Here is a 144179-nt window from a genome sequence, read left to right as displayed (position 1 = left end):
TTAATTGTATCAGTTAAAGTGCGAATCGCTAGTAAACATATGTAATTGATTTAACGACTATTAATGGTATTATTTTATTAAACTGTAATAACCATTAATGTTAAATTAATTAGTGCTTGGTTTTCTTCATATAAATAACCCATTATATATTATGGAATATTTATACTGTTAATCGTATATAAACCATGATTATTATGCTGTGTGCATTTCAGGGAATAAATGGACTGTTTATTATGTCGCATTTATATTATATGGATGTGTTGCCATATAGAACCATGTGAGCTGACTAATAAGTTTAGACTCATTTATACCTTATGCATTCGTTGCGATAGACAGATGTGTGGCTGTCGGGGTATGTGGTTTAATATTATTGGCATGTGTTGCCTAATTGACATACTCGGTATATTTATTAATATTATTGGCATGTGTTGCCTAATTGACATACTCGGTATATTTCTTAATATTGTTGGCATGTGTTGCCTAATTTATATGCTCAGTATATTCATCAGTACTTTGCGAGGTGTTATCACTGTGTAGTTCGTTATAGTCTGTGTTGTCAGTACCGTGCACCATGTATAATAGCTGATTTCCCGGGTAGGGAAAGGCGACACTTAACCACCTAGTGTGAGTCTAAGTGATCACCGTCTATTCTGGTTGAGGTCATGTTATACATCGGATAGTTCCCATAGGATGTATACAGATATAGTACTCATCCGATTCATAATGATTAATTTATTTGATTCTCTGATTTGGGTCATAGTAGAGAGGACTTGCTCGTGGGGTTGACCCACCATTGTTGTTATTTCAGGATACGGTCAGTATCCGTTTCAGGGCTGAGGTTAGCAGTGTGGGACCATCATCCGAACTCATCTACTCTTACGATCCAGTACAGGGTAGAAGTTTTATGTAATACTTCAGTTTCAGTTTTTAATTACTTTTGACGTTGAACTCTCAGGGTTATATTTAGGGATCCCTGACGTAGGATTTCCAAGTTGTAATGAAGTACTGTATGAAATAAAGGATGGATGGATGTTGTATTATTTAATGTTCCTTTCCTGTCTAAATTCTTTTATTTCCATCATTTTGTATTCCATGCTTGTATATTACCAATTGTTTTTGATATCCCTCGTTTTTCGTGTATAAGCCTGATCAACTTATGCGTGGAAAATGTGGGGGTGTTACAGTTGGTATCAGAGCATTCCAGGTTCGAGTGTCTTAGGTATCTGTGATTACTATACTTCCGCGTTGTGTATTCTGATAATTAGAGCCTAAGTATTAGGGTTCTTTGTATTCTTTCAGTCGGTCCATTATAATGTACTCACGTTAGATTTTTCTGAATTTAATAGAAGGATGTCTCGGCGTAGGACAAGGAATGCGAACCGTCATCGCAGTATTTCCCCAACTCAAAATGAGAATCAGGAATTTTCTCCTCAAGTTGCTGATATCATTGCACGAGCGGTGGCAGCAGGAGTAGCATCTGCTCTACGAAACCAGCAACCTCCTCCGATAGTACCTATTCCTGAACCAGTGGCACAGCCAATGTCATGGGACAAAGTTCGTCACTCGTTCATCCGGGGAAATCCACCGACATTTGCGGGGTCCACAGATGTCCTGTTAGCATATCAGTGGAAACAGGAGAACGAGCGTCATCTTCGGATGGTAATCTGTACCGAAGTGCAGAAACAGATGCTGGCTACGTTTATGCTGATAGGCAATGCATTGCAGTGGTGGGAGTCTATTACTACTGTCGAAGACAGGACCAGATGGACTTATGCTGAATTTCAGACTCGCTTTGACGACAAGTATTTTCCTATGTCAGTAAGATCAGCGATGAAGACTGAATTTCTGGATCTGCAACAGGAAGATATGACTGTGGCTGAGTATGAACAGAAGTTCATTAATTTGTCATTATTTGCACCAGAGGAGGTCAATACGGAAGAAAAGAAGCGAGACCGCTTTGTGAAGGGGTTGATATGGCCGATTAAAGTGGTGATCTTAGGTAGTCCGGCATATACTACTTATATCCAGGTGGTTAATGCCGCCTTACAGCACTGCCAGATGAGGAGTGATTACCGGAAGTCCAAGGGAGATAAGCGGACTAACCGAGACTACCAGACAGTGGAGAAAGGAAGCAGCAGTGGTGCCAAGTCCAATGATCGGGGCAGATTTCAAGGACATCCACCTTGGAAGAAAAACAAAGGAAACCCAGATGTGCAGAGGGATGGAGTCCCTAATCAGGGAAGACAAGGTGGGATACCTCAGACCGGACAGGAACAGTGGTCGGGAAATCAACAGAGAAGGCAGGCAGGTCCTTTTACGGGACGTTGTTATCACTGTAGAGAGATTGGGCATCCGGCCAAGATGTGTCCCAAAGCTAAACAGGGACAGTATGGGCAGCCGAGACCTAATCAGCCGTTTCCTCTACCGGCCCCACCGATGCCACGTGGGCAAGTTCAAAATGTTCCGGCACTTCCAGCACCACCATTTCCACCGGGACAACCTCCACAGCAGTTGCATCATGGCAGAGTTTATAACTTCATGCCACATAATGCGCAGGCTCCTCAGGTTATTGAGGGTATGTTTTCTATACATGGTAGAACTGCTCGTATACTATTTGACACTGGTGCATCACATTCTTTTGTGTCTAGATCTTTTGTTATCTTATCTGGTATGACGACTCAGTTATGTGACCAACCTCTTAATATTTATACACCATTGGGAGTTGGCGCAATTTTACGAGAGTATAGCGGTGATATCCTTATAGATATGGGCCGGCTTCGATTTCTTGCAAATTTGTTAGTATTAGATATGCATTCGTATGATGTTATACTTGGGATGGACTAGTTATCTCAGTACCATGCTCAGGTTAACTGTTACGAAAAGTCTATTGTATTTTCTATACCAGGACAGGAGATGTATCTTCTTGTTGTACCACAACCTGATAGAGGGCCTAGCACTTATTTATTCGTTCTTGAGGAGGACTCACAGGAAGCGACTGCGGTATCTCTCGACAGCATTCCGGTAGTACAGGAATTCCAGGATGTATTCCAGGAAATTCCAGGCTTGCCACCGAGTCGAGAGATAGACTTCGTTATTGATTTAGCTCCAGGCACTACGCCTATTGCTAAGGCGCCGTACAGAATGGCAGCAGTGGAGATGCGAGAGTTGAAAGATCAAATTCAACAGTTGCTCAGCCAGGGATTTATTCGCAGGAGTACTTCACCATGGGGAGCACCAGTACTGTTTGTCAAGAAGAAGGATGGATCTCTTCGTCTTTGTATTGATTACAGAGAACTGAACAAGGTCACTGTTCGCAACAAGTACCCGTTGCCCAGAATTGATGACCTATTTGATCAGTTGAAGGGAGCTACTTACTTCTCAAAGATCGATTTGAGGTCTGGTTATCATCAGTTACGAGTCAGAGAACAAGATATTCCAAAGACAGCATTTCTCACGAGGTACGGATCTTATGAGTTTCGTGTTATGCCTTTCGGTTTAACGAACGCTCCAGCTGTCTTTATGGACTTGATGAATAGAGTATTCAGAGAATACTTAGATCAGTTTGTCATTGTTTTCATTGATGATATTCTGGTTTACTCTAAGTCGGAGAAGGACCATGCCAGACATTTACGCACAGTATTGCAGACACTTCGAGAACATCAGTTGTTTGCGAAGTTTGAGAAGTGTGAATTTTGGCAGAAAGAGGTCAAATTTCTGGGACATGTAGTGTCAGAAGAAGGGTTAGCAGTAGATCCAGCCAAGGTTGCGGCCGTTATGGAGTGGGGACAGCCTACCTCACCGACAGAGATTCGCAGTTTTCTGGGATTGGCGGGGTATTATCGCAGGTTCATCCAGGGATTTTCCAAAATTGCGGGTCCACTTACTCATCTGACTAAGAAGAATGTACCATTTGTATGGGATGATTCTTGTCAGACTGCTTTTGCTGAATTGAAGAGCAAGTTAACTTCTGCACCTGTCTTAGCCACACCTCAGAGTGGAATCGAGTATTTAGTATTTACCGACGCTTCTCTGAAGGGTTTGGGTTGTGTGTTGATGCAAGAAGAGCGACCAGTTTCTTATGGGTCTAGGAAGCTTAAGCCTCATGAGCTTAATTACCCGACTCACGACCTAGAGCTCGCCGCAGTGGTTTTTGCCTTGCGTATTTGGAGACATTATCTTTTGGGGGAGACTTTTCGATTGTTTAGCGATCATAAGAGTCTACAGTATTTGTTCACACAGAGGGAACTGAATATGAGACAGCGCAGATGGTTGGAATTCGTGAAAGACTATCACTTCTCTATACAGTATCATCCAGGGAAGGCGAATGTTGTAGCAGACGCACTCAGCCGCCGACCCTATGTCAACCATTCAGCTTTGTTTACAACAGAGTGGGATGCTTTGAAGACGGTTGATGAGTTAGCAGACGCTTTTATGGCATGTGTGGTAGTAACTCCTTCTATCATTCATCAGGTCATTCAAGCGCAACTCCTAGATCAACAGTGTATTGATCGGGTTTCGGAGTTAGCCTCCGGAGATGCTCCTTTTTATTCTATAGGGACTGATGGAGGATTGAGGTACAAGGGACGTTTAATTGTGCCTTCAGCTGACAATTTGAGAAATGTGGTGATGAGAGAGACACACACTTCTCAGTTCTCCGTACATCCAGGGGGAGACAAGATGTATCAGGACATGAAACGCCAGTTTTGGTGGGCCGGCATGAAAAGAGATATAGCTATCTTTGTCTCTAAATGTAGCACCTGTCAGATGATTAAGATTGATCATCAGAGACCGCCAGGATCGTTACAGCCACTTCCCATACCAGAGTGGAAATGGGAAAGTATTTCCATGGACTTTATAGAGGGATTACCTACTTCACAGCATAATCACAACTCTATTTGGGTCATTGTTGATAGATTGACCAAGTCCGCTCACTTTCTGCCTGTTCGGTCAAGCTTTACGTCAGAACAGTATGCTAAGCTGTATATTGCAGAAATGGTGAAACTTCATGGTGTACCATTGTCCATCGTATCAGATAGAGATCCGAAGTTTGTATCAGGATTTTGGAGGAGCTTTCAGCAGGCTTTGGGTACAGAACTATATCTTAGCACTACTTATCATCCTCAAACAGATGGACAGACTGAGCGAGTTAATCAGATTTTAGAAGACATGTTGCGGGCATGTGTTCTTGATTTTAAGGGCAATTGGGAGGAATATTTGCCGCTTTCAGAGTTTGCTTATAACAATAGTTATCAGAAAACTATTGGTATGGCACCATTTGAGGCTTTGTACGGTAGACCGTGTAGGTCTCCTGTCTGTTGGCTTGGAGTTGGTGAGAACAGCTTTTTGGGTCCTGAATTTATTAAGGACACGTCAGAAAAGATCGCTATCATTAGGGATCGGATGCGTACAGCTCAAAGCAGACAGAAAAGTTATGCTGACCGTCGAACTCGTGCTTTGGAGTTTAAGGTTGGTGATCAGGTTTTGCTTAAGGTTTCTCCTATGAAGGGAGTAATGCGGTTTGGGTCAAAGGGTAAGTTATCGCCTCGTTTTGTGGGTCCTTTTATGATTACAGATCGGATTGGGGCAGTAGCTTATCGTCTGGCTCTACCAGATAATCTTCATAGGGTACATAATGTTTTTCATGTATCTATGCTGCGAAAATTTCTACGGGACGAAGATCGATATCAACACATTGATGTGGGTGAGATTGAGTTGCAACCTGATGCAACCTATTTGGAGCAACCTTACTGTATTCTCGATCGTAGGAATCAGATACTGCGCACGAAGACTATTCCATTAGTACGTGTACAGTGGAGCCATCATAGTGCTACAGAGTCTACTTGGGAACGGGAAGATATTATCCGTGCCAAGTATCCAGAACTTTTTAATACAGGTATGTAGTGAATTTCGGGGACGAAATTCCTTTATTAGGGGGGGAGAATGTAATACCCCGAAATTTTAAAGAATGTATTTAAATTAATTTTGTGTTAGGTTAATTAATTTTATTTAATTGTGCATACTACATTATTATATTAGGTTCATTTAATTGTGCATGTAAATTAATTGTGTATGTTAAAATAGTAAATTTGTTCATGTAAATATGCATGTATTATTATTAATAATTTTATTTGTTGGTTATGCTTATATTAATCATTATTAGTTAAGTAAAGTATTATATTTGTGTTATATAGTATTATGATGATATAATGTATTATTTTGTAAATAATAATAATTATATTAGTTTAATAATAATAATAATAATAATAATATTAATAATAATATAATAATAATAATTATAAAAGTTTTATTAATAATAACATTAGTAATAATAATATTAGTATTAAATCAAGGTAATGATGAAAAATTTAATACTAGGATAGAATTTCATTTACTATGGTAGAATGGTGGATCAAATATCTTGATTAAAGATAGCATTGTCTTAAAGCCATATAGGTAGGAGTATGAGAAATGGGTGAGAAGTTATTATAAATAAGATATTTGTAATATTTATATTATATATTTTGTATATAAATTAACTAGCTTGCCTTAGAAGAAAATAAAGGGAGTTAGAAGCAAAGTATAAATTCTAGAGAGCTATTTTATAAGAGTGAAAGGAAAAGAGAAAGAGAAAGAAGCTTGGACCGGTGTAGGCAATTTTACCCGACTACGCGCAGACCGGCGGATTTATTTTAAATCCAAAAAGGCAAGTTATTATCTACTTTTCCCCTTTGAATTAATAAATTAATTGTTTAGCTTATTTTTATGCATAGAGCCAAGGTTTGGAGGTTAATAAATTATTAATTTTATTTTATTAAATTAATGGAATTTTAATTATATAGGATGGTATATATTTATTTAATGTCCTATGAAATTAATAACGGCTAAAAATAATTAAATAAGACTTTAGGGATTTTTCTAGAATTTTCTAGATTTTTTCGGGCATTTTCTGCAATTTCCGGCGACCTTCCGGCGAGTTTTCCGGTCGCCGGCAGTGGGGGAGACGACCGGAGTGATCCGGTGCAACGCGGCGCACCATAGGAGGGTGTACGCGCGCATCCTGGCCATTAGTGGAGTCTGATTGATCCGGTGCATCGCGGTCCCTGATACCGCGGTACACCCGGATCTGTGGGCGTTGGATGGAGGGAAGATAGGGTGAGATGATCCGGTGTGGCGCGCATGTAGGAAAGATGATGCAGCCAACCAACCGGAGAACGCCACGTCAGCAGGAAGCCATCAACGCGCGCGTGGCAGCGCGTGGGACTCTCCAAACGCGCGTGGGAGCGCGTGTGCGCGCGTGGCTGACGCCAGACGCTCGTGGAGGCGCGTGGGAGAGTGGGAAAGCTTGGCGGCGCGTGTGGGGAGCTCTGGGAGGCGCGTGGGGGCGCGTGAAGGGCCTCTGCGGCTGCTGGAAAAGTCCAGAATACCCCTAGGGACTGTTTTGTCATTACCAGGACCTTCACTATACATTTTGGGGCCTCGGGTTGGCATTTTTGGAATTAACGGGACATTATATTATTATTTTATTTCTCGTTAATTATTATAATTGTCCGATTAATATTTCTAAATATTAATTGTATCAGTTAAAGTGCGAATCGCTAGTAAACATATGTAATTGATTTAACGACTATTAATGGTATTATTTTATTAAACTGTAATAACCATTAATGTTAAATTAATTAGTGCTTGGTTTTCTTCATATAAATAACCCATTATATATTATGGAATATTTATACTGTTAATCGTATATAAACCATGATTATTATGCTGTGTGCATTTCAGGGAATAAATGGACTGTTTATTATGTCGCATTTATATTATATGGATGTGTTGCCATATAGAACCATGTGAGCTGACTAATAAGTTTAGACTCATTTATACCTTATGCATTCGTTGCGATAGACAGATGTGTGGCTGTCGGGGTATGTGGTTTAATATTATTGGCATGTGTTGCCTAATTGACATACTCGGTATATTTATTAATATTATTGGCATGTGTTGCCTAATTGACATACTCGGTATATTTCTTAATATTGTTGGCATGTGTTGCCTAATTTATATGCTCAGTATATTCATCAGTACTTTGCGAGGTGTTATCACTGTGTAGTTCGTTATAGTCTGTGTTGTCAGTACCGTGCACCATGTATAATAGCTGATTTCCCGGGTAGGGAAAGGCGACACTTAACCACCTAGTGTGAGTCTAAGTGATCACCGTCTATTCTGGTTGAGGTCATGTTATACATCGGATAGTTCCCATAGGATGTATACAGATATAGTACTCATCCGATTCATAATGATTAATTTATTTGATTCTCTGATTTGGGTCATAGTAGAGAGGACTTGCTCGTGGGGTTGACCCACCATTGTTGTTATTTCAGGATACGGTCAGTATCCGTTTCAGGGCTGAGGTTAGCAGTGTGGAACCATCATCCGAACTCATCTACTCTTACGATCCAGTACAGGGTAGAAGTTTTATGTAATACTTCAGTTTCAGTTTTTAATTACTTTTGACGTTGAACTCTCAGGGTTATATTTAGGGATCCCTGACGTAGGATTTCCAAGTTGTAATGAAGTACTGTATGAAATAAAGGATGGATGGATGTTGTATTATTTAATGTTCCTTTCCTGTCTAAATTCTTTTATTTCCATCATTTTGTATTCCATGCTTGTATATTGCCAATTGTTTTTTATATCCCTCGTTTTTCGTGTATAAGCCTGATCAACTTATGCGTGGAAAATGTGGGGGTGTTACAAAAATACTCCTACGTCGTCGGTGGAGTGAATAACTGTATCTGCTCAGCACGATCAAGCTCTAAGCCTGGAACTGACAAACTCCTGTAAAAATAAGAGTGGGTCAGGCCCACATGCAAGTTCTATCCTAACTGTAATCCAGACAGTGACCCGATACGCAGATACACCCTAGATATCTCAGCAATAGCTATCTAGTCCATACATATATAAATATCCACACTAAGGGACATTCACTGGACTATGTAGGGGGTCTCAACCTGAATAGAAGGCAACATACAAAAACGCACCCAAAGGTGGGCATGAGTACCTAGACCTAACAGGGTACACCTCAACCTATTATAACCAGCTCGCATCCACTGCATATACGCACCCTAACCAACGAGTCTGAGACTCAAGCTCAACTTGTGGTACCATAAACATATATATAAAGTCCGTCCAAATCCAGGGTATGCAGTTCAACTATTTATTAAACTGACATACAATAAACCAACTAGTTAGTCACTCAACTTATTCAGTTGATATGACTTAACTACCATCCGTTAATCCAGGAAGTCATCCAACTTGGTTACAGCTGGTCTGACTTAGTCACAATTAGGATTCGATATCTTTCAATCCATTCCATTAATCCATTAAGTTAGGTTTATGCGTTTTGAGCTAAACCGTCCCTAGTATGTCACCGTCCCATACCGGTACATACAATCCTCCATATCCATGTAAATTACAACATATATAACAGTTCAATAATTTACAGACCCAAAAACCACCATCCAAATAATTGCAGAAAAATATTTAAAGTTTCAGCAATTTAAATCCAAGCATTTAACCATATAGTTGCAGGAGACGATTTAATAAATCAACAACTAACATCCAGAGCATGCATAGACCAAATTTAATATGTCAGGGACTCCATCATGCATATGAATAGGTTAAATAATCCTATTATTATCCAATAAATTGCTAAAACAATTTCAGAAGATTGTTTAATACTTCAGCAATTTAAATCCAAGCATTAACTATATAGTTGCAGGAAACGATTTAATAATTCAGCAACTAGCCTCCTAAGCATGCATAGATCAAAATTAATAATTAAATGACCTTATCATGCACTTGAATGCATTCTAAAACAACTTTTATAAACACATTATATTCCATCAAATTGCTGAAATTTAATTCAACAATTAGTTTATCTTCCATTTGTTAACAACATAGGGAGTGTCTTAATTTTTACACTGTTTGTCCCGACAATTTAGAATTAAACCCAAATCAATTTAAGGTCCTAATAACACCCAAATCCAGCCTTCTAAACTCTCTGTGGAACCCCAGACCCAACAGATTTAAAACCCATGCTCCAATAGTAAGCACAGTACGTAGAAAATAAAAAAAATAAAATTAAAACAAATCATAAATTAAAAAGGGAGCCTCCTCCAAATTTTGGAGCAGGCTCTTTTTCAGCCTAGAGCCGGCTCTAGGACTCCTTAGAGCCGGCTCTACTTGTTGTGGGAGCCGGATCCCACTTCTATGGAGCCGGCTCTCACCTCCTTTGAGAGCCTTTAGTCCCCGGTGCTTCGTTTCAGTCTGTTTGCTCTGTCTCTGGACCATTCCTACCACTCTGTTGATTTCTAAAACTCATCTTAAGAGTCTTATAGCACTCTAGTAACACCCCCATGATTCGTTTACAGAAGTTGAAAACAAATTAAAACTAAATTTGTTACCAAAACGAAACATGCTTTAGGAATAAAACTGAAACTATTTTGCAATAACAATTCCATTCCAATCCCCTCTGTTCCTCTTCACTACTGAACTTAGGAGTCTTATCTAATCCCAGTAGCATCCCAATCATTCGTTTACAGTTGTTGAAAGAAAATACAGTAACTAAAATTCCAATAGAATTTACATGCTTTAAGAAAACAAAACTAAACAGACTTGCACGAATTATAACAGATTTAATTTTAACAACGAACAGTCATCAATATAGCATATATTAACCATGTAAATTCCAGTTCCTGATTAATTAAACCCTAGAGACTATCTAGGTGCACAGAACACAAGCCAAAGGGAAGGAGGAAGAAAAGAACTTGCCTTTCGGTTTCGGTTTGAAACCTTTCAACGTCGTCTTCTTCCTAGACTTTCCGGCGATCGTGATCACCTTCAGGGATTCCTTTGCTCCGGTTCTAACCCTCAAACAGCCCTCAAGCTTCCTCCTTAGTCCGGCTTACAATCTTTGGCTCAAACCCTACCTTCCTCTCCTTCAGTTTTTCCCTTAAACTCTCTGTTTCACTCTCTGTATTTTCACTATTCGTGAATAAGGTTTGTGCTTACAACCCTAAGCAGGCCCTTATTATTTTATTTATAGGCTTAGGAAAAGATATTAACCCTAATTCTATTTTAATTGTTGAGACGGAAATCAACAATTCCTTACATCTCTAAGGCGGCTTTATTCAAACGTGACAGTAAAGAGACAAAAACCCTAATAATTTAACCTATTAAATTAAATTAAATTAAATAATAATAATAATTAACCAATTAATTAAAACCACAATTAAATTACATAAAATAATTAACCAACAAAACAATTCAAAAACAACCTAAATGACAATTAAATTAATTAAAGACTAAACAATTAAATCAAATAAAGAACAAACAAATAATTTAATCAATTAAACCTAAACACATAAAACACTTAAAATAAATAGTAAAATCTCAATTATATCCTTTTTAATTTTAGGGCTATTACAAATATCCCCCCACAACTTTGAGATAATCCTGAAATTTTATATATGATATATTTCTTATAGTTTTCTAACTCTTGAAATACCATATATTAAATATTTCACCCTATCTACCTTTCCAAGGTTTTATTTTCGTTTTTCAACAAGCATGTCTAACAGTCTCTAGTGCATATGTATTCACTTTATTTCTAACTTGTTTTTATAATATGTTACTGACGTTACTATGAATTAATGCTAGAGATATGGGCTTTAATTAATATTTACTTCTACATCTCTTGTATTTATGAATTGAGTTATTCATGTTAAGTTAGTCATATTAACATGTCATAACCTTTCATGTGTCACACATCACATAACTCAATCATTTAAGCAAATAATTATCTTATTATTTAAGTTTTGGATACAATCACCACAGAGTGAGCACTCACTTCTCAAGTATTATTACACACTCTTCTCATATCTCACTACTAAGTTATGATGAACACCCACTTTTCAGTTATTACCGCTAGCTTGAAGTTAAGTTTGTTTAGCTAGCAATTCTAGTAGCTCATAACTTTAATACACACTTATCTAAGTGGTCTATCTTGGTAGAAGAGTAATTTGTTTTGAAGAATATTCTTCAAAAACTACTACTTTATAAGTAGTATTATTCCCTCCTACATGTACAGATATGATGTATAGCTCAAATAGCTTATGACTAAAATGGCTACTCATCACCCTCATGTTTTTTTACTATCAAGTTAAGAGCTAGAACCAACTGACAGTTTTTCATCTTCCTCTTAGGTTTTGTGCACCTCATTAATCATTTTAGCTTATACCAAAGCTAACTAGTTTGTAACTCAATAACATTTTAGCTTTTAGCTAAATTGTATATTAGAGCTAACTAGCTTAATTTAGCTTGTCTAGGTGTACTTGCTTAGTGTATCCATAACATTTTCCATTAAATTCTTTCGAGTTATTGGAAAATTTTCTCTGATTCAGCCCATTTACAGCTGTACGTGTCTTAAACACTAGTATAGATCGTTTTCCTTTGACTATCAGAAGAGTTGACATAATTGGACTAGTCCATTCATACAAAATTCAATAATATCACATATTAAATAAATTATGTTGTAAATTTGAATTACAATACACGTTAAGTAATTCAACTACATAGTTCAATATTATAGTATCAAATAAAAGTAAACATTTATAAAAATAATATTAGACTTGCATAACAATATAGTTTCATATTATATCACATGATTAATTATATCACATAATTAATATAAGAAATAATAATAATCAAGAGAAGAATTTGCTTCCTTAAAGCTTTGTGACTTATTCTCCAATAAACATGCTAGAAAATCAGGAATAAAAGATTTAGATGTTCTAACCTTCTTACTACCTCTAAGCTCATCTTTATTTTCATTGTATGATTTATGCACAAGGAAATGATATGCAATACTGTTATGAGCATAACCTATCAAAGGCTTTATGTGTGGGGACTGTGCACTTGTAGCTCGCCTAGTGTGGTAGTCTGTTAGTGCCTCTTGCACCCGTCCACGACAGACTCACCTACAAGGTTGTCACATTTTAGGACCACTTTAACCTTTCATAAGAGTAGGATCTGCAACCTTAAATAGACACCCCCACACTTTTAAGAATTTATAGAAAGGTTTTCAACCTTTCCATAATTCATATGATATCACATTTCTAAGGTTTCATCTTTGCTTCGTGGCAAATACACATAACGGTATCTTATGCAACCAATGATAAAAGTAACGAAGTACTTTTTCCACCTCTAGTTGGTACATGTTTAAGGTAATGTCATATACTTCATAATATCATATTACAAAATTAAATAATTCAACCAATATTGAATAATTCAATAATCTACTTATATAACATGCTTCAATTTCACATAATATTGAATGCATTAATATTTAACAAATTATCATATAATAATGTATATAACATTATTTTATCATATCTCAACTATTAGTATAATATCTACTTGTTTATATCTTAAATAGAAACATATAATAAAATCTACGCAAGGAAGGAGTCTGTCTTAAGATTGTTGGAAAAATATATGCTTAATGTGACTTTTAAGATATAATAACCCTTATACTAATATGTCGTGAGATAATTAACAATATGTTAATAAATCATTAATTAAATATGCAACTCTATATTTAATTAAATATGCAAAGTAAAGCAATAAAATAATAATAATATGCAAGGAATGAACCTGGACCGAGGCTAGTATTGGATACTATGTCCTTAAGACAGATTCACCCCGCTATGGTGCTAACGGACTCAGTGGCGTCTATCTCTCAGGATACAACGGTCTACATCCACCAGTAGCAGCACTACAAACTCGTGGATACGGCGAACCTTCTCCGTGTAATACTCTCTCTGACTCAAAAATGCATCTATGCTATATAAATGCTGAATTGGGTGCAATTCGAATCAAATAGTTCGGACCAATCTTAATATGGCTCGATGAAATTGGATTAGGGTCTAAGTGGTTCGGACCACTTAACCTATGGTTTGAACCCACTTGGGTTGGGTTCAAGTCTAGAGAGGGAGATAGAAGAAAATGAAAATGAACAATTTGCAAATGATCCAAAGGGGGGTATTTATAAAAACAGAAATGTCTTTTCGGATGGGGTGTATCTCTTCATTATTGGATACAACCATTGCAATAGGTTGCAATGGTTCACATGGTGTCTGTTCACCACTAGACACATCTATTCCAATAGGTTGCAATGGTTCACATGGTGTCTGTTCACCAATAGACACATCCATTCCAACAGGTTGCAATGTGCCTTTTTGAGTGGGTGCAACCATGGGTCATGATGGTTTGGAAAAAGGTGTAACCTTTTGAAAAAACTAAAAAGTGGTTTTTTAATTTAAAAGGTGTAACCCTTTAGAAAAACTAAAATATGGTTTTTTTAATTTAAAAGGTGTAACCTTTTAGAAAAACTAAAAAGTAGTTTTTTTAATTCAAAAAACCAACCACCCAAAAAACTCACTCATTTGTGAAACCCATTTAAATAAGCCCAGCCCAAAATTAGGCCCAATCCAAAATTCCGAAAAAGAATAATCTGGACTTTACAATTAGGCCCAAACCCAAGCCCAAATCATAAACTCAGCTTATTTAAATTTCAATTTGTTTCAACATTTTTTCTATGTGGGACAAACACTTCCCACATTTTGCATACCCATTTAGGCTTATCAAAACACCACACTTTGAAGCTAATTTCTCATTCATCCGGAAACGGATTTCAGAAAGTAAATATACCACGTTCATCTTCTTGCGGAGAGAAACGTGCTTGTCTAGAAATCCGTAAAAAATTATTAGCGGAATCTATTTCAAATCTCATCCAAAGTTTATGTTTTTAATGCCTCATTTCCAACATGAACACCATTCAATGAGATCCGTCCAATTGTTTGGCAAGACGTAAAAAACCAGCAGACACTTGCAATTGTTTTGCAGAGACTTGCAATTGTTTTGCAGGAGCATGTGTTGATATTTTATTAACTTAAAAATATAGAGAACTTGTATGTTGCAACAACATGCATATATATATATATATATATATATATATATGGGAATTACAAGACTTCGGTGCTCTTTGAAAATTCAATTCAATACTTAATTTTGAACAGATTTAGTATTTATCCAATTCTTTTGATAACACAATTTGTATATCACTGAAAACATTAAGCATTACTTAAAATGAGGTAAATTTTGATTGACAGGGATATCATTTATCACTAAACGCTGAAAATTAAAAAATACTCTAAAAAATATTTATTTTTTAATTACCATTTAAAAACATCACCTTCATCTATCTGCAAAAAATACAAAAACTTGTATGATGTAAATTAAAAAGCTGCGCACACCTCACTTACCCATAATAATAATAATAATAATAATAATATTAAGCTGCACACATTGCCTTAAAGTTTTGATTGCCATATTAAAGTCCTTGTAAACCAGAATCTTATAATGATATGTTCTGCTAAATTTGTTAGGAATGATTAGACAAAATGGACGATATGTAATTTTAACAATGAATTAGAACTTCAGTAATGTAGTATAAGATTATTCCGTTGCTGCTGATTTTGAAGGAGAATATAAGTAGGGTCTGGGTGGAATTTCCAGGGTCTCTATGCCACCTTCCAGCATTTCCATCACCTTACTCATTGATGGCCTTTGTAAAGGATAGGTTTGTATGCACCACAACCCTACTAATATCATCTTCATTGCCATTTCGTTTTCTTCCACGGTCATGTCATCTTGAAATCCTAACTTTTCATTTAGCTTAAGGTGCTTATAGACCCAATGTGGAAAATATATCTTGTTGGTATGGCTCGCCCCATCATCAACATTCTTTCTTCCTCCAACCATTTCTAATATCATCATTCCATAGCTATAGACATCAGACTTGTGCGATATTCCTCCCAAGTTTCTGCAGCACACTTCAGGAGCAATATACCCTACCGTCCCTCTAGCTTCCAACATTGATATAATGCTCTCTTTCTTAGTACATAGTTTTGCAAGCCCAAAATCGGAGATCTTAGGACAAAAATCTTCATCAAGAAGAATATTGTGAGGTTTTATGTCAAAATGCAATATCCGTTGGTTACACCCACGGTGCAAGTACTTAAGTCCTCGAGCTATCCCAATTGAAATTTGATACAGTTTTTCCCAACCCAAATGCCCATTGGTCTTCAAAAGGCCTTCACTGTATATAAATTTTTCAAGAAATCCATTAGGCATGAATTCGTAAATGAGAGCTCTTTTACGGTCTTCAACACAAAACCCCAAAAGAGTGACAACATTAACATGTGAAGTCCTACTGATACTTGCAACCTCGTTGATGAATTCTTCTCCATTTCCTTTGGATTCATCAAGGAGCTTCACTGCTACAAGATGACTGTCAAGTAGTTTTCCTTTGTACACACAACCATATCCTCCTTGACCAAGTTTATCTCTGAAATTGTTTGTCATTTTCTTAACATCTGAATATTTATATCTTTTGGGAAATAGAGATCCATGGTTCTTAATAAAGGCCTCAAGATTCTGATTATAGTTTATTTTCTTCCTCCAGAATATGATTGATCTATATGAAGAGGTTTTTGATGTAGTGCAACACAAAATGATACTTAGTAGTAATATTCCAATTCCGCCCAAAACAACTCCTGTTCAGATTAGTATCAAATATAGAAAGAAAAAAATTAGAGGTTAGTGATCAAATATAGAAAGGAAAAAAATTAGAAATGATCTCATTTATATTCAAAATTAGCAATATTGGCATGTCATTGGTAATTGAGCAATCTCAAGGGAAAAAAAAACAACTATTTTCAGATTTTGTAAAGGTATAATTCTTTCAATGGTTAGACTTAGAAATGATTGCATGTTTATTTGTCATTTTTAATGTATATTGACAAACAAATCATGGTTAAGAATTCTAAATATGTTAGGAGAGAAAGAAAGCAAACAAGAAATAATTAGTCACACTCTCCAACCTGACTATACCCTTTTCTCCCTAAGATTAATTTATCTGTCACTCAGAAGTCCACTGAAAAAATAGAAATTACAACAATCACTTTTAAAAAATATAACTAATTGGTATAAGAGTATGGTACCTATTGTCAAAATCCTTCGTAAGGTCCATTTATAACCTGCAGCAAAAACATTGCAGTCATCTGGATCGGCCTTGAGAGAAACCAAAGCAACTGATTAATGAATCATATATTTAGTTTGTTTTTTAAAAAAATTAAGAGTTATGCTACACAAGCCCTGATCATTTCAACTAAAATGGTGGGCCAAATGCATCCCTTCCATGCATCCAAGTGGGACTAAAACATAGATTCAACATTCATCTAATTTAAGGCTTCACAAACCCTTTGGTTAAGGAAGCACGTTAGTTTTGTTAGGCTTAAATATCATTTTTCTTTTCTTAATTAACGGGCAGATTGTAGCTTAGTCCAAAAACAGTTGTGTTTGGATTGAATACAAAAGTTAAAAAAATAAAAAAGTGAAATTCAGATGGTGAAATGGAATATAGCGAATATTATAATGGTGGGATTGATACAGAGATTCTTAAAAAAAAAAAAAAAAAAAAAAAAATGAAAAAAAAAAAAAAAATCGTAGTGAATTTTATAAATAAGTCCATTACTCTATTCCATATTTACATGTTAAAAAGGCCTTCACATGCACGGACCCACTACTGGATTTTTTTTTTTTTGTATTTTATATTTCAAATTTTTAAAAATTTATGAATATATTCTCACTAAAATTACAATTCGCCCCCACTAGAATTACTTTTTTGTAATTTTATTTTTAATTTTTTGAAAGTTTATGAACATACCTCCACAAAAATTATAATTTGCCCCATTGAATTTTTTTTTTTTTTTTTTTTTTTTTCAATTTTTTTAGAATTTTTTAAAATAACCCACACAAATTAAAGCCCATCAGCCTCTCAAAGTCCATCACTATTCAAAATGGGTGGCTAATGTTGGTCTATTTAAACAAAATACCATGTTAATCAAACGCAGGAGTAAAATTTAACGAAAAGAAGGTACCTTTTTTGCAGTATTGTCCTTGAGTGGTGCCATCGGGGCAAAAGCACAACAACTCTCTAGTCAAGTTGTCGTAGCCACAGCGCCCGTGAGACGCCTCGCACGCACCGCACTCTTTCACCGTCCCCCAATTGAGCATAAACCCGTTGTTCATGACCCAAACAACCATACTCGTGAACACAGAAGAAATATTTTGGATCATCGGGTTCTCCATCGCAGTTGTCACCACTTTCTCCTCACAGTAATCGTACCAATTATTAACGTTAGGCTCTGTTCCGGCCACGAAAACATAGGAAGACTTGTTCAAACCAAATCCCAAGCACCGTATAGGAGGATCATCTGTAGGGTAACCACTGCAATTGAAGTAAAAATTAACGTTCAAATCTGATTGGGAGTGAAACAATGGAACAGTACAAGTGTCAAGACTGAGGTTGTGACGCGGCCTGGGGCAGTATGGGTCGGTGGTAGCATGGACATTGACGAGAATGAGGGTGTTATTGTCATAATTTATATTTATAACGCTGTAAGCGTCGTTGTTGGGTAGGTTGATGATGAGCTGGTCAGAGCTCGAGCAGTTGAGGCCGAGGCCCCGGTAACCGCAGTGCTGGCTCGAGGTTGTGGTGTCTACTCGCCAAAACGGGTAGCTAATGTTAACGTCGCCACACATGTGCCAAGGGCATGAATCTATGTCCTTGCCGCCATTGGAGGTACTGATGATCAGGAAGCAGAGAGAGGAAGCAATGATGAAGAGAAGCTGAGACATGCTGATCGAAAATGTTTAAACAAGTATTTCAAACAAGGAACTGATTCTAACCACTTCATGTGGCTGCAAAGAAATACAAGAGCATTGCTCTGAAAATTTTAAAGAAATTGGGACATCCGCATCTTGGCTACATCTCAAGAATATACCTACTTCCAAGAATAGCCGAACAGAGAATCAATTTTTTATTTTTATGTAGGACTCTTGATATATTTGAAACTCCCTGTAAAGGTTTGGTTTTGCTAGCTGTACTTAAATGCTCCTTCCTACTGCTTTCTGTTTGCTTCCTTTCGTGCTTGCTTGTACGAGGAGTAATTATATATAGTCCCGGAATTATTGTTCTTGGCGAAATCACCATTGGACAGGTTAGTAATTGGGTTGAAAATGTGTAAATTTTATGTTTCCGTGTCTAATGATAATTGGCCAAGAATATACTAGCTAACCTTTTGTCACAAAAAAAAAAAATTAAAAAAGAGAAAATAAAAGAAGAACTTGAAAATTATTATGTAATATTTTTTAATGAATGTAAAAATTCTACCAAAGATGGAGAATTTGTTACAACACGCATTCAAGAAGTCCGGCACATTGTGAGGAGACGGGGAAAATGAATGTGACAGGTTTTGCGACTAATATGCGTGTAGGGGTTCTTTTTGCTAAATAATAAAATAGTAATAAAAAGAGATATCAGTAATACAAATACGAAGGAAAACAGAAGAGATGCTTAGTGTAAACGGAGGAAAAGAAGACCAATTAACCAGATCCAGATGGTGGTAGGGCCAATATACAATGTGACAGCTTTCCTTTTTTGTTCGGAGAGTCCCCCTTTTTCTTCATAGGACAATGCTATTAATAGATCGAGATTCCATTAGTCATTATCCAATGGTCCCTTCTATGCATGGTTTCTCGCATGCATCACCCCCAATCCGAATTACGCGAGTAATCATGCAGATTTAGAGGGCTGAAGGGTCTAATCCTTTCCTCGAGCCTTGTCCCATGTTGCCATGTCACTTCTCCCCTAATCAGGGGCATTAAATATTAATTGGCCGTCGGTTGGTCAAGCTTGACACAGCATTAATTGTGATTTTAAGGTTTGCTGTCATAACGTGTATAATCCCATCATCTTGTTAATTGGGCCTTGCTAAGAGCGAAGGCACTTCTTGACTTCTCATCCACCATTCCAAGATCCTCCTAGGTTTCCCAAATATGAACTCCCATAACACAGAGATCCTACCTCATCTCGTGCTAAGGAGCTCCGATCTCTCAGGACGGTGTCATCTGGCGTAACACCAGGATTCGGAATGCTCGAAGATCAGCCTCGCTTACTGAGCCTGGGGCGATGCCAGGGCTTAGAGTGCTCGAGATTTGATCTTTCGAGACTTGAGGGCCTGGAGCAATGCCAGGGCTTAGAGTACTCGAGATTTGATCGTTCGAGACTTAGGGGCCTAGCGCGATGCCAGGGCTTAGGGTGCTCGAGATTTGATCTTTCGAGGCTTGGGGGGGCCTGGCGCAATGCCAAGGCTTAGGGTGCTTGAGATTTGATCTTTCGAGGCTTGGGGGCCTAGAGCGATGCCAGGGCTTAGAGTGCTCGAGATTTGATCTTTCGAGGCTTGGGGGTCTGGTGCGATGTCAGGGCTTAGAGTGCTCGAGATTTGATCTTTCGAGGCTTAGGGGCTTGGAGCGATGTCAGGGTTTAGAGTGCTCGAGATTTGATCTTTCGAGGCTTGAGTGCCTGGAGCGATGCCAGGGCTTAGAGTGCTCGAGATTTGTTCTTTCGAGGCTTGAGTGCCTGAAGCGATACCAGGGCTTAAAGTGCTCGATCTTTCGAGGTTTTTGACTTTTCAACTTGTCATAGGGGACTTAGCCAGGGTTGTATTGACTTGTCAACGTGCCACATTAGCGTCTGATAAGTGACACCCACAGTGTGTAAAGAGTTTTACTAAAATTTTAGTAATGTCCTTATTAAAAATATTTTATTAAGACACTGATTAGAAATGTAGTAGAAATAAAATAAAAAATAGTAGGGGCAACGCCAAACTATCATTACATCTGTAAAAAAATAGAAAGCAGAATTGTCATGTATGAAAAAGAATACATATACTTCTTGAGGAACCGTATAAAAATTAAGAAACCGATTTGTTCTTACATAGTGGCTGAGGCAATGGAGATACATGGTTCTTGTCTTGATACATTAGATTAATTCCATTCTGGCGATGAAACTGATAAAATCTTACCAGACTCCCAATGGAAAGAGAGTTTTCAGTTTTCAGCAAAATGGGAATTACCACAAAATCCAAGCTCACACACTTCCCAAATAGGACGGGAATCTAGGTGTGAAAATTAGTGTATAAAAAAATTTAGAAATATAAAAAACATATATGAAAAATAAAAATACATTTTACTTAGCAAATGGAGGCAAATTTCTCAATTTAATTGGGGATAGTCAAACTCATAAAAATGCATGTATATAAAAAAATTTAAAAAAATTATATGAAAACATTTAGGAAAAAAAAAAAAACGTACATGAAAAGTTGAAAACTAAAATTACATTTCATTTCCTAATTCTTGCACCGATCTCTTCACCACATACATTTTCTAGGATCTTTAAGGAAATCTGCAACTCAATCTCATAGCACTTTCTTCCTGAACATTACAATTGCATCAGAGAAAGGCTTCTTCCGATTCCAAAAGAGACGGTTTGAACTTTGACTGCATAGCGTGGCCATAGTTTTTGGAACATTTCGTCCTTATTATTATTATTATTATTATTATAATTTTTTTTTCTTTTTTTTTGACGAAAGTTAGTAAGTAGTGAAGTTAAGAAAAAGGAGATTCGAACATAAGATTAAAGAGTAGGGGCACTTAAGGCCTCATTTTTTATCACTCGGATAACACCGCCACACCTCCTTTTGTCCTCATTGCGCCACCTCCTCACCAGATGCGGCGAAGCTCCACCCTGCCAGATTTGATAGCTCGACTCTCCGGAGAAGAAGTATAGTTGGAATTTTAATGTATTGGGCTAACCAGTGGGCTGAGTTATTGGGTTTTTTAGAGCCAGCACTTTTTGTTCTATATGGCCGAATGGTCAACGGTTTGTAATTTCTTTTGTAATGGACCATAGGCCCAACTTTTTGCCCTGGTCCATTCTAGACTTTCTGCTTCTCATTACGATCAATACATTTGCTTAATATTCTAAAAATATATATATTAATGATAATTTAATTTAAATTCAAATGATTATATTCTTTCGAAAAAAAGATGCTAACCGCTGTGTCATTTATGAAGAAAATTATTAATAACATTAATTTAGTCTTAAGAGTTATGTCTATTAGAAATAGCGGTCTAATTTTTATAAATAACTCTCTGAATAATATAGTTTATTAAAATAATATATAAAGAAAATAGAAGAGTTGGAGTGGAAGGCATTTAGCAGGATGCTTTTAAGTGAGACCCGCTTGAGTGTATTAGAATATAAAATAGAATGGAATCATTCTCATTTCTATGTTTGGTTGCATAGAAAAACATCATATTTTTGTAAAACATATATATGTGTATATGTGTGTGTGTAGCCGACGCTTCATCAAATATTTTTTTTAATTCATTTATTTGTTATTATTATTTTTAAAGTGGGAATGGAATGGTCATTCTCTTAGTGGAAAGTGAAATGAATTAGTGTCAATCACTATTCTCGGAGAATGAGCAAGAACCATCATTCCAACTTTAAAATTAGTTACCAAATTAAAGAATGGAAACAAAAACATTTCATTCACACTTCAGTTGATTCCATTCACTCTTCATTTGATTCCATTCACTCACATCAAACATGGCATAAGTCCAACCCCTTACTTTTAAAGCTCTAATTATTTTAAATAAAATATTTATAAATTTTTAATGCCAGTATAAATTTAAATATAGGCGTAGCATATCTATATCTATATATACTAATATTAAAAAGTACAATGTGCTTCGGTACATTATATTTTCATAATAAATTTATATGTTTATATTTCCTTTTACAATAACACTAATTATCTATTTATTATGAGTTTTAATTTTAAAATTGATATAGGTGTTCAGAATAGTTTATATAAAACTCCTATTACCTACTTAGAATTGTTTCTATAAAATTCAAATTATCAATTTATTATGAGTTATTTTAATAAAGAAATCGAATTAGATAATGTAATATATATATATATATATATTACATATGTATGTATTATTTAAAAAGTAGAAAGAGTTTTAGTACATTAATGTGTTTTATTGCTTTAATTTTTAAAAATAAATTTAGGGTCCGTAAAAATAAATTTAGGGTAAATTTAGGTTTTGGTCAACTACACTTAGCGAACTGTCAATGGATTTTTTTATATTCCCTGAGGTTTCAAAAATGTACATTGACATCCCCTCCAAATAAACATATGAAATTACCTTTTAATCCTTTAACTTGTCAATAACTCCATTTAAATCATGAAATTACAAATTTAACTTCCCAACTAAATTTAATATATGGACCAAACTAATCTATTCATCTTTTATTTTCATATAGAGATATAGTTTATATATAGCAATGTTTATACCACGATAACCATCACCACAACATAAAATAAAAAAGATTATTTTTTTATTTTTTTTAAATAACCGGACACCTAAACACCACAGTAGAAAATAATAATAATAAATAAATAAATAAAAACGCCATGGCCAACCCATACTTATATGTCACAAATGCCACCAAAACCACTACTACACCAAGACAACAAAACCATCACCACCACCACTCAAGACCAACACACTTGGATGCTGCCAGAACCACCACCACCACCACTCAAGACAAGCACACTTGGATGCTGCTAGAACCACCACCACCACAACAATAGAAAAAAATAAAATAAAATTTTTGAAACACCCTGATAACTTAGACACTACCATAACTATTACAACCACACCTAAACAACACTACAACAACCACCAACGGAGTATAAACAAAAAAAAAAAACAAAAAAAAAAAAAAACGAGCAATAACTATTTTTATCTCACCATTTCCACTAATTATCTTATCTCTTCTCACACCCACTTTACTTTCCTTAGTTATCTCAACCCCAAATCCCCCCCCCCCCCCCGCCCCCAAAAAAAAAATTATGCTAATTAACTTGCCCTAACCACCATCTCCTTCGCCACTAGTTATGTTTCCCTCCATCGGTAACTCCTCCATCGACGAGAATAACGACGGGTGCAATTTACAAATAAATAAATCAACAATAAAAAGTTAACATAGCAAGAAATAGAGGAATGAGAGAAATTGGGAAGATAAAGAGTGTCGGTGGATAGGTACTAAAATGAAAAAAAATAAAAGAAAAGAAGAAAGGTTAGCGATTAGGGTGGAGAAAAAGGCTTAATGACGAGGGTAGTTTCATCAATTAACATATATTTTGTAAATTAATTGAATTAAATAACTAGGAGCAAATATGACATTTCAAAATACATGGGTGTCATTGTTCAAAAAGTTGTTGACCCACATTTGAGTGACATTGACCGAAATCTCAAGGGGTGTTAATGCAATTTACCCATAAATTTATAAGTTCGTGTTTCCTTTTAGAATAACACAAATTACCTATAGTATTTACTATGAGTTTTTATTTTAAAATTAATACGAGGTGTACAGAATAGTTTCTATAAAACTCAAATTATTTATTTATTACGAGTTTTGTTAATAGGGAAATCTAATTAGATAAGAAAATATATAAAGAAAATAAATAATTTAGTCTTTCTAATTAGACGAGGAAATATATAAAAAATATAAATAACTTAGTTTATTTAGTCTCCACATCTTTTCTAATTTTATAGATAACATATAAATAAATAAAATATTACTAAATTCTAATAAAAAATAGTATTGATTTTGATATTATTTTAGGAGTTTGAAAATATACCAATCAATAATTGAATTCCTACTGTAAAGTTCAATTAAAAATTAAATTTTTATCTCTTTTATCTTGTGTCAATTTTATGTTGATGAATATTTTAGAATTTATAATTATTTTGTTAAATATTAATTTTAAATTAGATTTTACTGCTAATACAGGTTTATTAGTATATATATAGAGAGAGAGATAGATAGATATATCCGCTATGACTTAGGAAAAAAAAAACGAAGAAGACATATGCACCATGGCAATGAAATAAAAAAAGATTTATTTTCAAGCATGTAATTTCAAACCTGTTTCTTGCCATGAAAAAAAAAAAAATCAAACCCAGGTTTGTTTATAAACAAGCCGGGTCAGGAAGTACTTGAAAAACCATACCCAACGCGAAATCATCCTTCTTCTCGCCAGGGGACTTGAAAAACCCCAACAAAGCCACTGAGAGCGAGCATCTAGAGAGAGAAAGTAAAAAGAAAGAAGAAGAAGCCTCTCAATCGGAGCTTTCCTGGACTCCAAACATGTACGGCGGCGGTGAGTATCACACATCAACCACACTTATATATACACACATTCATATGTACACACATATTTGTGTATTTCTGTGTCTATGTAACTTGTATTCATTCAATCTTACTGTTGCTTGTGTGACAGATGAAGTATCTGCAATAGTCATAGACCTGGGTTCGCACACCTGTAAAGCAGGTTACGCGGGCGAAGATGCGCCCAAAGCTGTGTTCCGTTCTGTACGTTCGCTCCATTCTTTTTAGAAATTGAAGTACTTTCATGTTTTGATTTAGATGAACCGCAATGTAGTTCTAGAAGATGATTTTTTGGCACTGTTTATTGGAATTGAGAAGTCATTTGGTAAAAGTTTTGAATTTGCATTTCCGAGCTTCTAAGTATTGTTAATTTTTTGAATTAATTGATTGGCTCATTTTTTATTAGTCGCAATAGGGATGAAATGATAAAAAAAAGACACAAAAGGGGTTCACTGAGAACAGCTGTATTTTTGTGTGGTACGTACAAGTGGTACGTACAAGTAGTCATGTATGATGATGAACAATTGAGTGTCATTTGGATGAAGTCGAATCAGAGGCTCGCGTTACTGTAGGTTTGTGGAAGGCTTGGAACGTTTTTGTGCAAGTGAATGTGAGATGTTAATTTGGGTGATTTGAGTTGTAGCTGCAGAAGATTGGCCTCATTCATTGTTTTCCCTCTTCGTGGAGCTCATGAGATAAAACCCAACAGCGATGGGATCACTGAATACTTCAGAAGAAAGATTTGACTTTGCTGAAATGAGTTATTGAAGGGAGAAACTGTTATTTTGATTAAGGAACTCTTGTCCATTTGATTATAGTACTTATAGTTAAATGGTGGTCGTTCTTTAGGATGGGATTTGGAAATTTGTTGAGAGAAGTTAGGAGTGTTAAGATGAAATCATGGATTTCCTATGAGATGATATCAGCTGTAATATTTTTTTTTGGGAGGGGTGGGTGAGGGGATGGGTTGGAGTTATAGATTAGTGACGTGTGGAAGTTGTTGCGCATCATGCAAATTTGTGACAAGTCACCTGCATTGTGCCTATGTGTTTTGAATGCAGTGGACCTGCCAATCGACAAAAAATCAACTTTAGAAGTTCCCGCTGTTATTAATCTGGGCTAGTAATTATCTACATTAATATGCAACATTATCACTGCTGTGATTTGGAAATTATGCAATCGAGGTCCTGTATTATCTCATATTACATCTTGATCAGAAACTTGTAACTTGTCCTGTTGAATTCTTTTAAATTTCTATGGTGAAGGATCAGCTTTCATTTTCTATCCCATTTGTGCAGTATTATTTTTGATACACACACAACAATAGATAATATCCTGCATTTCTCATCCTCTTTCTTTTCTTTAATATTATTTTTATGTGTTGATCCTTATACGTATCCATGTAAAGGTTGTTGGATCAATTGATCAAATGGATGTTGATGACTCTGATAATGCCGAAAGGAATTCTGGATCTGTTCCAGATTCTAAGAACGTTGTTAAGACATTTGATTCAGACAAATCCAAGGGAAAGCGCAAATTATATGTAGGATCTCAAGCCTTAGGATACCGCCGGGACCATATGGAGGTTAGTTATTATTATTTTTTATTATATTAGTCAAGATTATGGGATGTATTCCCAATAGTTCATGTTATACTGTTTCCATCATGCATTATGCTTTTTGATCAGGTGCTGTCACCCATAAAGGATGGAGTTATTGTCGATTGGGACATTGTTGACAACATATGGGACCATGCCTTAAGGTAATTGATAGTTAATGTACTTGTTCATTACCGTGTTCGTAATCACCTCTTGCTTTTTAATTGTTAGATGCTCTGTTAGAGATTTTTTTATTTTTTTTGGTTAAGTTGATGCCCTGTTAGAGATAATTGTTACTTTTTAAAGTTTGATGCCTGCAGCTCAGCTGAATACTACTGTAGAAATGGTTTGAAGTTCTCCTGAACCAATTCTTATTTTTTCTCCATCCCATCTCCTCTTCTTCGTTCTACTTCTCGTACTTGCCTCTCATTTATTGAGACCTTTTCATATGAAAATAGGGATAGTTTTGTCAGTTCCTTTCAACTATTAATATCTGAATGTCATTATGGGGAACATTTTTACTTGATTTAGTTTCCTCTCGATCTCTGTTGTGTTAGAGTGAGAAATGTGGAGGGAAGTAAAATTTGTGTTTACTAGAGAAGTAAATGTCCCACATTGTGTATGGTGGTGCATTTGGAAGGAGGGAAATAGTAGAATGTTCGAAGGGAAAGAGTCGTCTACGGCACTGGTGAAACTTCACATTCTTCGTTCTCTTTTCAATTATGTGAAGAGGAGTTCTTGCTCCTCTTCTGATGGTATTATTATTTTTTTGGATTCTTTGGGGCCTTAGCCCCGGTTCCACATTTGTATAAGGGACGCATTCCCCTTTTGAACGCCTTTTTCTGTTATTATTACTTACCAAAAAAAAAAAAACTAGAGAAGTAAAAGTTCTCCATGAAATTATCTGGAAACACTATGGGGGAGGATGCACAAGAGAAACAGAGATATCCTTGTACTCTAGTGGAACTTACACACTATTCAAATGTAAGGGAATTTATCATCATAGCCTTTAGGGAAGCATATACTTCACTCTCCATCATTTTCATCTTGACCAAAACCAACCCGAGTAGTCCTTTTTTCAATTCTCTTCCCTCCTTCTTTCTGGCTCTCTCTTTGTTTTTTGGCTTTGATAAGTAGTCCTTTTTCCAGTTATTCATTCCCTTCTTGAGAATTTTCATTTTGCAGAAAAGAAGTTTGCAATGTTTTGAAGTGAGAACATATCTAAGATTTTTCTCGTTAAACCTGTTCATGGAACCAGAATGCCCTAGCATGACTTAATGGTTTTACAAGTAAACATGATTTGTTGATCTCTCTGTGATCTTGGAACTGTAAGGAAGCGCGGACTAATGCTTATGGCGACTTCTTTATACAAGTTGCCAATAATAAGAACCGTGCAAGCCTTTATGGGGTCAGAAACCCGTAGTTTACATCCAAGTTCATGAAACCAGTACAACATTTTTATACGAAATGAAGTTTGAAACCTTTTGTATTGGATCTCTCTCTATTAACTTCTCTAGTCAAAAGCGTTATTTAGTCTCACTGTCCACAATACGTTATCTTCAAGTCGTCTTTAACCTGGGAAAATTTCCTTGCAAGTCTTTACGGGGGCAGAAACCCGTGGTTTACGACCAAGTTCATGGAGCAAGTACAACATTTTTATACCAAATGAAGTTTGAAACCTTTTGTATTGGATCTTTCTCTACTAAATTCTCTACTCAAAGTATTATTTAGTCTCACTGTCCACAATACGTTTTCTTCTAGTCATCTTTAACCTGGGCAAATTTCCTTCCTGTTTTTATTTATTTATTATTATTGGTCCTGAATAATCTTGAGAAACTGTGAAGAACTATATTTTCAAATTTCACAGTTCCCTTGTGCAACAACACACTAGTGTCGCAGACTTCCATTAATTGTTTAGCCACTTACTAATCTCTCAAATGGTTTCCCCATATTTTTGCAGTCACCGCCCTGGAAATCTTAGTAAGTTCCATGATGAGGATTGTGCACCAGTACTAGTTTTACACTTTCACATAAATAAGGATCTCTGACTTGGAAACTCCCTAAAATATAGCCTTGCACGTGGATATACTTATAGTGTGTGTGTCCATATACATGATGTATTGATGTGTTTAACTTTTTTAGAATAAATTTTAATAGTTGTTTTTGATTGTCAAGACAAATATGCTGGTCATGCCACAAAAAATTAACTATATAAAATATTTCCTTGAACATCATCCTCAGTAGATTATGAAGGAATACAACTATAATATGATAAACCCAAAGGACCAAAGTATCCTAGTATATGAGGTTTGAGAAGGTGATACATGGATTTTAACACTGTATTACTCAATATGCAAACCCCTTCCCCTTTCCCCACTTTCCATTTACACTACTCCTACAATTTTCTAAAAGCAGTTCCTTAAAATTCACTCATCTTAGGATGGTTGGCAAACGAAATAATCAAAATGGATGATTTGTGCTCCCATCTTGCACTCTATCTCTAGATTTTGCTTACCACAAAAAAAGGAGAAAAATAAATTTAAATTTGTAGCTTATCCACCAAATGGAAAAATTTGAGAATCCTGGTAGTCGTATTTAGTTAATCCCTTTGTTTGAACGGAATCTTGTGAGCTGAAACCCTTCTTTCATTCAGCAACATGAAACTCAAATATTGCAGGATCTGGAATATCCATCTAGATTGTCTTGTTAGACTAATAATCCACTCACCACAATAGGCTATGTAGTTCAATTAAAAGATAATATGTAGAAATACTAAAATGATTTCAATTAAAAGATAATATTTAGAAATACTAAAATGATTTTAGGAGTGGCAAGTTTTGGCTTGTCAAACTACCAACCCATTCATAAACTGGTTGGGATTTGGATGACCTGTCCGGTTTTGAGATGCCATCAACTGTATTTTTATAATTTAATACTAAATTTTATTAGTTATTCAATTTACCACAAGTATATATTTTGCATAATTATCCAGTCACTTCCCCTAAGTTTTGGATACAATCACCAGGTCACTAGGATTTTATAGAGGAGAACTGGACTAAAGGTTTACTACTTAATGTTCTTCCTAGAATGTTCATTCTCTTGTTCTTAAAATGGACTAAAAGGTGATTTATCAAGTCCACTTGTGCCACATTCTCAACTAACACTATCGATCAAATTTCTGGGGTGACAAAATAATGGATAATTATGCAAAAAAGCGGAAGAGATAATGTAAGGTAGGGTGCACGCTCAAAGCACATTCCGCCCCTCTGGCAATAATAATAACTATAAATGTAACAAACCGTTTCAGGTTTTTTCTATGTTATGGCTACTGGATACATTTCCATCTTACAGTCCTTCTTTAGTCAACCTCAGTCTAGATTATGCCTCTACAATTAATAGTTGGTTTTATATAATTTTATTTTATGTTCATTTTTCTTGTCCTCTTTCCTCTTGGGAAATGCATGCCTGTGGTAGTGGGAGGAGAGTATTCACGTAAGTGTACTTGTCTTTGGATTCCTACACATTGGACTAAGGTAGTAGTACCGTAGTAAACGGTTCAAACATGTTACTGGGAGACGATTGGGTGATTATGTATTGTACAGGGACGTGTTGGATCGAATGCATTTGTGGTTATCCTCTTTTCTGCTGCTGCAGGTTCAGTTGTCTTAGACACAGGACACTGTGGTTCTCATCTCCTATAAGCGCAGGAGCCCTTACTTAGAGATCATACCTGTTATCTTATTTTCCTTTTCTTTCCCAAACTACTTTTTATTAATTTATCTATTTATATATCTGTTTTCTGATTTTAAGATTTATGGATATATCTCTATGCATGATATAAGACCAGTCTTGTCTGGGAACATATATTGTTTTATGTCAATTAGAAGGCTGTGTTTATATTCTTCCCAGCCATTATTACTACATTATTATCTTGTGTTTAGATAAATTTTTAAAATTCCTTGTCTTATATTATTGCTGGCCTTTGTCATCTTTAGGAAATGCCTATTGATTGATCCTGAAGAGCATCCCATGCTACTTGCGGAACCATCCTCTAACAGTCAACAACAGAGAGAAAAGTGAGCTGGCAGCAAGACCCTTATATTGGTTTGATGATATATGTGGCTGAATTCCTCCACCTCTTTGCAACTTTGTTTCTACATTATCTTTTTCTGATTTGCATGGCAATTATGATATTATTGTTAGACCGAATTCATCTAGGCTGATAATATCTCTATGCATCCGCAGAAGTTGTTCATTATTGCTTATGTTACTCAAAAGAGTTTTTCTTTGTTTTAGAATTTGTTGCTATTTCTTGTCAATAGACTAATTAATAACTAGTGAAGACAGAATTACATGAATTTTTTTTTTCTTCCTGTAATCCACGTTGCAAGATTGACAATTTGAGATGCACCTTTTGGAGTGATGAGTTGGGTTCTAGGTTTTGTTCTCTTGGTGTTTATTTTCTGGAAAATATAGTTGTGAGCATATAACGAAAAATGAACTGATTTTTAGTGTCACAATCGTTTCTAACATGTTTTCGCTCCACAAAGCTGACAACTGAAAGCAGTCAATTTTAGTTGGAAGAACTTCTTTACGTTGAGTGTCTGAAGCAGTTCCTCTAGGTTTGAGATTTCTTCTTTACTTTCATCTCTTTATTGGCCGATGAATGATCTCCAGATTTGAGATTTCTCATTGTAAACCTCTATTGGACCTGCTGGAGACTCGAGTCATTTCATTTCATTCAGCAGATTAGCATGAGTGACAATTATTTAACTCCCACAAGTCTCCTCCCCCTTCCCCCCCTCTCTCTCGAATCACTGCAGATCGTATATCAACTGTTGAAAGTATCTCCTCTTTGGCAATCATCTAAACCATATCACTAAATTTCTTTTCTTGTTCCCACTGGACAAAAAAAATAAATAAATATGACAATGATATCTTGAAACGTTTTATGCAAAATGTGATTGAATTTCATACAAAATCACAAAATTATGGATCGAGCACATTGTTTGGTTGTAATGATACTAAATGTGAAAAATGATCAAAGAGATATCTTGTTTTATAGATCTCTTCTTTCATTATTGGTTGCACTATATTTTAATTGCCGGAATTTAGTTATTGTTTTAATCTTGATAATAATTGATTTGCCTACTCAAGTCAACCCAACCTTATTTTTATATTAGTTTGTAGCTTATGGTTTTATGTTTAGCATTGGAATTTAACTGGTTGCATATTTGACAGGACAGCAGAGCTTATGTTTGAAAAGTACAAGGTTCCTGCATTGTTTTTGGCAAAGAATGCTGTACGCTACCTAGTCCATCTTGTAACACTGACTTGTTGCCAGTCGATTTTTTCGATGCAAATTGAAAATCTATCATTTTATCATCTGATCTTTTTCTATACCTTTTATGAGATCATTACAATTTGTCATTTGGTACGACTAACTGAGCTATTTGCTACTGCCAGGTTCTCACATCTTTTGCGTCAGGACGTGCAACCTCTTTAGTTGTGGATAGGTAGGAGTTTATAAACTAGCCAATGATCACTCTCTTTGTAATTACTTGTTGGGTCATCTTATCTACTAATGCATGCCTTCTTGTCGAAGTAATTTCTCTATATGTATAGTGATGTTGTGGCCCGGATTTTGATTGGAACCGGTTTGACCCGTTTTCACTTGCGGGACATGGACCCTGTTTAAAACTTTCTTGTAGCCTGGTATATAAGGGCACTTAGGGTTTGGAGTGGAATAACGAGAGAACACTGAAAATCGCAGGAAAAAGTTTGGGGGCTGAAACTTGTAATCTCTTGATTTTCGCGTAGTGAACTCTTTCACCGGACCTTCTCCGTGGATGTAGCTACTACTTGTACCGAACCACGTAAATATTTGTGTTTTTTTTTTTTTTGTGTGGCGTGTTTACTTTTCTGTCGTGATTCATGATTTGTTCTTGGTTGTCGGTGGTTGTTGTAACATATTTGCATTGCATTTCTGGTACTGTCTTGTGACTTGTGAGTATTGACAATTCTATGTGCTTCATGGAATTAGATTTAACCACTTTGCCCTTGTTATTTACATCCAACCTGCTAGTAATATCCTTGAATTATTTTATTAAATTATTAAATATAACTTTGAAGCTGGCATTATAGTACAAGTAATCTTAGTTGCAATATGAAACTGTGATTTTCTGAATCCACTTTGCAGTTCTGAGATACTGATTACCTTGTTTTCTAATAATTCCTTGTTTACTTGCTAATATTGACACTAATCAACTGTGTTACAATTATCAACTGATTCAGTGGTGGAGGATCAACTATTGTTGCCCCTGTACATGATGGTTATGTTCTTCAAAAGGTATCCCTCTTGACCAAGTGAAAAGATTGCTTGGCGTTTATTTAAGTTGAACATTGTATTTATTTGATTAAATTTTCTTAACCATGCGCTTAAGTGATCCAAATAAGAATGATGCCTTCAAAAGTGTTTTGTTGTTTAATGAAGTCAAATTCATCCTTATAACTATGAAAAGTATTAATTAAGGTTTGGAACTACTAAGTGATAGCGCATGGAAGTGGTAAAAGTGTTAATTAATACTGTGTGAGGATTCTAAAAGTCATTCTAGGAGAAATCAGGAGTTACTAGAAGTTATTATAAAGGGCAGCCCTCTCTCAGCAGTAACAAGTCTTTATCAATATAAACTATTCTTCTCATCTTTTCCCAGACATTCCTTTAGAAATCTAGGCTCTGACAGTGATTGGAATGATCCTTGTCTATCTTACAAAAGCTAAGTGGATTTCTTATTTGCTGGATACCAGTTCTAATTTAAAAAGTGGATTCTTTTATACTGGTCAGGAAAAAAGAAGAAGGAAAGATTCTTTTTTGTTTATTAGAGTTTCTTATCATATTTTATTGTTAGCTATTACATGTACACATATATCAATTCTCATACTTTACACACCATGTTCAACTTGCTACTTTTACATGTACACATATAGCTATTACATGTAACATGAAATAGGTTGAAAATTGGACTAGTATTGAACATCGAATTAATTAGTTTTCTTCAGAAATCTCATACTTGGAGGGTTTATGAAGGAACTAGCATTATGACTATATATATGCATGTATAAAAAGTAAACTTAAATTTTGTGTAGTTTAAAATCATTTTGTATTTCTGTATTATTATAAAAATTTATCCTTCATCTCAAACTTAACTGGAAGAATATTTCTCAATATATTTTTTTGGTGCTGTTCTTCTTCTCTTGGATTTGGTGTTGTTTCTCCCGTCTAAAAAAATAACTATCTGGAGTGTGCTAGTGCATCCTTGGATTTGGGTTTTGTTCTTTAATCCTCAGATCTTTCCTTTTTACTTCACTTGATATGGGATATATTATACTTGTAGCTTTTGAAAGTGGAATTTCAGTTCATTGTTTCTCCTTTTATGGTTTTAAGGATATATTTTCCTGATAAGTTTATTAGTATGCTTTGAGTTTGATCTTACTTAGCATTATCTATCAGAAAAGAGGTGTACTCTTGTGTTTCATGATTTTTGGTATCAGCGGCAGACCCATGAATTTTCTTGAGGGTTCCAGGGTTAAGGTCTCTTTAGTTCAAAATAATTATTTCATTAAATTAGCCTAATATTTTCACATCACAAAAGTTAAGGTCTTCTCTTATGATTTTTTTTTTTTTTTTCTTTTTTTCTTTTTTCCTTTTTCTTTTTCTCAACTAGCTGTTCTATTTATAAGAAGTTTAGTTGAGTAGAATTATGTAACCATTTTAGTGACTATTAGTTTAAAGATGAATTCTTTTTAATAACCAAAAATTCTTAAGCAGCAAATAAAATTACTAAAAGAATAATACTTTTTTATAATATATTTTAAATAATATATTAATATTTTCTCAATGCTTTTATAAGTGCATATTTTAAAATAGCTTAGAAATGGGTTCACCGTTCACGTGGACCGGAAAGAACATGAATCTTAAGCAAATGTTGGAAATAGCCTGATTTGGGTGTCAAAAAATGAGAATGGAAGTTTGGAATGTGGCTAAATGAAAATTTATGATGTTTGAAATTAGGGGAATGGCAAGAATAAGAAAATTAAAACAGAATTGACATAATGCCACGACAGGACTAAGCAAACTGTCTGGTGGCCTTTATGTTATTCAGAGTTTTCACCCCTTTCTCTCTCTTCTGAGGGGCCAACCTCTGCCCCCTACCAAAAAAGGCAAAAAAGGTAACCCTCAACATGATCCACCAATGCTTGAGATTAAGAGTCAGGTGTGGGTTTACAGGGTTCAAAAATTTGTCACTTTTACACATCTGATCTCAGTTATTTCTGCATCCATGTTACATGGTAATGCTATTGGATTGGCCTCAAAATTATTATCTTCCCAATGCCTTAATTATTTCATAGTATGAGAATTTTCAAAGATGTTAAATCGGTGTATGTAATATCTCGTTCTTAATTTGTTAAGGTCTAAAAAGATGGACTTGTGGCTACCCCGTTTCTTTTCCCTTACCCTGACGTGTTATTATTTTTGACATTAGGCTGTAGCATCTTCACCTGTTGGGGGAGAACTTCTTACTGATTGCTTAATGAAAAGCTTGGAAAGCAAAGGCCTCACTGTAAGCCGCTACTTATGACAACACTCTAAAGAGGTGATTTAATTGTCTGAAGTATTTGACTATTTTGTGTAAATATTTTCTTATTTTTTTATTGCAGGTAAAACCACGATATTCTTTTAAAAGAAAGGAAATACGGTCAGGAGAGTTTCAGGTGGTATATATGCTTATCTCTTGACAGTGGCACTTTATATTTGAGAAAATCGTCCTTCATTTAATCCGGTTTCTCTTCAAAGGAAAAGGAAATAGTCTGGTTTCTTTTAGAAATTTGGCACGTATAATAGTCTATGGTTGTGCTACAAGTTATAACTTGTAACCTACGACCTAGGGGTGGCAAGTTTTAATACTTTGTCTAAATTTTGTGTTTGTCATTTGCCAGCGTGGTTATGTTCAGCAATTTTCATTACTTTAGTGATGTTACTTAAATATTTTATGTTTGTCGCTGAAATGCACGCTATGTTTTCCTTCTGATGCTTTTTGTCACAACAGAGCTCTCTACTTTAATTCAGTTGGTATCTGTCTCTCTCATTTCATTTCATTTATGAATCTCACAGACGTTGGATCTTGAGTTTCCAAACACAACAGAAAGTTACAAACTCTACTCCCAGGTGTGCAATTTGATATGATCCCCTTTTTTCAGTTGTTGCATCCCTGTTGTTTTCTACTAATGTTCTTTTCTTGACACAGAGGGCAATTGTCAGTGATATCAAGGAATGCGTTTGTCGTGCTCCAGACACCCCATACGATGGTATGTGTTCCTTTTAAAAGTTGTAATATTTTATTTTTATTTTTATTATTTATTTATTTATTTATTTTTAATTGTCAATAACAAGAAAAGAACCCTCTACTCCACCCCTCCTTTTAGCTGCCTTGCTGTCAGTTTTTCATTATGTTTGGAGGGTTGTGGCCTGTTATTTTTTGTAATGTTGATTCTCTTGAATATGTTGGCTTTGGCCAATTTTTGATTTTGAGTTAATGTTGCAGTTTCTTTTTTATTTTTAATAGAGATTTTTATTAAGAATAATGAGAAATATATATATATATATATATATATATATATATATATATATATATGCACACACAAATATACATGTATGTTTGTAACAGATCATAGGCGTTCAAGGATTCTTCCTCATTCTTCTCTGCATCTCTCTCTTATCTCTTATCTCTTATCTCTTCCTCTGGTTCATGAATTCTTCCTCGTTCTTCTCTCTCTGGTAACAGATCAAGCTGTATGTGTTTCTCTCTTAGATTTCACAAAATCGAAGCGGTACAGAGCATTAACAATTCTTCTATATCTGCATTTTTCATCTCTTCCCTCTCTTTGATTTCGTATCTTGCTTTCACATGCAGTCCTAATCTTCCATTTGAATCTAAATAAGCCCTTTCATCTCGGCCCTAATCTGAATTTTTTTCTTGCTACATAAGTTTTCAAAGAAGATTATGCTGACCTTGAAAGAATAGTGCATGTTAACCACCTTGGTTCTAGGCAATATAACATCCCAATTAACTACAATGAAATTAAAAATACGACTGACTTTTGTGGAAAATGTGTTTTGTTATATTTCTTTCTGCTAAGCACTTTGCTGTAAAAATGTTGAAGGCATTCGTGGTTGAATCTAATGTTGCGTTTGGTGTGGAGGAATGGAATGGAATGGAATGCAAGTGGGAATGAAATGATAATAACCATTATAGTGTTTGGTTGGACCAATTTAAAATTTAGAATGGAATAAATTTCAAATTGAATTCTCCAAAATACCCCTCTTAGTAACAAATAAATTAAATTAACAAAATGACATTCTCTAATAATTTTTTAAAAATAAATGGTGGCAGTGGCGGTGGTGGTTAGTGGTGATGATGGTGGTGGAGGTGGAAAGCGGTAGTGGTGTTGGAAGGCGGCGACGGTGGCAATAGTGGAAGGCATTGGCGGCGGTGGCAATGGTGGCAGTAGTGTGGTGGTGGTGGAAGGAGGTGGCAGTAGTGTGGTGGCGGTGGTGGAATGAGATAGTGATGTAGGTGGCGGTGGTGGAAGCCAATGGAGGTGATTGATGGTGGTGGAAGCCAGTGGTGGCGGTGGCGGTGGCGGTGGAAGGTGGTGGAAGGCGATTGTAGTGGTGGTGGTGGAAGGTAGTGGCAGCGGTGGCAGCAGTGGTGGTAGTGGAAGGCGGTGGCTGCAGTGGTGTAAGGTGGTGGCGGTGGAAGGTAATAGCAATGGAAGGGGTAGCGGTGGTGGAAGGCGGTGGTGGAAGGAGGTAGTGGTGGTGAAAGGCGGTGGTGTAAGGCAGTGGCGGTGGCAGTGGTGGTGGAAGATGGTGGCTATGGTGAAAAGCGGTAGTGGTGGTGGTGGAAGGTGATGGCGGAAGATGGTGGCTATGGTGAAAGGCGGTGGCGGTGGTGGTGGAAGGTGGTGGCGGTGGTAGCAGTGGTGGTGGAAGGTGGTGGCAGCGGCGAAAGGCAATGGTGGTGGTGGAGGAAGGTGGCAACGGCGAAAGGCAATAGTGGCGGTGGAGGAAGGTGGCGGCGGCGGCGGCGGTGGTTGCGGCAAAGGAAGGCGGTGTTAGTGGTGAAAGGTGGTGCGGTGGTGGTTGAAATCGGTGGGCGATGGTGAAAGTCGGTGGCGATGGTAGTGGTGAAAGGCGGAGGTGGTTGTGGTGGAAGGTAGTGGTGAACATGAGGGTTTTTTGGGAAGTTGATTTTAAAAAAAAATTAACTTGGGAATGGAATAACCATTCCATAGGTTTAGTTGTGGAATGGATTTTCATTCCAATGGAATGACCATTCCCACTTTAAATTGCATACCAAACAAAAGAATGGTTGGAATGGGTATTCCATTCCTGCACACTAAACGCAACATAACTTCTTTGATATTTCCATTACTAATTCTGAGGCAGAGATGGAAGTGGCCAGAACCATTGATATCTGAAAAGAAGCACAAATTTTATCAAACAAAATTATTCAGATAAGCAGCATAAAACCCAGGAGCTACTCCTGCTGCAATACCATGATTTTTGGATTCGATTCAATTTTTGTAAAATCGAGGAGAGAAAGAGACAGCCCCAGAATCTAAGAAAGAGGAAGAATTGAGAGGAGAGAGAAACACAGAGGAAGAGAGAGAGAGACCGCGTTTCACTTTCCCAAGTCTTTTAGCTTCTGGCGTATTTAAGAATTCTGGAGATGACGTGGCTGCCACATCAGGTTCAGCTCCTCATTCGGGCTTTAATGTTCGGTTATCACTACTCTTTTATTAATTAACAAAGATATAAAGTAAGGGTCGTATGTCCATCTAGGAGAGACCCATGATAAAGCAAAAGGTACTAAAGCTATAATCGAGCCAAGTTGAACCAAGTTTTTGGTTGCTAGATCTCAATTCAAAAAGTTAACAATTAATGAGTTTCAATATGTGATCTAGTTTTGAAACATATATCTAATGATCTATTTAGAACAAGCCTCTAATCAAGCCAATTTTCTTCCAAGCTTGAGCAGCTTGGTTGTCTTACATGCATAACAATAACAATCAGGGTGTGACATGTCCTGCAAATGTCTCATCAACCTACCTACTTCATGCTAACCCCCCTATTTCACCAACATTTTTATGAAAGTTCAATGTTTCCCTATCCAATGCCAATACATCCAACTCCTTTGTTTACTCTCCTTGGTCCAAACACTGTGGCAAGTTTAGCATAATGTCTCTTAAGCATAATCCTTTTTACGTGGTAGTTTGGAGTACCAATGCTTGGTGTGTTAGCATGTTTTTGTGGCATTTCCTGGGAACAATAACTACAGTTTGAATTTGTGTTCCTTGAAAGAAGAGATGGACGGCATCTCCCAATACAACGAAGGGGACGACCTTTGGGCTTATCTATTAATTGTTTTAAACTTATTTCCACTTCAATACTATTACTACATTTGCAATCAATACTATCCTTTTTTATTTTTTGGATAAGTAAAATTTCATTAAAAAGTGCTCAAAAGGGGAGCGCACCCAAAGAAGAACTGCACAAGATGCCAAAAGAAGGCCCGCTATACTCAAACTATCCACAAAATCCATAAAGTCCTCCAAAGATTTACATTACCACCCAGTAAACAAAAAAAATAGGATCTCAAGATGGAGTCTTTTAACCCCCAAATTGGAAGCTCTTCTTTATCAAAGGACCTCCTAATCCTCTCACGCCAGAATCCCCACCATAAGCAAAGGGGAGTTGCCCTCCAAGCATCTCGGACTTGACTACCCACTACACAACCTCTCCAAGCCTCAAGCACCAATGCATGCCAAACATAACAAAAAACCTGACCCAAACAATAGGGCAAAAACTGTTACATTCAAATCCGAGATACTTTAAAATCCATTCAAAAGCTCCCTTGAATTTTGAAGAAGAAAAAGTAAAGGGCAAAGGCAGGTTAAATTTACCTACAACTTTTATGTAAGAAGTGACGAGAAGGCAAAAACTGTTTACCCAATACCACTATCTCAACCAAGAATTGCTACCCCCCTAAAATGATGGAGGAGGGAGGAGGCAAAACCAAGCTCTTAGCAATTAGCCAATTACTCGTGTCATTAGTTTCTATTATACTGGTATATTAGTAATTTACCTATGAGGTTTTTGCTTGATTTCCAAGCTAGCAGTGTTGGTACTGGGCTTAGCTATCCTGTTTTTTGGTGGGGAGTAGTTGTGTCGTTCTAGGGGGTAGAAGGTTTTATTGGCTAACGAGATTATTTATTTTGAGGAGTGTTGTCTTTTTTCTAAAGTTCCTATTTTGGTTAATATTTCTAATGTCCTAAAACTTCTCATTTGAACTTGGTTGAATTTTTTCTTGGGTTGGAATCCTGACCATTAGTTGCTAAGCAATCTGACAAAATTTGAGTGGTATTTATTTACAATACTGGGTGGGATAATTTTACAGCAGTGGTTGGTCCTATGACATGCATAGAACATGGTTAGTCGACTTGGCCTTTGCCGAGTCCAATTCAGGCCGATATAGCGGGGAGACTCATGAATCGTTGGTGACTTGGAAGCTCTTCTTTATCAAAGGACCTCCTAATCCTCTCACGCCAGAAACCCCACTATAAGCAAAGGGGAGTTGCCCTCCAAGCATCTCGGACTTGACTACCCACTACACAACCTCTCCAAGCGTCTAGCACCAATGTATCCCAAAAATAGCAAAAAACATGACCCAAACAATAGGGCAAAAACTGTTACATTCAAATCCGAGATACTTTAAAATCCATTCAAAAGCTCCCTTGAACTTTGAAGAAGAAAAATTAAAGGGCAAAGGCAGGTTAAATTTTTTTTTTTGATAAGTAAGATTTTATTAAAAACGCTCAAAAGGGGAGCGAAGCCCAAAGAAACAAAAGGAAACAAAAGGGCCAAAGGGCGCCTTAGACCTTCAGAGAGGCCAAGAAAATAATAATTTCCTCCATAGATCTATAATCTCTCCCAGAAACCCAACAAAAAAGAGTAGAAATAACAGAGAACTTAAGCATAGAAACAGGCTTCTTTTTTCCGTCAAAATATCTCCTATTTCTCTCAAGCCAAATACACCACCAGATACAAAGCGGCGTAGTCCTCCGAGCGTCCCTAATGCCAGCCCCAACAGAGACGCCTCTCCAAGCCTCAATTAACCCTCTAGAGGAATAAGGCATGGCCCAATGGACCCCAAATAATCGAAGCATCAAATCCCAACAGTCTCTGGCCATGCTGCAATGTAAAAGGAGGCCATGCTGCAATGTAAAAGGAGGTGATCAACAGACTCCTCATTACACAAACACATGTAACAGTGATTGACCACCACTTGATTCCTCCTCAGATTATCCTGGGTTAAAATCTTACCCAGAACAGAGGTCCAAGCAAAAAAGGCGACTTTGCGGGGAGCCTTTGACCGCCATATAGACTTCCAAGGGAAGGGATCTCCATGACCAACCAAAAGGCATCCGAAAAAGGACCTAACCTCAAAACGGCCATGCGAGTTAGGAATCCAGAACCACCAATCCGATTCCCCAAAAGAAAACACCTGGCTATGCAACAGCTCCAGAAAACGAGAAACATCCTCGATCTCCTAATCTTGAAAATGCCTCCTGAACTGAACATCCCAAGACAGTCTCTCGTTATCAAGATGATAACTTTTATGTAAGAAGCGACAAGAAGGCAAAAACTATTTACCCAATGCCACTATCTCAACCAAGAATTGCTACCCCCCTAAAATGATGGAAGGGGGAGGAGGCAAAAACAAGCTCTTAGCAATTAGCCAATTATTTGTGTCATTAGTTTCTATTATACTGGTATATTAGTAATTTACCTACAAGGTTTTTGCTTGATATCCAAGCTAGCGGTGTTGGTACTGGGCTTAGCTATTCCTATTTTTTGGTGGGGAGTAGTTGTGTCGTTCTAGGGGGTAGAAGGTTTTATTGGCTAACGATATTATTTATTTTGAGAAGTGTTGTTTTTTTTCTAAAGTTCCTATTTTGGTTAATATTTCTAATGTCCTAAAACTTCTCATTTGAGTTTGGTTGAATTTTTTCTTGGGTTGGAATCCAGACCATTAGTTGCTAAGCAATCTGACAAAATTTGAGTGGTATTTAATTACAGTACGGGGTGGGATAATTTTACAGTAGTGGTTGGTCCTATGACATGCATAGAACATGGTTAGTCGACTTGGCCTTTGCCGAGTCCAATTCAGGCCGATATAGCGTGGAGACTCATGAATCGTTGGTTACTTTGGGAGAATCCAGGGGTCTAGGGCCTGACTAAGCTGAGTCGGTTGAGACTATAAAAGCTTGCCAAGTCTTTTTACCCACTTTCTCACCATTCTGCTTCACTCTACCAGGCTACCAGCATTCCCTCACTCCCAAACTCATATGCAACTTAGATTTGAGCAGCAAACATCAAAATACTTAAGATCTAGTCTTAGATCTTGAATTAAATCCATCTTACCCAAGACCTAATTGGTGAGTTTTGTTTATTTATTTATTTTTCTTCACCTAAATGGCTGAATATAACATTATATTGTTCTTTTATTCTAGATTATCCACAAGCTTCCTTCATAAATCTGTCAAAGGTCGGATATATGAATGTATTACTGTGCTTTATATCATAAAAAATCATCTTTAAAATTTAACAAAATCACTGAAATTCATTAAAACCCCATATTTTGGGCCCTATGTGTGGGGTAAAAAAAATTCATGATTGCGATACCCGATTCCATTACATTATGCTCAATACTTTCTTGAGTCCATCATGCTGCATCCGTGTCTGTGAACCATTGCCCGGAATGGTCAAACACTCAACTCTAGGACACGTTCAGAAATGTCTATTTTTTACTAAGAAGAAACTATGATAAGTAGGTTTACACACTTATTTTCCAATTCATGCTTATGATAGGAGAGAAGCATGAGTGCATGACTAAATGAATCAATATAATACGATTTTTAATAGAGCATTATATGTTAATCTGTCTATATGTTTGTGTGCTCTCTCCATGTTTATGTCCTACTCTTGATGCTTGTGACTGTCCATGTCTTGAGTCCCATGTCCATATTATCTAATCTTTCTTGCCACTTCTTAATCTAGCATGTTAAAATCTCTGCGCTATAAAAACATTTTTTAAGTTTGTCTTCGTATGTTATAAAGGTTCATTGCTTATCATATGTATAGTTTTAGAGTACTTCAGCTTGTTATTCAGCCATTGCATCACTAATTTTTTAGTTAATGTTGTAAATAATAACCTTAAACCTGGTGACGTAAGTTGGAATTTGAAAAAATAAGCGTCACTTTGCAATATCTCATTGTTTGCACTTAACTCTTCTCCTTATTTTTTATTATTATTATTGGAGTCTTGTTTAAAAAATAAGAGGAAACTAACAAACTGAATTGAAAGGGGAAAGAGGGAACAGATTCCCTAGATTATGGGAAAATGAGATGGGCCAACTCTCCTGAGACTTATTTTTAGCTGAAATTTGATGATCTTTTGCTTAAGACAAAGAAATATACAGTCCACAATTCTCACTAATAAACTATAATAACATTCTTCTGCTTTAACTGATGCTTCGTATTGCTATTTTGCTTTATGTTAAATTCTTGTTATGCTTATTGCATATCTGGTATTATTATATGTAGACTTGTAATTGTATTTCATCTGCAAAGCTTCAAAAGCATAATCACAGAAATGCATACTTATTTTTTGTCCTCTTTTTTCAGAGAGTGCATATTCAAACATTCCAATGACACCATATGAGCTTCCTGACGGACAGTAAGTCCCATCCAATTCTAATAGCGAGGTTTTTATGTGAGAATAGGGTTACATTGTTACAATGTATTTGATTTGCTTTGTGCATTTCCTGGTCTACTTGCATTATTTTTTAATGTTAAATGATAGATGTGTACCCAGCCCCCTTAATCTCATACGCCGGGTTTCAAAACCTGTCCTTCCTCCACAGAGGTCTATCAGCATGTACACTATTCTATTATAAACAGTTCATTGATGCTCATGCCGACTTCTATATCACATTACAATACGGCAATTGCCTCTAATGTCACCAGCTGCTAAATCTTTTCTTTTCAGCTATCGTTTTCACTTATGAAACTTATTATTTGTTTATCATCAAAATGATCCTTCATGTTTATACATAAATGTATCACCCAGGACAATAGAAATTGGAGCTGACAGATTCAAGATTCCTGATGTTCTGTTCAATCCATCCTTGGTTCAGGTTGGTGCCTTACAAAATTAGGATATTCCAGTTTTTTGATATTTTTAAAAATGTTTGGGAAATTTGGGGGTATATTTCATTTCATTCTGATATTTTTGTCTTTTCCATTTAATTTTTGGATGAATATGTTTGATTTACTTGAGGCATGAACTTTATCTTATGCATCATAAGATGCAAACGTATGCTCAAATTTCTGCATTTACTGCAATGCTTTATGGGTCATTTGGCCCCAAGTCATGGAACTACCCTATTGAATGTTGTGAGGACAAGTTTCTTCATATTTACTTGTCAATCACGTTCTTTTGTTATTGCTTCTTCCACTACAATGTGTTAGTCTCCACTAATAGGGAGTGCTGGCAGGAGTGAACTGGAAATAGACCTAAACATTGGCTCATTCCTGAAGCTGCCTTCGGTAAATTTGCGCACTCACAAGTTCTCATCTTTAGGGCATTTGAGGCTATTTGAAATTGAAGTACCTAATTGAAGATACTTAAACTTTACCGTAACATTGGCATGTAAAACTCTCAGAGCTGAAGTTCTTTGCACATAGCTTGGTTAGTCTAGCATTCTTGCTGATCAAGTGGAAGTTTTGAAGAAGTTTTGTATTTGTGATGACCAACATCGTCCACATAACCTTTACTAGCCTAGTATAAGAAAATGTCATCACTTATCGAGGATATTCAAAACCATCGTCTAATAAGCACAAACACTTTTACAAAGGTGTCTTGTCGTTTCTAACACATGTTGGACACTGAGAGTTCACGGACTTTTATGGATACATATTCCACACCCCCTTGGACAAGTCCATAATTTCAAAATAAATTTCATTATTTTGGATATTTGGTTAAGACATCGCAGGCACTCCAAATAATGACTTACATAGAAGAATCATATTTTAAATTGTTCCATTTCCAACAATCTTGGAAGCAGATAAAGACACCCTATGTCCAACCTTTTTTTTTTTCTTTAAGACAATTTGACATTGTAGCAAACAAGCGAAGCATGCAACAAACACAATTATGGCATGAGCATGATATGTATAATATATTAATCATGATGAATTTTCTTCTTCATCTTCCACATCATGCAATTTTAAAGTATATGAATTAGAAAATTAATTAAAGGGAATCAATTCCTTGTGCATACTGCTATTCTGATTGATATCTTAATAACTTTCTGCCTGTCAGTTGGCATGCTGTATCCATAGGTCTTCCAAGAGATCAGTAATGTTTACCGTGGTGGCATAAATCCTTGAACTAACTTTACACAATTTCATCTCTTTATAGTGCGAACAGTTGTTAGGGAAAAATTCCTTTTAACTTCTTACAGATCATAAAAAGGGAATCAATTCCTTGTGCATGCTGCTATTCTGATTGATATCTTATGGGGCTTACCTGGCATATCTAATAATATTAGACAAAATTTTCTTCACCGATAACCCTTTTTTGTACCAGAATATTGTTTAAATCCCTGTATTCATTTCTCGTCTTGGACATTTATATATAAAAGTCATAATACCGTTCTCTGTTCATACTTGTATCTGAGCGTAGTTACTTTCAAACAATTCATATATATGTAAAACAATCATTGAAATATTAGAGTGCAGCTAGTTACTAACTTTTGATGCAAATTTATCTACTGTTTGTGTGCAGTGCTCTTGTTTATTTATTACTTTTGAAATTTACTCCTTTATTCAATACAGCTTCAGCGATCTTTCACTTGATGTTTCTATTACTTATAAATTTTAGTGCAAGTGTTCAATTCCCTAGTTAAGTTGTTGAAGTATATACTTTGCTGAACCTTTCCTGTTTCCATTTGAATTATTGGACATTCTTCAACTGACTTACTTTGCCTTGATGTTGTGCTTTTTACTTTTGATCTAAATCTCAGACTATTCCTGGTATGGAAAGTTTTGCAGAGACTGCTTCTTCTGTTCGTGGCCTGCCACAAATGGTATTTCTTTCTCTTTCATGGTGCATTACTGCTTGCATCATCTGGGCATTGATATATTATTCTCTTGTTTCTTTTTAATTAATTTTTCCTTTTGAATTATGCAGGTTATTGAGAGCATTAATAAGTGTGATGTAGACATTCGAAGAGAACTGTTTAGTAGTATTTTGGTAAATTTATTAAAAGTCCTTGATTTAAACTCTCTTCGTTAAATATATTTGTACTCTTGTCACTGTTTTTCCATTCTATTTTGATTTTCTATTTATTTATTAAATCATTATAAGCTTTTTAACTACATCTTGCAAAGATTTTACACAATTGTGTAACATGGACTTCAAGTTCGAAATTTTTAGTGGTAGAGAACCTTTTATTCTGTATGTATTGATATTGGTTGTTAAGACCGTTGTTTCTTTCTCTCCTATGGTCTCTCTCTCTCTCTCTCTCTCTCTCTCTCCCTTTTTTTATGAATGTGATCTGTGGAGAGATTGATCTGTTACATAAACTAAGACCCCCAACACTGTTGATGGAGCTTCATGTACTACTTCCTTTTAGCATATACACTTGTAAGTGCTTTTCACTCTGGTATTGTATTTTGTCTGCACAGGCACTGAAAACAAAACAATCAATCATACTGACTACCTTAAAAGGTTCTGCTGATTTTTGCAAGCTATGAGTGTAGATATGCTACTCAAGTATAGGATTAAAATTACTTTTTTTATGCAAATTTCAGTGGAGAATTGCCTGAGAAAATTTTGTAAAAGGGAGGAGCTTATTTGTAATTTGAGTCTCTTGGCAGTCTGTATGAAGGATTTAATTTTTTTCTTTTTTTCCCCCTTCCATTGACAAAGGTTGCACATGTAGTTACATGAAGTTTTATTTTATTTTTCTGTATAAGTTTGAAGGATGTAAATGTCAGATTATAAGTTCAGAGAGAAGCATTAGAATTGAGAGGGTTTAAGATGTGTATGATTAGAACTGAAACACATGGACATAACTTTTTTTAAAACTAAAATGAGTAGTGAAAAATGAGGATGTGAAGATTGAAAGCAAGAAATACCACAGAGTGCAAGTTTTTGTTATATATGCTCGATTATTCTTGGAGAGGGAGAGATCCAAGAGAATGATGCTCATAGAATTAAAACAGTATAGATTGAACAAGTGCTTCACAGCTTCTAGGGTATCATGTCATTACTTCTATCCCACATACCTGTGAAACCAAAAAAAAAGAGTCTAAAATCCTTATCTGATCAGCTACATTCATGTAGCGGAAGTCATTAAAATCAGGATGTTAATTGGAGGTGTGGTAAGATAAGAAATGATGAAACTAGAAATAAAACAGCCTTTTGAGACAATAGAAGTGGCATCAAAATTGGAGATAAATTGAGAGAATCGATTATGTTGGTTTGGCCACATGCATTGAGGATTAATTACTGGAATGTAATATGGTCCACATTGAGGCTTTTTTAGGCCATGAGGTTAAAATTGATGTTGGTTTAAATAATAAATAAAGGTTTGATTCATTATCCTGCCCAAGTAGTTCGGGCATGGCTAGTTGTGTTGGGTTGAAGTTTGAGGATCCAGAGAAAAGTGCTTTACATTATTGTTATACTGTACTTGTTTGTTTATTAACATCATGGCATTTTGTTTTTTGTTTTTAGCTATAATCTGTATGGCATACTTGGAGGTCCTGGACAGTTTTTTCCATTTTCCTTTACCATTTATAATGATACCTGTATCACCTTAATCAGGAAGCTCTACTTTATTATTGTTATTTGGGATATGAGACATTGTCATTTTGATTATCATGTATTTGAACCTGTTCTGTTGGCAAGTAATTTGCTATTCTTTCCTCTATTTTAACATATCCGGTTCAAATATATCAATATCTGGGAGTCCTATCTCGAATTTCTTATATATGCAGTACTCTTCATGTGATGTCGTGGCTTGAATTTTGTTCCAATGCAACCCAGTTTTGACCCGAAAAATGAGGATTTTTTTTTTTTTTTTTTTTTTCTTCTCGTGGGTTGTGGACCCTGTTTAGTACTCTCTTATAGTCCGCTATATAAGGGCGATTAGGGTTTGGAGTGGGCTGAAACTTGTAATCTCATGCGGGATGGAAACATGTGTGCCCTATGCTTTTATCGACCGTGATTGTGAGACATTGGTGACTTATATATGAAGGGGCTTCTGGTTTCCAACGATCAGCTGCATTTGTTTTGGATGCGGCCAAAATTTCCATCCTTATCAGGTGGAAATGAATTTCTGCTGGCGAGCACGCAGTTGTGGTTTCTGAAGTTTTGTGACGGATGGGCTGTTAATGTGCAGAAACTCTGGTTCGGACACTTAACGATGTGCTTGAATTTCCAATCTCGCTCTGTGTTCCCACCAGTGTCATTAGGTCGACTTTTGACCCACTTGTTTATTTTTTTTGAAACAGGTTGCTTATTTACTGTTTTCCTTACAGGGCATGTTTGGCATCCCGTTTGTTGATTCTTGAAAATGTACATCTTTGGGGCTTCTTTCTTTTTTCTTGACTAGACTCTCAGGCTTTGAGAAATTTAATTTTAGTCTCCTCTCACAGTTTGTTGTTTATGAGTGTATAACTTAAAAATAAAATAAAAAAGGTTCTCCTCTGGGTTTGTCCGGCTTACTGACGTAGTCATGTCTATTTTTACTATACCACTCATTGTTGGGGTTGGAGAAACTATAGTGATACTTTCTTTAAGAGTGGATCAAGGTAAATACCCCTTGGTAGATTGGGCGCAGTTTGTTACCTATTTCTCAAGGAGGCTTGGATATAGAATCCTTAAACTGTTTGATCAAGCTTGTTAGGGAAATACACGTGATTTGCTGTTGAATGGGATAGTTATCGGCAAAGGTAATGACTACTAAATATGGATTGGCTTGGGGTGGGAGGTGAATACCCATATGGTGTTTATTTATGAAGAATGCATTGGGAGAGGGTTTGTTGAATTATTCCAGCATATACTTTTTCAGTTGTGGAGGCTAATAGAGTGAAATTTTGTTCTCAATAATTGTTGTGAAGGATGTACTTCGAAAAATGTCTTCCCCTTTTGTTTTTTGGATTGCTTTAGATAAAGAGGCAGCAGTAGCAGAATGACTTAGTTTTGTGGGTGATGGAACTTTTTTGAATGTCACATTTTCGTACACTGCAGAAATACAAAATGAAGATTATAGTGGACCTGCTTGAATTGTTCTACGGAGTGAAATTGTGTTAGGGCGGAGAGGATGAGAATAGATGGGGCTTCTCCTAGTCTTGTAGATTTAAGTTGAAATCCTATTAGGGTTGGTGTCTAGTTAACATGGTTCACCCTTTCCAAGGAAAGGGATTTGGAGAATTCGGGATCCTTCCAAGGGGCTTTCTATGTGCTTTTGGTGGAACACTGGAAGAATCTAACTATCGATAACATAGGAGAATTAAAATAATTGTCAATTTGTGCTGTATGTGGAATGAGGCGGGGAAGTTTGTGGATCACCTTCATAATTATCCTTTTGTGGCTAGAGATGTTTGGTTGTTGGTCTTGGCCCCATCTAGAGTTACATAGGTGCTCCTTTGTTAAGTGATGGACTTAAATGCATAATTAGAGAGGGAGCAGACTCAATGGTTGGAAGGGGAGTGCTCAGAGTGTTGTTCCTCTTTGCTTGATTTGGTGCATTTGGTGAAGGAATGGGTGATCTTCCAATGGTTGGCCTACTCGTGGGTTGAAAAGTTATTTCTTGAATTATATAGTTGAGTGAAGGTAAGGGTGAACCCCACCCCCCCTCTCCAGGAAAAATTAACTCGTTTCTAACAATCTGATTTTGTAAAGAACGAAGATGTTTTGTTCATTACACAGCTTCCTTCTTAGTGTAATTTCTTGTATAGTGAGTACTCCGTGGCTCGTCATTGTTAAGCTAAACTCGGACTCAGCTTGGCTTGAGCTTGTTAGTATATAAAATCACACATGTATATATATACATTTGGCATTGTATAATATACCCATAATTTATTTTTTATACGGTTTTTTTATACATATTCAAATATATAAATATGTACACATGTAGAAAAAACTTGCTCACATTCTGATTTCTTTGTCGATATATATCTCCGACGACCCCTGATTTCTCAACCACCATCGTCGCCAGCTTTCTGGCAACATTGGGCACCTGTGGGTCTTCTTCTTCATAGTTGTGGCAAAGATGAAAGTGCAAGAATGAGGAAGAGGCGAGAGGTATACAATAGATATGAGAGAAACTCCACAAGCTGATCTGAAGTGAGAGAGAGAGAGAGAGAGAGAGATTTGACAGAATGATGGAGATGGCAGCTAGGGTGTGAGTGACGGATGTGATATCTCTTGTTGGTAGGGTTTGTTTAGAACCATTGGATTTTATTTTAATCTAACGGTTCATAGTTGATAGTGGCTAAACTTTTAAATGCAAGAATTTGAAGTATACAATCTTGTTTATAAGCCTAACGAATTGAGCTCAGCATTGTTCAAGCTCAGCTCGTTTACTAAACGAGTCTGAAAAATGAGCTCAAGCTCAACTCATTTACTTAATGAATGAGCATGAGCTGAGCTTTTAACGAGCCAAGAACAGCTCAGTTCATTTGCAGTCCTATGGATAATTTTAGTTGCAGATGAAAATGTTATTACAATAATGCCCTGAACATAGTATCTAAAATGCAAAAATATGTAATTCAAGAAGGCATGTTGAGTACAGGACTTAATGCCTGAAAAGAATGAAAAAAACAAAAACAAAATGGAGGTCTAACCATATTGTTATGTGAATGAATTATTGGTAATTAATACATACGGATGCGGGAAATTAATTAGCATGAGCATTATGTGCTTATTTTTTCTATGTATTTATTTTTTTTTATCTAAATGATCAACTCTCTCTGGTTATCAATCATTTGACCATGTTGATTTTGATTCGATTCATGTTTCTCTTTTGTACAGCTTGCGGGTGGCACAGCATCAATGCAACAGTTAAAAGAACGCCTTGAGAAAGATTTGCTAGAGGTATTGTTTCTAACTTAAGCATAACTTAGATCCTATTTTAGTAGATGTAGTTGGTGCTTGCTTTGTTTTACTTTATTTCATTGATTAAAAGGCTGGTGTCATCTAGTTGATGTCTCATTTGTAATTTGCCGAAGTAACTAAGATTTATATTCATATAGATGGAGAGACTAAATATACTGTTGCTTATAGAATTAATGCAGATGGTAAGCGGGGAAAGGCTTAAGGTGTATTATGTAATCAACATAAACTTATAAAAATTAAGGGAAAGTTCCACAAAACAATCATATAAAACCATCTTGCAATGGTAGATGGGTAGATGTGAAACAACATTAAAGGAAATGCTATGAGAAGGAAAGACAAAAATTAATGTGGTTGCAGCAATAGAAAGGAAATACAAGTTAGCTTGCAGTTTTACATAAAATCTGGTCTACACAGTGGAATAGTGAAATAGGATTTAAGTAGCTGATTTCATATAATTGATAAGGCTTTATTGAGTTGAGTTGTAGTTTTCTTGTGGTATTTGATGTGTATATCCGGGATGTCAGGTATTATGATTAATTTCATAGAACTCCTCCATAACTATTGGGGGGAGTGCGAATGGGATTAAAAGGAGATATCCTTAAAAAATGGAAATTTTGTGATTTACATCTAGATTCCTTGGATGATATTCGGAGCATCTTTTTTCCATTAAAATACTTGTTACTTTTATCTGTGTTATCAGGATATTACTACTAGTAATGTGTGGTATTACTGGTTGTAAACATGATTGACAAAGGGTCTCTACAATTAACTATTTTTGGTTCCTCAGTTTTTCAAGTGATTAGTGACTGGTTTTGATCCTGTGTTTATTTGATCTTCATTTTCTAGGAGTCTCCTCAAGCAGCTAGAGTTAAAGTATTGGCAAGTGGAAATGCAACAGAGAGGAGATTCAGGTTGAATATGTCTTGCTTAGCCCACTATCTCTCTGTCATATTCATGCACACATGCAGCGTTGTATGAGTTGAGATCTGCAAAATGTCAAATTTGTTCTTTTTGGTTTTTTACCGTTTCAGTTTTTTCTCGCTTATATATATATATATATATATATATATATATATATATATATATATATATATATGAATGTTCAAGAATAATGGTTTTCACTGCACTTAGGGGGCTGGATATTTGTCTTTTTAGATTCGTCTGAATTCACCATGGTGTTTTTACACTTTGGATGAAAGAATACTACAATTTTAAAGTGTCTATTTTCACTGCACATCGTCACTGCATTTGATTTTCACTTATTGTCTATTTTCATATAAACTGGCCTTACCAATAGAGATAATTTGACCTGAATATATAATAATTTTTCTCTTAACCGTGCAAGATCTGATCCTTAGTAATACAAATTTTATAAATATTAGATTGTATACAAGAAATATATATATATATATACTTGTGTTCGTATACTAGATCCACTTTAACACCATGAAAGAGACGACTCATCCTTTGGTGGATCTTATTCTGTTGACTTGTATCAAGCTCTGAGACCTTTTTAAATGTTTTGGTGGATAATTATTCTGATCAAGACAATCTGTATATGGATCACCAACTGCAACATGGGAGAGCAATATTACATTCCAGTCTATCCCTTATGGTAAATCAATTTAGGCAGGCAATCAGCAAATCAATCATTATTATACTTCAAAATTATTGCTACCATTTATGGCCCGGCACTTCCAGTAAAAAACAACAGTTTTGTAAATAACAAAACTTATACTCCTACTTTCTGGTTTAGTTATGCCTTTTGACATACTTTTAGTTGATCTTTCTGGCATTTATGTTTTTTACTTCTTTACAAAATCTTTGTTAATAGAATGGTTTAGTAATCTCTCCTCACTTCATGCTGGTGATTTATGAATATTTGTACAGTGTTTGGATTGGAGGGAGCATATTGGCATCTCTCGGTTCCTTTCAGCAAATGTGGTTTTCCAAGTCTGAGTGAGTGAATCTTCATGCCCTAGTTCTCTAATTGTGCTATTGAGGTTATTTATATGGTTGTACTAAATATTTTTTTATATTATGGTTTCCTCAGTACCCTATGTTTAGGAAATTGCACTGAAGCAATATATTTTATGAGTTTGTTTCTCACAATTGCTTCATTCAATTATGTGCAAATGACAGGTACGAAGAGCATGGGGCTTCTTACATACAAAGAAAATGCCCTTGATATGCCAGTTTCCGTACCATGCAGGCAATAGAAGGAATTGGCTCTTGTCTAACAAACTGCTAACGAAATGCCCCTAATATCAAATTCTATGGTAACGAAGTTCAAGATTGGACATTCGGTCTTGTAGGAGTTTCAGATCATGTATGGGTGTCTGCGATGTTCATATGGATAAAATATATGCTGTACAATTATTTTCTTATTTTATCGTGCCCTTGTGTTATTCCTAGCCAACTCTTGGTGCTATGGAGTAGGTCAGTGCCCTTCTATTTATTTTGTATGAACCCCTTAGCTTAGTGTTAAATGCTCATTATTACTTCACCAAATGACTACCGAGAGTAAATTGCCAAGAAATTGAACTTGCTGTTACTGACTGAAGTATTTTCGTGAATTTATCCGGACTTGAATGTAATTGTCCATTATGCCTTTTATTTGCTTCAAGTAACAGGAAAAGGATTAACGCAAGTTTAAGAATATCAGAACAGTTGCATGTTATTTTCTACAGAAACGGAAAAATGTTCATGTACGAGGATCCCCGCTATGTAATTGTCCATGGCTGAATGGTTAAAGCGCCCAACAGGCCGCACGAGCTAACCGTGAGAGGGTGCGTTCTCATAGACATGCCCAAAATTTTCTGCACTGTCAAAACTGTTGTTTTTGGTGAGTGAACGATAATTCATTTAAATAGTATCCCATGGATGGTGCAACCAAATTTAAACTGTTTACAAATGAAATTACCAGCTTGTCACCAAAACTTTTGGTGGCATTGTAATGAAGCTATTTAAGAATGACGCATGTGTGTTATAAGTTCTAATATTATTATTATTTATTAAAATAGGGCTGTCTTGCCAGTTGCCAGTAATACTTTTAGATAAGCTTTTTAATAACAAAACAAACCTAGCAAGAAAATCACTTTCTAGAACTATCCGGAATTGATATAAAATAAAGGGACAAGCGTCTTTAAAGTATATTTCACGTAGCATTTTTATCCCTTTTTTGAAAAAGTGTGCAAAAAATATCCTTAATTTTTTTACATTGTGTAAAAATACCCCTCAATAAGAAATCTGACATAAATTAGTTTTGCCCTTTTACTCTTCTGAAAATATTCAAGGAGTATATATACTATTAATCTGTATAGGGGGTGTTATGTGCACATTACCTTTTATATATATATATATATATATATTTGAAACTTTTTTTCTCTATATATATTTCTGAACTTTTTTTTTTCGAAACTTTGAGAATTTGTATAACAAGTATTTTATTTTTTTAAGATTTCAGTTTACTCTTATCTATTAATTTTTTTTTATTTTTTTTGGTACCAGCACTGTTAAAAATAAATAAATATCCCAATATCAGTGTGCACTGATTTCCGGAGTTTGTAGCATATTTGTTTTCTTTAGTTTGCACTTTATTTTTGTTTTTTATTTTCTATTTTCTATTTTTATCTCTACTTTTCTTTTATACTTTTATTTTTATTTTTATATTTACTTGCCTATTGTTCGTGTCCTCCAATAGTGTCTTTTTCGGTCATTTTACAAAATTATTTATTTATATATATATTTTAAAATGGTTTATTAAAGGTAATTTAATCAACTTAGGGTTTAAATTTGTCAGAGGGATTTATTTGCACCAAATTAAAATTTTTTAGAGGTATTTTTTGCACGTGAATGGTGTTCTCCAATAGTTTCATTTTCGGTCATTTTATAAAATTATTTATTTTTATATATCTTATTTATAAAATGATTCCGTAAAGATAATTTAGTCAACTTAAGATTTAAATTTATCAGAAGGACCTATTTGCACCAAATTAAAACTATAGGAGTATTTTTTAGAGTGATATGCTTTGTAAGCATGCTGTTTTTCGCATTTGACCCTAAAATATACTCAATTTGGACCAAGCAACAAGTTAAAACTGGTCCATTTTGCTCGCCTCGTCAGATCCAACCCCAATAAGTCACAGAACTACAAAATCTATTTTTAAACCGTTTTATCTTCCTCTTAGTATAAATATCGTGCTTAATAGTTTGAGAAATCCAAAGATTTCCATAATACCACCAACCGGGTTCAGGTAGGATTAAACACAAACAATCCACACGTGAGTTACTGTACAAAGGGGTAACCCACATTGGAGTAACTGACGGGTCGTTATCATCTATTTACTTATCTTAATTCAACAAGAGATTTATGCAAATGTTTTCTGATTTATGTACACATAACCAGATTCTTCTAGTAGTAATAGGCTATCCGTGTTTAACAACCTCCACTTGCAGGCTCAATCGAGCTAAGAAGACCATTTCCTCTCAGCTGCATGCAATGCTCTTCTGCATCTGCTTGATCACAGATAATCACCACTGAAAGACCATTGTAATGTGCCTCCTGCATGATATTAACCGCATTATCAACTGTCATCCCTGGTATGACTTTCATCAGCACTTGAACAACGTACTCCCTCTTATTGTAGTTGTCATTATGCAGCATTACACGATAAGGTGGGGCCATTTTCCTTGATTTCCTGAAAATCAAGACAATGAAATTTGCTTTCTATAAAATTCTGTTTCTTGGGTAATAAAATGAGACAAAGAAGCCAAAACAGTTTTTCATGTACCAAATGGTAAATCTACAAATAAACCACCACAATTTCCAATAATCAGCAATAAATCAACAAATGAACAGCCTCAGTTTTCAAGAAACAACAAAGATATTTCATGAGATAGGTCCACCTCCTTTGTAATCAAATTTTCTACTCCATATCACCCAATCAATGTCTACCGAATCACAATATGCTTAAGAAATCAATCCAATCAAACATATATCGAAGGGGTGATTTCTTGCAATTAACAATATGGTGTGCATCCTGGTCAGGCTGGCTTAAGAAACAATCAAGGGGGAGAAAATAATGCCAACTGTGGATGATAGAACCCTCGTGTCGAAACCCTCACTAGAAATGCTATCTAATGGGAGTTAAGATACAAGTGATGCAGGCTTAATGTGAACTTGATGCAATCCCATGAAATGTGAGGGACTCATTCACTGAAGCATCATATATTTCATGTCAATAGTGGGTAACAAATTTTTTTGAATTTTTTTGATTTTACAGAGTAGGTAACATTGGCAAAGCAGTATTAGCTATTGCAAAATTGGAGTTAAGATGCAAAGTGATGCAGGCTTAATGTGAACTTGATGCAATCCCATGCAATGTGTGCAACCCATTCACTGAAACATTATATATTTAATGTCACTAGTAGGTAACATTGGCAAAGCAGTATTACCTGTTGCAAAATCGTAACATCATTTGACAACATATATCTGTACATTTAGCAACTTTATTGGAGCCAAAATTATTGGCAACTCTAAATCTCTATGCAGGCACGGATCTGTGAAGGGCTCAGTGGGGGCATCCGCCACCACTGAAATTTTTTATTATTGCATTTTACACTCCTAAATTTATACTTTTTTGCATTTATACCCATAAAATTTTAAAATTGCCCCCACTGAAATTATGAACAATCTCCTCTGTATAAATTTGCCCCCTCATATGAATTTCTAGATCCGTCCGTCCCTGTCTCTATGCCCCCCCCATAAGATCCACAATTTCAGTACCTCTACTCTTTTCTGTTCAATCCTCCTGATTGTGTGGAAAATCCAACCCCCACCCCGTCTTCTCCTCTCTCTTAGAATCTATATGAAGTTCTCTGAATATCAATTCCTCCCACCCTTCTCCCACTCTTTCAACATCTCTCCTCAGTATTAAAAAAAAAATAATAAAAAAATGAAGAAGAAGACACATGCATCTCACTTGTCCTCTTCCTCAACCTTTCTCTAGGGCTGCAAATGAACCAAGCTTTTCATGAACACCTCGGGCTTGGCTCGTTAAGAACTCGGCTCCAGCTTGGTTCATTAATAAATGAGCCAAACTTGAGCTCATATTCAAGACCCATTAAATAAACAAGATGAGTTTGAACAATGTCAAGCTCGGGTCGCATAAGCTCGTGAATAAGCTCGAATAATGTATGATTTAAGGTCCATTAAGTTTCATTTCTAAGCTATTGACCACAAAAGTTTTATTTCCAAGCCCATCATGATTCTCTCACTGTCTCAGAAATAAACCCTTAGCCCAAGCCCAAAGCTTTAGAAATAATCCCCTCTTTCATTGTAAACCCAGAAGCCCAAGCCAAATATTTCCATGTAAAACCTAATAGTACAACTTTATCTCTTAACTAGCCGCCCCGGCCTAGCACCACCACCTCAGCGACGCTCTTTATTCTTTGCCACAAACAACAGTCTTCAGCTGGCAACCTCGCTCAACGGCAGCCACAAGGGTCAACAAACTACACAACTTCAAATCCTAGATTCTCTCTCTCTCTATATATATATACATATTTCTTATCTTTCTCTATATTTCTCATTTGGTATTACATTTTCCATTATTCCTCTTGTATCAGCATCAATGGTTGAATTGTGACTGCCATTAGAATCGCTTGAGACAGTGTCCATCAATGGTGGGGATCATCAATGGACAGAGGAGATTTTGCACAGTGAAATGAGCTTGAACTGAACTGAACCGGAGCTTATCAGAAAACTATAGCACCATGCTCGAGCTTGACTAGTCCAAGCTCGCCTGAACTCGCTGAGCTCGAGCATCCCAAAACTAAACTTGGCTTGGCTCGCCTTGCTTCCAACCCTACCTTTCTCTTTAATGAAACTGTCAAGCGCTCTTACAATTCTCTCCTTGGCACATGGCATGAGTTTAAGGTGCTATTGTATACGGAGGCTCTAGACTAATATATAGATTAAATGGGGGAAAGGCCACATCCCAACTTTATTATTAGACTCAAAGAGTTAGTGAGGCTTGAAATCTGCAATTGCCCAAACTCAAAACTTGTACTTCATCAATTTAACATAAAAACAAGTAATAAATTCCTAATATAGAACGTAACAAACTATCAACGGAATTATACGAGGGCCGCAGGAGAGCTTAATTAATAGAGTTCAGAATTTCAAAATATGGGATGATGGGATTTTGGGTTCTTCTATACTGGGTGTTAGTTAGATGAACCAATACCAGAAAATAAAATATTCATATTTCAGGATACTTCTAGCCGTGTCCGACACATGTTGGACGCGTGTCCGGGTCATGTCCGTGTGACCAATACCATCACCAATCATGACATCCCTAGGAGAAGTGTCAATGCTTCCTAGGCTACAACAATATTGTTGCAAAGGCATTAATGTTAGTTGAGAAGAGCTTGAACGGACTATAACAATATCATTATGAGGGTATCATGTTAGTGGACAAAAGCTTAAATGGATCAGTCTCAGTAGAGATGGTGGATTTTAGCCAAAGTTAGGGGTCATGTGCACCTTCAAAGGTTTCCTTTTTCCCCCTTTATTTTTTGTGTTGTGGCAGCTAAAGGTAAATGTCAATTGACAGTCGGCCACTCAATTAACAAGGAATGGGTAATCCCTCATAGGTCTCTCATGTTTAAAATATCATCTTCTCCTCCAATTGTAAAGGAAATGTGTGCCCTTATTCAGCATGTTTGGAGTAGTGCAACTGATGCCCAGACCTCGTTAAACTTCCCTTCAAGAGGGTGAATCAAGCCCCCAACTGCCTTGTAAGGCCTTAAACGACGACATTGAGAACAAGTTTAACATAATTAGGAATCACTTATGCAATTATGGGCAAGGGTCTTACAGTATTACTGAGAATATTTTTACTAGCTTGATGTGGTATATATGAAAAGAGCATAATAAACAAAAAGGTCCCTTCCCTTGAAGAGCTTTCTGTTTTCTTACTCTAATATCGCCTCTTTTGAATTTCTTGGATTGTTGTTATTTGAGTTGGGCTTAGTAAGGGTGTTGTTTATTGAGCTTTGCTCATATTCTTTATTTTATTTGTTTGATTAAACCAAAGAAGCAAAATGAAAAGAATAATAAAGAAAATAGAAATAGAAAGATTAAAATGGAATTCCAGATAAAGAACTTCTTTTCAGTAGAAAAGGTCATATATGTAACACAATAGCAAAAATGCTTAAAGACTTTGCTATCCATACCTCAAGTCAAACTCGGATTCACGTCCAGGTGTTGTTTTCTCTATGACTGGCCTATCCAACACCCCGCCACCTTTCCCTGGTCCTGTGGCTGATAGTGTCATAAAAATGCTCCGGTTTGTGCATTGTTTATGAAGAGAATATTTATCCCCTGTGGTATCACTACCAAATATGAGCATCACAATACTTGATCTAAGAAGCAAATTCCGTTGAAGCTTAGCCACATAATTATTGGTTAAGAACAAAATAACAAATGGATAGTTAAGAAAAATATAAAAAGCCCATCATTTCGTTGTACAATATGGAGGAATTTTATAAGCGTGAGAAGCCTGAATTTTGGAGTAGAATAATGGGTTGTTAACACCTTCCCCTCCTATAAATTAGTCATTAAATCCTAACATCAAGTAACAATGATCAAGTAGGCTTAGTTTCCGATGACGTGCCATATTGATCCTCTAAGAAAACACCATAAAACAAAGAAGTCCAATAACTTAGAAGTAATGTTGTGTTTGGGAGCACTGAGTCAGTGACTTGGATTTGGAATTTGATGAAATTTAGTTCAAGGTTTAAACTAAAATTCCTGCAATTCCAAATCTTAGCTGCTGATTCAGTCTCCCAAATATAGCTTAATGCTATGTTTGGCGGCACCGAATCGGCGTTTTGGATTTGGGATTGGAGAAAATTTAGTAAAAATTTTGAATTAAACTTCCTCCAATTCCAAATCCAAGGCACCGATTCGGTGCTCCCAAACATAACATAAATGTATTTATGGCCAATTCCATGTAACTTATTCTGAACTTCAATTGAACTTGTGATTTGGTTTCAGCAAATCCAAACTGAGGGGACAACTTTTTTGCCAATTTTATTTTCAAAAAGTGTCAGTAAAGCAATCACACCTTAATTTTTTTTTTCCCCCCTTGAAAAGGGCATCCTTACCCTTTCAGGTGAGATTAATCCCCCGAATATGCATGTTGTTAGTTCCCGAAAATCCAATGAGGGCTAGCCCTATCACATCTTAAAATATCATCTCCTTACTCATTTACTTATCCTTGAATTACATTTAGTGCACTCTTTTAACAATAGAAATCACAATCAATTTCCAACTTCAAGTCCAAACATAGCAGACAGGGTACACATACAAAATTTCAAATGCCAGTTGTTCTATAATCAAATTTTAGTGAATATTTAACCATCAAATATGATATACAACCGCAAAAAAGCATTAAAAAAAAAAAAAAAATCATCTCCACACACAAGATTTAATCCACAGAAAATAAAATTATGACAGCACAAATAGAATGAGAGAGATAGAGTGTAGAGAGAAAGTACCTGGTTTAGGGTGGAAGACGTGATTAGGGGAAAGAGCGACTCGACCGCAAATTGCAGTCTCCATGGCCCGCCGAGTTCTCTCTCTCCTGTTTCTCTCTCTTCCCAACACAACCACACGAAATGAAAAATGTGTGTATATTGGGGCTAAAAGAACAATACACAACATGCACAGGTGGCTCCTACTTGATCGAGTGTTGTGGTTTTTCTCTCTCCTCTCGACAAAATCAAATGAAATCCATAGAAAATCACGAGTGGATAGTTTTCATTTTGGAGAGTGTTTAATCTGTTCGTCACATAACACAAAGCCCGATCTCATGTATTGCGGGGGTTACGGGATGGTCCACCAACTTGAAATCTGGACCGCTTATCATTGACAGTTTTTTTTAGTACGGTTATGATCAAGGCGTTGTAAATGTGAGCTCAAGTTTCGGTAAATAGAATACTCCGTAGTTCATGACTCTCTCTGTCAATTAAATAAATAAAGAACACGGATGGTTCTTGATTCATCTTAGTTGTGTTTTCTTTATTTCGAATCAATGTGTATAATTTTATTTTTATTTTTTTCACAATTTCAACAAATGAAAGTTTACTAAGACTTTTTGTCAATAAAAAATAAAATAGTCTCTCTCATGTCCCAAATTCGAACACTTCCATTACAATTATAACTCTAGATTGAAATTATTATTAAGATATGGGGTCGTCGACAACATTCTCGAATTATAGCCTGGGGTGGGTCCCGTAGAGGCCTTCCAAGATGAGTTCCCGTGTCAACAAAAAAAAATAATAAAAAATAAAATAATCTCTCTCATTTTTTAAACGTTTATCTTAGCTGCTATAAAAACCACTCAATATTTAAATTATTATTTTTAATTAAAAAATAAAACTTGACCGGTTTGGTTTAAGTTTGAGTAACATTGATCTTCTCATAAAATTTCACTTATACGTTGAATATAATTTGCTATATCGGTTGATTTGTAACCCTTTTTCAAGAGTCAGATATATTACACATTTATATGAATAAGTGGGTTCGTCCAAATCCATTATTATAGGTGAACCTATTTTTGTATAATAGTCTTAATAGCTCATTTAACACATTGGGTCAAAGTTAATATTGACAATAATTTTTTTTTTTTTAACAAAAATTATTAAATTAGTAGATGCAATGGTTAAAACTCATTCTTCAAGATTTACCAAGCCACTAATTTTATTTTATTTTCTTGGAAGAATGTATCCGTCTAGATCTATTCAAATAAAGAGTGATTTAAAAACGGAACATCAAGATGCACGGGCAGGAAGGCACTAATTTTCTAACTGTGGAACAAATAAAGCAAATGTAATTATTCTATTAAAAAATTACAGTTATCCCCTTATCCAATAGATTTTGTTTTTATAGCACTAAATCGTTGTATTATTTTATTCACTTGCACCGTCGTCTTATCTTTTATTCTGCACACTCTCTCTTCTCCATGGGCTGCACCGACGCATCCTTGTGGCACTGCCCGAGCGTGCCAATGGCCATAGCCACCACCAAATGTTCTACCTCAACATCTTTCAAGCTCCAACCTTTTTTCACCAAACCACTCATATTCTGCTGCGTCAACGGTCCCAGTGACTCCACGGCACCATCATCATCAGAATCGTTCACCCGTCTCCGGTACAATCCTCTTAGACAGAGGCGGTTTGATCAATCACTCGAAATCAGCCGCCGCCGCTGGGTCGAAGCCGATCCTCCACCTCAATATCAAGGTCTATTATCTTTTGTCATCTTCTTCGAAAATTTTATAGTCTTTGTTTGGTTCCCAAGAAAATGTTCCGATTAAAGTGAATATCACAGTTTTGCTGCATTAAATTATTTGTCACAGTTTTGCTCTAACAGGAGAGTATCCGAACACTAGAATTATCTGGGAAGACGAATATACAAAAATTATTAGAGTTTCCTCTCTCTCCCCGCCATGAAAAGGAGAAAATATATGAAACAGAGATAAATTATACTACTAAAGGAGTAAAGCTTACTTCTCAACTGAGCAGTCTGAGCCTAATTTAAATGTGCAACTTTTTACATTTCCTTTTCCTTTCCTTCCCTATAAACCAAATGGATGGTATTAGTAAATAATTTTGATTTTTGACATAATTGTGAAATTTTTATTATTCTTTTTAAAAAATAAATAAAAAATTCAGAGTGGACGATTTAATTAAAAAGAGTTTGCTGCTTGGCTGGTTTATTTGATATATTGTTATCCTCGTTAGCCTTTGAATATGAATGGTGCTTGATTTTTATGTGATTTTACAGAGAGATTTATGGCCGTGTCATATAACATATTGGGGGACAGAAATGCTTCAAAACATGGAGATCTATACCCAAACGTGCCTTCAATTTATATGAAATGGCACCGTCGTAAGAGAGCTATATGTGAAGAACTAATAGGATTGAACCCACACATAATCTGTTTGCAAGTAAGCTTTTTATTTGCTTCTTTATCTTTGTAAAATATGAGAGAAACGAAACAAGAATGATGTGTAATGCTTAACAATAGAAACTTCTATTTATTTATTTTTCGTTAGGAGGTGGATAAGTATTTTGATCTTTGGACCATCATGGAGAAAGCAGGATATAGTGGTTCTTATAAGGTGGACTTTCTTTTCTCAATTTTACACTTCCTACTTTGGCTATGTCAGGATGAAGTTTGGTTTCTTTACATACACATGATTAGATTTAATTTCGGAGATTACAACAACCACCACCACCAAGCCTTTTCTTAATTTTGGAGATTTTAAATCTATTAATTGCCTTGGTAGAGACGCACCGGAGATCAAGTTGATGGTTGTGCCATGTTCTGGAAAGCTGATAAGTAAGGGTTTCGTGGTGAATTGTGTTTTCTTTTTACTGTATTAATCTGCAAGATTGATTGGGTTAATTTAAATTGAAAGAATTCTTGCTTAATTGTTTCAGGTTTCGGTTACTAGAAGGAGAAAGCATTGAATTCAAGGGATATGGTCTTCGTGATAATGTTGCTCAACTCTCTGTATTTGAGGTAGCAACTCATATAAGTGACTTGCATTTTGAGTTAGGGTGAATAATTGTTTATATTTTCGCAGTCAAGCTTACATTTTGGTCATTACTTCTGTACTTTTTTTAAAAAAAATCTGTAACATGTTCTCTGTGTGTATTCTGATCACAGACCAAGATGAACCCATTGAATTTTACCTTACTAGTTTTGGCATTTATCCTGGTGTTGCTAATAGTGAGAAGAATACAATCCTTTTTGCCTTTTAGTTTAATTTTATGTCTGCCACTCAGGGTGGGGAAGGGAAAAAGTTTAATTGTGTTCCAGACCAAGATGTTCTGAAACTAAACTTTAGTCTGCATTGGGGAAAGGATAAGAATTGAATTTTATTTTGTACATACTATAGCAGAATAACTATATTTGTTTTTCATTCTTTTATCTAGATTCAAAATTATATCTCAATATTATCTACATTACTCTGCCACTATTACCTTTAGGGTACATTAAGTGGGTAGTACTTCCTTATACAATGAATTGCTTCAAACGCGCTCCTTGAAGTAGGCCTCCTTATAGTTCCCCTAGATACTGAATTTTTTGTCCCTTATGTTTGCTCAATAATGACCGATATTAGACTGATATAGTATGCCAGATCACCATGTCAAAAGATGTAGACATTTCTCCCCATGCTACTGCTGGAAAATTGCAAACTCTGTCTAGTGTAATTTTTTTTGGTCAGGTGATCAGGAAGAAATGGTAGGTTCTTTTATATTTTTTTCCTTTTACCCTAATGAAAAGAACTTTACTTCGACTGTGAACTTATTGCAATTAAATCAAGAGTGCAAAATATGAATTAAATAAAAGAACAAAACTGATATACATTTATTTAAGTCTAAAGATAAGTTCAGAAACACTGGATACTGCAAGCTGCAAAAAGCTGAGTAAATTAATGTAATCTGACAGAAAGAAGCGTTGTTAAAAGGCTAAGTAAAGTAGAAGGAACTAAAGGGCATGAGTACTGCTTCAAGGATGAAAGTAGACCCATACTATGGCTATGGCTATGGCTACTCAAAAGGAAGGCGCTCAGAGAAAATGAAGTGCGGTCTATTGGCCATCTGGCATAAGTGCTCTTCACAGCAACTATTCCCTTACATACATGGAGTGGTAGGCAATTGCCCTACTTTTTGAGCTTCAGTGCTAGTATGGCTTGGTTGGTTGGTTGTTCCTCTTGGTGTCAGCTAACTTCCTTTTCATTTTGCTTGTGTCATTTATTTTCTTATGGGCTGAAGTGATGTGCTTGGTATGGCTTGGTTGGTTGGTTGTTCCTCTTGGTGTCAACTAACTTCCTTCTCATTTTTCTTGTGTCATTTATTCATCTTATGAGCTGAAGTGATGTGCTGATCATGGCTACTTAGGTAGCCATATTCTTCTCCAATTGCCATTCTTCCCCTTTTTGGATGCATAGTTCACACGGTGAAATTCAACAATTGTTACCTTTATGTCATGGGTTCTTTTCCAACAATGGATCAGGATAGGGAGGGTCTTGGGCATATAAGGGTGAGTGTTAGCATCACCTAATAGTTTAAGCTTTTGGGTTGGATTGTAAGTGCCTGTCCCGTGACAATGGTATCTGAGCAGGCCCAATTCTTAATTCAGTGTCGCGTCAAGCGTTTGCACGGAGGTGTCCAGGTCGTTACCGAGTCCCCCGTTGTTAGGGTGGATGGGTAGGCAAGGTGGACTAACCAGAACAAGAGCATTGCTGGTTTGGGTGGGGGAGAATGTCATCTGAGTAGGCAGGGTGGACCAATCACAACGAGGACGTTGCGGGCTTGGGTGGGAGAGAATGTCATGAGTTCTTGTCTCATATCGAATTTGGAGGGGAAGGGTCTTGGGCATATAAGGGCTAGTGTTAGCACCATCTGATAGCTTAAGATTTTGGGTTGGATCACAAGTGCCTAGCCGGTGACATTTAGCTTCCTAACCAATTTAACTGGCTTGGTCAAATAGTGTCCTAGCCATCCTACTTGGCAATTCCCCATGGAACCCACTCGTGATACATGGTGACATTTATGATCGTTAGTTGTAAATCTTGAAGTTTTCTTATCATAGTTGAAAAGACTAACAAACTAGAGAAACAACTGTTTTGATGCTATGCTTTTATGAACAAGTGAACAACCAAATAGGCCAAAATGAAGAATCTAGAGGAGCATATTCTCATGCATGGAAGGGATTAGTTCCACAACTTCTCATTCGTAGTGTAAATCTTACAAGGATATATTGAGGTCTGAGCATAAACATTTACCATATGAAGCCTTTGCTTTTCTCATTGTTTGCATGGGCAGTTTCATAGACTTGGGATAATTATTAGACTGCCAATCCACAATGTCCATAAGGACTTGTCTGTTTGGCTGCTGTAAATCATTCATAGATCTTTAACATTCATTGTGTAAACTTAGTTACATTTCAATGGGCTTGATGTTCCTCATTCCTCATGTAACACCTATGAATTATGATTTCACCGCTTTCTTGACTTTTAGTAGGTCTCATGCAAGCGCACACAAGGTGGTCATGAGTACCTCTTCTACCAGGGCACACACATTCCTATGTCTAGCTACCCATCTCATCTGGCAATATACGCCAACCCTAACCATCGATCCTGAGATCTCAAGCTCGTATCATAGTACCCAATTAAAATATATTTATGTATATAGACCTACGTAGATATTGCATGAGTTGGACTAGGATGTATCGTTTATCGGGTCTCTGTTCGGGATGTAGTAGAAAGGGCTTGTTCGTGGGTTTTGACCCACCTTTGTTGTTATCTTTTCAGGTCCTCGTCAGTTCCAGGTGTAGAGTCAGTTCGTGCCAAGCAAAGGCCGGTCTTCTTCACTCTTCTAGTGTCACTAACATAGGACTTTACATTATGTTTTTATTATTTATTAGATAGACATTAATTATTCATCTATTAGTTTGGGATTTTATTTAGGGGTCCACATTGTATGGATTTCCAAGTTGTTATCGGGAGGTTTTATTCTTTTAATGAGAATTTTTTGGAGATTACGGTATCAGAGAATTTATTATTTAATTATTATTTTCGATTTCCCTTTCAGTGATATTTATTTATTTTATCATTATTTCTTTTGTATTCTATGCTTGCTTATTATTGATTGACTGATATTTCCTGATTTTGTGCGCGGACTTGATCAACCTGTGTTCCGAAATTAGGGGGTATCACAGTTGGTCCTACTTCTGAATGTTTCAGCACCTTTTCCTATATCCACGTAAATATTCAATAAGCTTATCATTGAATTAGCAAAAAAAACTTGAACCTTTAATCAAAACTATCAATTATCAAACAAGAACAAGGGCAATGTGGTAGAACTGTTGTCAGGGGCTTATTTGTTATTACTTATATAATGTTGGGGCTTCTGTGTAATTTTTGAAACTTGTTATTATAAATAGAATGTGGTGGAAGGATGAAAGCATTCTTTCATTCTTTCTCTCTTTCCCCATCTCTTTCTCTTTTTCTCTCATCGTCTTTCTTCTCTTTTTCTTCTTCTTCTTTATCACTTACTTTTGATTTGATTATATCTTAAAGTCAACATGGTATCAGATCATGGTTTGTAAAGCTCTAGGTTTGTAGTTGAAACCCTAAGGCAAGTTTGTGTAAACCCTAATGGGTGTGAAGGGTTTTGAAGAGATTCCAAGATGGGATTTGTTTACAAGGAAGTGGTGTTAATCACATCCACACGTACCGCAGTCTTGATCGGTGTTTTTTTGTGTTCGCGGGGTTTTGCAATAACGGCTTTTTCTTCGTCGTTTGCAATTTTGGTATGGTCTACTTTGTTGCTTTCTAGGGTTTGTGTGGTGACTGTGTGGTCGCTTAAGACGGTAATCTTTTTAGTTGAAGTTTGTGTGTTAGAGAGGTAGTTCTTTACGTATTTTGTTGCTGTTTTTGTTTCTGAGGATTCTATACCCAGAAATTGTTTGATAAAATGTCTGGCCAGAGGTGACTTCAAAAGAAACTGGGTTTTCTCCTAGTTTGACTCCAGTATTGGGAGGTAGTAGTGATCACCATTTAGGCCTTTGTATTATGACTGTTAGGCTGGATGAGACGAACTATATGGAGTGGGCTCAATTTGCTCGTATGCATATTACTGGTCGTAGGATGATCGACCATATCGAAGGGACTGTCACGTATCCCTCCAAGAGCGATCCTGCATTCAAAGAGTGGAGTGCAAATAATGCACTAGTTATGACGTGGTTGTTACAGTCCATGCAGCCATAGATCAGCAAAGGTTTTTTTTTTTTTTTTTGTGAAAATAGCTAAAAAGCTTTGGACGGCTGTGGAAGAGATGTATTCCTCGGTTGGTAATTTTGCAAAACTGTATGAACTCCAACAACAAATTTCAAGATTCAAGCAGGAAGACCAAACTTTTGCTACGTATTACCACACTTTACGTGGTAAATGGGAAGAGTTAGATCACTACCAAGGCTACATACCTGTACGTGTGTGCAGCTGATGTTAAAGCATTTCATTCTATGGTAGAAAGGAATCGAATCTATGAGTTCTTGGGTGGTCTGCATCCGAGATACGAGCATGCCAGGGTACAATTGTTAGACAGGTATCCAGCCCCTACTTCTGTTAGAGATGTGTTTTCGTATATCTAGGCTGAGGAGAGTAGAGTGAAGGCTATGTCTGCACCTGTATACACTAAGCCTGAGCCTGAAGTACCATTTAAGAAGCACGGACACGGATACGACATGACACGGACACGGCAACACGGAAAATCCAAAAAAATTAGGACACAGACACTGCGGGGATACGGCAAATAGTGTGTATATATATATATATATGATGTAGTATTTAAAAAATTACTGAGTGTTACTATTTTTCATCAAACTCACAATGAAAAAAATACACAAATCATAACTTATAACTAATAAACTATAAAAGAACAATGTTGCAGAGTTATAAAACCAAATAAAAAACAAGACATTAGAATAATAATTAGTATCATTTAATCATCATTGCAACTTTACTCCAAATACAAAAGCATAAACATAAAGGATTATTAACATTCATGACTATTTAACACTCAGGACTGTACTGTTAGCACTTAATATTCACAAAAACCTAAAGGCTAGTCCCCAAAAGAGATACAAAAACAAGTCAGTGTACTATCATCTATTCTCATCCATCATTTGACCTAGGACTTTACCATTTACAATATCAAAAGGGTAGTCCAAAACAAAAAAAAGAACATATCAGCATTCATCTATTGTTGTTCATCATCAATTGTCTCATGAATCTCATCATCATTAACACTTCCATCATCGGTAAATAATACCGCCTCTAATTCCGGCTCATCAAGTGAGAGGTTTGCAACCTCAAGCACCCCAACATCACCCAATGAATCAAATGCATCTCCTGCAATATCCCACATCTTACTTCGTCCTTTATTGTACTGTGGGGTTATCCTTGACAGAAGACGGAGATTACTATGAATGAAAACCAAATCCTCAGCCCGTTGTGGCGCCGTCTTGTTCCTTCTCAATGAGTGAATAAAAGAATAAGTACTTCAATTCCTCTCACAACATGAGGAGGAAGAAGGTTGGACAAGCAACTTCAAAGCTAACTCTTGAAGCAAGGGAGCATATGAACCATGTACAACCCACCAACTTTTAGGATCCATGGTATATCTATCACATATAGAATCACTCTCCCCAAATTCCCCTGAGTTTGATGAAAAATTAGCATACTCCAATTGCACTTTTGAATGCTCTTGTGGGTCACTAAAGTATTTTTTAAGGCACCTTGTTCTCTCTCGTGAGACCTCTAAATCCTTGTGTGGTGGAACTCGACTTTGGTTTTCACTAAGCCACACATCACTATAGTACCTACAATAAATAAGAGAATGCATTTAATTCATAATTTAATTTTCTTAATTCTAAACTAAGATTAAAACTTCTTTAGGTTACAAATTAATATCTAATGATTTACCTTGGATTTAGTGAATGTGCCAAGCAATGAATCGAGTATTGTTCTTGTTCCAACGAGCTACAAGTATCCCATGCACCACTCCATAAAAGGAAGAACTTTCACTTTGTCGCTTTCTTTCATACCTATATATTGCCATCTTCACTTCTTTAATCATTGTATCCCACATATCATAAACTAAGTGAAGACAAGGCTTATCGGTATCACAAGCCCTTAGCATGTTATAAATAGGTGAAGTAAAGGAAAGGATATAATCAATCTTTCCCCACCATTGTTCATCCAACAACTTCTCTCTCACATAATCGGCCTTTCCTACATCATCCTCCCTATAGCAAGTCCACTTGTCACTTATGACCATTGCTTGGAGACCACCTTCTATAAGTTTAAATCTTTTGATCATCACAATAACAGAAGCAAAGCGTGTCTCCGCAACCGAAAACAACTTCAAGCTGACAAACTCATTGAAAATAGCTAATCTCATTGAATGGTTCATGATGAAATTCTTTATTATTGTAACCTCATCAGCATAATCAAGAATCCAACCACACTCTGCATACGCAGTTTCATTCTTTTCCACGTTTTTGCAGCACAAATATTTTTGAGGGCAAGATTAAGAGTATGGACCACACAAGGTGTCCAAACAATGTGAGGGAATTGCCCTTCAGTTAGTTATCCAGCGGGGCATTGTCTGTAATTACTTGGATCACATTTTGGGGGCCAACCTCATTTATGACTTCCTTCAACAAATTGGAAATGAAAAACTTGTCTTTAATTCCACCGGAACAATCAACAACTTTCAAAAACATGGGACCTCCTTCTGTCACAGCCATAAAATTAATTAAAGGCCTTCTTGTGGATCACTCCAACCATCACTTGCAATGCTAACACCCTTTGCCTTCCATGTACCCCTAATTGGTTGCAATAATCTATCAATATTTGCCTTTTCTTTTTGAAGTAGAGTGGTTCTCAATAGATTATAACCCGGAGGCAAAGAACCAGACATAGGATTATTTGCAGCATAGTTTTTTGAACTCACATAATACGGGTTTCTTGCTAGATGAAACGGTAATCCTGCTGAATAAAACATCCTAGCAATGGCACCCCCGAGCCTTATTATTAAATGCCTTCTCAATGGCACCCCCACTTGCCTTTCTTTTCTTTGGTATATAAGCCTCTTGAGTGAGACTACTCAAACTAGTAGTACCACCCAAATTACCCAATGATGCACTAGACGGCGGCAAAGGAACTTTTTTTGGTTTAGAATTCTTAATTCTCAATTCAGCTTCTTCAATTGCTTTTTGCAATATTCTGAGATGTGACTTTTGGGCATATACGAATACCCATACCAGTGTTCTGCAACAAGTGGGCTTTAACTCTTGTATAAGACCCCCTAAATTCCTTATTACAAAAGTGGCATTTGAATAAAAAATTTCCTCCTCCGCCACCAATTTTTTCTAATTGTGTGACATAGTTCCAAAGTGGTTTGTTCTCATCTTGTTCGAATTGAGGAGTACTACTAGCAACTGATGTAGATATTGAAATCATGTCTAATTCCCTAGACATAAAAAGAAAAGAAAAAAAATCCATACTTACAGCAGTCAACAAAGAAAGAACAGTCAGCAAAGAATGAATAAATTCCTATTTGATCACAGATTCACAAGTCATATGCAACAACTGAAATTAAATCAAAGATGAAATCCTATTCATTTACGGGTCAATAAGTCACACAAGGTGAAATTAAATCAAGAATAAAGACAACAGAGAAGAAGAAGAAGAAAGAAATTAGGGTCTATGAAAAAGGAAAAACACCAGAGAAGAATAAAGAAAGAAAGACCGGTTTGTGAAAAAAAAGAACAACAACAACAACAAAGTAGAAGAAAGAAACTGGGGTTAGTGAAAAAGGAAAGAAAAAAAGAAGAAAGAATCTGGGGTTTGTGAAAAATGAAAAAAAATAAAACAAAGAAGAAGAAAGAAACTGGGGTTAGTGAAAAAAAAAAAGAAAAAAAAAAAGGAAGAAATAAAGAAAGAAAGAAAGAATCTGGGGTTTTGAAAAAGGAAAACGAAAAAAAAAGAAGATGAAGAAGAAAGAAAGAATCTGGAGTTTGTGAAAAAGGAAAACGAAAAAAAAAGATGAAGAAGAAAGAAAGAAAGAAACTAGGGTTTGTGAAGAAAAAGAAAGAAAAGAGGAAGGAGGAGGAGGAGGAAGAAAAGAGAGAGAGAGAGAGAGAGAGAGAGAAACTGACCTGGAGGCTGGAGGGACTCGCCTTTGATCGGCAGCAGGAAGTTGCAGAGCTTCATTACTTTGAGAGAGCAACCCAGACGTCCTTTGAATCTCATCTTGTAATAGTGGAATGACTAGTCTTAAATATCTATTTCTTTTGTTTAAAGTTGCATATTAACCTTGAAAGTTTAAAATTATTATGTTCTGACCACATAAGTAAGTAAAAATCGTTAAATAACTTAATATATTTATCCTTTAACCCAACCAACTTTCTTTCAAAAATTATCTTTTAGACCCCTGAAAATAAGACACGCGTGTCGGGGACACACCCCTGGCGTGTCAGACGCGTGTCTGCGAAGTGTCTGTGCCGTGTCCGAAAATTAAAAAAAAAATAAAAAATTCCAGACACGTTTTTTGGCATATCCGACACGTGTCGGGGCGTGTCCGTGTCCGACACGTATCGGACATGGATTCTTTGCCTCTTTTGGAGTGTCCGTGCTTCCTAGAGTACCATTGTCTTAGAGGTTTGCTTTTGCCACACAACAATGGAACAAGCCAATCTTCCAAAAGGAAGGAAACAGGATGACAAAAGCAAGTTGAGGTGTGATCACTGTGGGTGTACGCGCCACACTAGGGAAACATGCTGGAATCTACAGGGTCGCCCTACTCTAACTCCTACTAGTGCGACTGTTAGGCCAAGGCCTGGTCCATTTAGGGGGTTATCTACGACACATACCACAGAGCGTGAGACTACTTCTACTAGTCATGCCTCCTCAGGGCCCCCGAGTTCTTTATTCTGGGCTGAACTTGATACTCCCTGACATCTACTAGCACAACATTCCTCCGTTCCCACCTTTAACTTCGCTCAGACAGGTACCTCTCATTCGGCACATCAGGTTTCCACATTATCTGGTGGACCACCTTGGATCATTGATTAAGGAGCCACTGATCACATGACTGGTATGGCATCTGATTTTTCTTCGTACAGTTTATGTTCTGGTAAGGATAAGGTTAGAGTAGCTGATGGCACCTTCACCTCCATTACGGGAAGGGTACTGTTTCTGCCTCTCCTAATCTTACCTTATGCTCTGTTCTTCATGTCCCAAAGTTTACCAATAACCTCCTTTCTGTCAGTCACGTTACAAAAGGCTTGAATTGTAGTGTAACCTTTTTTCCATCTCACTGTGTGTTTCAGGACTTGGACACGGGGAAGACGATTGGAAGTGGACGTGAGGACAATGGCTTGTATTTGCTGAACGCGAGGCCACCTTCTTATTATGTTGCAAATCAATCTAGTGTTAGGAATAGTAATGTCAATAAAGATCTATTAATGCGATGACATCATAGACTAGGTCATTTACCTCTTCCTGTTTTGAAGCATGTGCTTCCCCAGTTTGCTTCTGTTGAATCTTTTGAATTAAATTGTGAAACATGCGTTCTTGCCAAACAATGTCGTGTTTCTTTTCCTACCTGTATTAATAAAAATAAAGCTCCTTTGCAGCTTGTTCATTCTGATGTGTGGGTTCCTGAATCTACTAGTTCGTTACTTGGTTTTCGTTACTTTGTTGTGTTTGTTGATGACTTTAGTCAATATAGTTGGCTTTATCTTATGAAAACCAAAGATGACGTTCATTCCATTTTTAAAACCTTTCATAGGATGGTATGTACTCAGTTTGGTTGTCCTCTCAAAATCCTTCGATCTGATAATGGAGGAGAGTTTATGTATGGTGGTCTTGCCTCCTTTTCTTGCTGATAACGGGATTGTCCATCAAACCTCTTGTGTTGATACACCACAACAGAACGGTATAGCTGAAAGAAAACACCGTCATATTACGGAGGTGACTCGTTCTCTTCTAATTGGGATGGGAGTGCCTAAAAGTTATTGGGCTGATGCAACCTTAACAGCTACATACCTTATCAATCGCATGCCTTCTAAGGTTCTTGGCTGTCAATCTCCCTTCTCCGTCTTACACCATGACACTGCCCTGTTTACTGTCCCTCCAAAAGTGTTTGGTTGTGTTTGTTATGTTCACATTCATCATTGCAAGGACAAAATGGACCCTAAGGCAATCTGATGTGTCTTTCTTGGATACTTCGCCACTTAGAAAGGGTATCGGTGTTATAACCCTACCACTCGTCGTCGCTTTGTCTCCCATGGATGTTACATTCTTTGAGTTTGTTCCTTTTTTTGTTTCCACTGTTCGGGATTCTCTACAGGGGGAGACTACCATACAGGTAGAGAATCCGTTGTCCATTCAGAGGGAATGCTCCCTTCCTTTGCCTATTCCCATTCAGGGGGAGCTTTTTACTGAGGTGCCTATGTCTAGTCCTCCTAACATTAATGATTAGCAGCAGGGAAAGCAGCCAATTGTCTACACTAGAAGGGTAAAACAAGTTCTTGACTCACCCCAGGACCAAGAAGTCTCCTTCGATCCAGGTAATTCCTTAGTTGATATTGATACTCCTGATTCTTTTCCTAATAGCATTCCAGTTGATCTTCATGTCCCTATTGCCTATCTTAAGGGTGTTTGTAGTTGTACAAAGCATCCCATATCTCAATTTGTATCCTATGATGCCTTATCTCCAACATATCGTGCTTTCACTTTGTGTATCTCCTCTGTATTGTTCCTTCTAGTGTTTCAGATGCTCTCAGTTAAACTCCATGGAAGAAAGCTATGCTTGAAGAAATGAAGGCCTTTGAGAAGAATGGTACTTGGGATATTGTTCCATTACCTAGGGGTAAGAAACCAGTAGGCTGCAAATGGGTCTACACAATAAAGTGTCATGCAGACGGAACAATTGAGAGATAAAAAGCTCAGTTAGTTGCAAAGGGCCTCACTCAGACCTATGGAATTGATTATCTGGAAACATTTGCTCCAGTTGCCAAGATGAACTCTATACGTGTTCTTCTTTCTTTGGCAGCTAATTTGAATTGGCCCTTACATCAGCTGGATGTAAAGAATGCTTTCCTTCATGGTGACTTAAAGGAAGAGGTGTATATGACTATGCCACCAGGATTTAAGCTTGATAATGGTCAGAATTTAGTGTGCAAGCTGAATAAAGCTTTGTATGGGTTAAAGCAGTCGCCACGTGCTTGGTTTGAGAGGTTCAGCACCGCTGTGAAAAAGAGTAGGGTACACACAAAGTCAGGCAAATCATACTCTTTTCATCAAGAAGCACCAAGGCTGCACCACTGCCCTTATTGTATATGTTGATGATATTGTTATCATTGGAAATGATCCGGAAGAGATTTGTCGAATGAAATCATTCTTGGGGACAGAGTTCGAGGTTAAAGACCTTGGATCATTGAGATACTTTCTTGGCATCGAGGTGTGCAGATCGAAGAAAGGGGTGTTCATTTCTCAACGGAAGTATGTGTTAGATTTGTTGGCTGAAACAGGCAGGCTTGGAGCTAGACCGATTGATATTCCCATTGAGCAAAACCATAAGCTTAATGATGTAGATGGAGACCCATTAGATGATGTGGGAAGATTTTAGCAATTGGTTGGGAGACTGATTTACTTATCTCTCACGCGCTTGGATATTGCCTACTCTATTAGTATGATTAGTCAGTTTATACATGCTCCACGTACACCTCACCTTGAGGCAGCTCATCATGTTTTTTGCTACCCCAAGGGTTCACCTGGTAAGGGGATATTATTTGGCAGTCATGGCCACTTGCGTGTTGAAGCCTATACTGATGCTGATTGGGCAGGGTCTGTGACCGATCGACGATCTACTTCAGGATATTGCACATTTGTTGGAGGTAATCTTGTTTCATGGCGAAGCAAGAAACAGTTTGTAGTAGCTAGATCTAGTGCAGAGGCTGAGTTTAGATCCATGGCATATGGAGTTTGTGAGTTGTTTTGGCTACGTACGATGTTGGGTGAGTTGGGTTATCCTATTCGCGAGTCAATAGAGTTGTATTGTGACAACAAGGCTGCTATTAGCATTGCCCACAATCCAGTTCAACATGACAGGATAAAGCACATTGAAGTCGATCGACACTTCATCAAGGAAAAGCTTCGTCTTGGGTTGATTTGTACTCCATACATCAATACACATGATTAGGTTGTTGATGTTTTGACTAATGGTGTGAGCAAGACTTGCTTGCAAAATATGTTAGTCAAGCTGGACATGATAGATAAATTTGCACTAGCTTGAGGGGAGTGTTGTCAAGGGCTTATTTGTTATTACTTATATAGTGTTGGGGCTTATGTGTAATTTCTGAAACTTGTTATCATAAATAGAATGTGGTGGAAGGATGAAAGTATTCTTTCATTCTTTCTCTCTTTCCCCATCTCTTTCTCTTTTTCTCTCATCCGCTTTCTTCTCTTTTTCTTCTTCTTCTTTATTACTTACTTTTGATTTGATTATATCTTAAAGTCAACAAGAACTAGGAAGATTAACGGAGAACATTTTTCTCTACACCAACCACTTGAGAAGTTATAGAAGTGTACCGTATGTACAAGTTACCTGGTCATGCTATTTAACCTAATATTTTGCAGTGATGACATATATTATGAACCCTAGATATTAGCGTTTCTTTATTCAAGAAATTATGTTCTTTACAATTCGTCTTCTTTCCTTCAAAGAGTAATTTCTTTGAATTATTGATATGTAGATGATAACATCATGGAATGGTTGTGCACTTAAAATTGCTAAATGTTTTTTTTTTTTCATAATTAAATTGCTAAATGTTGAACTGTGTTTTGAAAGAAAAACTAGTTGTGGCCTGCAAAGAGCTGCTCTTGAAGGCAAATATATATTCCAAGTGAATGTCTCTTTTTTGGTATCATTAATTACACTGAACGAGTATTAAAATTATGGTCATGCTAGGAAAGACAGTTAATTTGTGCCCATTGGTGCGCCTTTCTTCTTCTTCTTCTTCTTCTTCCTCTTTTTTGGGTAGATGTTGAAATTAACGGTAATATTATAAATGCATTAAAAAAATAGTTAAACAAATCATTTTTATGTATATGTATTAATTTCAACAGAATGGAAGTTAGATTTTGGGTCTTATAAACAAATTGTGTTACCCACCCAGGTGCTGCTTAAGCTGTCAGGTGCTGGGTGTTTTGGGTTTGTGTCATTAAGTTGAACTACATTGCAAATTGGATTCTGTCAGGGCGTCTTCATACTTAATAGTTACAGTGCATTGCATTAAAACTGTTGTATCGTGTATGTTAATTGTATTTCTGAATATAATTTGCACGAGATTTGCACCTGCTCTTTGTTTCAACATGTTCTTTACTGTTTTATCTGCTGTTCAATATCATACTACCTATCATTCCCATATCTTACTTCATCTGATACAGGCAGACGTGTAAAGCTGAGTCAAAAAGACTGTTGATTGCGAACACTCATGTGCTTTATAACCCAAGCCGAGGAGATATTAAACTAGGTCAAGTAAGTCTCTTAAGATTCCCAATTTGCTATGCTTAAATTTGCAATAACTAAATTTATTATGGTATCAACCTCAAATAAGGTGATTTACATATTTATTTTGTAACAGGCTATTGTTTCAGATTTACTGAATCTTTCCCTGTTAGTTCATTGGGGTGGATCTGTTGTTTGAAATTTTCTGTACATCTTTCCACAATTATACACGCTATAGTCACATGATGTATCGAAAGAATATCGAGGAGATTATCTTGTTTATTCTCATGTCAAATGGCAAATTAACTTCTTCATTGGCATGGGAGTTTTGGGCTTGCAAAGTGGTCATGGCTTATTTGACAAAGTACTGACCACCACATCAATGCTATGATGTTCAATTGGGAAAATTTCTTGTTCTACATAGTAGTTCAATGTGCTACATTGATTTGTTCCTGTTCGTGTGCTTTACTATTGGAATATTCCATCCTCAGCTTCGTTACCTCTTATCAAGAGCACATATCCTGTCAGAGAAATGGGGTAATATACCTGTTGTGCTGGCTGGTGATTTTAACACTACTCCTCAGGTGTGAAATATAGAACTTTGTTTATCTAGTTTTCATGACTACTAAGGGATAATGCTTCCTATAATGATAAATTATTAATACTTATCTGCTATTTGACAGAGCGGAATTTACGAGTTCTTGTCATCATCTAAGGTAACTCTATCTTGGATCTACAACTCCAAATTTTATAGTCCCAAACTGCCAATAATTTTATCACATCATAAATTAAACTGCAGGTTTCTTGTGCAAGATGCTTGCTTGATATTGGATATGCTTTTCTTATTTGCAGCTGAATGTCATGTTACATGACAGAAGAGAGTTGTCAGGTCAAAGAAGTTGCCATCCTGCCCAAATTTTTGGTGTAAAAAAAGAAATGGGAAATCCTCTTGTTTTGACGGACAGGTACATCATTAATCAGTTCCTGTACTAATATGAACAGGTCAATAATCATGGCTTGAGAAGTGGACTGGAATGAATTTTCCTAATGCAATTTCAGTGGGGTTCAGTTTGCTTTGTTCCATCATGTGGGATGGCTTCATAAACTCAATAGTATATTATAATCATTGTAATGCAAAAAAAATCGGTTGCTTGTACTTCTGAAAAATAAAATAAAAATACAAAACATAAAGGCTGGCAGTACGACGTCTTGAATGAGATCTGTTTTGGGCTTGTGCCTCTATGTGCCCTTGATTTCTAAGGAGACAATAACCGACATATGATGGATGAATGAGGACCGTGCAATTAGAGTGCGATTAACTGGTTTTTATATCTTAATCATAGGATTCACCACGAGGTAAAGGATAGGATACCCCATGGAAATTCACAATCTTCGAACATTGTAAAAACAGTGGTGAATTTATCATTTTTTTGACATAAAATTGATGTCTTGTGATTTTTAATTTTTTTAATTGTCATGTCTCCATTTATTTTATTAATTGATAATTATTTTCTTTATCTTCTATTTAACATAGTGAAAGGGTTCATTACAGGGGCATAAATATCACATCCAGAGCCATTAACTGATTTTAGTCCATTGAGGCATCTTGCCTATGCCTTGAAAACCTTCTCTCACAAAATAGCTGAAGTTCCAGCTTTTGCATATTTATTATCCACTCCTTTGGTAGCATAAATACCATTTTTTTCTCTTGTATAGAAACAGAAATTCATATGCTTAATCATACTTCATTTCAGACTTGTGAACTGTTGCTGGACTGTTGAAGAAGTTAAAATTGCAACAGGGAATGCTGAGTGCCAAGTAGTTGTGCACCCTCTGAAACTTATTAGCTCCTATGCCACAGTGAAGGTATTGAGATTTTACAGCTACACACCTTGACAGGCATTTCATTTTTCCCAAATTATGTACTAATTTATAAAAGTTGTTACCTTTTGCATTTTTTAGGGATCTACAAAAACAAGGGACTCTGATGGTGAACCTTTAGCTACTTCCTACCACTCAAAGTTTCTTGGAACTGTTGACTATTTATGGTAAAAATAGCAATGCAAAAAAAAAATAATAATAATAAAAAAAATCTAGTAATAGTATTTACTACAATCATGTCATATTGTATTGCCTTTTAATAATGTGGTGGTTGGTGGTGCCAGCAATGATGATAGTGAAAAAAAAATTGTCTGAGCTTCATGCAGGTACTCGGATGGTATTGTGCCTACACGGGTTTTGGATACCCTTCCAATTGATGACCTCCGCAAGACAGGTGGGCTTCCATGCAAGGTCAGATTCCAGTTCAACTATCTGATGATGTTTAAGTCGAAACATCATGAATTTTTCCTTGTAGTGACATGAACATAGAATGCACTGTGCAGCATGAAGGTTTTTCCTTGGGAACAAAAACTAGATTCTAGCTGAGATTTAACCAAGAGGAACTTAATTAAGGTTCTGAAGGGCTCGACTAAATGATGAGGGTACATCAGTTGATGAAACTCGCAGCAATCCTCTTAAAAATTTGTTGAAATATCACAGTATAGCGGAAGGAAATATGTCTCTTGCTTTCTGTTTCTCCCAGACTCAATTCAACTCAACTCAACAAAGCCTTCTCTCATATGATACCGCCCATTTGTAAATAAACAAGTGTCTAGGTATCTCCTTCTGAATCCCCTGTTGTAAAACGAGTAGTTAAACAAACTCATAGGGGTCTACACAGCATACTCATCCTCTAGATCAGTGCCAGTAGTGTCTATCTGGACAGATTGAAAATGAAAACATCTACTCTTTTACTAGGGAGTTGTAGTTGGTTTGGTTTTACGTAGAGAGTGTTTTAGTTTTGTTTTACATAAAATATTCACAAACAGTGGAATAATTGATCCAAGGTAAGCATTTTTACAGTAAAAAATGCCTTCTATATTCAGATTGTCTTGATAAACTTTTTGAACTCCATCCTTTCACCGGTTAAAATATTTTGAAATTACCAGTGCTTTCCTTTCAACCCGGCTTTCATTTTGCTTGTATTTTTGTGTTTTGCATGAAGTGTATTTTCACACCTTAATCTGTGTCGACATCTGTATGACACAATTTGATGCGACCTAGGATTAAAGAATTGTGTGCATGAAGATCCTTATCAAGTCAAATCATATACTGCACTAATTCTAATGGATTGTTACCTATGCTAACCGTCTTGCTTATATGCATATATTTCACTCAAACATCAGGCACCGTCCTGGCAAATAACATTTGTGCTTTCCTTTAACTTGCAGAATTTTGGAAGTGATCATTTGGCATTGGTTTCCGAGTTTGCATTCATCCAGAACACCAAAGATTCTATGAGCGACAACACGACAGATTCAACGGTCTGAGACTCTGAGCTAGAGCCACCATATGATATGAAGAAGATTATATTTCTCCAGTGTAACGAGTGTAATAGGTAAACAGTAAAATTGCAGTCTGGATCAATGATGATACCGAGAAGAATTAATAAATTCATTCTTTGGAGAGCACGTTGGAAACACAATTCACGAGCTTTTGGCTTGAAGGGAGTCAATTTGAGACGATTCCTACATTTGACTGTCATAGATTCAGTGTAATTGATTCCATTTTTAACTTATTTTCTTTAAAAAATAAAATTTGGAACTCTTGATTCGAATTTATCCTCCCTCCTCCGTCCAAAGTCGAAGCTTCAATTTCACTCTATATAGCAAGAAAAAGTCAAACATGTGATCAAACTATGAACCAAAATAGTAGTACTATGCTATTTGACCTTATATTTGTACTCAACCCGATACATTTAGTAAGATTACCTGATCAAATCTTTGTCCTCATCGCTCGGGTGACATAATACTATTCGGAGATTAGGCCAGAGGATGCTGCATTTTATACCTTTAAAAAGAAACACGATGCTGCATTTTATCATGAGTTGAGTAAATGTAGTAGAGAAAAAAAAAAAAAAAAAAAAAAAAAAAAAAAAAAATTGTGAATGCAGTAAATTACCCTTTAGTGGAAAATGTCTGTGGCAACAAATATGCCATCCATGCATGTTGTTAGACTTGTTATAATAAAAAATGTCTTGTCAGTTAATTGGTGACATTAAGTAATCAGAATAAATAGAAAGTCAACTATGCAAAAAAAAAAAAAAAAAATCATTATCTTATAATACAATAAATATACAACACTTATTATTTCGATTATGAAATAGATAAAGTACTTGTACTTCAAAAATGTAATATTTATTTATTTCAAGAATGCAATATATTTAATTATTTTTTAAATAAAATAAATTTTAAATAGACGATGTTATATGATTGAAATATCAAGTGGTTTCATTTGCATTTGCATTCTTGTCAGTCAATTTGATGCATAGCAAAGATATTATCTCAATCATATTTTCAGATCTTCTGGAATTAATTTCAGATCTTATACATGTGGGACCACTTCTTGTCTACTTTTGACAAATGAATTATGATACATGAACACGGATATATATGAAATATATATATAGACACGTGGGTACTTGGTTGCTGATACACGCCTTATACAGTTGTGCCCAATCAAAACACGCCACGTGGGGGACAACACTCAAGAAAACCGCCTTAGTCGGTACGACAGGAATCGCCGCTGCGTTCGCTCTCTCTCATTCCCACTTTCTGCTCCCTCTCTAGAATTTTTCTGTTTTTTCGCTCCCAATTCGATCTGGGTTTTTATCGGCAGAGCCTCACATACCAATAATGCAACGACTCGTTGACAACGTCCTCGCAGTTACCAAAGAGTGTGTCTTCAATCCATTTTCTTTTAATATAAATATTCATATATAGTCTATATAGATATAGATATTATATATATATATATTTATATCCGCTTTTGTGTATATACGTGTGCAACTATGTGCTTGTGCTTTAATTAATGGGTTTATGATGATATCAGATGAATTCCATCTGTTTGATGAAAATTTTATTTTTTTTATTAAAAATTTTGTTGATGTTTATGAGATTGTGGAGGGTCTGATTTTGCATTGGCTTGTGGTTCGTTAATTTATGATGATTCTTACCCACATATACAAATTCCTTTTTTCTGAGTTCTTATGTAATTTGACTCGTAACATACTTTACATTGCCCCAGTTGGGTTGCATGATATGATTTTGTGCCCCCCTCTCTCCTCTAAGTAGGTTAGGTATTAGTTTTAAAGATTTTGGATCTTATTATGTAGGATTATGATTATGTATTGCTTACTCAAATAGCTGTGTTTTTTGTATGGATTAGTATAACAGTTCATGATTATTCAATGAATGAAGTTGAATTTTGAATGACAAATTGTGATTGAGAGCATCCCCGCATCCCCCTGAAGTGTATAAGTTGTGTGTACGCTTTGTTTGCTCTTGAATAATCTTCTTCTAAATGTTATTATTACTCTCTCTATTGTTTTTGCTTTCCCCTTGGATTATGTGATTTTTTTTGGTTATTGAATTTGCCCCATAAGGCTGCAACTAAAGTAGGCAGGTAGAAGTAGGAAATCCACTGGCTTCCAGTGTTCAGTTTATCATAACATCATTCTTGAAATCTCTGATCTGCTCCCATATCTGCAAATGTAAAGAAATGCCTAGGGAAGGTTCACATTCATTTAGCAGACCTTCAAAAATGCGTACTGAGAAAATTTGTGGATAAGTTGATTAAAAAATATATTTTTTATGAACAAGGAAAATAAGAAGTGTATTTGACTTTTTTGCAATGGTTAGGGATGATGGCAAGATGTGAACAGCCTTGGCTTAATTTTTTGGAACTCTTTCCTTATCTAGATTATTGATAAGTTTGCTTGCTCTGTCCTATGTAGATGAGAATAGTTTATGCCATTGCGTTTGGGTTAGTAGTGTAGGCGTAAGGTATTGATTTTCTTGGTTTCCTCAGTGATGTGAACATTGCTGCTTAATCAAGATTTAAATTTGTATGGATCTGGATAATGTAATTGGATTCCTTTAGAGCATAAGGACAGAGCTTCTAGATGAGAATATTTCAAGAACTCAAGGGTACTTATGAAAACTAGAATTTTTTCCACTTTTATTAAATTTAGCAAAACAAGAATTGGCATGTTTTGATGAACTCAAGCCTTATTCAGTATAAGGGTTGATATTGAGCCTTTATATATATATATATATATACATATACATATACATACTTGATTATGTATGAGCCAAGAAAACATATTCAAAAGAAGATTCTATGGTATATATCTTTTGCCCACAATATAATAAGGCTGACAAAGTCTGAACAGGATTTATTTAAAGGTAGCAGTACATTGAAATACTTCAAAATTTTTAAGGATTTACTTATCCAACAAAAAAAAAAAAAAAAAAGCGGTTTAGGACAAGCATGACAAAAGCAAGTTTTTGTTGTAAATTAACTTTCGCAAAGAAGGATGACCTAGAGTTTTCCCCAAATGATTTTTTCATCATCTTAAATCTGTGATCATCATTGAGGGGAAGATTGTAAAAGACATTGCGTATATAATTAGAGATGGATTGAGAAGTGGCATAATACTTGTTCTGAAAGACAAAGTTTAAAGAAAACACTTATTGGATGATCATACTTGATTCAATTCAAAAAAGCCTTTTACCAACATCTATTAGATGACATGGCTGGTTAGGATGTGAAAAATCAGAATGTACATGAAATAAGTTAAGGCAAGATGATGATGGTGAGATGGATGAGTGACAAAGAAGAAAAGATAACAGCGACATTAGTACAAAGTTAGAGTTGGTTCTATAAAGAATAAATGTATACACTTTCTCTAGCCTTTCCTCCTAACATTTTGCATGGTTAGGAGTTAGGACCAGCACTGATTATAACCTTTAATGAGGGGAAGTCTTATAGGATGGTCCCAAAATAACGGTGAAGACTGATGAGGGCAACTGTTAGTAGGAGTGAATTGATTCAAGTTGGAGATGCTTCATGGACAAGAAGGTTGAAAAGGAATATGTTGAGGTGGTAAGATACATTGTGATACATTCTTATTTTTATTTAGGCACTATGAGTGCATTTGTGCAAAGTTAGAGGTGGTCCCATAAAGAAAAAAGGAAAAAACTATTTCTAGCCTTTCCCTCCAAGCATTTTGTGTAGGTAGGACCAGCACTGTGTAATAATTTTTGATGAGGAGAAGTCATTTAGCATGGTCTCTCGATAAGAGTGAAGACCTATGAGGGAAACTCTTAAGGGGAGTGATTTGCTTTAAGTTGGAGATGCTACAAGAAGGCCAAAAGGAAATATGTTGAGGTAGTAAGAAGCGTCGTGATATATTGTTAAATAATTTAGGAATTCGCCCTTGGTATATCTAATTGAAGTATGTTGCATTCCCAAGTAGTTGGGATTTGAGGCTTTGTGTGATTTGAGTAGTTGTCAAAGTGGCATAATTTTCTATTCCTACCAATTATCGCGCTATGCACAGATGTGCATTGGCTACGCTGGTCATATGATGACCACTTACCAGAAGACTGTCAGAAGAATAGTGACAAAGCAGCATGATTTTCTTTGTAATAGTGACAAAGCAGCATGATTGTCTTTGTCACTCCGTCGATAAGGTTAACATTGTAGTCTTGCATCTTTTTCATGACTTTTACTGTGTTATTATAACTAATAAAATGATTTTATGGCTTTTTTGGCTTCAAAAGTGATAGTCAATCTTGTCACTTGAACCTATACCTTCCCAGATTCATGAATTCTCATCCATTCTTCTATTCCTTCCCAAATTATGATAAGCATTGATCTGTTTGTGCTTCTATCTGTAATTGTGGATAACTATATTATTCAGATTCTTGATTGTCTATGCATACACTCAGAAAATTATTGAGCATTTGTTTCTCTGTTTTTGTTTTGGCTATTGGTTCAGGTCAGTGAAAACATTCACTTATGAGTCTTTAAACAATGTTGTGAGACTGATAAATGGAGTATCAGCACTTTTGTTGGCTATCTTGCCGGGGAAGACTAATATTCTTGAAGGTATTCATGGATGGGAACTCAAGCCAACTTTTCGTGGACCTCGACTTCCACGCTGGATGGAGAAGTAAGTTTTGGATATCATAACAAAATCGTCTATGTGATTTTCTTTTGTATATCATTGCGTTATAAATGTGAATAGTCTTATCTCTGGTAAGAATAGTGGCACTTCATCTTAAAAGCTTCATTTATGTCTTTTCATGTGAGGATTTTGTTTAATTATAGGATGCTTCCATTTCAACATAAATTTTGTATTTACAAAATTTATAAGATAGACAAAGTATAGGTCAGCCAGAGATACACGAGAAAGATTGCTTAATATAAAAGATAGGAGTGTGATAAAGCTTTATCTCGGATGGGATTCTTAGTGAGGTGGTGTGCAGTATTGGATACAAGAAGGTTGCTTGTAGTAGAGGCCTGGGGTCTATCAGTAATACCTTTTTATTTTTTTTGATAAGTAAGAAAAATTTATAAAAGCGCTCAAAAGGGGAATGAAGCCCTAAAGATATACACAAGGCCACCAAGGACCTTTAAGCCTTCAAAGAGGCCAAAAAATCGACAATTTCCTCTAAAGATCTATGATCTCTCCCAGAAACCCAACAAAAAAGGGGAAATAATAGAGAATTTAAGAGTAGAGATTGACAACTCTTTCCCACCAAAATATCTTCTATTCCTCTTGAGCCAAATACACCACCACACACAAAGAGGCGTAGCCCTCCAAGCATCCAGAATGTGAGGCCCCACATGGTAACCTCTCCAAGCCTCAATCAACCCTCTAACGGATCCAGGCATAACCCAAAGAATCCTAAACAAGCCAAACATCAAATTCCAGCAATCTCTAACCATGGTGCAATGAAGGAGAAGGTGATCCACAGTTTCCTCATCCCGAAGACACAAATAGCAACGATTGACCACCACCTGATTTCGCCTTCTCAAATTATCCAGGGTTAAGATCCTTCCCAAAACAGCAGTCCAAGCAAAAAAAACCCACCTTGAGAGGAGCCTTAGAGCGCCAAACAGCCTTCCAAGGGAAGCGAGCTCTAATATCATCCGTGAGGCATCTGAAAAAGGATCTAACCTCAAAGCGCCCATGAGAGGTGGCAGCCCAGGACCAATAATCAGAAATCCCATCCACAATCCTCTGGCGATACAACAACTCCAAAAAACGAATGGCCTCCTCAATCTCCCAATACTGAAACAACCGCCTGAATCGAACATCCCAAACAAGAGTCCCACTATGAAGATGATAACAGTTAACCACCATAGGCTGCCTATCCGTAGCAATCCTAAAAAGATGAGGAAAAGAGATGGCGAGAGGAGAATCCCCACACCACACATCCTCCCAAAAACTGATCCTCCTACCATCCCTGATGCGAAAACGAACGTGTTTGGAAAACTCATCCCATCCCTTCTGAATGACTTTCCAAACCCCCACACCCCGAGGGCCACGCACCTCCAGAGAACACCACCCTCCTCTAGACTCCCCAAAACGACAAGCAACGACCCTCCTCCAAAGCCAATGCCTCTCCACCCCAAATCTCCACAACCATTTACCAAGAAGAGCCTTATTGAAAGGCACCAACCTTCTAAGACCCAAACCACCAAAACGAATTGGCCTACACACCTGATCCCAACAAACCAGATGAAACTTAAACTCTTCGCCTCTACCCCCCCACAGAAAATTACGCTGCAATCTCTCAATCCTTATTATCAGCTAGCTTTCTAGAATCTACAACAAATGTCTGGAGCTTTATATAACTGATATGCTATGGAGATGGCAGTTTTGCAAATATAAATGTACTTAATGTTGACAATTAACACAATGTATAGCCATGCCTGATGACATTGGCTAGTCTTGAGGACTTGTTTTACATGTAAAATACGAAATTGATTAAATGGATTTCCAGTATATTGGGACTCTTGAGTCTTTTGCCTCCCAGAATCCTCGAAGCTCACCTGCTTGGAGGATCTTCTTTGAAAGATCATTTGATGTCTTCAGAGGTGGCTTTGATTTTTCCCTTCTCAATTACTGACGGACGTTGGGGACCCTCTGAAATTTGGTTTCATCAAACATTGCCCCCTCTCTGCTTAACAAGGCTGTAGTGTCTCTTCTGATTTTTTGATGTAGCGGAAGCGAAATGATAGAACAATACAATCTCACACGGAAATCATATCACTAGAGCAAAAGCTCTCAACTCAACAAGAGTTATAAAATACTCAAATTTTCATTTTCAAGATGGGTTCCCTTAATTTTTTTCAAGCTCACTTTCTTTTATAGTGAATTACAGCAGACAACACAATAAATGTATGAGGCCTTTTTTCCTTCCCTTCAATTTCCAAAGTTGGGCGCCGAACTCAATTCTTCAAACTTTTCCACCAAATTCCCTTTTGTCTGCCATGCCACCAATTTTCCTTTCAAATCTCAGGCCTATAGTACTGTTTTTCCTTCACCAATTTATTTCTTTGAATAGTGTTCCAGACTCATACTTTTCAACCTGCCCTCATTTTTCTTTTACCACGTACATATGATATATTATATATATATATATCTTCACAAACCCAAGACACCACTCATTTTCTCCTTCACATTTATAGTTATGTGCCCATATGTTCTCCACAACTATTACACAACCACATACGACACATGCATTACCTTTTCCTGTTCTTTTGTCATACCTCATTTACTACCCTCACTTTTATTCTACCTTAAGTCTTACAACACCCAGACACAAATCACACTACTACACAGCCCACACATATTCTCATTTATTACTAACATTATTTCTACTACTATTACCATACTATTTATCACAATATTACCACACCCCACAGTCGATATTTGCTTCCATCACTATTTTGACTTCCTTGCCATTCTTGTCCTACATCATTTTTCCTATTAATGATAATTGTCCTCTTACTTCTTCTTTTTTTTTTTTTTAAATAAAAAAAAATGTACCTCACCAAATTTAACCATGCAATCCAAGAAAGTGGTTTTCCGGGTATGAGGTACATAAGAAGGGGCAAAAAGAAAATCTGTGGCAAAATTGAAGTGACCGGTATTACCTGACCTAGGAGATGGGAAGTTGGGATAGGAGTCTCTAAGCATATGAAGTATTTCAGGTTTTCATCCTTTTCATAGGTAAGACTATTGGAGTCAGACTTAGGAGATCTGTTGAGCAATAGAAGTGACAACTATTACCGATTTGATAGGGACTTAAAAGACATAACAAAGGTGGCACTAGAATTGTTTTCAGAGTCATGGTATTGGTTGTTCTCTTGGGGGTACAGGGAAACTTGGTTGTGCCATGTTGGATCAGTATTGGGTAGTTCACGAAGCTATGCTGCATATATGGTTATAAAATATATATTAAAGATATTGAACAAATTTAGAAATAATAAGAACACAGTGGAAAATAAACAAAATACACCATCTAACATGTAAAGTTATCTTGAATCCTATGTTTGTGATTTTTTATGCCCAAATTTTGATTGGTTGGTTTTTTCCTCATGGTGTTTTTGATGGAGAAGGAATGCAGTCGTTACAGGCAGCAATGATCTGCTTTTGGTTTTTGGAAGCTGCTGACTTTTATTGCCTTTATTGCTATATTGTAGGATGACTCAGAGTTGGATCACAAGATGAGCTAGGAGACCTAACCCTTCTATTCCAATCCCACACAGCTGAATGAATTAATTTAGCTGATTTTTATACATTTTCCTGGGCAATTCCTTAATTTCTTGCATTGTTTGTTAGCATGATAGGACTTGTGCAATACTCACACTCGCACACATTCTTGTCATCACCAACGTTAGCATAAGGATCGTCTTGATATGTTCTATCACAAATAATCAAATATTAGTAGTAAGCAAGGTAACCCTACTCACTGTGTCCCTTGATTTTAGTTAAGAATGTTGGCTTACTACTCAGTTTGGCGACTGCAAGGCATATTTTAAGTCTCTACTAATTCATTTTTTATTTTTTATTTATTTTTTTAATGAGAGCTTTCAATTGAATTTCTATTTTACTAGGTTTACCGCTGGGTACTTTTTTTTTTTCTCCTTCTCGTTACTTTTAGAAAAAGGAATTTAATGAATTTAAATCAAACCATCTTTTAAAGTTTCTCTCTTCCTTAAATTTGCTTCTCATTTTAACTTGTTATGGATCACATCACATGTTATTTTTGCTACATGAATTTAGCTTGATTCAGGTTAGGTTCTTGGAGTTGACCAACTCGAAAACATCCTCTCTCTTTTTTCGTATTTCATTGTACATGTTTTAATAATTTTCTTTGTTCTGGCTTTTGTTTTGTTGCTTCTTTTTTCCCCCCTTCCCTTTTTCAAGGGATTGTTTCAATTCAATAAGGTTTTCAGTGTTTTTTTTGTTCATCTTTTTCTTGTTTTCAAAATTATCTGAAAAAAGGAAACTGAATGGTTTTCAAATTGACACTCCAGCATTCACTGTAGGAAAATAGCATCACGGGGAAGTTTGTGTTCTGTTACACTGTAATATGATTTCCCACTTTTTCCCTGAATGGCAAAACACAGTAGTAACCTTAAAGCTTTATGCTAAAATATTGATCATCAGTTTTATTTTGAAAATTCTATATACTGTGGGTTTGAACAAGAAGATACATATTTCATGATGGTATTTGAGTTTTAGAATTCTTAATAGAAATTATCAGTGAAAGAACGGAAATGAATTGTTAGAAGAACCATACTGTAGCTACCGAAAATCAGGAGAGTGAAGTGAACTGTTGAGGAATTAAAGCAGCATACACTGTGATAAGGAACTTGTCACGAGTAGTATTTCGTTTAGTGCAAAGTGGAGTCTATGATGGACCAAACTCCTTCATTGTTAATGAAAAATTTATCACAGGAGACAGACGATGAACAGAGCTGGGAAGAGAAGTATCATATATTCCCAAAGAGATGATTGGAAGTTTTATGTGGTTGTTTGTTCTAGTCTGGAAAGAGCAAGAAATACGTGCAGACATTTTAGAAACTGACTTATACTCACTTTACAAGGACTCTCTTATCTTTTTTTAGCCCTTGACATAAGTGGCTAATCATTGAAAGATTATTGGAATAGTTTCAAGAACAAGAAGAATTTCTTGGATCTCTTCTAATACTCTCTTAAACCCTTCCCTTAAACCAATAGGTATCTCAGTTTTTTTTTTGGCAATGCTCCTAGTTAACGGGATGAACTTTATACTTATCTCTTGTTGGTGCCTGCTTTCTTTATGCTCATCTTTTGTCAGTGCCTGCTTTATTTATTTATCTCAACCATTTCTTCCGTTGTATGGTGGCTTAAGATTTTTTATGAGAGTTTTTGTTCTCTTGTAATTTTTTTTTTCTTCTTTGTACGTTCAAGTTATACATTTGCTTAACTATTAGAGAAGACTCCCTTCCCTTCATGGCAGATATAGATAAACCTTCACTTAAAGCATGGATATAAAAAAACACTCAAATATGTATTTCCTTTTTGTCTGATAACTATTAAAAGTATAGAAGTTTCTTCTTAGTATGTCTTGCTTGTAACACAATTCCAATTGTTGACTTATTTGCTTTTTCTTGATGATGATAGTGGTGTATCGTCTTTTAATCAGTTCATCCATGAGTTGTCTGTGGATTCTGATACTTCATCAAGCGTAGATTACTCATCTGGAGAAGACAGTGATGAGAACATACATCTGGCATCTCCATTGTCCCAAAGTTCACGAGTCTCCAGGGCAAGCAGTTTCTTCAAGTACGATAGACGTAGGACAGGTTTCTTCAGATGCATATTCTCATGGATTCTGCTTCCAGCAAAATTCCTTCTTAAGATACCATTCTATATTTGTCGCACATCTTACTCTAGGTGGTCAAAAGTCCCTAGTACCACAATTAGCCAGCCTTCAAATTTACGTTCTATGAAGAAAGCACATGTCCTGAAGGACCATCATGTTCAACGCGCCACTGACAAGAGGCGTGGAGTCATAGAGGTATTTTTCCTACAATTTCTGCCGTTCTGGAATCATATAATCCCGGGATTTTGTGTATTAAATTATTCTCTCTGCCCCTCCCCTTTTGTACCGTGTAAACATCTATAGACATTACTTTCTTACCTTACTCATGAATTTTGTGTTAACCAGGATCTCCATCTGGCTATTGAGATCATCATAGAAGTTATATTTGATGTTGTTCACAAGGCAGCACATTGTCTTCTTTCGCCATCAGATGCTTTCAGGACACTATCAACGTGGTTCTTTTCTCATAGCAGCAGTACTGAAGATGTTCCTGCTGGCAGTTCGACTGACTCTGTCCCTGCAGCTACTCTTGGAGAGAATGATCCAACTCCTACAGAAAGGAATACTTCTTTTCATCAGTCTCTGAATACAGATGCTCGGACATGTAGGGATGTCATAACAGAGCTTGGGTAAGGGCTTTATATTTGATAATTTCATTCTGCTTACCCTTTCAGCCACATTTCATACAAATACTCAAAGAGTATTTTTCATAGAAACACATGCTTTTATATCTATTTGAGCACAAATTTACACATATCTGTATCTGATGGAGTTCAGGACATGGCTCCAACACATGAATTGCACACGACTCTCACCTATGTTTGGAAAATGGGCAAGGACAGATAGATTTGATAGTTTTCCTATATATTTTAAGAATTATAATAAATAAGAGTTAGCTTTGCAATATTTATTTTAATTAGTATTAGGACTAAGTTCGCCTATGAATAAGTCTGCAGCTTGGTTACAGCTACAAACATAAGCAGGCTATATGTTTCACTAGCATGGCAGCCATTTTTGAATCTGTATGTTTGCAGCAGCTATTGTGGACCTTAAGGTTCTTTGTATTGCCTATATATACATAGGCATATGTATTGTATTGATCACCTTTTATGAATATTGAATATTGAATTGTGATTTCAGACATACTTCTCCCCTTAATTTCTTCTTTTCTCATCTATTCTTCCCCTTCTCTTTTCTCTCTTCTTCTTACTCTCCTTTCTTCTGATTCTACATCACTCACACTACCCATCCTACATCAGTTGGTACAAGAGTTCACTACCCATTCTACATCAGTATCTCTAAATACATACATAGATTATAGATATATTAAACACTTGTACATTTGGATATGTTAAAAGCTATCCTCCCTACCTTCATAGGGATAATGGAAATTGTCCAGTGTTTTTTAGGAAAAAAAAATAACCCCTGTTTTTTGAACAAGTCAATCTGTGATTGGTTGAATTAGGTTTACCAGCTGGAAAGCTCAGTGCAGCACCATAAATATTTGGTGGTTATAGATCTCTACTTGTCTACAAATACAAAATCTGGGTATTTTTCTTTCTTTTTTTTTCTCTCTCTTTTTTTTTTTTTTTTTTTTCAATGACAAATTGGCTGTTTCCCCCTCAGTGATAAAGCTTTTTCCTGTGTTGCAAGTTTATAATGGACCAAAAGCATAGAAGTTAAAATTTCCTATTTTGTTCCTTTTTTATAATTAGGACGAAAGATTATATAAAATATTATGAATGAAATTTAAGACCGAACTTAAATGTCTTAGATATGACAATCATTTCAATGTTTCTTCTCATTCTGACTCTACAATATTAGTCAACTATGGAAACAACTTATTTAAGTTTCTTGATTCCTCAATTTTTATTTATTTTTTATTTTGTTTTTAACTAGTATGAGTTCCACTTTTCTTTCCTTCTAATTTTTTTTTTTATTTATCTGTCAATTTTTTTGCTCTGATATGTAACAAATAAAGTGGACAAAATTTTGCTTTAAAAATGATACTTCAACCCATTGAGTTCAATCTCCATCGACTCTTTAGCACTTCTTTCTGTCTTTTTTTTCTCTCTATGTTAGTACTTATAGTGTCCTTGGACAAGTACATCGAGTATATTAAAATAGAATATTTTGCATATGAAAGTTGAAAGTTTATATTGTGTATAATTAAAAAATGACGATTAATAAGAATTTTTTTTTTTTTTTTAATATTTTACATTTAATATTGTGATGTGCTATCATAATAAGTTTCCATAAGTTAAACATTTTTTATACTGATTTTGTTTATTTTATGTGAGGGATAATGTGCTCCACAATATTTGGGAGAGCTTTTGGAGGTTTATGTGTTTAATACTTGTCTTAATTCTTTTAATTTTTTCCCCATGAATTTTAAGTTTATTTTTTCTTTTTTATTTTTAAATTTTTTTTTTTAATTCACAAATATTTTTAAGTATAATCTTTCTTATTTTATAGAATCATGCTAATCTCAATCTGATCCTGGAATCGGAATCGATACAACATAGGAGAAAACAGGAATGTGCAAATGGGAGCCTGTGGTTCAACCTTCTATTTTCATGTTTCACTCTGTGTGAGACTTCTACTCCTTGTTATATATAGAAAGCATGACCGAACAAATTGTTTGCTCCCCCACGCTTAGAGAGAGAGAGTAATGATCATTTTTTCTTTCAAGGATTTCAGAAATGCCGTGAATTCTCATATTGAAGGAACCGAATGTCTAGTAGAGAAAAAGACTACCTGCCACTTAGAAACCACAGACACTCCTTTAGGGGTACTGCAGTCATGTCATGTGTGGGACACAGTCGGCGCATGTTGAAAATGGTTAGAAGTGTCCTAGAATTTGAATATTTTTCTCTTCGTGGGACATGGCGTTGACACTGCGAGGATACTTTTGGGACACTTTGAAGACACAACAGGGTTAAAAGTGTTGTAATGTAATTTTAAAACATATTATGGGTTAATTAAAATAATGATATAGTTTTAGAAAGCAAAGCAACACCATCCTAGCTCTAAGCTGTAAATTGGTGATTATATTGATGATAATGTACATAAAATGAGCAAAAAATAATTTTTTTGTATATATAATGATATATTATATTATTATTTTTTATGTATTCTTGTGGACCTGCGGTGTCTGTTTTTTTTTTTTTTTTTTTTTTTAAAGATTTGCCACATCACAACGTTGTATCCATGTGCTTGGCTTACCACATTCTCCCCCACCCCTTCCACCCACAGAGTCATAATTCTAAATGATAAGAATTGTGTGTTGATTAGGATTCATTTCAGGGTCGATAAAATTTCTGTATTCTTTTTTTTTTTTATTGCGACAATATTTTTGAAGCATCTATCTACAGATTATTTATTTATTTTTGGGGATGACGGAGGGTGCCCGGTGGCCCCATCCCCTTCAGGATCAGGACTGTTGTCTTTGGATACCACAATCAATCCTAAACCATGAGTATCCAGTAAATCTAGGGACGAGGTTTTTGACGCTCCCAGTAATTGAACATAAGGCCGCAGGCATATGCCAACTCAACTCTAACCCGAGGGGGTTATTTTCATACAATTCTACTCTCAGTATATTTTTTTTTTAGTTTTTTTGCTTTTCATGGTTGATGCTTGTGTAGTTTTGTTTATTTGGTTTAGTTTGCTTTTATTTTAAACCAAAGGCCAACAAGTTCTGAAATTTAGCTGAAAATCAAACAAGCCACATTGTCTGGTTCTGTTTGTTCTATTTAAAAGTCATCCTCGTCTAGTGTCTTACTGGTTCTTGGTTATTATTCCTCTGTGATTCCTGACCCTAAACTGTATTTTTGTCACTTCTAAACATAGACATGCACAAAGCTGAGCCATTGCATTAAATTTCATATTTGATTCTGGCATTCTGCATGTGGTCGAAGTTTCTTACTTCCTGCATGTTTTAGGTACCCATATGAAGCCATTCGTGTGACTACTGCCGACGGTTATGTTCTCTTGCTGGAAAGAATTCCAAGGTCTGAATATATATATTTTTTATTTGGAAACACCATTTTTGGTTTGCCATGGTACTTCTTATAGTTTGTGCTTGATGCCTACAATATGATGTTGCAGACGCGATACGCGGAAGGTTGTCTATCTACAACATGGAATTATGGATTCATCTATGGGGTGAGTTATTTTTTTCCCTTCTTTGTGAGTTATATATTATTATTCTAAATTGTGTTGTTGTCACCCAGGGGCTAACCTAGATCTAAATTATTGTTGATATTTTGTTCTTGGCCCTTGTTTAGCCTTGTGGAAAAGGCTTCATTTTGTTAAGCATTAAGAAGCCGAAATCCTCCTATTTGTTACGTTGATTGTCAAAACACTGCCTTTATCTGAATGAGGTCAAGTTTTTTAAGTTTTTGTTCAGGAGTGAATTCCCTTTTATCATCAACAAGGGGTTTGGTTGATTTATATAAAGTAGATTAAATATTCCCGAATTCATTAGTTTTTTCTTCCTTTACATGTTTAATATAAATACTTCGAGAGGGTTTGGTGGAGTCAGCTTGAATCCATGGAGTTACTATTTGTGACATAGGACAAGATCCGGGTGCACCCTTCCATAGCTTTGCTACTGAAACTGATGAAGGGTGTTTAGGGCTGATTACAATTAGTTTTTCATGGCTAAAGGCTAGTGGATATATGGAGTTAATAGGGTCTGTAATAAGTTACAAAAAGGGCTTATGGCTTTGTGGTTCTAATAAAGCAAGGTGAGGCAAAGTTTTAGGCTGTTATGGATATGTGAACAGTATTATTGAATGGTAACTAGTGGCTGCTAGTGTTGATTTTGGATGCTAGGTTGAGTAAAAAAGGCAATGGGTTGTGAAATATGATCTTAAGGCATTAACCAGATACGTTTATGGGCTCTAAAGGCCTGAAGAATAAGAAAATTGAAGTAAAAAAGAAAGAAGAAGAAGAAACACCAAGAATTTTTTGGTTACCAGACCTATGGTTGAAATTGTGTTACACAATCCTACACGGGCTTGAGAAAATAAAATAAAATAAATAGTTCAGAACCTTTGTTTCCCCTCCGATAGGTAAATATACTGTCATACACTTGTACATTGGGGCTTACACCCTCAACCTCCCCTTTTTTGGGGAGGTGGAGGACATACCACTCAAGCCAAGGCTTTGTTGGTAAAAAAATAAAGGTTTGAGAAACTGAATAAAAAAACTGACCATATCGTCTTAACCTAAAACAAAAGTTAGATAGGACAGGACTAAGGCCCACACTTGACAATACAAGGTTCATAGTGGGCCCCAATCTCTAAAGTTCATCTCTTTTTTATGTTAGCTTGTTTTCTTTTAGTTTCTTATGGATCCCATCAATTTGGAAGTTTATGTTTGCAGTTCATCACCAGACATCCTGCTCTTTCTCAAAGGCTGTTTCTCTTTTTCTAATTGTTATTGATCCACCTTATCAGTAGTTGTTCTTGCCTTCTTATTTTTCCTCTATTCCTATTTTCTGTTGGAATTCTTATATGTTGTATTACATATCTATCAAATATTTTTTCTTCCCTTACCTGTGCATTTTGTTCTCCAGTTGGGTGTCTAATGGAATTGTTGGTTCCCCAGCTTTTGCAGCCTTTGATCAAGGTTTGTCATATTTCTCCTTGAGAGTACTTGCAGTTTCCTGCATAAATTACTACAAAATAAAATTGTAATGATGCTTTACTTCCCCCCCCCTTTTTAGGGTACGATGTTTTTTTGGGGAACTTACGTGGTTTGGTTTCAAGGGAACACATTGACAAGAATATGTCCTCACGGCAGTAAGTTTCTGTCTGGAAGCTGTTAGTTGCTTATTTTATTGGACCAAACCTTGTATTCATTTTGAATCTTAGAAGTTGAAATGGGGGTTCTTCCATTATTTCTTACTAAATTATGAGTTGTAAAATGGTTACACTTTGAACTGCAGTTTTGTCAACTCAGTATCTAAATGTAGTAACCCAATTCAGGTACTGGCGTTACTCTATCAATGAGCATGGAAGTGAGGATATACCAGCTATTATAGAGAAGATTCACGAAGTAAAAACTTCTGAACTAAAGTCTAGCCAATCTGATCTTGAGGAAGAAATCAGTAATGATCAACCTTACAAACTTTGCGCAATTTGCCACAGCTTGGGTGGAGCTGCCATTTTGATGTACGTCATAACCCAGCGGATTGAAGAAAAGCCCCATAGGCTCTCAAGGTTGATCCTATTATCACCTGCAGGCTTCCACGATGACTCCTCCTTTGCATTTACTGTGGTAGAGTACTTATTTCTTTGGCTAGCTCCTATCTTGGCACCTCTTTTTCCTGGATTCTATATACCAACCAGATTTTTTCGTATGCTCCTGAACAAGTTGGCAAGGGACTTCCATAACTACCCCGCTGTGGGAGGACTGGTTCAAACATTAATGAGTTATTTTGTTGGGGGGGACAGCTCAAACTGGGTTGGAGTGCTAGGGTTACCACACTATAATATGAATGACATGCCGGGGGTTTCATTTCATGTGGCTCTTCACCTGGCACAGATGAAGCGTGCTGGAAAATTTATAATGTTTGATTATGGGAGTGCCGCTGCCAACATGGACGTTTATGGTTCTACTGAACCATTGGATTTGGGGGAATATTATGGACTTATTGATGTTCCTATCGATCTTGTTGCTGGGCAGAAGGACAAGGTAATCCGCCCATCAATGGTAAGAAAGCACTATAAGTTGATGAGAGATTCTGGTGTGGAAGTATCATACAACGAGTTTGAATATGCCCACTTAGATTTCACATTCTCTCACCGCGAAGAACTCTTAGCCTATGTAATGTCCCGCTTGCTGCTAGTAAAGCCCACTCTGAAGCAGCAATTTGGGCCTAAAAATGCAAGGTTGAAGAAAAAAGATGCATAAATGAAATCTTAGTTGACAAAGAACGCTGCAAAAGCCTGAGGACTTATTTTTTTGGTGCTTCAGGAATTGGCATGCTTGTGTTGTTTGTATACATACTACAGTTGTACATGACAGAATAGATCGGCACTTGTTTACTTCAATGTATTTGGTCATAGGGATGCACTGCGCATGTGTTGCACATCTTGCTTCCAGTCAAGGAAATCCAATTGTTTGACGAGTCTTCCCAGTTTTAGACTCTGAACTCAAAGTTCCGTACTTGCTCAGAAACAAGTCTTTGGTTTGATCGAATTTTTGTTTGTAATCATACGAATTGAAGGAGATGGTTCCTGAAAAGTACTTCCATAAATATGTAATGTGCAAAGTCTCTCTGTGAGAATTGTCTTGTTTAAGTATATATATTGCAATATGAATGTGTGAACTGTTGTTACTAAAGCTTCTGGTTTGATAACAGTAACAGTTTGTAAGAAAATATAATGCAAAAAAAATGAAAGAAATTTTTGTGTGAATATATTTTCTTCAGAAATCTAATTGCACGTTAAAGCAATTAATAAAAAAATAAATAAATAAATAAATAAAAATAAAAAGCAATAGGAAAAAAGGGTCATGATGATCCCATTAGTTCCTATCTACCCTTTGAGAAAGCTTTTGCATATCCTTTCCCAGCACTTCCTATCTGGCTCAACTATCTCCAGTTTTGATTTCACCTCTTCAGCAAAATCTTTCTGCTTTATCAGGTAATTAACTGAAATTTAGTTTATATGAAAAGAATGAAAAATTAACGAAAATAATTGAGTGAATGAGACATACTAAATGGAATTTAATTACCTCTATAGAGCCATTAATGAGAAAAAGTGCAATGATATTGTTGAGAATGTCTTTGTTGCACTCGGGATGACCCTGAATCCCTAAAATATGGTCCCCAATGATGAACATCTCCCCATTCGTTTTATCCGAGCAAGCAATTACTTCAGCTCGAACAGGAAGCTGCCACACCTGTTACATTTATTGGTTTATTTGAAATACGTTGCTTGATATCGATATCCTAATTTTATCTAGTAATAATTGTACAAATTAAATGAATATATGTATCTATAGATATACCTCATCTTGGTGGCATTCAATGATGGAAAGGGCTGATAGATTTTCATCCAAGCCATCAAGAAAGCTGATGCATGGCGATTTATCTTTCATTATCTTCACTTTTCTTATCCCAATATCCCAACCAGTACAAGATTTTCGTACTTTTCCACCCAAAGCTCTGCACAGAACCTGTATATATATATATATATAACAGAACCACTCAACCCTATGAAAGAAAAAATTAATATTAAAAATGTATTAATTTTAGGAATCCAAGCTACCTGATGACCGAAGCAAATACCAAGAACTTTCTTGTTCATCAAGTCTAGGGTTTGCAAGAGAGAGCAAAGATTGAGAATCCAGTCTTGGTTGCCATAAGCATCAAAAGGGCTTCCACTGATGACAAAGCCATCATAGTTTTGAAGATCGTTCGTGTCCGGAAATTGTCCTTCAACAACCCTAAACAAGTCCCATCTCTCCCCATCGTCACCAAAGGCTGTTACAAACACATTGAAGTATCCACCATACATCTCCTTCACATACTCGTCTTCCTTTTTTGCAAGTAACAGCCCATACCTTTTCTCTTCTCCTTCAACCTTCATCTTCCTTATATATATATATAGGTATCAAAATTAGTGGTAAACTAAAAATATTACAGCAAAAGATAGAGAGTGAGGTTTTGAGCGTGGAATGATGGAGGAGTTTGGTATGGCTATATTTGTAGGAGGAGCAAACTAAGATACATAAAAAGGAAAAAAAGTCACTAGTAAGTAGTCTACGTACTCAGTATTTTTGAAGCGCGCACCTGAATAATGCTAGATTCATTGTTTCCTACGTAATATATACTGTAGCCTTCTGACGTCATTCTACTCAATTCCTCTAAACTTTAAATTATTTTTCTACTATAAGATAAAATGACTTAATTATCCTTTGAGAAAACACATCTACCTTACGAAAAAATATTACAAAAGTAATTTTACATTTGCAGGGTAATCTTGTCTTTTCAATTATGAATAAAAATTTTAGGATTAATGTAATGTCGGTGAGTTATAAAGAAAAAAAAAAAAAAAAAAAAAAAAAAAAAAAAAAAAAAAAGAAGAAGAAGATGGGACCCACAACTTTTGTAAAGTGGTCATAAGACTACGTTTTTTTTCTTCATTTTTTCTTGTTCTCTGTTTTTTTCTCTCCTGCAGCCTCTGTGTTCCTCTTTATTTTTATTTTTATTTTTTTTTTCTTTTACAACTTCAAATCTTGATTGCTCTCTCAATCCTTGGTAGATTTGAGAGCCGTTTAAGGCAAAACGACGAGCTCTACGTGCTAGTACCAGAAATTCCAACTTTTGGTCCTCTTTGGGAGCTCGAATTTAAGAACCCATTTCTAGGGATTTTGCTCATTTTGAGGTAGGGGCATCTTAATCCACTCCTTTCTTGTTCTATTGTGAATTACACCTCCTTGTTGTGTCAAACATGTTTAATTGGAAGTTAATTGTATCTATGATTGTATGAATGATGTCTAGAGAATTTTCAAGACTTGATTATGACTTGTTTCATGTGTAAAATATGTTTAGATGTTGTTTTATCATGCCCACTATGTGTTAACATGTTGAAAATGACAAATGAGAACATGTTTATTTAGATTGTGCCAAATTTTCCATTGTCATAATATTGAGATTATATGTACATCCATGCACATATCATTGGGATGCATGAAATGGGAGAATTTGTCTTGAAATGAAAATGGGTGAAATTTTGGGAGAAGAGTTTTGTCAAATAGTTTTGATAAACCCGGTCGCTGCGGGGTTACCAACGGGCCGGAGGTTAATATAGCCTAAAGGGGACTAGGGAGTCGCCCTAGCGTGGTTGAGCTATTCGGGCCCCTCGATGACACTGCGGGGTTACCAAAGGTCTAGGGACGATAGCCAATCCTCCTCTCGTGTCGCGGCGGGGTTACCAAAGGGCGGGCTGTATTAACATTTGAAAGTGTTGGTTTTGTGAATGAAAATGGGGAGTGACATTAGCATGCATTGCATTTCATTGCACTGCATGGTTTATAATTGGAATTGACGTGCATATTGTTTTAATTTCCTATATTGCATGATCCCTATTTCCCATTGGCCTATGCTTTGTTTGGATTCACAAGGACACAAGAATTGTGTCTTAAGTGTCACCTACTGAGCTTTATGCTCACCCTACTATTTATATTATTTTTTTCAGGTCTTGGAAATGAACCGGTGGACGACAATCCACCTCAAGCTTGAAAGTTGTTAGAAGGTTGTTTGTTATTTTGTATTTTGACCGTTTTATGTATATTCATAGTTGTGGGGATGTAACTAAGTTAGTATTCATGGCCTTGTAACTTAAGAACGAACTTATCTTTTGTTTAATGTAAATGAAACTAATGGAATTATGGTATATGTTTCCATGCAATTGTATCATGTAACGTTGTAAGACAGGGGCTTTAAATCTTAACCATGTATTTTGGGACTGTAATTATGTTAATTTAGATTAATTGGTGTGTGGATGTTCCACCATGAGAGGAACTATGTTGAGGTATAATGAACGGATGAATGGGGTGCTGGATGATTTTATGTGTTTTGTGTATTGGGACAGGTTGTTGAAAGCCCATTTTTAGGAGAAGTTCTGCCGATTTTTTTTTAAAATTTTGGCATCAGCTAGGGTCGTTACAAATTTGGTATCAGAGCGATGGTTCGAATACCATTAGGACGACGGGTAAAGGCTTACCTAGGGTTATCTAGGAAGTCATTTTCATTGTTATTTCCTTGTTTGGAAAAGTGTTTTGCTATTTGAAAAAGCATGCTTAACTGCTTACTTGCTTACGTGCTTATGTGCTTATATGCTTATATGCCTATATTAATGTGTTCATTGCATAATATTACATGCTAAATGTTTGTACAGTATCTTTTTGCGTTGGGTTGTTCACGGGTGGACCTTAGTGTTATCGTTATTGAATTGTTTCCTTTGTTTTATAGAACGATGTCACGGCGTGAGGAAATCAGGGAAGTTGGCCCTAGACCGACTAGGGGTGATGTTGGCGAGAGCTCCAGCTCTAATCCGGAGGAGCTAAATGATGAGGACACACTTCTTAGGGACTTGATTCCCCCGAGAGTTGTCCCCACAAGGAGGGATAATGTTGAAGCACCTGTAGAAGTGGGTGAAGGTTCTGTGGCACTGGAGTTAGAATCGTTTGTTGCAAAATATCGTGAGGGCAACGATTGCTGCTCAGTCGCAGTCGGTACTACAACCTACAGTTCAAGTTGAGGAGACGCCAGCTCAGAAGCGTCTCAAGATTATTAAGGGGTTTTCTCAGCTGATGCCGGTTATGTTTGAGGGCAGTGCGGATCCAATGATAGCAGATAACTACATGGAGCAAGTTGAAACTCAATTGATTTCAATGGATGTGACGGAGGATCATTTGAAGATCATCCTAGCTACTTATAAGTTTGCTAAGGATGCCAAATTATGGTGGAAGTCGGTTATGAGCCGGTACAAGGTGGAGGAGATGAGTTGGGACAAGTTTAAGGAATTATTTTATGAAAAGTACTTTCCGCTTTCCAAAAGATGGGAGTTATAAGACCAGTTTCATAACCTTATCCAAGGGAGCATGTCAGGGGCAGAATATGAAAGCAAGTTCACTTCACTTTCTCGCTTTGCTCCAGAAATGGTGAGAGATGAAGTTAACAAGACTCGGAAGTTTGTTTTTGGTCTTAATGATCGGATGAGGCCGTTGATCATGGCACAGTTCATCAAGGTATATTCTGAAGCAGTGGAAAGGGCTTTAATGTTAGAAGCGGATAACAGAGATAAGGATGCGAGAAGGGAACAGTGGAAGCAGAAGAGGGGTGCAGGGCCATCCTCAGAAGAATCTTCTTGGAAGAAGAACAAAGGTGGTTCATTTCAGTTTCAGGGGCAACAATCTACACGATCTGTTCCTACCACTCCTATGCCAGTTGGATCTGATAAGGGTGGAGTTGTTTGTTATCAATGTCAGCAGCCTGGGCATTACAAGTCCAGTTGTCCTATGAGATTGACTTCAGTTTCTTCGGCTCCGAAGGCTTGTTATGGGTGTGACCAGCAGGGCCATTAGATTCGGGACTGTCCGAGTCAGGGAGCAGGCACCACTAGTGGCAGAGGGTCACGGCAGAGGCCGTCACAGTCGGCTACGGTTCAATCAGGTTTCAGACCACCGCCACCACCACAGCCTACCTTGTCTTCTCAGGATTCACGACCAGCAAGGAGGGATACTCCTGCTATGTCGGCACAACAGTCTGGTGTTCAGATTAGTAGTTCACAGGCACAGGCACCGCAGGGGCGTGTCTTTGCCCTTGCACCGACTGATGCATCTCCTGGATCTTCAGTTCTCCGAGGTATATTTCCAGTGTTTGGTTCTTGGGCCCGTGTTTTGTTTGATTCTAGTGCATCTCATTTTTTCATTTCATCATCATTTGCACTTGCATCGGGGTTAGAGGTTAGTTTTATGGATTGGGCGTTGTGTGTTAATACACCAGTTGGAGTTTCAGTGTCTTTGAGCCCAGTCGTGAGGGACTGTACCATTGTGATAGCCGGGCGGACTTTTGTGTTTGACCTTATCCTCCTAGAGATGACTAGCTTTGATGTCATTCTCGGGATGGATTGGTTAGCTTCTTTTCATGCCACGATTGACTGTTTCAGAGGAAGGGTTACAGTTTGTACTCCCGAGGGAGGCTGTTTCTTTTTCGTGGGAGATCGGAGTGATTCCCCCATTTCATCGTTTTATGGAATTTGTGGACGGAGTCATGGTGATTACTTTTTGACTAGCCTTATAGCCGAAGAGGATGATGTTGTGGAAGAATATTATCCTGCAGTTGTTCGTGATTTTCTGGATGTGTAGGATTTGACAGAGTTGGCCTCCACACCGAGAAGTGGAGTTCTCTATTGAGTTAATGCCAGGTACCGCGCCGATTTCTATGGCACCATATCGTATGGCACCAGTTGAATTGGAGGAATTAAAAAGACAGCTTGATGATTTGAGGATAAAAGGTTTCATCCGACCGAGTGTGTCACAATGGGGCGCACCGGTCTTGTTTGCTAAGAAGAAAGATGGTTCTTTGAGGTTGTGCATCGATTATCGGAAGTTGAATCGTGCCACTATCAAGAACAAGTATCCTGTAATACCCCTAATTTCAAAAGGATAGTCCTGGTACTTAATTTATGTTTTAATTGACTTTTTAATTATTTGACTTACTTGACTTAGTTGTATTGTATGAATTTTAAATTGTTTAACTTGTTGATTGGTGTTTTTATTTGCAATAATTGATGACTTGTTGTTTAATAGTGATTTTGTGAATTAAGTAATTATTACATTGTATTTTATTTTCTGTATTACGTTAGATTGGACTTTATCATTTTCTTTAATTGAATTGATTATTAAAGGTTTTAATTTAGGAAGTAATTTAGGAAGTATTTTAATTAACTAATTTTCATAATTTAGGGTTTAGTTTCTTTAGCCGACACAGGTTTTAATTAAGTTCTATGGGCCGGTTAGGATTTAGTTAGGGCTTTAATTAATTTAGGGTTTTGGTATAACTCTATATATATATGGGTATACGTCTGCCGAGGGTTTCTGAAAATCCTATTCACCATATTCAGGTATACAGTGATACAGAGAGTTGAGATAGGGGGAATACAGAGAGAAAGTTTTGAGGGAAACACAGAGTGAACTTGGGTGATTAGCAAAGCAACTCAAGGAGGAAGGAGCGTGGTAGTGGGGAACTACAGTGTAGGACACAAACATATCACACAGAGACGGTGAATTAGAATTTCAAATCTGAAATTCAAAGGCAAGTCTCTGTTCTTTCTCTATCCCTCTAATCTGTGTTCTGTGCATGCTTAGAAAGACTCCAGGGATTAAACTAAGTTTTAATTACATCTTTTAAACATGTTTAATCAAAATATTGAAGCATTGAATAAATCAAGTTTCAATTGTTTTAACAGTTCAGTGTTGAACCTTATTATCGTTGCTTTAAAAGTTGATGCTTAATTAAATTCTAAGTTGTAGAATTCTACCTTGTGATCAATCTGGGTTGAGGATGAAACCTTAATACATGTAATATAACTGTATTAAATGTCTGGAAACCACTGGGGTCGGAGAAGACAAGCAATACAGGGGAAACGGCTCTTAAGGGTGTAAGAGACGGCTCTCAAAAGAAGGGAGCCGCCTCCCACAAATCTAGAGCCGGCTCTCTAGGGTTGAGAGCCGGCTCCTAAGGGTGGGGAGCCGGCTCCCCTTGAATGGAGAAGGCTCTCCAAGTTTCAGAGCCTTCTCTCTCTTTTGTTTTTGCGCGTACTGAGTTTTAATGGACTGTTTGGCTAAGACTGAGTTTCTGAAATTGTTTCAAGGCTACTGAATGATGTAATACACTGGTTAAGACTTATATATGAATTGAGAAGCAAACTTATATCCAAGAATTTGGGATGGAATTAGCCTAGGTTTTAAAATAAACCTGTATGGGGTAAGGTTTGACATAAATTGGTGATTACTCAATGTTTTAGTAAGTTGGTTTCTCTGCATGTCTTGGAGTTATAAATCATGTTTTACAGCTGCGTTATAAGTATACTGTTGTTTAATAATATGCATGCTTAGTGGGGATTAACTGATGATTAAATCTGTTATAAATTGTATCTACTATGACACTGTTCGGAGGAGTTGAGTGTATAGTTTTATTTTGCCATATTAGTGGACGGTAATTGGGATTCAAATTCTTATATTGGATGCATAATTTAGTTATACACATGCTAAACTGTAATCATGCAAATTTTGGAGTATGGTTGATTAGTATCTGATATAGTTTTCATCAACTGTGTTATCTGGAGGAGCTAAATGTACAGTCTTTTCATTTATAACAAGAACTGTAATGGGATATCTAAATGTTATATTGGATGCATATATTGGTTGAGTACATGCTAAACTATATTTATGTTTATTCTGGGATGTGGTTAATAAGTAATTATACTGTGTTATTAACTACGGAAACTGAAGGATGGTATGCGCCGGTATGGGACGGTGTCATACTAGGTACGGATTAGTTCAGACACTAAGCCCTACCTAAATTTGGATTAAGGTATGGAATAATCATAAAGATTAAGTCCATCACCAACATATGTCATATCAATTGTGAATTGAATGATCTACTATGGTTTCAGGACGGATTTGTTATACATATATCAGACCACTACACAGATGGATGGTATTATGTATTAGGAGGAATACGGACTTTATATATATATATTATATGGTACCGTGGTATGAGCTTGAGTCTCATGACCATGGTTAGGGTGCGTATATCGCTTAGGATGGATAACTGGACATAGGTGTTATTCCCTGGTAGGTCTAGGTACTCATACCCACCATAGGGTGCGTATTCGCATGTTGCCTTCTATTCAGGCTGAGACAAACCTACTGGACTAGCGAGCGTCCTATAGTGTGTACTATATACATATATAGACTACTCTAGATATTGTTGAGTCTTCCTAGGATGTATCTGCGTATCGGATTACTGTTTGGATTGTAGTAGATCAAGACTTGCATGTGGGCCTGACCCACTCCTTTATTTTTCAGGTGTTCGACAGTTCCAGGGTTAGAGCTTGGACGTGCAGAGCAGATACAGATATTCATTCCTCCGATTATGTAAGAATTTTCTCTATGTTAGCTTTGGTTTTTATTTTTATTATTTCAGTATCGTTTGGAGAATTTAAATAAGGGGTCCAATGGATGGATTCCCGAGTTGTAAATTGATAGAGCTATGGAATTTAGATTTAACGGTTTTTAAATAATTATATTATTTTAAGGATTTTCAATTAGCATTCTTTCAGCTTATTATTATTTTTATTTCGTATTTCATCTTATATTCTGTGTTCGGTTACATATTAATTGTTTGATACCCCTCGGATCTGTGCTCGGACTTGATCACCCATGGCTCTAGAATCGAGGGGTATCACAGTTGGTATCAGAGCACTCCAGGTTCAAGTGTCTCTAAGATTCTATCGTATAAGACTTCCGCATAGCGTTCTCTATTGTTTGAAGCTTAAGTTTAGGATTCATTGTATTCTTTACGGTTCGATTTAATCGTGCTGATGTCTGTCTTTCTGTGTTGACAGAATGGCTAACACAAGAACCAGACGAAACAATCGGCAACGAAGGGAAGCGGCCCGTAGGCAGCGTCAGGAGGATGAAGGTCAATTTTATGAGGAGCATGAGGAAGTTCAGCAGACTAGGGATCAGGGAGGAAATCTAGAGTTTCCTCCTCACCTTAATGACCTTATTGCTCGGGCTATAGAGGCAGGGGTAACAGCTGCACTTCGGAATCAACCTCAGGTACAGCCGGCACCACTACCAGCACCAGTGGTTCAAACGGATTCTTGGGGAAAGGCTAAGAGCTCTTTCACAAAGGGGAGTCCATCTGTGTTCTCAGGCTCCACCGATGCGAGAGTAGCTCACCAGTGGAAACAGGACATTGAGCGTCATCTTCGTTTGGTTCAGTGCACGGAGGTTCAGAAACAGATGCTTGCTACTTTCAAGCTAGTTGGGGATGCACTACAGTGGTGGGAGTCAGTTACCACCCCAGAGGAGAGGATGACATTGTCTTATGATGAGTTCAGTGCTCGCTTTGACGAGAAATATTTTCCCTATGCAATCAGGGCAGCTATGAAGACCAAGTTTCTAAATCTGCAACAGGGAAACATGACAGTGGCGGAGTATGAGCAGCAGTTCACATACTTGTCTCTCTTTGCACCGGAGGAGGTGGATACAGAGGAGAAGAAACGTAACAGTTTCGTTAAGGGACTGATGTGGTCTATCAAGAGAGCTATTACAGGTAGTCCAGCCTATACTACCTATGCTCAGGTGGTAGACGCCGCTCTACAACAGTATCAGTTGACTGTGGACATCAGACAGGCTCGTGGTGAGAAGCGGGGAGATAAAGACTCTACTAATCAGTCAGCTGAAAAGGGGAATGGAAATGGTCACCGGCAGAATGACAAAGGCAAGTTCCAAGGACAACAGCCTTGGAAGAAGCACAAGGGTGGTTCAGATGCTCACCGGAATGGGGCACCTATTCAGAGGCAACAAAATGGGGGACCATAGGCTGGACAAGGTCAGCCACAGGCTAACCGACAGAGGAGGCCATTTGGTTCTTTCCAGGGTAGTTGTTACACTTGTGGAGAGTATGGTTATACCACCAGGTAGTGTCCTAAAGTAGGACAGGGACAGTATGTGCAGCAGGGACAGAAGGCGCTAGTGCCTCTACCAGCTCCACAGGTTCCACGGATTCAGGGACAGACGCATCTGGCTTTACCAGCACCGCCGCAGACTCAGGGACAGGCACCACAGCAGTTGCACTATGGCAGGGTGTATAACCCCATGCCACAGGATGTTCAGGCACCTTAGACTATTGAGGGTAAGTTTCCTATTCATGGTTTGCATGGACGTGTTTTATTTGATACAGGTGCTACACACTCATTTGTAGCTAGGACTTTTGTTGCTTTATCTGGGATGAGGACGAGGGTATGCACTAGACCTCAGGGTATTTCTACACCATTGGGTGATACAGCTATTATACATGAGAGTGATGGGCCTGTGACATTAGATATTAGCAGACTCAGATTTCTAGCCAATCTACTAGTCCTGGACATGCACACTTATGATGTGATACTTGGGATGGATTGGTTGTCTCACTACCATGCCCAAGTTGATTGTTTTGATAGATCTATTATTTTTACCATACCTGGTCAGGATATGTATGTAGTAGCTTGCCACGTTCTAAAGGGGGTGGTAGCACCTATTTGTTCCATGTGGAGGAGGAAAATAAGGAGGGGATTACTGTGTCATTGGATAACATACCGATTGTACAGCATTTCCTGGATGTATTTCAGGAAATTCCAGGGTTGCCACCTAGTCGAGAGATTGATTTTGTGATAGACTTAGTTCCAGGCACTGCGCCTATTGCTAGGGCACCCTATAGGATGGCACCGGTAGAGATGAGAGAGCTGAGGGATCAGATTCAGCAGTTACTCAGCCAGGGTTTTATTCGTAAGAGTACATCACCTTGGGGAGCACCGGTTCTGTTTGTGAAGAAGAATGATGGTTCGCTTCGTCTGTATATAAATTACAGGGAGTTGAACAAGGTTACGATTCGTAACAAGTATCCTTTTGCCCATGATTGATGACTTGTTTGATCAGTTAAGGGGAGCCACATACTTCTCCAAGATTGATCTGCGTTCTGGGTATCATCAGCTGAGGGTTAGGGAGCAGGATGTTCCTAAGACAGCATTTCTCACGAGATATGGTTCTTATGAGTTTCGTGTTATGCCGTTTGGGACGACTAATGCACCTGCAGTATTCATGGACTTAATGAATAGAGTCTTCCGGGCTTATTTGGATCAGTTTGTTATTGTTTTTATTGATGACATCTTGATCTATTCTCGGTCGGAGGACGATCATGCTAGACATCTTCGCATAGTCTTGCAGACGCTTCGTGAGCACCAGTTATATGCCAAGTTCGAGAAGTGTGAATTTTGGCAGCGGGAGGTGAAATTTCTGGGTCACGTGGTGTCAGAAAAGGGGATAACAGTGGATTCGGCCAAGGTTTCAGCGGTGGTTGAGTGGGGACAGCCTACATCACTTACTGAGATTCGGAGTTTTTTCGGTCTGGCAGGATATTACAGGAGATTCATCCAGGGGTTCTCTAAGATAGCAGGACCACTCACTCATCTGTCCAAGAAGGGTGTACAGTTCGTGTGGGATGAACACTGTTAGCGAGTTTTTGATGAGCTGAAAAGGAAGCTGACTTCTGCACCAGTTCTGGCTACTCCGCAGAGCGGGATAGAGTATCTTGTTTACACAGATGCTTCGTTGTAGGGTCTTGGATGTGTAATGATGTCGGAGGAGCGACCGATTTCTTATGGATCTCGGAAACTTAAGCCTCATGAGCTTAATTATCCAACACATGATTTGGAGTTGGCAGCAGTGGTATTTGCCTTGCGTATTTGGAGGCATTATTTGTTGGGTGAGTCCTTCAGATTATTCAGTGATCACAAGAGTCTGCAGTACTTGTTCACTCAGCGGGAGCTGAATATGAGACAGCGCAGATGGTTGGAGTTTGTAAAAGACTATCATTTTTCTATAGAGTACCATCCAGGGAAAGCGAATGTAGTGGCGGATGCACTCAGTCGCCGACCTGTTGGTAGTCTTTCTGCTCTATTCACTACTGAGTGGAATGCTTTGAAGAGTGTAGATGAGTTGTCAGACGCTTTTATGGCTTGCATGGTGGTTACACCTTCCATCATTCGCAAGGTTTTACAAGCACAACTCACGGATCAGCAGTGCATTGACAAGGTTGCAGAGATAGCTTCTGGAGAGGTTCCATTTTACTATGTTGGGGCTGACGGAGGTTTGAGGTATAAGGGGCGTATAGTAGTACCTTCTGCTGATGGTTTGAGGAAGGATGTGATGACTGAGACTCACCACTCTGAGTTTTCTGTTCATCCAGGAGGGGATATGTAATACCCCTAATTTTAAAAAGAATATTCCTGGTATTTAATGGTATTTAATTTATTATTTAAGTGCATTTTATTTGATTATGTGTCATTATTTTTTTTATTAGGTGCTTAATTGTTTTCTTTTGTGGTGATTTAATTTATTTTTTTGTGGTCATTTAATTTATTTAAATGTTATTTATTTTTAGTTATTTGATTGGAATTACTTGTTGGTGTTTTAATTATTTAAGTGGCATTAATGGTTTAAGTGTAATTGGTTTAGTTATTTGATTGGAATTACTTGTTAGTGTTTTAATTATTTAATTGGCATTAATGGTTTAAGTGTAATTGGTTTAATTATTCTATATGTGTCTTATTTTATGTGTGTCTTATTTGGGTTTAATTGGGTTTACTAATCATTATTTTGTTCAATTAGATTATTTGTTAAGTATTTAATGGTGAATAGGGTAATTAGGTAAAAACATCTAACTAGGGTTTTAATTACAGTATAAATTAGGGTTTTATATTATAGCCGTCGTAGGTTTCTACGTTAATTGGATGGGCCGATTAGGATTATGAGTTGGACTTAAATGAACCTAGGGTTTAGGAAAACTCTATAAGTATAAGGTAGACGTCTGTGTAGGGTTTTTTTAAACAAAGCACACGTTTTGTGGAAGTGGAGAAGGAAAAACGCAGTTTTTCACATTCTGCCAAGGTTTGATCAAAGCTCCGATCCCGCTTCGTCCATGGTCCGATCGAGCTGAATTTTGGAGGAGAGGTTCACGACTCAGTGACGCACAATCTGAACGGTGAAGATCAGAGTTTGACCTCGGGAACAGTGATTCGTACTCCTGAACAGTAACTGGGTCGCACAGGGTTTTTTTCCATTCTGCCCAGATTTCATCAAACATCCGATCCCGCTTTGTCCGTGGTCTGATCGAGCTAAATTTTGGAGGAGAGTTCACGACTCAGTGACGCACAATCTGAACGGTGGAGATCAGAGTTTGACCTCGGGAAAAGTGATTCGTACTCATGAACAGTAACTGGGTCGCACAGGGTTTTTTTCCATTCTGCCCAGATTTCATCAAACAACCGATCCCGCTTCGTCCGTGGTCCGATAGAGCTAAAATTTGGAAGATAGGTTCATGACTCAGTGTCGCATAATTTGAACGGTGGAGATCAGATTTTGAGTTCAGGAATAGTGTTTCGTACCTGTGAACAGTAACCGGGTTTTGGAACTCGCTGGGATTTTTTAAGAAGACGACGTTGAAACTTTGAACAAAAGTTTCTGAGGTAAGATTCTATCCTTACTCTTTCCCTTAGGCTTCATACTCTTTGCACTCTTAAATGATTCCAGGATTAATGAAGATTAAACCAAACTAAAATGATATCTGTTTTGCTATGAAACTGGTAGTTACAGTAGTGTTGTATGCTTGTTCAACCTAGACTAAGCATGTTTGTGGATGCATTGTGGTTCTGTGGTTCACGTTTTTCCTTACCACTGCTAGTATAAATTATTGGAAGGATGGGTCTAGATGATAGCTATCTTAACTTCTGTAATAGCAACTGTTGGAACTTAAATACTAGGAGGATTTGAGTTTAACACTAGATCGGTTTTGTGGAACACTATAATTTGAGCATGTCTACATACATACTGTGAATATTGTTTTGATGCTTACATTATCACAGTTAGTATCAACTGTGGAGGTTAGGATTTTGTGATACATACCCTACATATCTATATGTCATTTGTAAGGTGCTAAATGGAAGTTTTAATTAATTCTGTCTTTATATCAGACTAAAGGGAACAACTTAAATTGGGCATGTATATGTTGTTATTGTGACCCTGTTTATCAATGCTTATTTTATCACTGCTAACATTGAATGTTGGATGTTGGAATTTAGTTGATATATACTTGATTTATTGGTATTATTGACTACTGAAGGATTGGAAAGTAGGCACCGGTATGGGACGGTGGCATACTAAGGATGGGTTTGGTTTTTAAATCAATACCATTACCCACCTACTTGGAATAAGAATGGGATTAACTAAAAGTTAAGTCCCGTGGATTTGTATTGTCATGGCAACTACTTGTTGAGCGGCAATACCAGGGATTTTGGATGGATTTTATATATATACTGTTATGATGCCTCGGTATGAGCTTGAGCCTCAGGACCGATGGCTAGGGAGCGTATATGCATCGGGATGTGTAGCTGGCTACGATGGTTGGAGGTGTACCCTATTTAGGTATAGGTACATATGCCCACTTCGTGTGCATTTTAGCATGTTACCTCTATTCAGTTTGAGACCGGCCTGTAGTCCAGTGAGAGTCCTTTAGCGTGACTATATATATATTTACGGATTATTAGCTATTGTTGAATTGTTTAGGATGTACATGCGTATCGGGCCTCTGTTTGGATTGTAGTAGTATAGAACTTGCGCGTGGGCCTGACCCACTTCTATTTTTCAGGTACACGACAGTTCCAGGCTTAGACGTGTTTGTGTTGAGCAGATGTCTCTATTCACTCTTCCGACAATGTAGGGCTCTCTCTATAGTTTTATTTCTGGACGTTTATTACAGTTGTTCTATCTTCCGTTTGGATGTTTAATAAGGGTCCACTAGAGATAGATTCCCAAGTTGTAAACTGATGGAGTTTTGGAGTTTGGGTTTGATGGATTTTAATAATTATAATATTTTGCGGATTCTATTTTTAGTTCCTTCCAGCTTTAATTTCATTTCTTAATTTATTTTGTATTCCGTGTTCATTATAAAATATTAATTGTTTGATATTCCCTCGGGTTTGGGCCTGGGCCTGATCAACCTGTGTCTCGGATTCGAGGGGTATCTCAGGATAAGATGTATCAAGATATGAAGCGGCAGTTTTGGTGGGCAGGTATGAAGAGGGACATTGCTCTTTTTATTTCTCAGTGTAGTACTTGTCAGATGGTTAAGATTGATCATCAGAGGCCGCCAGGAGCTCTACAGCCACTACCAATTCCGGAGTGGAAATGGGAGAGCATATCTATGGATTTTGTGGAAGGGTTGCCAAATTCTTTCAAGGGGCATAATTCCATATGGGTCATTGTGGATAGGTTGACCAAGTCAGCTCATTTCTTGCCTATTTGCACTGACTACACTTCGGAGCAACTGGCGAGGCTTTACATTTCAGAGATTATGAAGCTGCATGGCATTCCATTGTCTATTATATCGGACAGGGATTCGAGCTTTGTATCTGGATTTTGGAAGAGTTTTCAGCAGGCTTTAGGTACGGAGTTACACCTTAGTACTGCTTATCATCCTTAAACTGATGGATAGACTGAGAGGGTGAATCAAATTATGGAAGATATGCTTCGGTCGTGTGTTCTGGATTTCAAGGGCCACTGGGAGGAATATTTGCCACTTGTGGAATTTGCTTATAACAATAGTTTCCAGAAGACTATTGGGATGGCACCTTTTGAGGCGTTATACGGTCGACCGTGTCGATCACCTATTTGTTGGATGGAGGTTGGAGAGAATCGATTCTTAGATCCTGAGTTCATCAAAGATACCTCTGAAGAGATTGCTCTTATTCGAGATCGCATACGTACTGCCCAAAGTAGGAAGAAGAGTTATGCTGATCGTCGCACTCGTGCTTTGGAATTTCGGGTTGGGGATCAGGTGCTATTCAAAGTGTCGCCTATGAAGGGTGTAATGCGTTTTGGGAAGAAAGGGAAGTTGTCACCGCGGTTTGTCGGTCCATTCATGATTACGGATCGAGTTGGAACTATCGCTTATCGGTTGGCACTTCCGGATAACTTGGATCGCGTTCACAACGTGTTTCATGTTTCCATGTTGCGAAAATTTCTGCGCGATGAGGATCGGTATCAGCATATCGATGTTGGGGAGATTGAGTTGCAGCCGGATGCAACTTATTTGGAGCCACCATGTCGTATTGTTGACCGTCGGGATCAAATCCTTCGCAATAAGGTTATTCCTTTGGTACGTGTTCAGTGGAGTCATCACAATGAGGCTGAGTCCACTTGGGAACAGGAGGATGTCATTCGCTCGCAGTTTCCTGAAATATTGGAAGAAGGTAAGAGCGAATTACGATGACGGAATTCCTTTTGTTAGGGGGGAAGAATGTAATATCCCTAATTTCAAAAGGATAGTCCTGGTATTTAATTTATGTTTTAATTAACTTTTTAATTATTTGACTTTCTTGACTTAGTTGTATTGTTTGAATTTTAAATTGTTTAACTTGTTGATTGGTGTTTTTATTTGCAATAATTGATGACTTGTTGTTTAATGGTGATTTTGTGAATTAAGTAATTATTACATTGTATTTTATTTTCTGTATTACGTTAGATTGGACTTTATCATTTTCTTTAATTGAATTGATTATTAAAGGTTTTAATTTAGGAAGTAATTTAGAAAGTATTTTAATTAACTATTTTTCATAATTTAGGGTTTAGTTTCTTTAGCCGACACAGGTTTTAATTAAGTTCTATGGGCCGGTTAGGATTTAGTTATGGCTTTAATTAATTTAGGGTTTTGGTATAACTCTCTATATATATGGGTATACGTCTGCCGAGGGTTTCTGAAAACCCTATTCACCATATTCAGGTATACAGTGATACAGAGAGTTGAGATAGGGGGAATACAGAGAGAAAGTTTTGAGGGAAACACAGAGTGAACTTGGGTGATTAGCAAAGCAACTCAAGGAGGAAGGAGCGTGGTAGTGGGGAACTATAGTGTAGGACACAAACATATCACACAGAAACGGTGAATTAGAATTTCAAATCTGAAATTCAAAAGCAAGTCTCTGTTCTTTCTCTATCCCTTTAATCTGTGTTCTGTGCATGCTTAGGAAGACTCCAGAGATTAAACTAAGTTTTAATTACATCTTTTAAACATGTTTAATCAGAATATTGAAGCATTGAATAAATCCAGTTTCAATTGTTTTAACAGTTCAGTGTTGAACCTTATTATCGTTGCTTTAAAAGTTGATGCTTAATTAAATTCTAAGTTGTAGAATTCTACCTTGTGATCAATCTGGGTTGAGGATGAAACCTTAATACATGTAATATAACTGTATTAAATGTCTGGAAACCACCGGGGTCGGAGGAGACAAGCAATACAGGGGAAACGGCTCTTAAGGGTGTGAGAGACGGCTCTCAAAAGGAGGGAGCCGCCTCCCACAAAGCTAGAGCGGGCTCTCTAGGGTTGAGAGCCGGCTCTCAACAGCCTAGAGCCAGCTCCCAAGGGTGGGGAGCCGGCTCCCCTTGAATGGAGAAGGCTCTCCAAGTTTCAGAGCCTTCTCTCTCTTTTGTTTTTACGCGTACTGAGTTTTAATGGACTGTTTGGCTGAGACTGAGTTTCTGAAACTGTTTCAAGGCTACTGAATGATGTAATACACTGGTTAAGACTTATATATGAATTTAGAAGTAAACTTATATCCAAGAATTTGGGATGGAATTAGCCTAGGTTTTAAAATAAACCTGTATGGGGTAAGGTTTGACATAAATTGGTGATTACTCAATGTTTTAGTAAGTTGGTTTCTCTGCATGTCTCGGAGTTATAAATCATGTTTTGCAGCTGCGTTATAAGCATACTGTTGTTTAATAATATGCATGCTTAGTGGGGATTAACTGATGATTAAATCTGTTATAAATTGTATCTACTATGACACTGTTCGGAGGAGTTGAGTGTATAGTTTTATTTTGCCATATTAGTGGACGGTAATTGGGATTCAAATTCTTATATTGGATGCATAATTTAGTTATACACATGCTAAACTGTAATCATGCAAATTTTGGAGTATGGTTGATTAGTATCTGATACTGTTTTCATCAACTGTGTTATCTGGAGAAGCTAAATGTACAGTCTTTTCATTTATAACAAGAACTGTAATGGGATATCTAAATGTTATATTGGATGCATATATTGGTTGAGTACATGCTAAACTATATTTATGTTTATTCTGGGATGTGGTTAATAAGTAATTATACTGTGTTATTAACTACGGAAACTGGAGGATGGTATGCGCCGGTATGGGACGGTGTCATACTATGTACGGATTAGTTCAGACACTAAGCCCTACCTAAATTTGGATTAAGGTATGGAATAATCATAAAGATTAAGTCCATCACCAACATATGTCATATCAATTGTGAATTGAATGATCCACTATGGTTTCAGGACGGATTTGTTATACATATATCAGACCACTACACAGATGGATGGTATTATGTATTAGGAGGAGTACGGACTTTATATATATATTATATGGTGCCGTGGTATGAGCTTGAGTCTCATGACCATGGTTAAGGCGCGTATATCGCTTAGGATGGATAACTGGACATAGAGGTTGTTCCCTGGTAGGTCTAGGTACTCATGCCCACCCTATGGTGCGTATTCGCATGTTGCCTTCTATTCAGGCTGAGACAAACCTACTGGACTAGCGAGCGTCCTATAGTGTGTACTATATACATATATAGACTACTCTAGATATTGTTGAGTCTTCCTAGGATGTATCTGCGTATCGGATTACTGTTTGGATTGTAGTAGATCAGGACTTGCATGTGGGCCTGACCCACTCCTTTATTTTTCAGGTGTTCGACAGTTCCAGGGTTAGAGCTTGGACGTGCAGAGCAGATACAGGTATTCATTCCTCCGATTATGTAGGAATTTTCTCTATGTTAGCTTTGGTTTTTATTTTTATTATTTCAGTATCGTTTGGAGAATTTAAATAAGGGGTCCAATGGATGGATTCCCGAGTTGTAAATTGATAGAGCTATGGAGTTTAGATATAACGGTTTTTAAATAATTATATTATTTTAAGGATTTTCAATTAGCATTCTTTCAGCTTATTATTATTTTTATTTCGTATTTCATTTTGTATTCTGTGTTCGGTTACATATTAATTATTTGATATCCCTCGGATCTGTGCTCGGACTTGATCACCCGTGGCTCTAGAATCGAGGGGTATCACATATCCTTTACTAAGGATAGATGATTTATTTGATCAGTTGAGGGGAGCCAGTTGTTTCTCCAAGATTGACTTGAGGTCTGGCTATTATCAGTTGCGGGTTAGGGATGAGGATATCCCTAAGACAGCATTCCTTACACGATATGGACACTATGAGTTCCTTGTTATGCCTTTTGGCTTGACTAATGCTCCAGCGGCATTCATGGACTTAATGAACCGCGTCTTTCACAATTACTTGGACCAGTTTGTGATAGTTTTCATGGATGACATTTTTGTGTATTCACGATCTCGGGAGGAGCACGAGATCCATTTAAGTATTTTTCTACAAATTTTGCGGGAGCACCGGTTGTATGCCAAATATGAGAAATGTGAATTTTGGCTACAAGAGGTGAAGTTTTTGGGACATGTTGTTTCAGAAGGCGGAGTGTCAGTTGATCCATCAAAGATTGAAGCTGTTTTGAATTGGGAGCAACCCAATAATGTGTTTGAGATCCGTAGTTTTCTTGGTCTAGCGGGTTACTACTGGAGATTTGTGAAAGATTTCTCCCGTTTAGCAGCGCCTATGACCCATTTAACCCGGAAATGAATTAAGTTTGCATGGAATGAAGCCTGTGAGTCATTTTTCCAGAAATTGAAGACAAGATTGACTATGGCTCCAGTGTTGGTGATACCTGAGCGTGGCTTGGGTTATGTGATCTATTGTGATGTTTCACGTGATGGTTTAGGGTGTGTGTTGATGCAGGATGGTAAAGTAGTGGCTTATGGGTCTCGACAGTTGAAGACTCACGAGTACAACTACCCTACTCATGATTTGGAGTTGGCGGCAGTTGTGTTTGCTTTGAAGTGTTGGAGACACTACTTGTATGGTGAGAGATTCGAGGTGTAATCGGATCATAAAAGTCTCAAGTACCTTTTCTCCCAAAAGGACTTGAACAATAGACAGAGAAGATGGGTTGAATTTTTGGAAGATTATAATTTTGACTTGCAGTATCATCCGGGCAAGGCAAATGTGGTAGCAGATGCCTTAAGCCAAAAATCTCGTGGAACTTTGGCCTGTCTGGCTATTCGGAAGTGGAAGATGCTTAAGGATTTGGCAGAGATGGGATTGTATTGTTTTGATGACGATGTTGACAGCGAGCCGGCATTCTTGTTTAGTCTTGTGGCTCAGCCTACTCTTGTTGTACGAGTGATTGAGTCACAGAGACAGGACCTGGATTTCGATGCCATTCACGCTTTGATCTCTAGTGGTGAGACAGTAAAAGATTGGGCCTTGTATGCAGATGGGGGTCTACGGTTCAGGGGTTTGTTGGTGGTTCTTATGATTTGTCGTGAGGACGTCTTACGGGAGTTTCACACTTCCCGCTTTGCAGTTCATTCAGGTGATACCAAGATGTATCACAATTTGAGACGTCAGTATTGGTAGAACGGGATGAAGAAAGATGTTGCACAGTTTGTGGCTAGATGCCTCACTTGTCAGCAGGTGAAGGCCGAGCATCAAAAACCAGCCGGTTTATTGCAACCATTGCCTGTAACGCAGTGGAAATGGGAGCATATTGCTATGGATTTTGTGACAGGTCTTCCAAGGTCACGAAGGGGCAATGAGTCCGTATGGGTCATCATTGACAGATTGACCAAGACAGCTCACTTTTTGCCTATTAAGGCAACAAATGATGCAGAGAAGCTTGGTACTCTTTATGTGAAAGAGATTGTAAGGTTACATGGAGTTCCAGTAACCATTGTGTCAGATAGGGATGCTAAGTTCACTTCAAAGTTCTGGGAAGGACTTCAAGCAGCGTTTGGCTCAACGTTGCATCTGAGTACGGCATTCCATCCACAGACTGACGGTCAGTCGGAGCGTACTATCCATATTTTGGAGGATATGCTTCAGGCATGTGTGCTTGACTTGGGTGTTAGTTGGGAGGATCACCTTCCACTTATTGAATTTGCCTACAACAACAGTTATCAGGCGAGTATTCAGATGGCTCCATTTAAGGAGTTGTATGGTAGACCTTGTAGGTCTCCTGTTTGTTGGACTGAGGTAGGCGAGACAGCCGCCTTAGGACCTGACATTGTACTCGAGACTACTGAGAAGATTAAGTTGATAAGACATAGGTTACTTACAGCTCAGAGCCGATAGAAGAGTTATGTGGATAAGCGGAGACGGTCGTTATCCTTTGAGGTAGGAGACCACGTTTTTCTTCGGGTTTCTCCACGGAAGGGATTGATGAGATTCGGGAAAAGTGGCAAGTTGTCGCCACGATTCATTGGACCATTTGAGATTTTGGACCGTATAGGAGAGGTTGCCTACAGACTTGCTTTGCCACCACAGTTGGATAGGGTCCACAATGTTTTCCATGTATCGATGTTACGGAAGTACGAGCCAGATCCATCTCACATTTTGAGTTGGGTTGATGTAGACATTGATGAGGATGTTTCCTACGAGGAAGGACCAGTTCAGATTCTTGACACACAACAAAAGGTGTTGAGGAACAAGACGATACCAATGGTGAAAGTCCTTTGGAGACATCACGGAGTCGAGGAGGCTACTTGGGAGCTCGAACAGGAGGTTCGTTCCAAGTATCCAGAGTTATTTTTTCTCTCCAGGTATTTCTTGATTTCGGGGACGAAATCTTTTAAAGTTGGGGAGAATGTAATGTTTGTAAGTTATAAAGAAAAAGAGAAAAGAGAAAAAAAAAAAAAAAAAAAAAAAAAAAAAAAAAAAAAGGTAGGACCCACATCTTTTGTAAAGTGGTCATAAGACCACGATTTTTTTATTTTCATTTTTTCTTGTTCTCTGTTTTCTTCTCTCCTGCAGCCTCTCTGTTCCTCTTTATTTTCTTTTTTCTTTTTTTCTTTTACAACTTCAAACTTGATTGCTCTCTCAATCCTTGGTAGATTTGAGAGCCGTTTGAGGCAAAACAGCGAGCTCTACGTGCTAGTACCAGAAATTCCAGCTTTTGGTCCTCTTTGGGAGCTCGAATTTAAGAACCCATTTCTCGGGATTTTGCTCATTTTGAGGTAGGGGCATCTTAATCCACTCCTTTCTTGTTCTATTGTGAATTACACCTCCTTGTTGTGTCAAACATGTTTAATTGGGAGTTAATTGTATCTATGATTGTATGAATGATGTCTAGAGAATTTTCAAGACTTTATTATAACTTGTTTCATGTGTAAAATATGTTTAGATGTTGCTTTATCATGCCCACTATGTGTTAACATGCTGAAAATGACAAATGAGAACATGTTTATTTAGATTGTGCCAAATTTCCCATTGTCATAATATTGAGATTATATGTACATCCATGCACATGTCATTGGGATGCATGAAATGGGAGAATTTGTCTTGAAATGAAAATGGGGGAAATTTTGGGAGAAGAGTTTTGTCAAATAGTTTTGACAAACCCGGTCGCGGCGGGGTTACCAAAGGGCGGGCTGTATTAACATTTGAAAGTGATGGTTTTGTGAATGAAAATGGGGAGTGACATTAGCATGTATTACATTTCATTGCATTGCATGGTTTATAATTGGAATTGACGTGCATATTGTTTTAATTCCCTATATTGCATGATCCCTATTTCCCATTGGCCTATGCTTTGTTTGGATTCACAAGGACACAAGAATTGTGTCATAAGTTTCACCTACTGAGCTTTATGCTCACCCTACTATTTATATTATTTTTTTCAGGTCTTGGAAATGAACCGATGGACGACAATCCACATCAAGCTTGAAAGTTGTTAGAAGGTTGTTTGCTATTTTGTATTTTGACCGTTTTATGTATATTCATAGTTGTGGGGATGTAACTAAGTTAGTATTCATGGCCTTGTAACTTAAGAACGAACTTATCTTTTGTTTGATGTAAATGAAATTAATGGAATTATAGTTTATGTTTCCATTCAATTGTATCATGTAACGTTGTAAGACAGGGGCTTTAAATCTTAACCATGTATTTTGGGACTATAATTATGTTAATTTAGATTAATTGGTGTGTGGATGTTCCACCATAAGAGGAACTATGTTGATGTATAATGAACGGATGAATGGAATGCTGGATGATTTTATGTGTTTTGTGTATTGGGACAGGTTGTTGAAAGCCCATTTTTAGGAGAGGTTTTGCCGAATTTTTTTTAAAATTTTGGCATCAGCTAGGTGTCGGAAAAATATATGCTTCATATGACATTTAAGATATAACAAGCCTTATACTAACATGTCATGAGATAATTAACAATATGCTAAGAAATCATTAATTAAATATACAACTCTATATTTAATTAAATATGCAAAATAAATTAATGAAATAATAATTATAAATAAAAAACCTGGACCGAGGCTAGTATTGGATACTATGTCCTTAAGACAGATTTGCCCCGCTATGGTGCTAACGGACTCAGTGGCGTCTATCTCCTAGGATACAACGGTCTACATCCACCAGTAGCAGCACTACAAACTCGTGGATACGGCGAACCTTCTCCGTGTAATACTCTCTCTGACTCAAAAATGCATCTATGCTATATAAATGCTGAATTGTGTGCAATTCGAATCAAATGGTTCGGACCAATCTTAATATGGCTCGATGAAATTGGATTAGGGTCTAAGTGGTTCGGACCACTTAATCTATGGTTTGAACCCACTTGGGTTGGGTTCAAGTCTAGCGAGGGAGATAGAAGAAAATAAAAATGAACAACTTGCAAATGATCCAAAGGGGGGTATTTATAGAAACAGAATTTCTTTTCGGATGGGGTGTATCTCTTCATTATTGGACACAACCATTGCAATAGGTTGCAATGGTTCACATGGTGTCTGTTCACCACTAGACACATCTATTCCAATAGGTTGTAATGGTTCACATGGTGTCTGTTCACCAATAGACACATCCATTCCAATAGGTTGCAATGTGCCTTTTCGAGTGGGTGCAACCATGGGTTATGATGGTTAGGAAAAAGGTGTAACCCTTTGAAAAAAAAAAAAAAACTAAAAAGTGGTTTTTTTTTTTAATTTAAAAGGTGTATATGGTTTTTTAATTTAAAAGGTGTAACCTTTTAGAAAAACTAAAAAGTAGTTTTTTTAATTCAAAAAATCAACCACCCAAAAAACCCACCCATTTATGAAACCCATTTAAATAAGCCCAGCCTAAAATTAGGCCCAATCAAAAATTCCAAAAAAGAATAATCTGGACTTTACAATTAGGCTCAAGCCCAAGCCCAAATCCTAAACTCAACTTATTTAAATTTCAATTTGTTTCAACATTTTTTTTTTTCATGTGGGACAAACACTTCCCACATTTTGCATACCCATTTAAGCTTATAAAAACACCACACTTTGGAGCTAATTTCTCATTCACCCGGAAACGGATTTGAGAAAGTAAATATACCACGTTCATCTCCTTACGGAGAGAAATGCGCTCATCTAGAGATCCGCAAAAAATTATTAGCGGAGTCTATTCCAAATCTCATCCAAAGTTTATGTTTTTAATGCCCCCGTTTCCAACAATCCCCCACATTAATGAAAATTTGCGTAAAATGTAAAAGATGATCATGTAGACACTAGAGAGAGTATAATCGGAAAGATACTGCATCAGGATAGGTAGCTTTTGGCTTTAAACCTTCCCTAGTGTATTGCTATCGGATTTACTGGCTAACCAGTGAACGCGATGTCTTGAACTGTTCAGCCGTTTATGTAAACCAAGACAATAACAAACACACAGTTGCTTTCCTCACAAAGTTGGTTCTCATTGTTGTGTTCATTTTGGCCCTGAACAAGTCCTGGTATTCAATGAGTGCTCCAGAAAACTTAGCCTTTATAGTTCTCATAGAAGCGGCCCCACTTCACACTCATATAGGTGACTTCTTATTAAGAGTATCCTACTATACCCCACTTGAATTTTCAAGGTATAAGAGTCATTAAAAGTATAGCTTATCCTAATCATCGCTGTAGGTAGCACTGTCTCATCATAGAAATGGGTAGAAGATTTATATCTTCCCAGTGCTTCTGGTGAGTCACTCAGAATTTCTGTTGTCCCTTTGAACCTAGATCTTGGGATCTCCAGTCAACTAGGTTGGGTTTCCATTAAGATGACTCGTTAGCTTTCGGCTTTAAACCCCATTCCCCTCGATGAACTGTACAATTGCTCTCTAGTACAACCTTCAATTCTACATGTGGCCACAAGGTTGTGTTTAGAAATATTACACTCTGCAGAGATTTCTCCAGATGAGAGCAACTGTATACTTTGTGCCCTAAAATTGCTTATTGTTAGCAATATCATTTTCTTTAGTGGCACAGGTGTAGACTTACTTTGAATTGTCCTCTAGGTGAAGTCTATTGACTTCCCTATTTGATTTATTCAAAGTTTCTAACTTTGAGTTATATTAAGAACATAGAACTACACCTTTAATATAAAGGACATATCCACTATTAGATTTGAAGTCTTTAATATCCCATATCCAGATTGCATCACTGTTACACCTCCAATTTAGTTAGATACCTCGATCTATGCAATATTGGATTTAGGGTGTATTTCAACTACCCAATTTATTGTTTTTCAATGATCCGATCCTGGATTGAAAATGTGCAATTAAACACAGTTATTAAGATGCCTTGCAATCTCAACCAATGATATACTTTGGCTAGTATTTATATTTGAGATTTACATCTACAAAAGTTAGCTAGGCTTTTGTTATCATAACTAGTATTATCTCAATCTCACTCTATTGAGAATATACTATGTTATTAGATGTTAAATCTTTCATATCGAATATACTAATTAGTATATCATTAATTTTTTTAAGGCATACAATGACTTATACATCACATTTATGTCATTGTCTTGGTACTAGCTTTAATCCACTCAAGGACTTATAAGCCTGCACACTTTACTCTTCAACTAGAACAAATAACTCAGCTTTTCTGCTGGAAAAAGAACTTTTCTAGTTGTTCCATAATATTTTCCTCATAGGAAATAACATGCACTATTGTTATAATACAATAAATGATTTTTGGTTCTATCCAAAATTTTTTAGGATTAAGAACCCTACATTTATAAGTATTTCTTATTTGGACAATATCCCCCCACAACTTTGAGATAATCCTGAAATTTTATATATGATATATTTCTTATGGTTTCCCAACTCTTGAAATACCATATATTAAATATTTCACCTCATCTACCTTTCCAAGGTTTTATATTCGTTTTTCAACAAGCATGTCTAACAGTCTTTAGTGCATATGTATTCACTTTATCTCTAACTTGTTTTTATAATATGTCACCGATGTTACTGTGAATTAATGCTAGAGATATGGGCTTTAATTAATATTTGCTTCTACATCTCTTGTATTTATGAATTGAGTTATTCATGTTAAGTTAGTCATATTAACATGTCATAACCTTTCATGTGTCACACATCACATAACTCAATCATTTAAGCAAATAATTATCTTATTATTTAAGTTTTGGATACAATCACCACAGAGTGAGCATTAACTTCTCAAGTATTATTACACACTCTTCTCATATCTCACTACTAAGTTATGATGAGCACCCACTTTTCAGTTATTACCGCTAGCTTAAAGTTAAGTTTGTTTAGCTAGCAATTCTAGTAGCTCATAGCTTTAGTACACACTTATCTAAGTGGTCTATCTTGGTAGTAGAGTAATTTGTTTTGCATAATATTCTTCAAAAACTACTACTTTACAAGTAGTATTATTCCCTCCTACATGAGCAGATATGATGTATAACTCAAATAGCTTATGGCTAAAATGGCTACTCATCACCCTCATGTTTTTTACTATCAAGTTAAGAGCTAGAACCAACTGACAGTTTTTCATCTTCCTCTTAGGTTCTGTGCACCTCATGAATCATTTTAGCTTATACCTAAGCTAACTAGTTTGTAACTCAATAACATTTTAGCTTTTAGCTAAATTGTATATTAGAGCTAACTAACTTGATTTAGCTTGTCTTGGTGTATTTGCTTAGTGTATCCATAACATTTTCTATTAAATTCTTTCGAGTTATTAGAAAATTTTCTCTGATTCAGCCCATTTACAGCTATACGTGTCTTAAACACTAGTATAGATCGTTTTCCTTTGACTATCAGAAGAGTTGACATAGTTGGACTAGTCCATTCATACAAAATTCAATAATGTCACATATTAAATAAATTATGTTGTAAATTTGAATTACAATACACATTAAGTAATTCAACTACATAGTTCAATATTATAGTATCAAATGAAAGTAAACATTTAGAAAAATAATATTAAACTTGCATAACAATATAGTTTCATACTATATCACATGATTAATTATATCACATAATTAATATAAGAAATAATAATAATCAAGAGAAGAATTTGCTTCCTTAAAGCTTTGTGGCTTATTCTCCAATAAACATGCTAGAAAATCAGGAATAAAAGATTTAGACGTTCTAGCCTTTTTACTACCTCTAAGCTCATCTTTATTTTCATTGTATGATTTATGCACAAGGAAATGATATGCTATACTGTTATGAGCATAACCTATCAAAGGTTTTATGTGTGGGGACTGTGCACTTGTAGCTCGCCTAGTGTGGTAGCTTGTTAGTGCCTCTTGCACCTATCCACGACACACTCACCTACAAGGTTGTCACATTTTAGGACCACTTTAACCTTTCATAGGAGTAGGATCTGCAACCTTAAATAGACACCCCCACACTTTTAAGAATTTATAGAAAGGTTTTCAACCTTTCCATAATTCATATGATGTCACATTTCTAAGGTTTCATCTTTGCTTCGTAGCAAATACACATAACGGTATCTTGTGCAACCATTGATAAAAGTAACGAAGTACCTTTTTCCACCTCTAGTTGGTACATGTTTAAGGTAATGTCATATACTTCATAATATCATATTACAAAATTAAATAATTCAATCAATATTGAATAATTCAATAATCTACTTATATAACATGCTTCAATTTCACAGAATATTGAATGCATTAATATTTAACATATTATCATATAATAATGTATATAACATTATTTTATCATATCTCAACTATTAGTATAATATCTACTTGTTTATATCTTAAATAGAAACATATAATAAAATCTACGCAAGGAAGGAGTCTGTCTTAAGATTGTTGGAAAAATATATGCTTCATGTGACATTTAAGATATAACAAGCCTTATACTAACATGTCATGAGATAATTAACAATATGCTAAGAAATCATTAATTAAATATACAACTCTATATTTAATTAAATATGCAAAATAAATTAATGAAATAATAATTATAAATAAAGAACCTGGACCAAGGCTAGTATTGGATACTATATCCTTAAGACAGATTCACCCCGCTATGGCGCTAACGGACTCAGTGGCGTCTATCTCCCAGGATACAACGGTCTACATCCACCAGTAGCAGCACTACAAACTCGTGGATACGGCGAACCTTCTCCGTGTAATACTCTCTCTGACTCAAAAATGCATCTATGCTATATAAATGCTGAATTGTGTGCAATTCGAATCAAATGGTTCGGACCAATCTTAATATGGCTCGATGAAATTGGATTAGGGTCTAAGTGGTTCGGACCACTTAACCTATGGTTTGAACCCACTTGGGTTGGGTTCAAGTCTAGCGAGGGAGATAGAAGAAAATAAAAATGAACAGCTTGCAAATGATCCAAAGGGGGGTATTTATAGAAATAGAAATATCTTTTCGGATGGGGTGTATCTCTTCATTATTGGACACAACCATTGCAATAGGTTGCAATGGTTCACATGGTGTCTGTTCACCACTAGACACATCTATTCCAATAGGTTGTAATGGTTCACATGGTGTCTGTTCACCAATAGACACATCCATTCCAATAGGTTGCAATGTGCCTTTTCGAGTGGGTGCAACCATGGGTTATGATGGTTCGGAAAAAGGTGTAACCCTTTGAAAAAAAAAAAAAAAAACTAAAAAGTGTTTTTTTTTTTTTAATTTAAAAGGTGTATATGGTTTTTTAATTTAAAAGGTGTAACCTTTTAGAAAAACTAAAAAGTAGTTTTTTTAATTCAAAAAATCAACCACCCAAAAAACCCACCCATTTATGAAACCCATTTAAATAAGCCCAGCCTAAAATTAGGCCCAATCAAAAATTCCAAAAAAGAATAATCTGGACTTTACAATTAGGCTCAAGCCCAAGCCCAAATCCTAAACTCAACTTATTTAAATTTCAATTTGTTTCAACATTTTTTTTTCATGTGGGACAAACACTCCCCACATTTTGCATGCCCATTTAAGCTTATAAAAACACCACACTTAGGAGCTAATTTTTCATTCACCCGGAAATGGATTTGAGAAAGTAAATATACCACGTTCATCTCCTTACGGAGAGAAATGCGCTCATCTAGAGATCCGCAAAAAATTATTAGCGGAGTCTATTCCAAATCTCATCCAAAGTTTATGTTTTTAATGCCCCCGTTTCCAACACTAGGGTCGTTACAATTAAGTAACGAAAGGACCGAATATATGGTGTGTCTAAATTTATTAATCTTGTCATATGTACACACAGAAGTTCAAACGGGGTCAGTGTTGAGTCTCATACACAAGTACAAATAAATATACCTCAATCTTTAATTACGTGGTGCGAAAATTGAACACTCACATATATTACAGTTTGTGGTTCAGTGATATCTCCTCTACCTTTCAAAGTGGATGGTGAATATTTGAGTCTCTAAATAAGCAAAGTGAGTGTGTGAATATTGTGTTTGAGTTTCTTACTAATAATATATATATATTAATAGACAAGCTAAAATCATGTTGAATTCTGAGTGCAATGTTCATATCTGAATGTTTTTTTAACTCGCCATTATTACTTATTCATTCCTAAATTAAAGAAAAGAACCACATATTCCATATTCCATAAGAAACTTCAAATTTCTTATGTTTTATGAGTTAGGAATTATAGCATTTGGTAACAAAAGGGGGTTCAGGTTCTGCATGTACATGTTAACAAACTATATTATTAACTAGGCCAACCAACCAATTTATTGCCACCCCTATTAATTTAAATTTCTTTCCCACCTCGGGTTAATCCGGATCAAATATTTATCAATCATATCCACAACATTAATCTGTTGTTCATTTGCTAATTTACAGGACTAAAAAATATATATGTAGTTTTAGAAGACATGTCTTGCTCGATGTCCTCCTTTCAGTTATGAGGATTCATAGCTGGGCCAATATATACATATATATAGCCCATATTCAACTAGTGAAATGGAAAAGATTGCCGGAAGGCACTCTTTCTATTCCCAGTTGTATTATGTTCATCTCCAACTGGAAACCATTTGAGGTCGACTAGATACAGACCTAACCTTTGACATGTACCACTGCGCTGGTAAGTACTGCTTCACTGGAAATCACAGTCAAATAAGAACACGCCACGGAGAAGCGACATGTCGACACAAAAGTGCATTATCAACACAATGGCAGCGGAGGGGATAAACTAGCAACTGACTCTACGTATGGTTCCCTTCTCAATTGAGAGAGATAATATTGTCTCAATAGCATCTGACTCTCAATATAATTTCCTTCCTCATAATTGAGGTAATTAATGGAAATAATCTTTTAAAGTAAAGACTTTCTTTTTGCTACAAGGTCCATAACTCGATCAAGTTTTTCATCAGAAGATGATGTCCTGAGAAAGCTGAAGACAAACTATGCATATTTCACATACTCTCCAAGGATCTGCTCTGGCTGATTTTGCACTTCTTGCTTCTATGGATGCTGCTAGGGGATGTATATTTGGTGCTTATATAGAGGAAATCCCTGGGTACCAAGTAAACAATTAGATTAATTTTGATGAACTTTTTTTTTTTATTTTTTTTTATTTTTTTGTGGTATGAAATAGTATGAAGTAACAGAGTGTCTTACCTCAAGATAAAGCGTTCCAATGAAGCGCATACTGTTGGTGGAAACAGTGAGTAACAATGTTTGTGGTGGCAGCTTAATATATGCACACTGAAACCAATACAAATTTCAATATATTAATCCAAAAATTCATTCTAATATGAAAATCTTCTGTCACAATGCTAGCTTTAAAGGTAGCTCTTGAAAAAGCACTACTACTACAAAAGCTTAAAAATCGATCATTTGATGGTTGTATATATATAAATAATGATATAGAGATTTTGGTGCCTTTGGTGGCGGTAAACCTTTCCAGATCATTCATTTGAGGATGTTAATTTTGTTTGCTTGATTTAATTTCTTTGTTTTCCTTGAAATTATTGATTGTGTTAACAACTAAAAAGGGATAATTTTATGTCTGCATATAAGCATGAATTTCTGAGTGGATATTTGCATCCAAGCTATATATTTTCTAGCGATTAGTATTTAGTGTACATCTGACCTATCGCTGCATAACTTAGAAAAATAAACAAGCAGGATTAGTTGAATTCAAAATTTGAAATGAGAAAATTGAAATTGAAATTCACCAAGTATGGAAAGAAAGAATTAAGATTGTGTAAATCTAGGAGAAAACCTAAGCCGGAATGACTCACAAGCCTCTTCTCTTTCAGTTCGTCAAATTTTCTGCGATGATGCATTGCCTCAATGATTAAGTATTCTACTTCGCCATCATATGGGCTGGTAGAAAATAGAAAAGAAATCATTACTTATAATCTCAACATAAACATATCATCAATAATGAAACATACGAACAGAAAAAAAAAAAATTTAAAAATAATAAATAAAAATAAATAATAATAATAATAATAATAATAATAATAATAATAATAATAATTTGGTGAGCTCCTTGGTACAATTACATGTTATTGATATGGTGTTGAGATACAAGCTGATCAACGTGTAGTGTTCGTGGCCAGTCGGCAGCAATCCTGAAAAAAAAAACAAATTGAGTTTATCTAATTCAGATAACTAAGAAAATAGTAATAAAGATCATCCACAACATGCATACACTTCTTTGTCAGAAACTTATAGTTGCCCTAGTGGTAGACATGAAATAGCCTGGAACTCTTTCTTCATACCACGTATGAAATATCTCCGTGCATGAAATGCTCCCAGGAGCACATACGGTACACAAAGATAAGTTTTCATCTTGAATTTAAATGATTGAAAGAATAATCAGGATAAAAGCTTGGAATACAATAGATTTTAAACATTCTTATTCTGTACTTTTTCTTTTTTTATTTCAATTTAATAAATTAAACTATTGGTATAAATTACTCTAATGTCAAGAATATTGAACTATAATAAGGAAGGTGAATTGGACTTATAAGCAAACATAGAAACGAGCGATAGACCCTGAACTTACTTATCTGAAGTCGACATCTTCCTGTAGGCCTGTCACAAGGAATAAAACATTTAGCATGTGTGGGAATATTTAGTCAAACTGCCTAGAAAAAAAAAAAAAAAAGAATTATTAGTCTAGGCCTTTGTTTTTCATGTCTTTGCATAGACAAAACTGCTGAAGTAAGAACACGATGCTATCTATACTTCTATATTTGACATCAGAATACAAAGAAACATATCCAAAAAAAAAAAAAAAAATGCATACAAAGAAACATATATGAAGGGTAATCCTAAAAGCTACCCCTGCTCGCATAAGCATGAGCTCATACCATTAGATTCATGCTTGCTTCACTCCTTCACATGACTTTTATTACTTTCCATATTACAGGAAAGGTGATTCTGATGGCCGTCACCTCTTGGCCACGCCGAACAAGCTTAGTCACAGATGTAAAGATATGAAAAATAAAAGTATAAACCTGGTTGAAAACTAGCAAGTTTTTCTATTTTGAATAGGTAATTCATGGCGTTAACAGCCGTCTACTCTTAAAGCTTAAGCTGATAGAGAGAGAGGGTAACTATAATATTTATATCCTCTACATGCCCCTTCACGTGTGACCATCTTTTGGTTCAACATGTGTTTTTCAATTTTAATTATCAGGGTGACGGTGAGGTTCGAAATCGAGACCTTTGGCTCTGATACCATATTAACAACCATATACTCTAAAAGCTTAAGCTACTAGAGAGGGGGTAACTTTAATATTTATATCCTATAGTGGAAATCATGGTTAAACATGGTTCATAGTTCTCTATAATGGAAACCAATATTCTTCATGACATCAGAAAACATATCCCTAGAATTGTGTGAATGAAAACATAGGCCAGTAGTCTACTGAGAAATGTGTGCATGAAAACATACCACTAGTCTACTGAGAAACACAGTTTGTCCATTTTCCTTCGAAGTTAAATCCCCCTGAATGCACAAAAATAGCAAACTGTAAACAGTGTCCTTGTTTGTGTGTGTGAGTAAAGATTGAGGAAATGAAAATTGTTGAACTGAAGATGTCTTAAATTGGAAAATACTGCTTTAGCTTAATAACAAACTCTACTTATACTAGTTGTAAACAGTAAGTGATTAAGAAGGAAAGATGAGAAAAGTTATATATTCATCTCATAACAATAATGTGGCAATGTGATATGATACCAGTGGGCATGAATCTTGTATATTTTGTTTTAATCACAACCAAAATTACCTCCCATGCTTCGATGTATCCCTTGGGTGGTCCAGACAGAGTGCTTGTTGTCTGCTGTGACCGTGTTTTACAGCTCAAAGTATTGCTAACAGTAACAGAATCCATTCCCTCCTGCACTCGTTGAGACTTTCCCACCATAGAAATCGAAGTGTCTGCCCCATATGATATACTTGGTTGACCAAAGGCATTAATGTGTTTCCGTTTCAACCAGTATTCATCTTGTGCCACTTGAACCCTTGTAAAATGTCCTGAATTCATGTTAGGTAGTAGTAGTGATTGACCGGTACTTATGGGTCCCTGAAGATTTGCTGAAAGCTTTGATGTCTTTAAATTTCCATATATATCTGAAGTTGCTGTTATGAGTGAGCCATTACTGGTCTTTTGATCACATTTTTTGGTCTTCACTCGTGACTCTGATTTAACTATTAATGGCATGGTTTGTGTAAAACTACTCATTGTTCGAAGTCCTTCAAAATGTGAAATCTTTAAGTTTCCTGATATGGTAGAAGCTGCTGAAGCAGTGGAACCATTGGTTGCAAATTCTGCATTTTGTTGTGATATCAATGTCGCCTCTGACTTAATTGTAGGCGACCACATGGTCTGATGAGGATACTTGCTTCTCCTACCAATTGTTTGAGGTTCTGGAGAACTTCCTCCATTTTTGACTGAGGAGGTCCTCACTTGGAGTGGAGGAAGAAGGTTGCTCGAAAAGCTTGCATTTACCGCTGCCTGACTCCCATTATGTCCTTTTTGTGACATAACAATTCCTGCTGGAGTAAGTTTCACCTTAATATCTTCAAACCCAGACTTCAATTGAGAAGTGAAGAAGTCTGATGATGTCTTCACACTTGACATGCTTTTGAAAGTGCTGTGTAGATCATTTGAATGGTGTGGAAATGCAGTTCCTAGCTCTTTGGGCTTCACAACATAGGGTTCCTGAACAAGAGCTTATTTATTTCATGAAAATTGCCCTGTAAGCAGCCCCTGGGTGGCTTCTTTATATACAGGCAAAAAAAGAGAAATCAGAGCAGATACAAGTTTTACCAATTTTTCTGCTGCAGTAGGAAAATCTTTTGCAGGAATTTCTTGTTTACTCGTCAAGGATTCACTCAGTGTTTCCCACAGCGTCATAATATCATCTGGGAAGGAAAAGAAATGGTAACCATTCCGCGTATTATACAACTAAATGTAAATAAGCAGTAGATTGTTTGGTTTGTCAACCAATGATTAGAGCCAATAAATTGCAGACTTCCTTTTGCATGGTGATGTATAGAATTTTTACCGTTTTCCATTTTTTCTTTTCCTCTTTTCTGCTGTGCAGTCCCAGTAGGAATACTCCCTGAAGGAGTTTCTTCCTCATCCATCTCTAGTTCATTCAGTATTTCCTGGAATATTGAGACCTCCTCATCTGAGAAAGGCCATTGACAGTAAGCATTCGATTAAATATAAGCTCAAATATTGATTAACAGTAGATTATTTGTCAAACATTATTGAGAGCCCAACAATCTGAACATTTTCTTTTGCCTATTTGTTTGATAAGACTTTTACCATCAACTTTTTCCTTCTCTCTCTTTGGCTGGACTGGTGTGGCTGGAATATTTTCAGCCAGAATATCATGCTGCCTTGTGAAGGGCTCACTGAAAACTTTCCACTGCATCATGATGTCCTCATCTGAAAAAGAAGAATCAGCAGAATTGTCCAACAGACTAGAGAATAGAATATAAATAACAAAAAAGATTGTTCTGATTCTTCAACCAAATATTGAAACGAATGAGGTGGTTGTATAGCATCTTATAATAAAAGAAGAATAACAACGTTCGAAGTTGCAGCTATAGAAGTTGTATAAAGTAAAGGAGAACCAAAAGAAGTGGAACATAAGTACAGAAATAGCTCGGTAAAAAACTTTGTTACATGGACTCCAAAAAATTTGTAAAGTACCTGTGTTCAGACACACAACTTGGACATGGGCACATGATGTTTCCAATAAGTATGGCTGGATAAGCATCTAACAAGTATATCCCAATCCAATAATTCAAATATATTATATATTTATGCATAAAACAGTGTGATTATGTTCCTTTTGCTTCAAAAAACCAATTAAAACAACATTTTAAGATAAAATAAAAGATATTTTTTTATAAATAATATGAATATTTTATCATGTCCCCATGCCCTTGGGATTGGGATCTAGTACATCCAATACTCAAGACACATACCTAAACATGTTACACATACCCGGGTCCATGTAATATAGGTGAAAAGGATTGCATAAGTTTTTTCGCCTTACAAGAAAATACTTCCTCATCACATTGAAGATTATTTCTTCTAATTAAGGAACAAAGAAATATATGGTGAGGATGAAAGTTTTCAGAGTTAGAAGTAGAGAGAGAGAGAGAATGGATCATTCCCTGGTGCACCCCCTCACCCCTACCACAACGCACACACATTCAAAGAGAGCACATTTTTATAGGCACAGCGTAGAGATTCCCCAAGGAGACAATTTTTTTTTCATTTCATTCTGTATTGAAATTTTTTTTTTTTTTTTTTAAATAAGTTTTTCATTCTGTATTGATTCCTGCTATATAATGAAGTGCAGATGATCTTGTCATATAAGGGAGGGAGGGAAGAATGAGAGTACAACATCCAAAGAATTAAAGTGAGGGGAATGAAGTGGGAAGTTCATTTGAAGCTCGGAGTAAATTCATCCCTCTACCAAATTAAAGAGTCAATTCTAAAAGACGCTTGATGACAAACATCTCTGTAAAACGAGTATAGGTAAGACTAGCTGGAAAATAAATGATAACATAAGGAATAAAATTCACTCCTGATGAGGACATGCTGAATGATTGTTGACTACAATGGTTGGACCGTCTACAACAAAGACTAACAATTGCATCGTTAAGGAATAATTCATTAGCTTGAAGCCATTGCTAGGACAACATATGGAACCAAACTAATTTGAATTGAGGCTGCAAACAATGCAGTGATGGTGTGCCCCTAGATTTGAGTGGCAGGATGGGATTCATGCAGCTGAGCTAAAGAAGCTGGCTTAAAGCTTTTACGTTGTGTTTCTTTTAGAGTTATGTGCAATTAAGAATATTTCCCAGCACAAGGCCACAGATGTTCCACTTAAATTTTAAAGCCATTTTTCTAGCTGCCCAGTACATTTTACACCAGTGCTGTGAAAAACATAGAATACTGTTATTTTAACAATGACTTCATTTTTTTTTTGATAAGTATTTTAACAATGACTTCATTAAAGGCAACAGTCGAACATGCTACATGATGAAACAAACAGCCTACAAGATTATGTTAAATGACTAAACATGGGCAAATAATTATATAATGTCACATTTGAAAAGTAAAAAAATAGCAGAAAAAGATGAAAGTAACTAGTCCAAAAATTTGTGATTACCTTTAAAACTCTCTGGAAGTGAAAGATGGGAACCTGTCTCTGTTTGTGTCTCCAGAATACTATCAGGTGTTGATTTACTTTCCAACTGATTGAGAGCAGCGCGAGCCTCCACAAAATTCTCAGAGATTAGGACAAGATGGTGAGGATTCTTAATATCATTCACAGAAGATTCTGTTGTTTGATGACTACAGTTTCCCTACATTGACAGGATGGTGTTGTCAGTGACTTGCCAACTTCCATTAACAAAAGGGAGTGTATGTTTCTTTATGTAAATGGATGGTACTATAATTCGAAGATCAGCAATATAAAGAAGAAAACACTGAGTTATGCATGGAAGGTGGTAACATACAAAATGATTGTGATATATTTGGATTGATCTTTCTCAGTATTACTTTACATTCATTCTCTTGTTTAACCGACTAAACGTTCCTCGCTACTGAGTTGTACGCGGTGATATATTAATATATATTGTATGTTGCAGAATTTGGAGAAAGGTGGAGAAATTATTTTGAGAAATTTCTAAATTAAAATCATGTAGGAAGCTTTGGTTTAGAAAATTTTGGTAACCTTAGCCCTTAGGGAGATTATAGAAGCTAATTTTTTTCACAGGACCACAAGAGACGCTATGTGACAGAGACAATCTTATTGAGGTTTGGAAGTGTTTAGGCAATTATAGTGTGTGTTGGCTAACACAACTATTCAATATTACTTAAGAATTTTTTATAAATGAAATAGAACTATTTGGATACCTATATATATGTATAAGTGAATGGTTAAAGTTGGACAAATTATTGGGGGTACAAATCAATAAGCCATGCTACAAAACTTTGAAGAGAGTTACCGAACAACATCTAAAATGTGAAACTATAGTATGGAACAAGCAATTTGGATTTATTTCTATAAGGTCAACAATGGAAGCTATTTATTTATTAAACAGATTAATTAAAATATTATATAGAGAGAAAGAAAGATTAATCTTTATATATTTGGACAAAGCCAAAGACAAAGTCCATAGAGACATAATATGCTTGATTTAGAATCAAAAGGAGTTACAAATAGATATATTGACAGTGCTAAAGGATATTTATAATGAAAATATAACAGTGTGACCATAATAACAACAATTGTGAGAAACGACTGAATTTCTACTTAGTATATGTTTACATCGACAATTGATGTGAAGCCCATATCTTTTTTTTATTAGTTCTGGATTATTTAACAGAATACATTCAGGATGAGGTTAGAAGGTTTGTGTTATTTGCTGATGATATTGTTTTGATTGATGAAACTAAAGTTAAGATGAGTGTTGAATTAGAGGTTGGGAGAAAAGCTTTAGAATTACGTTTAAGATAAGTAAGACCAAAATTGAATATGGGGAATGTAACTTTAGTAAATTAGAAATAGAAATATGGATGTAGTGATGCCAGTAACTTTAGTTTAGGAAAAGAGAAGTGGTTTTTATTGAGGGAAATGCTAAGGGGAGAGAGAGATCAAAACTAACATGAGTTATAGATTGTTAGGAAATATGATATGTGTCGTTTAATGGAGACTATAGCCTTCAATAGAGCAGAATGGCAAAGTATGATTACTGACCCCCAAATAGTTGGGAAAATATTTTGTTGAGTTGAGTATTGTCTGTTGCATAAGAAATGCAAGATTTTTCCCATGCAAAAGGTTATAAAATACTTCTCAATATTGAAAATTATACATTGTTCATGTACCTTGTTATGCATTTGAAATATGAAAAGGTAAATTAAATGCAACATTTAACTACAGAAATTTGAAATCACTAGAGAGCCAATTGTAAGAGTTTAAGCAGGTATATGAAGCAGGGTATGGGGAGTGGCATCGAAGGTGAGCAAGGCCATAATAAATTTAGTAAATAATAATAAAGATACTAAGCAAGAGCACGTGACAAATTTAGAAATAATTATAAAGACACTAAGCGAGAGCAATGAACAACTTTAATTTTTTACCGCACTATATATCGCTTTGAGCTGCGCAAATTTTTTTGGAGAGAGAACTGACAGAGATACAAATGACTGCACGCAAAAGTAAGCATTAGGACGATGGTAAATATAGCAATCACCATTTGAGGAAGGAGCATAGCCAGCAAAGCAAACAAGGTTACAAGTTTTGCATCAAAACCTGAATAAATGATCTGGCAACTGTCTCCGTGTCAGCCAGATCGCATTCCATTCGTGCATCAGTAATTTTACCAGAGGCCGTAACTTGTATTATTGGCAGTTGGACGGGTGTAGGAAATAGACATGGATTGCTGGCAGCCACAAGTATGCAATGCCTTTGTCCAAATTGTTGAGTTTGGTTTTCGTTTGTGTTTGCTTGAAACATCTGATTCACTCATGATAGAAATATTTAAGGTCACTAGATATATAACAAATGGAAGTTGATGGAGAAACAGGGACCTAATTTCAATTTGGAAAATGGGGGAAAGAAACTGAATGAACCGCAAACAGCAAAAATCTTTAACAATCCAAAATAAATAAATAAATAATGAAAAAAAACTATTTTTGTTTTGTACATGCTTCTACCATAATTAAAATTTGAAATAAATCTAACATGACAATTGTAGATTTCTTTGAATACGAATGCAAATAACAGTATGCCAAATGGCCTCACAAACATTAAAGATTCATTAGTTTTTTTCTGCCCGAGTAAGCAAACTAAATCAAAATGAGATGCGATAGAGTAGGCATAATCTATTATTGTACAGATTGAACATAATATGATGCTTTGTAATGAATGGAAGGTTTTTCTTTTCTTCAGGATATTTACAGTATGGGAGATGTCTTATGATTTGGCTTAGGTGTTACAATGGTGGAATCTGGAGAGAATGCAAGCCTACACACGACCCTCCTGCAAACCTCTTTGGAGGGCAATCACCACCTTTTTAGGGTGTCAAACACATAGCAGAATGAATGCTATAACCTCATATGAAGAGGGTGGCATGGATGCCATTGCACCGCATTGTCGGTGGTTTGTTGTAACAGTCACCAAAGGAGTTATTTGTAGTATACTAAATGGACATAACTAGGAAACATTCAGTATTACATAATCAAAGCAAGAGGTTTAACTCAAGAATTCACTTTCCTGTACTATTCGTAATGTAGACAGATTAAGCATGTTATGGACACCATACAGTTTCTCCCTGCACTTTTTGGTAAGTGGTCTAGACTCTAGAACCTATTGGTAGCTACAAATTTCTTTACCAACAAGATCTAATAATATACATACTGACTACTAATGTATGGTTACATTTGTTCAGACATAAGACAGCTAGGCTCAAAATTTAATAGCAGAACTGTAAAAATGCCTCAATTATAATTAAGAATGAAGCCATATCCTATGGAATATAATGAACATATTTATCCCCTTTCAGATAAGAATTAATCTTTACCATACACGGAAAAGGAGTGCAAACAAGCAAGACCTATCAATAATGTATCCATATCTGACAATTACACAATCAGAAACTCGGAAAGATTGCATATAAAATTGACTGAAGTGTATCAATTTATTAATTCAGTCTCTCATGGACATTCATTTGCAGTAAATATTTAAACTCACTGAAAAATGTGGAGCATTAAGTTCAACAGACAAAAATTAAGCAGTTCAGTAAATGAAGCACGTCTTTTATGAAATTACGTTAAAAAACAGGAAATAAGATTTTGAGGACAACATCATTACCATCAAGGCATTGGAAAGCCCTTCTGCAATTCCAGCTTCATCATTGCCACCGCCTTCAAAGGATAAAGCTGATAGCCATTGTAAGAACTTATTCATATCCCTTGTCCAACTGCTTGCTTGTACCAAGCATTCTGCACAAAAAAGACAAAGGAGGTATTAGATACCACCAAAAAGAAAAAAAAAAAAAGGCTCATTAATTGAATAAATTAAAGACAAAATGGTACTTTCTGATTTTTTTTTTTCTTAGAATTATAGAATAAAATATTGTCTATTATGTAAATGTAATGGTGATTAAAAAACCACCTGTGTCCTTTACACAGCCAGTCCCAAGCCCAAATTAGAGGGAGGGTTGCATTAGGTAGCTTGACAGACAGCATAAAACCTTGTGCTGACCAATATGAACATGAATCCTATGAAGCGGAATGGAAATATAGGATTCATGCAGCCAACCCTAAGTAGTTGGGAAAAAGGCTTGGTTATTGTTGTTATAGTAGTAATGTTCTTCACAAATGATTGTTCTTAGTTTGACAGAAATCAATATAATGCCCAATACAATAAGTAAGACATCTTTCTAGTGTCACAATATTGGCAAAATACCAAAATGAAAAAACAAAAAGCATAAAACGTGACAAATTGAAATCAAACATGCATATCATTGACTTTTTAGTGGTTTTATAGTGATTGAAAAAGTTCATGGCATCTGTAATTGACTCCCTTTATGCCTTGCTCGATTTTCTGACATTATTACACCATGACCTCAACCTTTACATAACCCAATACCACAATACAAATCCATGGTTATGATACCAACTCAAATAAAAGTTATAAATGAACTTATCATTCAAATATTTTCACTTCTCCAGTAATTGAGAACAAGGCAAGACGTAGTTCTTCAGGATTTCCATCTCTTGTGTGATGTTTTCTTAGGTTGTTCCATTGTTTTGGTTTTCTCTTGTATTGTGAAGGCCATCTACTGGAAATGGTATTCTATAGTGGCCTTTTGTTATGGGGTTATGCCCCCATTTTCTCTTCTACTCTTCTGAGGTTTCTTTTATAAAATTCCACCACCATTCAGGAAAAAAAAAAAAAAAAGGTAGTTGTTGCATATTATTTACATTGAAGCCACCCAAACTTGAGGAGTAGTTGCTAAATTAACTGAAGGGAAGCCGAGTAAGCGAGGCTTCTGCCGCTGAGGGGAGGTTCAGATGTACACCTTACCTTTGCAGGCAGAGAGGTGATTTTCTGTTTCAAACTTGCTACTTCCAAGTTGCAATGAAGCAACCTTACTGTTGCACCAGGGTCCACTCTCAGTTGCTAAATTAAGTATGCTGAGTAAAAGAGATGCTTTATCACAACTCAAAATATTCTCATTAACTCTGAATCTGTAAAGCCTTAATTCTATAAACAACCAAAGTTCCAAACCTCGTTATCTCAAACACATGCAATGTGATAAAATGTGCAACTGAAATACTCATGTTAAAAATCTATATAAAACTAGAACACAAAAACACAGCCTAGTTGAAATAATATCATTTAACGAGTTAATTTATGCAAGTCATATAGAAACTTGAAGGTGATAGTGATAGCTTATCACAAAGCATAAGCCTCGTAACATGAGCATATTGAGAACAGAATCTGTATTGATGTAGCATAGTTAAGAAAGGAAGAACAACCTGAAATTGTCCTTGAACAAATTATAATGTGCATTTCTTATTCATACAAATTAAATAATTTGGCAGATTAAATTCGGTCTCTAGAAAGGAAACGAAAAAACACCAAAGCAATTCTATACTATCTTAAATGTGATTCACCAGAAGAAATAAAAAAGGTCCAGGGTTAGACAAATGCATACCATTATAAGGTCCATGAGCACCATACACAACGACAGCAAATGCAGGTCTTGTTGCAGAGTTATCCTGTAAGCAATACATAGACAAACAAAAATAGGAAGAAAATTATAACACTGATTTAGAATTTCAACAATAGTCTCTGGAGAAATGTAGATGCATCTGGACATCAAAAAGTTCAATGACTGGTTATGAAGTAAATGAGAACTATGGAAATTAAGAATTCAAAGGACCATATCCGTACATCTATGAAAGAACATGCATTTTGGAGATTTAAATTGTGAGAGTTGTTGATCCATAAGAAAAATAGGATGCAATAGAAAGGAACCAATAACAAAACAAACCAAAAGCACATATGTGACAGATAAATCATGAAATTTTGAGTTAAATTGTTTACCTAAGTAGTTAATTATCCTATAATTAACCTCAATCCCACGACTTTTCCAGTACAAGATTGTGTAATTTTCAACCGAGTGACGAGACTGCCTTATCTTATATATCACAAAGTGCATAATAGAATCATCAATAATTAGAAACATCTCATCCTTGACCTTGAAAAATGGACAATAACATTGGCTCCGTTCATCAAAAAGAAAAAACCCTGGTGATCTTTCATAGTTTGAAATGTACCATCGAATTTGAACATCAAGCATGCAATTCTTATTAATTTGCAATGCCTTTCATGTCAATCATAGTAATGCCTTTCATGCCAACTGCACATTTTATGATATCAGATATTTAAATAATGCTTGGTTTATTATGCTTGTGGTTATTGTTTTGATAGAAAATGAAATATGTGTCATTGCATTTGGGTGATGTGTACAGTCTATCTTTATGGTTGTAATTTCAAAGTGTTTCATTGTCGCTCATTTGTATAATGCAAATTAGTAAAATGTGTACAGACATTCTATGTCCCCAGAAGCAACATTCCTGATACAAGTAGTACCATGTTGTTATCCTATTATCTCAAAAAAAAAAAAAAAAAGGTGAGGAAACTTACTCCTCTTGCTTCTAGATGACAAAATTTGTTAAATTGGGTGAAAAAAAAAGTATGTTTTTCTAATTTTCTAATCTTAGCTAAATATCAATTATGAGAACTAAATTCCTCCATCAGAAAAAAGGATGTGTACCAGCAAAATGCCTAAGTTGTTATCAAGGATTCAAGGTAATATGGCTAAACTCAAACATTAAACGGCATGTAAAAGGACATCAGTTACAGAACAAAGCAAGCTCATCTGTTTTTTTACTACTCTGTAAATTTCACATTTTTCAATATCTTATTTAACCATTGATAAATATTCTATGCTGCAAGCTTCAGTAGCAATTTGAATTTTCAAGATCACATCCATGATCAACCTTTCAAGATATCAGTCACTGCCTTAATTTAATGCTACTATGTTCTATGTCTACTTCATTTCAATTTGATTATTTTCACCTAATACCAAACACTGGCTTAATTACAACACCGTGTTCCCTTGAGAACTGTAAATATTTACCAATGATATAATATTAGATGACTTTGCCTAAAGTTTCTGGAGAGAAGATAAGTACTTCGTAACTAACAAATGATGAAAAAATATAACAGTGATAGTGATCTTAATAAATGAACAATTTTGAGGCTGAAATCCTTAAGATAAAACTACACAAGCAAGTAGAGTCTATTAAAATGAGGCATTATGTCTAAGCAGATTAAAGAGTACCTGGGATGCTGACACATTGCCACAAAAGTACCTATACAAATAGGATGCCAAATTATGTTACAATGAGCAATAAGCAATATTCAGTACCGCAGATCATAGAACTATACAAAATAAATAACATAACAGACTCTTCCCATCACAAAGTCAATATAAGATCTAAGCTGGGACATGAATACACCATTAGATATGTGTCCTACATTATTATGCTTGTTTGTAGAAGAGCGATACCAAGAAGTGCTACAACCAAGGGCCTAACCCACGTGGAATGTCAACTTTGTAATGAAAAAGAGATTGAACACTTTGATATAAATTCGTAATGTTATTTTAAGGACCGTTATGTGCTTGTTTTATATAAGATGAAGAGTGTAAGTATATGTAGGATGGGTTGGTCGAGTATCCATAATGTATTGATCAAGTGTTCGAAATGTATTGATCAAGTGTCCAAAATAATAAAAATTATTTCTAAATTATGGACACTTTATGCTTGATATATCTAGGGCTCGTTTGAAGGAGCTTCCCGAGGCCTCGAAAAATATTTTCAAAAAAAAAAAATTGTCACGATTAGTTACACATATGTGAAGGTCTTTTTCCAAAAGCCAATGATCTGGAAATCATTTCATAGAATTAACAAAATATTGCTTTTAGGAACCCAATTTTTTAGAAGTAAATTTATTATTTTACTAATTTGTCCGCCCAAATGGGGCCTATTTTACTACACTATTCACACTAGCGTCGCTGTCCTTTTAGATATTTTTGGATTTTTCGTACCACTTGTAATTGGTTGGTCGCCTGCCATTAGACTCAAATGCTACCTTTTAGGTATTTTTGGATTTTCCGTACCACTTGTAAATTGGTTGGCCGCTTGCCATTAGACTCAAATGCAACCTTTTAGATATTTTTGGATTTTTCGTATCACTTGTAATTGGTTGGCGGCTCGCCATTAGACTCAAAATTTAAGTTGTTAGATGGTGCGACTTTTCCATTTTGTCGGATGCGTAACAAGTCTTTGTAACATCCTAGCCACGTGCAACAAAATCGTCAACCTTGAGCACGAGTTTTTTAGAAGTTTGTGGATTGGTACAATCCCGAAATTAATTAGGCAGATTCGATTTGAATATTAGATAGAGATTCAAATTTAATTAGCTTTTTAATATAACATGCACAGGTATGCATCTGTGATATTAGATTTTCACAAGGATAATTAGCTCTATATATATATATATATATATATTTTTTTTTTTCTTCATATAATTAGCTATATATATTTAACAAGATTTGCTCTGCGGATACTTCCAATTAATATGTTAGTTCACCATGATTATAATTTCAATATATATATATATATATGTGTATAT

The 144179-nt window shown here is 36.3% G+C and overlaps 8 protein-coding genes and 1 non-coding gene across 13 annotated transcripts in view; 4 read left to right on the top strand and 5 right to left on the bottom strand.

The window, feature by feature from the left end:
* Nucleotides 1-15573: 15573 nt before the first annotated feature.
* Nucleotides 15574-18819, bottom strand: LOC132281874 (LEAF RUST 10 DISEASE-RESISTANCE LOCUS RECEPTOR-LIKE PROTEIN KINASE-like 2.1). The gene is made up of 3 exons (XM_059783537.1): nucleotides 18060-18819; nucleotides 17157-17210; nucleotides 15574-16673 (listed from the first exon to the last, which is right to left on the bottom strand). The coding sequence occupies exons 1-3, from the start codon at nucleotides 18817-18819 to the stop codon at nucleotides 15574-15576; spliced, it is 1914 nt and encodes a 637-aa protein (XP_059639520.1).
* Nucleotides 18820-25105: 6286 nt separating this feature from the next.
* Nucleotides 25106-53798, top strand: LOC132283321 (actin-related protein 4). Of its 2 annotated transcripts, none has more exons than XM_059785259.1 (20): nucleotides 25106-25265; nucleotides 25386-25477; nucleotides 26682-26858; nucleotides 26961-27034; nucleotides 30866-30946; nucleotides 32112-32172; nucleotides 32337-32386; nucleotides 33165-33219; nucleotides 35414-35491; nucleotides 35589-35645; nucleotides 36043-36096; nucleotides 36176-36236; nucleotides 43681-43732; nucleotides 44126-44192; nucleotides 46083-46145; nucleotides 46250-46312; nucleotides 51104-51166; nucleotides 52034-52098; nucleotides 53078-53146; nucleotides 53330-53798. In XM_059785259.1, exons 1-20 carry the CDS (start codon nucleotides 25253-25255, stop codon nucleotides 53373-53375), a joined length of 1341 nt encoding a protein of 446 aa, XP_059641242.1. In that variant the 5' UTR covers nucleotides 25106-25252; the 3' UTR covers nucleotides 53376-53798. The 2 variants fall into 2 exon arrangements, with proteins under 2 accessions (XP_059641242.1, XP_059641243.1); XM_059785260.1 differs by having other exon boundaries at nucleotides 25107-25265; nucleotides 35589-35642.
* On the top strand, nucleotides 39281-39362 carry LOC132287588 (U6atac minor spliceosomal RNA). The gene has a single exon (XR_009473087.1). It is a non-coding gene; the product is annotated as a U6atac minor spliceosomal RNA (small nuclear RNA).
* A 1600-nt stretch (nucleotides 53799-55398) lies between the features above and the next one.
* LOC132283813 (ATP-dependent Clp protease adapter protein CLPS1, chloroplastic) lies at nucleotides 55399-60992 on the bottom strand. The gene is made up of 3 exons (XM_059785840.1): nucleotides 60755-60992; nucleotides 59429-59576; nucleotides 55399-55887 (listed from the first exon to the last, which is right to left on the bottom strand). Exons 1-3 carry the CDS (start codon nucleotides 60918-60920, stop codon nucleotides 55626-55628), a joined length of 576 nt encoding a protein of 191 aa, XP_059641823.1. The 5' UTR covers nucleotides 60921-60992; the 3' UTR covers nucleotides 55399-55625.
* A 1178-nt stretch (nucleotides 60993-62170) lies between these two features.
* Nucleotides 62171-81019, top strand: LOC132286781 (carbon catabolite repressor protein 4 homolog 3). Of its 3 annotated transcripts, XM_059789168.1 has the most exons (13): nucleotides 62171-62500; nucleotides 63045-63208; nucleotides 63317-63382; nucleotides 63551-63603; nucleotides 63705-63786; nucleotides 77301-77387; nucleotides 77849-77941; nucleotides 78041-78073; nucleotides 78210-78322; nucleotides 79112-79223; nucleotides 79320-79405; nucleotides 79565-79649; nucleotides 80630-81019. In XM_059789168.1, the coding sequence occupies exons 1-13, from the start codon at nucleotides 62221-62223 to the stop codon at nucleotides 80726-80728; spliced, it is 1353 nt and encodes a 450-aa protein (XP_059645151.1). In that variant the 5' UTR covers nucleotides 62171-62220; the 3' UTR covers nucleotides 80729-81019. The 3 variants fall into 3 exon arrangements, with proteins under 3 accessions (XP_059645151.1, XP_059645153.1, XP_059645152.1); XM_059789170.1 differs by lacking the exon at nucleotides 80630-81019 and having other exon boundaries at nucleotides 79523-79638; XM_059789169.1 differs by lacking the exons at nucleotides 63551-63603; nucleotides 63705-63786.
* Nucleotides 81020-81964: 945 nt separating this feature from the next.
* Nucleotides 81965-98448, top strand: LOC132286780 (uncharacterized). The gene is made up of 9 exons (XM_059789167.1): nucleotides 81965-82134; nucleotides 85243-85416; nucleotides 90931-91327; nucleotides 91478-91761; nucleotides 95077-95145; nucleotides 95243-95299; nucleotides 96717-96769; nucleotides 96867-96942; nucleotides 97129-98448. The coding sequence occupies exons 1-9, from the start codon at nucleotides 82094-82096 to the stop codon at nucleotides 98054-98056; spliced, it is 2079 nt and encodes a 692-aa protein (XP_059645150.1). The 5' UTR covers nucleotides 81965-82093; the 3' UTR covers nucleotides 98057-98448.
* A 34-nt stretch (nucleotides 98449-98482) lies between these two features.
* LOC132281873 (gamma-glutamyl peptidase 3-like) lies at nucleotides 98483-99808 on the bottom strand. Its single transcript, XM_059783536.1, has 4 exons — nucleotides 99418-99808; nucleotides 99158-99325; nucleotides 98882-99049; nucleotides 98483-98778 (listed from the first exon to the last, which is right to left on the bottom strand). The coding sequence occupies exons 1-4, from the start codon at nucleotides 99736-99738 to the stop codon at nucleotides 98683-98685; spliced, it is 753 nt and encodes a 250-aa protein (XP_059639519.1). The 5' UTR covers nucleotides 99739-99808; the 3' UTR covers nucleotides 98483-98682.
* Nucleotides 99809-129177: 29369 nt separating this feature from the next.
* Nucleotides 129178-131300, bottom strand: LOC132285481 (mediator of RNA polymerase II transcription subunit 25-like). Of its 2 annotated transcripts, XM_059787676.1 has the most exons (5): nucleotides 130927-131300; nucleotides 130421-130489; nucleotides 130154-130238; nucleotides 129528-129614; nucleotides 129178-129422 (listed from the first exon to the last, which is right to left on the bottom strand). In XM_059787676.1, the coding sequence occupies exons 1-5, from the start codon at nucleotides 130941-130943 to the stop codon at nucleotides 129384-129386; spliced, it is 297 nt and encodes a 98-aa protein (XP_059643659.1). In that variant the 5' UTR covers nucleotides 130944-131300; the 3' UTR covers nucleotides 129178-129383. The 2 variants fall into 2 exon arrangements, with proteins under 2 accessions (XP_059643659.1, XP_059643658.1); XM_059787675.1 differs by lacking the exon at nucleotides 129178-129422 and having other exon boundaries at nucleotides 129462-129614.
* A 389-nt stretch (nucleotides 131301-131689) lies between these two features.
* The window catches only part of LOC132281872 (mediator of RNA polymerase II transcription subunit 25-like), a 13078-nt gene continuing 588 nt past the window's right edge, over nucleotides 131690-144179 (bottom strand). The window contains exons 2-14 of the mRNA XM_059783535.1: nucleotides 142825-142855; nucleotides 141130-141193; nucleotides 140496-140591; nucleotides 139278-139408; nucleotides 137718-137921; nucleotides 137546-137611; nucleotides 135570-135765; nucleotides 133703-133825; nucleotides 133437-133562; nucleotides 133199-133293; nucleotides 132155-133090; nucleotides 131821-131874; nucleotides 131690-131710 (exon numbers count right to left, since the gene is read on the bottom strand). Coding sequence (XP_059639518.1) covers nucleotides 131690-131710; nucleotides 131821-131874; nucleotides 132155-133090; nucleotides 133199-133293; nucleotides 133437-133562; nucleotides 133703-133825; nucleotides 135570-135765; nucleotides 137546-137611; nucleotides 137718-137921; nucleotides 139278-139408; nucleotides 140496-140591; nucleotides 141130-141193; nucleotides 142825-142855 — 2143 coding nt within the window. The remainder of the gene's footprint in view (nucleotides 131711-131820; nucleotides 131875-132154; nucleotides 133091-133198; nucleotides 133294-133436; nucleotides 133563-133702; nucleotides 133826-135569; nucleotides 135766-137545; nucleotides 137612-137717; nucleotides 137922-139277; nucleotides 139409-140495; nucleotides 140592-141129; nucleotides 141194-142824; nucleotides 142856-144179) is intronic.

The sequence above is a fragment of the Cornus florida genome, unplaced genomic scaffold (assembly GCF_030987335.1).
Source record: "Cornus florida cultivar Cherokee Brave unplaced genomic scaffold, ASM3098733v1 CherokeeBrave_3.0.0_Hap2_Chr11, whole genome shotgun sequence".
In the NCBI taxonomy this organism is placed as follows: Eukaryota; Viridiplantae; Streptophyta; class Magnoliopsida; order Cornales; family Cornaceae; genus Cornus; species Cornus florida.
This window is presented reverse-complemented; position numbering and strand designations above follow the sequence as displayed.

Bases quoted from the DNA above. Each gene is read 5' to 3' on its own strand.
- LOC132281874 (XM_059783537.1), bottom strand. From the start codon at position 18,819: ATGTCTCAGCTTCTCTTCATCATTGCTTCCTCTCTCTGCTTCCTGATC. The intron at 17,211-18,059 runs GTACCTTCTTTT...TTCATTAATCAG, and splicing joins AGGACAATACTGCAAAAAAG to TTGCTTTGGTTTCTCTCAAG. The intron at 16,674-17,156 runs GTTATAAATGGA...TAATCTGAACAG, and splicing joins CTGCAATGTTTTTGCTGCAG to GAGTTGTTTTGGGCGGAATT.
- LOC132286780 (XM_059789167.1), top strand. From the start codon at position 82,094: ATGCAACGACTCGTTGACAACGTCCTCGCAGTTACCAAAGA. The intron at 91,328-91,477 runs GTATTTTTCCTA...TGTGTTAACCAG, and splicing joins AGAGGCGTGGAGTCATAGAG to GATCTCCATCTGGCTATTGA. The intron at 96,943-97,128 runs GTAAGTTTCTGT...AACCCAATTCAG, and splicing joins AAGAATATGTCCTCACGGCA to GTACTGGCGTTACTCTATCA.
- LOC132283813 (XM_059785840.1), bottom strand. From the start codon at position 60,920: ATGTTGTGTATTGTTCTTTTAGCCCCAATATACACACATTTTTCATTT. The intron at 59,577-60,754 runs GTACTTTCTCTC...GTGATACCACAG, and splicing joins CGTCTTCCACCCTAAACCAG to GGGATAAATATTCTCTTCAT. The intron at 55,888-59,428 runs GTATGGATAGCA...CTTGATTTTCAG, and splicing joins GAATCCGAGTTTGACTTGAG to GAAATCAAGGAAAATGGCCC.
- LOC132286781 (XM_059789168.1), top strand. From the start codon at position 62,221: ATGGGCTGCACCGACGCATCCTTGTGGCACTGCCCGAGCGTGCCAATG. The intron at 63,383-63,550 runs GTGGACTTTCTT...TTGCCTTGGTAG, and splicing joins GATATAGTGGTTCTTATAAG to AGACGCACCGGAGATCAAGT. The intron at 79,224-79,319 runs GTATTGAGATTT...TGCATTTTTTAG, and splicing joins GCTCCTATGCCACAGTGAAG to GGATCTACAAAAACAAGGGA.
- LOC132281873 (XM_059783536.1), bottom strand. From the start codon at position 99,738: ATGAAGGTTGAAGGAGAAGAGAAAAGGTATGGGCTGTTACTTGCAAAA. The intron at 99,326-99,417 runs GTAGCTTGGATT...ATATATATACAG, and splicing joins GTATTTGCTTCGGTCATCAG to GTTCTGTGCAGAGCTTTGGG. The intron at 98,779-98,881 runs GTAATTAAATTC...CTGATAAAGCAG, and splicing joins TCATTAATGGCTCTATAGAG to AAAGATTTTGCTGAAGAGGT.
- LOC132283321 (XM_059785259.1), top strand. The intron at 32,387-33,164 runs GTAGGAGTTTAT...CAACTGATTCAG, and splicing joins ACCTCTTTAGTTGTGGATAG to TGGTGGAGGATCAACTATTG. The intron at 33,220-35,413 runs GTATCCCTCTTG...TTTTGACATTAG, and splicing joins ATGGTTATGTTCTTCAAAAG to GCTGTAGCATCTTCACCTGT.
- LOC132285481 (XM_059787675.1), bottom strand. The intron at 130,239-130,420 runs GTAATTGTACCA...ATTTTCTACCAG, and splicing joins CAACACCATATCAATAACAT to CCCATATGATGGCGAAGTAG. The intron at 129,615-130,153 runs GTGAGTCATTCC...TATTGGTTTCAG, and splicing joins AACTGAAAGAGAAGAGGCTT to TGTGCATATATTAAGCTGCC.